This window comes from Somniosus microcephalus, chromosome 1 (genome assembly GCF_052327205.1).
Source record: "Somniosus microcephalus isolate GS21.2 chromosome 1, FLI_Smic_1.0, whole genome shotgun sequence".
In the NCBI taxonomy this organism is placed as follows: domain Eukaryota; kingdom Metazoa; phylum Chordata; class Chondrichthyes; order Squaliformes; family Somniosidae; genus Somniosus; species Somniosus microcephalus.
This window is the reverse complement of record NC_140987.1, coordinates 374610696-374754874: the sequence shown is the minus strand read 5'-3', so window position 1 is coordinate 374754874 and position 144179 is coordinate 374610696. Positions and strand designations below refer to the sequence as shown.

Below are 144179 nucleotides of genomic sequence, written 5' to 3'. Positions count from 1 at the left end.
GATGGCGATGTGGTGAGCTACAAGGATCTGTGGTTTCATTCATGTGAATCAGAGGCTGCTGAGCCGGTCATGGACAGCCCATCTAGCTGCCTCTGGAGGGATAATTACAAGTCCTAGCCCCTTTAGGGCTACCCCGGATTAGACGTATTTCTCAAGACGTTCACTTTCAACTAAAGTTTGAGGTAGCCGAATCCTAAAGATGCTTATTTGAGTCTAAAGGTCTAGACTATCTCTCCCTAAAGGAAAGGAACAACCCGAGAATGTTACCATCCTCCAGATAGCACTTTTAATAAGCTTAGCTAGACTGTAACATTCTGGATATTATGAGGGTCCGGAAAACTCCCTCAGAATTCTGAACTCCTCACCAAAGAGTGTAAAGAGATTAATTTCATGAGTTTTTGATACAAAAGTCTTATGTGAGACAATTCTAAAAATATATAGATTTATTAAAGAACCAACATGTAATTTACAGCTGGTGAGTCAATCGCAACATTAACAGTTCCAAAAAGAGAAAACTTGCAATCTTATTATCAGAGAATCTTGGTGTTCTACAGGATATCCACCAATATCAAATACCTTTGATCCCCGAGGTACAAAAAGTTGGAGACATACAGAGCCACCTCTGAAGCCAAGAATTGCTTTGCACAATTAAAGTGAGTCTACTATCCCATTTGAGAGTTCAATATTTATACCTTTTCCAGTGGTATTTCCTTTAAGGTTTTCTGCTGGCGTAAGCTAATTATCTCTAGTCATTTTTCTGCTGGCCTCTGCCAGACTCATGTCTCATCTCCAGGTGTTCTAAGTTTACCATATAAAAACCAGCGTGATAGCAGGTGTTCCTTACTTTATGTCATCTTTACGAGGGCAGATGTTCCTTACTTTATGTGCTTCTTTACGAAGTGTAAATTAGAACACCTTATCCAGGGTGAACTATTGTTTCGTTCCAAAAAGTTCAGCCTGTCGGAGCCCTTAACCTTCTGTTTCAATAAGGTTAATTATTCAAGGTCAACAACTATCTTATCTCAATAGCCAGAATGATTTTATAGCTTTTTCATCGTTAGGTTTCTAAATTTCCAAACCCAGTTTGTCATGTTTTAATAAGGCCAGAATACTTTCATAAAATGGTGTATTTTTCTGAATAGGTTATATGGCTTATTCCTTCACACCTGAGCCCTCCCACCTGTTCCTCTTCCTCCTCATCCTTTTTCTCCTCATCCTCCTCCTCATCCTCCTCCTCCTCATCCTCTTCCTCTGCGTCCTCCTCTGCCTTATAATTTTCCTGAGTTAATCCCGCAATCCGGCAGTCCCCATGACTGTGAGGAATTGTTGTGAGCAGAAGCCTTTAACAAATATTGAAAGACTTCTGCTCTTGAATAAACAATCACTGTCACCAAAAAAAACTTGAAATAACTAAAGAGGGCTGTTCCAGTTGCAGGAAGTAGCAAACATGTACTGAAACTGCAAAACCTAGTCAGGTACAGCTGATTGGGGATGGTGCCTTTAAATATTGCTGCTGTAGTCTGCTTTCTGCCTGTGGATGCCAGCTCTCACTGTCGTTGTTCTGTGCTGCTGTTAAGGTAAGTGGCTAAATCCAATGTTGGAGATTGGGTATCCAGTGAGCGTTGCACACTCATTGACGTCACAATCTCCATCATGGTGAGGTCCTTGGCGATCGAGGTTACCAGCAGTGCTACCAGCACCACCAACCAGTATGACGTGCGGTGTTGGAACTGGCATCAGCTGCCATTAAAGCTATCACCGACATCTCCTGGTGCTAATGTATGGCACAAGCCACACAAATTTCTCCCTGTTAGTCTTTCAAGTTGTATGGTTTATGCTGTCCTCTCTATGTGCTTATAGTTTCTCTGGCAGTGCTGTGATGGCCCTGCAGAAAATTGTGTGCATTTTGGGCAACAAGAATCTCTGAATGTAATATTGAATGTGTCAGCCATGGTTTAGTTTGTAACACTTGTGGATGAGTCAGGAGGTTATGAGTTCAATGCCCCACTCCAGTGACTTGAGCACAGAAATCCAGGCTGACACTCCAGTGCTGCATTGACATAGTGCTGCACTGTTGGAGGTGCCATCTTTCGATGAAATGTTAAACCGATCCCTTGTCTGCTCTCTCAGGTGGGCGTAAACGATCCCATGGCACTATTTTGAAGAAGAGCAGGGGAGTTATCCCCAGTATCCTGGCCAATGTTTACCCCTCAATCAACATCACTAGAACAGATTATCTGGTCATTATCATATTGCTGTTTGTGGGACCTTGTTGTGCACAAATTGGCTGCCACTTTTCCTACTTTACAACAGTGACTCCACTTCAAAAGTACTTAATTGCAGGTAAAGCACTTTGGGGCATCCTGAGGTCGTGAAATGCGCTATGTAAATGTAAGTCTTTCTTTCTGATACAGTTCATTAAGTTCTCCAATGCAAAACACCCTTGTGTATTTTGCACCTTGGCAAGTGCTTAGCTAGCCCATTTTCTTTACATTAGAAAACATAAAACTTGAGTTACTCTTCAGAAATCCTCAAAGAACTGCAGCTGAGAGTTTGTTTTTGGTTTTATTTGAAGAATGTCAGGCAGGTAAACTATTGATAATGTCACTTGCTGTGTAAGTTTGATAAAAGAAAGTTAAAGCACCCTGTAGGCTGAATGGCCTACTCCTGTTCCTGGCTAAATGGACTACTGCTGTTCCTATGTTCCTGTAGGACATTAAGGGTTATGAAACCAAGGTGGGTAGATGGAGTTAAGATATAGATCAGCCATAATCTAATTGAGGGTGGAACAGGCTCGAGCACTGAATGGCCTACTCCTGTTCCTACCCCACCAGTGTTGCCTAAAGCTTTAAAGCTACAGGACTGTATGGCCTAGAAATTCGGTGGGGTTAGCGCCCAATTAGAGGCGTTAGAGGGCCTTGCGCCGGAATTATAGCCGCGATCGAAATTGCGTTGGGCCCTACCATCGGCGTTAGCCGGTAGCGCTGCGCCGGCACCGATGACGTCATCGGTGTGCGCAGCGTCTCGGTTGCCGTGGTAACGCGGCCGGACGCCCAAATTCAGTTGCGGCCGCCTCGCCCGTGGCAGCCACAACCAACGATTGTTCAACGGGATGTTGCAGCACGTAGCGCCGGCGCATTAAGGTGGAGCGGCGGCCGGCCGCTTTCCCGGCGGCCGCCTGCCCGCACCTCCCTCCCCGGACTCCTCCACCACCCCCCCGCGGCACTGATGTGTGTGGCCCGCGAGCCCGGCACTTCTCCGAGGTGCCGGGCTCATTTGTCGGGCGAATCGACTGGTCAGCGGTCGGCTGCAGGCAGCTCCTCCTTAACAGAAGGAGGAGGCCTGCAGTACCCCAGCCTGCCGCACCGCATCGGGTGCCGCAGCGGGGGATTAGCGCTGCAAACCTGCATTCAGCGCCCATAGCGAGGCGCTGAAACCCTCCATTAGCGCCCGCAGCCGTCTGGGCGCGGGGCAGCTGAATTTTTGGCGGGCGCAGCGGCAATTATTGCGGGCGCAAAATTTCGGGCGCAAAAGCCCTGGCGGAGGCAAACCTAATTTCTAGGCCTATATCTTTTTTCTGCTGAGTCACTGGTGGGGGTTCTGCCCCTGCTGTAAAAAGGGAACAGTTCTGATATCCTGATATCTCGTTTGTTTTCATGTTGCCAATTAAGTTTCTGTGAATTCCAGAAAAGAAAGCCATGGCTTTATTTATTGGCAATAACAATTTGACTGTGTTAAATGCACATACTCAATGCAACTTGTTGTCATAGTCCAAGGTGTGTGGCTATATAACATTTTCAAATGACACTCAAATTAAAAAAGAATCCTGTGTATACCTCTCATAGGCTATAGTATCAAAATTAATATTTGGGAATATCAATTCCAAAAACTTGAATTTATTTGAAGATTAAAATTTCCTGATGTCTGGTGCGTTTTAATTTTTTAAAATATTGATAGAATTGTAGCCATTTTCTTTTAATGCACTGATATCATGTACAGAATTCACAATATCTAAGAATGCTTTTCACATTGTTAGTTGATTAATATTTAAGGGATAAATATTTGTAGCCCAAGGAAGCACCATCAGTTGGTCCTGGATGCTCGATCTGCAGAATTTCTACAAACATGTTCTGAAATATCCTTTTATCATTTAAACATAATTGTTCTCATTAGGTGCTATCCTGGTAGAGGTCTAAAATAGGGCATAGAAATTCCTTCCGCAGGAGATTTCCATGTTAAAAACTGTAATATTCCACATTGAAAAATCATTGTAAAGCCTGTCGTACATACATTAATTCTCTATTTCGGTAAAATATCAGTGTAGCACACTGGATCCATCTGTGTCAGTAAACACAATATTAAGATCTTCAAGCCATTAAGATTGCTGCAGATGTTAAGATCCATGTAAATCCTATTGAACCTTTTTTCAATTAGTGGTGAGATTAGGCTTTTTAGGCTTCAGTAGATGAAATAAATTGCAAACTTTATAACTGTATCTTATTTTAAAATTAAGAAGCCAACCAAGAAACTATGTGTAAATGCTTTTTCTAATATTTAGCTTGGTGTTTGCTTCTTTATTTCTGCCATTGTATATAAGGTGTTACAAGACAACAGCTGACTCACAGAAGAATGTTCCAGCTCAATTTGTTCGATTGTGTTGCAATAATCTGTTGATTTGTCTAAAAAACAAATATCCAAGAGAAGGGCAAAAATTTGTATTTGAATTGAGCAGTTATTTCAATTCACAAAGCTTCAGTTACCATTTTGAGATGGCACTCTTCAAATCAGCACACGTGGCCTGAAGTCATAAGAACATAAGAAATAGGAGCAGGAGTAGGCCTTTCGGACCCTCGAGCCAATCCACAAAGAGTAGGATTAAAACGGAGTGTACTTAAACAGAGTGTTTTATTTGGGAATTTGGAAAGAGTGGGAATTTGGAGAAGAGGGGGAAGGAGTTGCTGCTTTTTGCCGACACTACTTGTAGTGCTTTGTCTTACAGGTAGATATTTAATTTCAGTACCCTTAACTTACTCTAGATCAAGTGAGTAGTTAAGAAACTACACTGTAAACTAAGTTACCTAATTACAAATGTAATTACATTTAATTAAATAAATCAAGATCATATAGGGAAGGCAGTGCAGGTGGTGAGCCACAACTACAGCATGTGGGAGTTTGTGGAGAGCATTGTGATCCCGGACAACCATATTTGCAGTAAGTGCCTGCATCTTGAGGAACTTCAGCTCAGAGATTTTGAGCTGGAGCCTGAGGTGCAGACATTGCGGGGCATCAGGGAGGGGGATAGTTACCTGGACACTTTGATCCAGGAGGCAGTCACACCCCTTACTGACATCCCTCATAACGGGGACACCCACGAACCTTTGGTTCCTCTCCGTGATAGATGCCCATCTATGCTCCATAGCTGACTATCTATTTAGAAGTGTTATTATGTTGTTCTGAGTCTGGCAATTTATGTCCTCCATGGAGGTTGCCATCCTTTCCATGGCGGCACCTACGTTTGCCATAGCATGCGCCATGGTATTGCTCATATTTGAGATGGACTCCTCGATTCTCTGCACACTCGCAGTCACCGTGGTTGCAAACTCAGTCACAGCCTCCTGCACGTGTTCCTGAAGCTCCAGCACCGCTCTCTTGCTGGATGGCCCCTGAGGATCAATATCAACATGCAGCTGAGCAGAGCAGAGCTAGGAGTGTCCTGTGGCCTCCGACGAGGACTCTCCACTGCTGTCCCTGTCTCCACTACCTGTTCTTGCTCACTCATGAGTTGTGATCCACCAGGTGACAACACTACTCTGTCTCGCATTATACCCAATGAGGTGTGCGTCTCTGTGCTGTAGGAGGTTCTGTTCCCATCCCCGTCCCCCCCACCCCCCTTACAGACAGTTCTTGGACTTCAGGATTTATAAGAACAAAATACGCACAACACAGGGTTTGGCTCAACCTTTGATTTGTTCGTTTATTGAACTCACAAAATTCCCCTCAGTACAAACCCCTCTGTGATTTGACCGGGATAACACAAAACCCACAATACAAAACCCTTACACAACTCGAGGAACAGCACCTCATCTTCCGATTAGGCACTCTGCAGCCTTCCGGTCTCAATATCGAGTTCAACAATTTCAGATCATAACCTCGGCCCCTATTTCATTTTCACTTATATTTTTCCACTCCTTTCCTTTCCCCCCCCCCTTTCCTTTTGTTTCTCTCTCACACCTGGCAGCTATCTTTTGCCCTGCCAGTACACTTTACACCTAATCACAGCCTATTACCATCTCGTCTAGCTTCTAATCTCTTTTACTTCTTTTGGTTCTTTTATTCTTTTGTCCGATCGCAGCCCTGCCTTCGATCTAGTTCCTTTTCTCTCCAGTTTTGAAGAAGGGTCAAACCCGAAACGTCAACTCAAATTTCTCTCCACGGATGTTGCCTGACTTGCTGAGTTTTTCCAGCATTTTCTGTTGTTATTCCACCTTACACAAGGTTACCTGAAACTGACACAAAATGCCAATTAAAACCTTTCTGCAGTTTAACTGAAACTAACACGAAATCCCACAGCACAAACCCTTCTGCGATTTGACTGCTACTTACAAAATTACCCAACCAAATCCCTCTACGATTTGACTGAAACTTACAATCACTCACACAGCTGGTTGTCCTGGTCTTGATTGTAGGCCCGGACTGGGTGACCAAACCTTCTGTCCTCCTTCCGACTGCAGTACCCCCTCTGTGAAGTTGTCCTCTTTTATGAAGATACCTATCACGATATCTCAAACATGTTTCCTGTTGTAACGTCCGATGGTTAACACCTTTTAATTATGAGATTATTCCATGCCCTGGTCTCCACAGGACCGGGCGGGCCTGATCAGTTCTCATGCTGTTTGAACAATGCAACCTTTCTATGGTACAAGATTCCTGGCTCCAAAGTTAATGAATGTATGAATGTCCCTTTTTCTTCTTGGCAGGAACCATTCAGATGGTAATGGCTGTCGTCCGGTGCTATTGTCTATGCTGATGGCATTCTCAATACCTTACTTGTATTGAATCGATGGCAGTTGTCCTGTATCATTGACTATGATAATATCTTTTCCAGTCTCTTTTAATGAGCCATAGTTTTGTTGCAGTGTTTGAATTAACCCCTTACTGCAAAGCTCATTTCTGTGTGCTGAGGTATGGCTTTTATATTTCACAGTTCAATGTCCGTGGGTTTGTTTGTTTTTATATTCCATAAATTTTACAGTTGGGGGTGAGGAATGGATCCTACAGCACTGGTGCTGGGTGCGCTCATTTCTGCTGACGCTGCTCCCTCAGAGGCTGCGGTATCCTCTGAGGAGTCCTCCTGCTCTTCAGCCTGGACAGTAGGGAGGGGGCTCTTGATGGTCCAGTGGGAGAGTAAAGACATGAGTTAGACACGTGACATATAGACTGCAGACACATCCCATTGCACACATGATGAGCATTCAATTTCTATTGACCTCAGATCCCATATGAGTCACTCATGAATGCCAAATAACATGGATGGAGAATTATTCTGTCACCAGGTTGTTCTACTAAGCCCTTCTCTCCGTCCCCCACTTTGAGCTGTTTGACTGTTCCCACAATGTCGAGAGTGGCTTCCTCAGCGTGGGTGGGCTGTGAGAATGATGGTGGTCCTCCTCCTGTTCTCTCCCTTGCTCTCATTTGTGGGCTCTCTTTTCCTGCGATGAGGGAAAGAAGTGGAGTTTCGGTGAGAGTGATGGAATGAGTGTAAAGAATGGATATGATAGATGTTTAGAGGGAGACTATGATGGATTGGGTTCCCATTACCAAGTTTTCTCCATTGGAGTTGTTAGTTGTTGTCATTGCATAACATTGAGGGTGGGTGTGAAGGGTGCATAGTAAGATGGGGATGTGATTCTGTACATAGGGAGAGAGGGATGGGTGGTGTTACAAGTGATGTTGGGGTGAGTTAGGATGTGCAGGAGTAGGGTTGGCAATGCAGAGTGATGGCGATGTGATGACAGGCACAACAGAATGAAGGTACATTTGCTTATATACTCACTTTTCCAGAACGCAGAAGATCATTGAACCTCTTCCTGCATTGGACCCAGGTGAGACTGAAAAGACACCTTGCAGTACCGCCTCAGCTATTTGCAGCCAGGCTGCCATTGTCTGCTGAGGAGGTTTCCTTCTTCCATTCCCTGGGAATAGTACCTCCCGACGTCCTCTGACTCCCTCCACAAGAACATGGAAGGAGTCATCGTTGAAGCGGGGAGCAGCCTTCTGTCTCTCTGCAGACATCGTTGACAGCACCAGCACTCAGGAGCATCAGAAACGACGTGAGATCTAATTGTGAAATGGCTCCCTTAAATACACCGGCTACAAACTTGTCATCAGAGCAGCTCAGCAGACCCTCACCTTGTGATGAGGCCGGGTAACGCGCATGGCGAGCTTAACGAGCCCAATTAACAGAAAATTGTGTCAGCAGACCGGCTGGAGCCGGGAGCAGGACCGGAACCCGCCAACTAACATTCCTGATGCCAGCCCGCCACCAATCGGAAAATCCAGCCTTTGTAACTGTATTCACAGAAGAAAACTCCAAAAACATCCCGGAAATAGTGGAGAACCAAGGGTCTAGTGAGAATGAGGAACTAAAAGAAATTAGTATTAGTAAAATAAAGCACTGGAGAAATTAATGGGACTGAAAGCCAATAAATCCCCTGGACCCGATGGCCTACATCCTAAGGTTTTGAAAGAGGTGGCTATAGAGATAGTGGATGTATTGGTTGTCATTTTCCAAAATTCCATAGATTCTGCTGATTGGAAGGTAGCAAATGTAACCCCACTATTAAAGAAAGGAGGGAGAGAGAAAACGGGGAACTACAGATCAGTTCGCCTGACATCAGTAGTAGGGAAAATGCTAGAATCTATTATTAAGGACGTGGTAACAGGGCACTTGGAAAATAATAATAGGATTGGGCAAAGTCAACACGGATTTATGAAAGGGAAATTGTGTTTGACGAATCTGAGTTTTTTGAGGTTGTAACAAGCAGAATTGATAAGGGGGAAACCAGTGGATCTGGTGTATTTGGATTTTCAGAAGGCATTCGATAAGATGCCACACAGGAAAACAAAATTAGGGCTCATGGGATTGGGGATAATATACTAGCATGGATTGAGGATTGAGTAATGGACAGAAAACAGAGAGTAGGGATAAACAGGTCATTTTCGGGTTGGCAGGCTGTAACTAGACGGGTACCACAAGGATCAGTGCTTTGGCCTCAGCTATTCATAATCTACATCAATGATTTGGATGAGGGGACCAAATGTAATATATCCAAGTTTGCTGGTGATACAAAGCTGGGTGGGAATGTAAGTTGTGAGGAGGATGCAAAGAGACTTCAAAGGGATATAGAGGATAATTTGTCAAATCATAATTTTCCTTCTGTCACTGTGAGGAAATAATCACTTAAAAAAACTTAAATGAATAATGTCCAATATCTTTAAATTTCATTCAGCAATACATAAGTTGTTGTGTGGTGAACTGAAAAATAAAACAGCTGATAGCAAAAAGGGTTAACTTCTTTGCAGGTTTTTAAGTCAAACACACGCAGTTACGTTACTTCACGTAAAAAAATTTTTAAACTTTCCCGATTGAAACTTTTTCTTCCAAGTCTTTGTAAATTCAAAACTTCCTTAGGAATTAAAAAATCCGTAAAAACCAGCAGAAATCATTAGTAAAGCTGTCATTATTAACTTTAATAACTTTAACATTGTCAGCTGTGGCTCAGTTGGTAGCACACTCGCCTCCACCTCAGATGGTTGTGGGTTCAAGTCCCATTCCAGGGACTGGAGCACATAAAGCTAGGACAGACACTCCAGTGGAGTGCTGCACTGTCAGAGGTGCCGTCTTTCGGATGAGATGTTAAACCGAGATCCTGTCTGCTCTCTCAGGTGGACGTAAAAGATCCCATGGCAATATTTCGAAGAAAAGCAGGGGAGTTATTACCCGGTGTCCTGGCCAATAGTTATCTCTCAATCAACATGACAAAAAAAACCTAGATTATCTGGTCATTATCACATTGCTGTTTGTGGGAGTTTGCTGTGTGTAAATGGGCTGCTGCGCTTCCCACATTACAACAGTGACTACATTCCAAAAAAGTACTTAATTGGCTGTAAATTGCTTTAAGCTGTCCGGTGGTCATGAAAGGTGCTATATAAATGTAATTCTTTCCTTTCTTAAATAAAACATTCTCATCAGGGATGACGGCATTTTAGATTAAACTCCAAGGCCTAGAAATTCAGTTGGGCGCGCCAGCCGTTAGCGCCTTAGGAGGAGTAGATCTCGAGCGCTAGGCGCTTAGCGCCTGGGCGCAGCGCGATCTGCACCTCGCCCCAACTTCAGTACACATTTAGCGCTGGCGCAAAGTCTTAGCGCGCGCCCTGCTGCGCGCGCAGATCATGACGTCATTTCGTCATGCAACGCCCTTTGTGCGCCCCGAACCGGAACTTCACTCGCGCCGGCCCATTGTGCGCCGGGCGGCCCTAACGACTGTGAAGTGGAATGGTACACAGCCGAGGCGGGCCGCGGGGAGCGCTAATTAAAGGGCACTTACCCTGCACTATAAAGGCCAGCCATTTTGCAGCATTCACTCTTGTGCAACGGTTTTTTGGAGAGAGACCAAGGAGGAGAGCTTACTGGTTTGGACCAACACTAGGACAGGTATTTTTGGCTCAGGCCAGAGCTTAGCAATTATCTTTGCCTTCATTAAGAGCTCAGTGTTTGCCAGCATATAATGGGGGCTGCATTGGGTGCCAACGCTGACTTTCAGCCTTATGCCAGAAGGGCTTACAGACGCCGTGAGAGAGTGGCAGCCCTGGCTAGGCGCAGAGGGGGCAACAGGCGTCGCCAACTGAGGCCTTACCCTCCCAGGGTATACCGCCAGCAGTCCTCCTATCTGACCATGTCTGCCGCGATGTGTGTTAGGAGGCTGCGATTCAGAAGGGAGGTGGTTGCAGACATCTGCCAGCTGCTTCACAGAGATCTGCAGCCACAGCTGATGCGCAGGACGTCTCTGTCGGTGGCAGTGAAGGTGACGGTGGCTCTCAACTTCTATGCCACCGGCTCCTTCCAATCCGCTGCTGGGGACATCGCTAACATCTCCCAGTTCGCCGTGCATTGCTGCATCCGCCAGGTGACCGAAGCCCTTTTCAGAAGGAGACATCAATTCATCTCCTTCCCCATGACCCTGGACAAGCAGCAGCAGCGTGCAGTGGGATTTGCAAGAATAGCGGGCTTCCCTATGGTGCAGGGCGCCATTGACTGCACGCACGTGGCTTTGCGGGCACCTCTGGAGCATGCCGAGGATTACCGCAACCGGAAGGGCTATCATTCCCTCAACGTACAGCTGGTGTGTGACCACAGGCAGCGCATCCTAGCTGTCAATGCCCGCTTTCCAGGCAGCAGCCACGATGCCTTTATCCTGCGACAGACAACTGTGGCTGACATGTTCCAGGCACAGCCTCACCCAAGAGGATGGCTTATTGGAGACAAAGGCTATCCTTTGTGTACCTGGCTCATGACTCTGCTCTGCGCGCCCACGACCCCTGCTGAAGAGGCATACAATGAGAGCCATCAAGCGACTAGGAACATCATAGAACAAACAATCGGCGTCCTCAAGCAACGGTTCCGCTGTCTGGATCGCTCCGGGGGAGCCCTCCAGTATTCGCAGGAGCGAGTCTCCCAATTCGTCGTCGTTTGCTGCATGCTGTACAACCTGGCTATCCGCAGGACTCAGGCACTGCCACCTCACGTTGGACCACCACCTCAGCAGGAGGAGCATGAGGAGGAGGAGGACGAGGAGTACCAGCCCAGGAGGGAGGCACAAGGTCCAAGGGCCGCCCGTCGGCGGCTTATTGAACGTCACTTCTAGGCCCCCTGTCAGGGAATGGCTTGTGCCAATGAAAGAACATGATTGCAGCCGCTCCGCAAGCCCTCAGCCGGTTAAGGCAACAAACACTTCAAAGATCAAACATGGACAATGTTAATAAATAAAATGCTTTATTGTACAAACTCAGGGCCCTTCCCACATGAAAACCAAAAACAGATGAAACCCCCAAAAAACACTCAAACACATTACTCACTCCCACAACCTGGAGAGGATTAACAAAACAGTGCAACTAAAATGGCCGTCATCCTCGGCCTTCGTAAAAAACAAACATCACATCCTCGGCCTTCAAAAAACAAACATCCAATTCTCGGCCTTCAAAAAACAAACATCCAATTTTCGGCCTCAAAAAACAAACACCCAATTTTCGGCCTCAAAAAACAAACACAACTGGCCACACATTCGACTTTTTGGCCCGCTTGGGCGATGCCTTGGCCATCTTTGTGTGGCCCCTGCCCGCCCTGCTGCTCCTCCTCAAAGTAAGGCCATTGGCTGCTGCAAGGCTGGGGGCAGGCTCCAGAGGGGCACATGTCGTGACGGCAGATGCCCTTGGGGGTCAGCCTAGTCGAGGTCTGGCCGTCGAGCGGGCGGCTGTTGAATGCTGCAGCTGTGGCTGGCCAGCATCAGTCGCTGCAGCAGCTCCTGGCAGCTCCACTGGGGGAGTGGCAGTGGCAGCTGGAGGAATAGGGGCAAGCTGGCGGATGGCAGGCGCTCACTGGTCGCCTGAGACACTGGCACTCGCCCGGGCCAGCACTGCAGCATGCGCACCAATCTGCCGAGGGACAGACCGCTGTGCTGCTGCAGCGCGCCGGGTGCCCTGGCGATGCCTGACTGACACAGCGAGTGTGGCAGCAGTGAGTGCCCGTGTTGACCTGTTCAGTGACCTCATCAGAGCACCCAGTGACTGCACAGCACCACTGATCAGCTGCCCACTCGCTGCCTGAGCTGCCCCGAATGCCGCCCGACTCGCTGCCTGCTCTGCCCCGAATTCCGCCAAACTGATGGCCTGTGAGGCCCCGACGTCGGTCACACTCCAAGAGAGGGATTCGATGGCCTCAGGCAACCATGCCACTACCCCCATGAGCTCCGTGTGCCGGCGCTCCGAGTCCGCGGACAAGTCCTCGAGGCGTTCCATCTCCTCGGCGAAGACCATCTCCGGACTGGAGGCCGGACTCTCCCTCTGGGGAGAAGGCCGCCGAGCTGGCCGACCCTTCCTGCATTGCTGGACGCCGCTGGGCCCAGCAATTGGACTCCCCTCCGACCCTTCCCCCCTCTGGGGAGAAGGCCGCTGAGCTTCCACCCCCCTCCCACGTTTCTGCAGGCCGCAGGTCCCATGAGCTCTCCTCCCCTCCGACACTTTCGCCACGCTCCCCTCCAGGGAAGACGTGTCCCCTACATTCGCATGGGTTGCCGCGGCTGAGGGTTCCCCTGATGGGCCGCCTTCCTCTTGCTCCTCCTCCTCCTCCTCTTCTGAGGGGCTGTCACTGGCAAGTTCAGGGACCTCCTCCTCACCATCTGAAAGCAGGAAGGCATAAGAGTAGCTTTAGAGTGAGGAGAGGGCATCAGCGAGGGATGCATGAGTGGTGGCATTCAGCGCATTGGTCGGACAGTGGCAAAGGATGTAGATCTGATGCGCAAGTGGGACGAGAGAGGTCCAAAAGGTGATGTCCTTACCATTGGTGCCCAGAACAGGGTCGGCATCTCCACATGCAACGGGGCCAATCACCCGGCCACCCATGATGCGCTCCACGCGATGTTGCAGCTCGGTGAGCGGCTGGATCTGGAGTCGGCCTCCCCCGGTCGCAGTCCGGCTCTTCTTATTATTGGCCAGCTTGGCCTGCAAGAGAAAGGATGGCCTCTAAGTACAGTGTGTAGCCCTGATCTTGTGTGCACTGCCTCCCATGGTGGAATAGCCTGGCCAGTGTGTCGCCCTGATCTTGTGTGCACTGCCTCCCATGGTGGAATAGCCTGGCCAGTGTGTCGCCCTGATCTTGTGTGCACTGCCTCCCATGGTGGAATAGCTTGGCCAGTGTGTTAAGTGCAGAATGTGCAATTGATGTTCATGCCTGTCCCATAGCTGCTGGATGAGGGCTGGCCATTTGGGCTTTCAGGTCCCTTTGCCCATAATGTGAGGTGCACATGCAAGGATGAGGAGGACACTGGAAAGGGTACTCACCCTGACAATCCGAGTGAGGTCATTAAACTTTTTGCGGCATTGGACACCGGTCCTGGGGACCTCGCTGTTGGCTGACACCTTGCTGGCGACATGCCTCCAGGCTCTCCGGTAGACGCGGACCGGCGCCTTCCTGCCATTGTCCGGGTACAAAATATGGCGCCTCTTCTCCACACCACCAACCAGCACACTCAGATCAAGCTCTGAGAATCGCTGCGCTCGTTCACGGGCCTTCTGCATGGCTTCAGGCGCTATTTGGGTCCAGCAGCAGTGTTCAGGCCTAGCTGGAGGGCTCCACTATCCAGGGCGTGGCAGCAGACCAAGTCGACCCTTCCCCCTTAAGAGCTGGCCGGTGCCAGGGTGTCTGCTGTCAATCACGAGATGGCCGCACCTGCGTTGCGCCCGGCCTCGGCGCTCTCGCTCAGCACCTCCGGCTTAGCGCCTAAAGAGAGGCGTGCAGCGCCAGTTTTAGCGCTCGAGCAAACTCTTAGGGCGAAGCTAATGAATATCGGAGAAGTGGCCTCGATTTTGCGCCGGGCGCAAACTTTAGCGGCCGCCCGACTTTACCGCCCCAAAAGTGGCTACAATGAATTTCTAGGCCCAAATGTTTTAAAACTTTTTTTGCATTTTTTTTATTTAAAGAGGTTTCCAACCCCAAGATTTTCCAGTACAACCAAAATGTCCAACAGACAGAATCGCCTCAAATGTCCCAAAATTGCAATTCAAATCATGAAACATTTAAGAAATTCAAAACTGCCAGTCTTTTTTTAAATGTGAGAATCTCTTGTCCGGAACTAGAAACTCTCACATAATTTAAAATAATAACCAGAATTTCGCTGTGGCTACAAAGTAAGTCGCGATTTCACAATTTAATAGGTTAGTTTACTTCAATAATTCCAATTTAATTCAGGCTAATATTTTATTAACTACACATGATACAGAACAGATAAAATACAACAAAATAGCACATGCTTACAAAAACACAGTAAGTTACATCATATTTCTTATTTTTCTTTCTTCAGAGGCCTTTCCAAATGACTGTAAAAATACTAAATATAACTGGAGAAAAAGTAGTTTCGCATTTAAACAAAAATCATGAACATTCTACACAAAAGAAGAAAAAGAGGGCAGAGCTTCCCTCAGCTTTTAGCTTCGAACCATTCATACTGGCTTTTTTTTTAAACGGACACTACACTGAAAGTATAAATGGGACAGAATATTTCCCTTTCTCCTTTCTTTATTTCATCATAGAATAATTTATCCTTTTTCTTTCAACCCAATATATATTTGAAGAAGCTCAACACCATCCAGGACAAAGCAGCCCACTTGATTGGCACCCCATCCACCACCTTAAACATTCACTCCCTCCACCACCAGCGTACCATGGCTGCAGTGTGTACCATCTACAAGGTGCACTGCAGCAACTCACCAAGGCTTCTTCGGCAGCACCTCCCAAACCCGCAAACTCTTCCACCTAGAAGGACAACAGCAGCAGGCGCATGGGAACACCACCACCTCCAAGTTCCCCTCCAAGTCACACACCATCCTGACTTAGAAGTATATTGCCGATCTTTCATCGTCACTGGGTCGAAATCCTGGAACTCCCTACCTAACAGCACTGTGGGAGTACCATCACCACACGGACTACAGTGATTCAAGAAGATGGCTCACCACCACCTTCTCAAGGGCAATTAGGGATGGGCAATAAATGCTGACCTTGCCAGTGATGCACACACCCCATAAACGAATAAAAAAAAAATTACTAATTACGTCTTGCTTGATAAAAACTTAGAAAGTGGGCATCTCGGACTTGCAGTAATCAAATTAAGAAGACAGTTCTTTGTAAACATTCAAATTGATTTAAAATGAGACCATGCATTTTTAATTTAAAGGCAATAGCAGTTTTATTTTTTGTATGACACAATGGCAAACGTAACTTTAAGGCTGAAGCTTATATATTGTAAAACAAATTGCCTCTGATTTACAGTTTGCTGTACAAACCGTCCCAGTCAAAATATATCCACAGCAAAATCTTTAACTAAAATGTAGATCACAAAGTTTTCTCCACTTCTAGGTGCACAACCTTAAATTGAAATGAACATACTCAACATATTCGGACTTCTTAAAACTTTCAACATCCAAAAGACTGTTCCAGTACAGCTACAACACCAGCATCTATCCGACAATGTGGAAAAATGCCCAGGTATGTCCTGTCCACAAAAAGCAGGACAAATCCAACCAGACCAATTACCACCCCATCAGTCTACTCTCAATCATCAGCAAAGTGATGGAAGGTGTCATCAACAGTGCTATCAAGCGGCACTTATGCACCAATAACCTGCTCACTGATGCCCAGTTTGGGTTCCGACAAGACCACTCAGCTCCCAACCTCATTACAGCCTTAGTCCAAACATGGACAAAGGAGCTGAATTCCAGAGGTGAGGTGAGAGTGATTGCCCTTGACATCAAGGCAGTATTTGACTGAGTGTGGCATCAAGGAGCCCTCGTAAAACTGAAGTCAATGGGAATTGGGGGGGAAAAACGCTCAACCGATTGACACCCCATCCACCACCCTAAACATTCACTCCCTCCACCACCAGCGTACCGTGGCTGCAGTATGTACCATCTACAAGATACATTGCAGTAATTCACCAAGGCTTCTTCGGCAGCACCTCCCGAACCTGCGACTTCTTCCATCTAGAAGGACAAGGGCAGCAGGTGCATGGGAACACTACCACCTCCAAGTTCCCCTCCAAGTCACACACCATCCTTACTTAGAAGTATATCACCGATCCTTCATCGTCGCTGGGTCAAAATCATGGAACTCCTTACCTAACAGCACTGTGGGAGTACTTTCACATGGACTGCAGCAGTTCAAGAAGGTGGCTCACAGACACCTTCTCAAGGGCAATTAGGGATGGGCAATAAATGCTGGCCTTGCCAGTGACACCCACATACCATAAATGAATTTAAAATAAACAATGGGTTAAAAGCCTTTTAGCTCTATGCACAGAAAAGTGGGTAGAGCGAAAACACACATAATAGACACTTCCTTTTAAAGACAGACTTTCAGAGAAAAGGAATACTGTGACTTCTTAATCATTCATAGTCAGGGAAACTTCCACACTTTAACACACACTTTCACACAAACTGAAATTCCAGCATTTTTTAAAGTTCCTTTTAATCAGCAAATCTAGTGTTTTATTTTTCTCAGCATAGAAGCTGGTAGCCTCAGTGTCAGTTTCAACTTTCTTTTTCTTTTTTTTTCCTTTCAAACTGTAGTCTCAGCAACTTTTTGCGGCTCCCAAATTCCCTGTTTTTTTCCTTCCTTTGCTGAGTTTTCAGATGGGTTAGCATGCAGCTTAGATCTTTTACCCTCTCTATCACCCACTGTCTATCCTGCTCTTTATCCTTCTCCTCTTTCACCTGTTCATCTCGCAAGTCTCCACGTGTGGCATAGAGGTGAGTTGCTTATGTAGTGTATGTGCCTTTAAGAGCCCCATGTGTACTGTAATGCCGGTAATGGCCACTCGGCTATATAAACCTGAGTATTGTGTTGTATCCGTTAGTTCCCCTCCAGACTTTGTTTAGTAAACACCTATCAAACCAACTCCTGTCTTCAGTGTCTCTATCAACACACAGACACAACAGTGGCGACGAAGTGGAAATGGACTTACCTACAATTAGGCAGGACCTCAAGGACATCGATTCCTCTGGCGTCCAGAAGAATCAAGAAGTGAAAGAAGCTGTTGTTTCACCAGCTGGCCAAGCTGGTGGCAGGTACTGCAGTAATCCTTCCTGGGCGTCAGGCTGGGGCTCCAGCGGCTGGCTCTACAGCTGGGCCAAGCAGCGAAAGCGAAGGCAAGCAGTAACAGGTGGGGAGGGAGCACTCGGGAGACGGCCGGCGCTGCAAGCAGGTCGGCGTTCAGACCTAGAGAGAGAGTCCGGCGGGAACGAGTCTCCAACTGTAAATAAATAAATAAATAAAAAAGAACGGAAACCGCGGGAAACAGCGTTGTCATCGGCAGCAGCGGCGGGAAAGCGCCATATCTTTTCTGCAGAAAAGAAAGAAAAGCACGGGAAGCACCATATCTTTTCTAAGATGCCTAATTCTGGCAATATTGATGCTTTTGATAACGAGATAGAGGATTGGACCACATATGTGGAAAGAGTGGAGGTATATTGCACCGCAAATGGAATAGAAGATGAAAAAAAAGCTTCAGTACTTCTAAATCTAATGGGCGCAAAGACATACAAGCTGTTACGAAACTTAATCACTCCAGCCGAACCGATGGACAAAAATTTTAAGGAGATTGTTGATACCCTACACTGCCAATTCGAGGCAGGACTGGCAGATTCTCTATGAGACAAATTTGTCTGCGGTCTCCTAAGTGTAGGGACACAAAAAAGGCTACTTTCTGAGAAAGATTTAACACTGGACAAGGCTTTCAGTGCAAGAGGAGCTGCCGAGATACAGCAAAAGCCACAAGACTTCAGCACCCATGAAATGACACGGGGTTTTGAGAGATGTTATCGCTGCGGCAGATCCACCCATGACCAGAGGGACTGCTGGTTCAAGGACAAAGCATGCAGGCAATGCGGAAAGATGGGACACATTACACGTGTATGCCGATCTGGAAACAAAAAATCCACTAACAGGAAAAAAATCAATAAGGAAAAGCACAGAAAGGTACAAATGATGACGGACAGTAGCTCCGAAGACCAGAAGAGCGATAGCGACTCCGGGAACAAGAGACTAAGCTCTCTCAAATTACATAATGTAATTGCCAAAGAAGATTACCAGACCATTTGGGTTACCCTCACAATAGCAGGGTCCCCAGTTAAAATGGAGCTAGATACAGGATCAGCTCTGACCGTCATAAATCGATGGGATTACGAGCGGCTATTTCCGCATATACCATTAAAAGACACATCCATTATCTTGAAAACATATACGGGGCAGAAATATACCCCAAAGGAAAAATAAGGGTGCCTGTTGTATACAACGGCAAGGAAATACAGAAGTTGTATTTATACATTCTACAAGATGGTGGTCCACCGCTGTTGGGACGTGAATGGATCAGGAAAATACGTTTAGACTGGCACTCCATTCAGGCACTGACGGTGACCAGTAAGGAAAAAAATGATGATGACGTCATACCTGAACGATTAAAAGACATCTTGGCCAACGCCAAGGAAGTGTTTCAAGAGAAACTAGGAACCTTGAAAGGCATCACCGCCTCAATAAAAGTGGAAGATGCAGCAATTCCCAAGTTTTTTAAGGCAAGACCGGTGCCATATGCAATTCGTCCAGCAGTCGAGGCAGAGCTGGAGAATTTGGAAAAGGCAGGCGTATTATCTAAAATAGATTGGAGCGAGTGGGCAACACCCATCATCCCAGTCATGAAGAAAGCATTGAAGAATGATAAATCTGAAGAACAGAGAAAAATTCACATCTGTGGAGACTTCAAGGTGACTGTAAACCCGGTCCTTCACACGGTACAGTATCCTCTTCCGAGGATAGAAGATATTTTCGCCTCACTATCCGGAGGGAAACGTTTCACCAAAAATGACTTGGCACAGGCATATCTACAGATGGAGGTTGAAGAGGCCTCTAAAAAATATCTCACGATAAATACACACAAAGGTCTGTACCAGTACAATCGACTGGTTTTCGGAGTAGCATCCGCTCCAGCTATCTGGCAAAGAGCTATGGAGCAAGTCCTCCAAGGGATTCCGGGGCTCAATGCTACCTAGACGACATCCTTGTAACAGGAGAAAACGACAACAAGCACCTTGCCAATTTGGAGCAGGTGCTCACTAGGCTGAGAGAACGGGGCCTACGAGCAAATCGCCCCAAGTGCGAATTTTTCCAAAATCAAATATCATATTGTGGCCACATAATTAATAAGGAAGGGTTGCATAAGTCACCTGAAAAAATTGAAGCGGTCATAAAAGCCCCAGCACCTGAAAATGTTTCACAATTAATGTCGTTCCTGGGATTAATAAATTACTATCATAAATTTTTACCGAACTTATCAACTCTTCTACACCCTCTTAATGAACTGCTACAAACAGGAGTAATTTGGAAATGGAGCGAAGACTGTAAACGTGCCTTCCATAAATGCAAAGACTTAATCACATCCAAAGAAGTTTTGGCTCATTACAACCCATCACTGCCAATCAGACTGGCGTGCGATGCATCCCCTTACGGCATAGGAGCAGTATTATCGCATAAATTCCCTGATGGCTCGGAACGGCCGATAGCTTTTGCGTCACGCTCATTGAACTCAGCTGAGCATAACTATGCCCAAATCGACAGGGGAGCACTCAGCCTGGTATGGGGAGTGAAGAAATTCAACCATTACCTACACGGACAAAAATTGACCTTGTTGACTGACCATCAACCCCTCATCTCCATAATCAACCCTAAAAAGGGTGTCCCCATTATGACAGCGCAAAGGCTACAGAGGTGGTCCCTTTTTCTAGGGGCACACCAATACAACATAGAATACAAAGAATCAAAACAGCATGGGAATGCTGACGGTTTATCGCGCCTACCATTGCCAACGGTAGAAGAGGCACCTACAGTAGACCCAGTGGAGATGTTCTACTCAACCATAGTGGAATGTCTACCAGTAACAAATTCTGCCATTGAAAAGAAAACGAGAAATGACCCGACTCTCTCATGAGTCTACGAATTAACGGTGAAGGGATGGCCAGCACATGGCGAACCACTGTTGCCAGCATTCTCGCAAAGAAGAGAACAGCTGTCAGTGTGCCGAGGAACCTTGATGTGTGGATCCAGAGTGGTGATTCCACCCAAACTCCAGGATAAAGTGCTAAAGGAGCTTCACGAGGGGCATCTGGGTGGAGTGAAAATGAAGAACCTAGCCAGAGCGTTTTTATGGTGGCCAGGTATCGATGGAGACATCGAAGAAATGACCAAGATCTGCCTAGGATGCCAGAAGGTCCAAAATGCTCCACCCCAAGCCCCTCTACATCCATGGGAGTGGCCCTCATCTCCCTGGCAAAGGGTACACATCGACTTTGCTGGTCCATTTATGGACTCAATGTTCTTAATCGCGGTTGATGCACACTCCAAGTGGCCGGAGGTAATAAAGATGTCCTCCACCACCACGGAAAAAACCATCACAGTATTAAGGACCATATTTGCCAGGAATGGGCTGCCGGAACAGATCTGTTCTGATAATGGACCGCAATTTGAGTCCGAAGAATTCAGGAAGTTCTTAAAAAACAATGGGGTTAAGCACTACACGTCCGCCCCATACCATCCCGCTACCAATGGATTGGCTGAAAGGTTTGTCCAGACCTTCAAGAAGGCCATAAAGGCCATGGGTAATGAAGACATAAAACTTCAGCACAAGGTGGATAACTTCTTGTTCGCATACAGGAATGCAACACATATGGTTACAAACCAAACTCCCGCCATGATGTTCTTCAATAGAAGCCTAAGATGCCGGCTGGATTTGATCAAGCCCAACATCAGAAGGGACGTGGAGAACCGTCAATTTCAAGGCATGAATGAAAGGCCAACTAGAACCTTCCAGATAGGTCAACAAGTTTTGGCCCGGGACTACCGTACCGAGAAATGGCAGCCTGGAACTATCTGCACACGACTAGGACCGCTGATGTATACCGTGGACATCGGAGAAAGCATAATAAGGCGCCATGCTGACCAAATCATAGAGTTATCCGAAAAGTGACAACCTACACCACAACTCTATACGCCTAACGATGAAGTAGAGATACCCATATCTACCTCCGATCCAGTGATACTGGAACCCGATGAACCCGACACTGGCATTCAAGCCGAATCAGCCTTGCCAAAAGAACCTACTACACCACCAGAAACTACTACACCAATGAGGCGTTATCCGGACCGAGTCAGGAAGCCTCCAGAGAGACTGACTTATAATTAATTAACTGCAGCAATGTATAGATTATTTTTCTTGTAACATGTAATTAATAATTACTTAAAATATTATGTACTGGTTAGTTAAAAGGGGAGGAATTGTAGTGTATGTGCCTTTAAGAGCCCCATGTGTACTGTAATGCCGGCAAAGGCCACTCGGCTATATAAGCCTGAGTATTGTGTTGTATCCGTTAGTTCCCCTCCAGACTTTGTTTAGTAAACACCTATCAAACCAACTCCTGTCTTCAGTGTCTCTATCAATACACAGACACAACAGCTTAAGCCAGTTTATATCCAGCTTCCTTAAGTTTAATTTTCTTTGCAAGAACCTGGGATGTTATATCACCCCAAATCTCAGAGTAACTTTTCTTGTTACTCTGTACTATTCCAAGCACTGCTTGGGCCCCCGGATGTCTAACTTATCCGAGAGATTGTCACGACTTTGTCTCTATAATATGCATCTGCCATTTTGTTTTTGGTTTCAGTGACGAAACACAACCCCTTTATGACATTTCCAACTTGATCACACCACCTGGTGCCTTTTAACGACATTTATAAACCGAGTCTATCATTAACTCATTTCGACAACAATAACCATTTTGCAGTCCTGCCACGGTCGCCAATTTGTTGAGATTAACTTATCTCTGGTCTTTTAAATAATCAGGATTGACTGCAACCAATATGCAGAATATAACACACTAGTTATACAGCAAAAACATACAACCATGACAAGTAGAGAATACTGGCCCCGATCAGATCAATGGCTGGCATGCACCAACAGCTCTCCTTCTCGTCTCACATGTCTCTCTCTCTTTCTTCTTGAAATGCCCAAGAGTGTCAGACCAAAGTCAGCATGGATCCACCCTCGAGAGCTCTCCATGCCACCATCTGTGCTGGGGTCTTTTCAGGTCTTTCTTTTATACTCTTTTTAGGGGTAGACCTGGGGCAGAATATGCTGAGGACTGTTTTTCCATTATCTCACCTGGCCCTGTCCTCCCAAGTTTGGAGTCAACAAGTCAGAGACAAACCAGGCTCGGCCTTCAAATTGTTCATAGCTGCTTGTTATCAGTTATTTATGTTCAAAGCTTGTTCACACAACCAGCTGTGTAAACTATTTCATTCCATTATCAAACTATTGTACCATGGAATGAATCATTCAATTCCCAAAGATATCCTCTATTCTATTCTCACACACTGGTTAACTTACGCATCTTTGCAAGCTGTTTTGTTAAACAGAGTCAGAGTCCGAACTTAGCATTATAATATGGTTATTAGCAGTAATGGAAGAAACATAGGTGTTGGGCCTTGGTTGGCCAAATTAAAGATACAGTCAACAGCCTTCCTAGCACACAAACAGCAGACAGATAGCCTGGGAATCAAGGTCATATATGACTGCCACTGTGTGGAATGTTATAACATCTGCAGGGAATTGAAAATGTTAAGCATCTATCCAGCTATTCTAATACTAGTGTGAGACATTTTATCTCAAGCTCTAATGCAATAATCTAAACACAGTATTATCCACGTCACAATTTCATTCGCGCAACCATGTACATGTTATGTACCCCTAATTTCTAACAATGCTTTGATATTTTACCTAGGTATCAAAGCAAGTGAAAACACTTTGAAGGAAGTAGACAGCTAGTCTTAAACACAGAAGCCAAAAAGATCGAGAATAACAGAACCTAAAGCATGACATTGTGTTAACAGTATGGCTACTTCTTCCGATAGGCCTTCCCATTCACTCTTTAGAACTGCAGAGTGTAAATTATTGTGGCATTTAGATTCTATTTACTGCCAAATTGCTGCCCACATAATTTCACTTACGTCCCTTTCTCTGACCTTGACAATACAGAGGTGTAACTTTCTAGTGCACCACAAGAAACAGTTGTGCAAACAAGTCTTTGAGCTGCAGCTTAATAAGCTATCCGCCTGGTCCAGGTCTACATCCCCCTTTCACATCAACACTTTACTTTGTGTAGGTGATATAGGTTGACCAATGGTAAAAATCACTAACTGTTCATTTCATAGCATTGAACGTATCTGGCAGTAAGCGTATTAGAATATCAGCATTTCACAATGCTTTAAATTTGAACCATAATTGAAAAAGTGCAAAATATATTTTTAACTTGAACCCAGTGTTGTGAAAGTCTGCCTTTCATAACATTATGCAGATCTGACTCTCCTCATGTACACAACAGTAAACTGGGTTTGTCCCCACTAACTATATAGGTTTACTTTTTAAAGATTACACATTTTTAGCAGAAACAGGAAATACGTCTTCCCACACTTCCTTTATTAACATATTACACTTTTATGGGCAGTAATGCTTTGCAATGTGAGCACCTGGATGATGAATATTGACGTATATAACAATATGAATTACGTTCAGATACCAGCAGAGCATTAATTGAATGCAATTCCTTTCGCTTTATGAAGGCAATTGGGTTGATATGAAGAGTCCTGATGTTTATTTAAGTTCCATGTGTGACTCTTTGCATTCGATGGAACTCTGTCACCCTGTGAAAACCATGGCCTAGAAATTCAGTGGGCTGCGCCACCAGTTAGCGCCTAAAGAGGGCACTCAGTGGCTTTAGTGCCACTGGTCACGCCTCCGGCGAAATTTAGCGGGGCGCTAATGGCGGCGTTAGCCTGTAGCGCTGCGCCACCACCGATGACATCATCAGTGTGCGCAGCGCCCCGCTACCGCCCCAAATGTGATATTGGGTCACGCCCCCCCCCCTCCCCGTAGCGCGGTTCAGGGGGCCTACCTGTGGCGGTAGTGGCACAAATTAAAGGGGAGGTGTGGGGCGGACATTTTTTTGGTGGCTGCCTGCCAGCACCTCCTAGCGCCGCCCTCCCCGGCCTCCTGTTCCCACCGGGCAGTGCTGGCTGTGTCCCGAGAGCCCGGCACCTCTCCTCGGTGCCGGGCTCTTTTGCCGGCACTCGCGATCGGAGATCGCGCTGGTGCAGGCCCCTCCCCTTTAAGAAGGGGAGGAAGGCCTGCAGTACCGCAGCACGCCGTGCCGCAGCGTGTGGTGCTGCGGCATGTTGTGCTGCGATATTCAGTTTCAGCGCCCCAAGATGGACGCGGGGCGCCTTGAGCAGCGCCCCACTTCTCTTTGGGGCGCTCAAACTGAATATCCCGCTGGCGCTCCCGGCTCCTTCTGGGGCGGGACTTCCGATTTTTAGGCCCATGTGCCTTGCCAGATGCCTCCTTTTGCAGGAAAAGTGGTGAACGTGTTGGCTAAGTGAAGACAAAAGTGTCAAAGAAAAATACCTTGTCCCTTTAAGAGTCCATCTGGAGCCAACGGACTCAAAGTGTCCCCGGGTAGTGCATCACGTTTTAAGGGCAAGACCTGCACTGTTGCAGAGCATAGCCCAGGGCTGCAAAATTGGGTGTGAGGTCGTTATCGCCTCATTTGCATGAAATTAGAAGGCTCGTGCAAACTGGTTATGTGAACCTCCAAAAATCTTTGATCAGAAAATTGAGCACTTCAGATGCTGAAAGTCTTATGCTTGATTATCTGATGGTTGATTGTGGTGTGCAAGGCCCTAAGTGCCAGCTTATCTCAGTGCTAGTGTTCTTGCCTCTGAGTCAGACGTTTGTGGTTACAAGATCCATGAGGGCCTTGAGCGCATAATCTAGGCTGCTAATCCAGTGCAATGCAGAGGGAGAAACTATCTTTCAGATGAGACGTTAAAGAGAAGCCCCATCTGCTCACGCAGTCCAAGATCCTGTGGTATTTTTCGAAGTTGAGCAGGGAACTCTCCTGGTCTCCAAACCAACATTCTCCCTCAACCAACACCACTAAGAAAAATAGATTATATGGTGATTCATTTGCTGTTTGTGGGAGCTTGCCTTGCACAAATTGGCCGTCACATTTGCCTACATAGCACTGTGTCTCACTTCCAAGGTAATCCATCCGTTGCTAAGGTCTTTGGCACATTCTGACGGGTGCTGTATGAATGTACTCTCTTTGCATCTATCATGATGCTGTATTAATAGCTCTTAGTTCTGTTGAGATAAACTTATAGACGGGGTGAATTTTCACAGTGCTTCTCTAACTTTAGAAGAGGAGCCCGTTTACACATGTAAATGGGATTTCCGCCAGTCTCCCGCCGAATTTATGGCAGCAGAGCGGGAGAAGCTCAGAGGAAATTCATCCCCAGATTCAGCAGGGTAAGGGTTAACATAATTTCCTGAAATTATTTGTTGGTAACATAAGCATTACTGCCCAATTTCAGCGCTCCTGACCAGATTGGTTCATCTCTTCCATATATGATATTCCTTGGGACGTGTTCTTGTGTTCAAGGTGCAATACAAATGCAGTTTATTGTCACTACAGTATGAATCGTTTTTTTAAAAAAAAGCTTTGTCCTCGACCTTTGGTTTATTATTTTGAAAGGTTTCTGACTCAAAGAGGAAGTATTGTGACTGCCACATGTTGAATCAGAACATTGCGCCATCCAAATTGTTTCAGAACTAGCGAACTCATCATTGCTGCTTTTAAATCACGGCTGAAACAGCCTGTATCAGCCTTCCCAGACTCAGATCTCCGGCTAATGTCTCATCACCCGGATGAGGTTTCAGCTCCTATCGCATGAAAAAAACGTATGCAACAGATGAGATCATCTCGTAATACTGACAGTGAGCTTTGAAGGCTCTCCAATACATCGGGGAGCTCAGACTTTACCGGGGATCTTTAAAGTGCACACGCTCGTTTATGGTCCGTCTCACATAAAAAAAATGCATAAGCGCTACAAAAGAACTAAGGTGTTGTTATCGGATCTTGAAATAGCTGTCAAATGCTTCAGTTCTTTGTACAGCTTGAGTTCGAAGTGTACCAGCTGAATAAATAAAATTAGTGGAGCCGCATAATCTACGTGGCATGTGACTTGCCAATGTTTAATATGCAGATCAAATGCAATATATACCTTATGATGAATGAGTTTTCGATTTCAATCCAGACTGGGCTAGAAATATCCTATTACTTGAGTGAGCTACGGCCTCCTTGGTTCACCAGGGAACTTGCATGTGTCGATCTACAAAACTACTGCGGAGTTCAGGTACATTAGATTCTCTACCTCAGAGATCTCTAAATTAGAACCTGTTCGTATCAGTAACTTGAGAAATATGCAAATAAAAGGATGTACACTTTATGGGGCTGACTTTCTACGCTGCCTTCCGCATATTAGCGGTGTAGAAACAGGGGTAAGTAAATTGGGTAGAAGCCTTTTCCGCCTGAGTTGTGCTCTTCAATCACTTCTCCTCAAGTTCCATTGAGCTATTTGACCCTTCTCATTTCAAGTGAGGTCCACTGGCACTGCAGTTCCCAGTTTCCTGCTTTTACACTCAAAATGCACTGGGGATGGGGGGCGGATTAGCGTTCGTGTAAATTGGCCACCTGTTATACACCCTGCCCGATCTTCCTTTCAAGTGACGCCAATGAAAATGAAAATGAGGTGAGGTGTACAACGGGTGGCTGATCGACTATCGCCCCGGTTTACACCAGCTAGCAGTTCAAACACCCCGCGGGTAATTTAGACTGAGAATTATGTGGTGTGGCTGCTGCCAGGATCAGTTGCTGCAGGTGGAAGTGACCAGGCTGAACATTCTGGAGAGTTTGACGAGTAAATTCTGCCGCTGAGAAACACTTTTTGCAGTGATTTCTTTTGCCATTATGGACTTGCTTCGCACTACTCCTGACAGGGTCAGACCACTGCCAGATTTTTTATTCTTCTCCATTCCCCCCTCACCCCACTACCCGTAGTGAGGGGTTCTGAAGAGCTGGCATGGCATTCCCTATTGGCATAATTGCATGTCATTATCATGGAGGAGGAAGAAACGCAGCGCAGGATGGAGCAAAGGAGCGTCAGGCGGCATTTAAGGAGGCTGCATCATTCCCCCACACAACACACAGTTGAGGGCCTTACTGAGGAGTTGTGTATAAGAGTGTGCTTCACCAAAGAGGCCTTAGGGCAGCTCTGTCACCTACTGCATGAAGCCCTGCAGCCACATTCATCTACCTGCAACGCTCTCTCTGCGGCTTTGAAGTTGACCACTGCACTCAACTTTTACATCACTGCCACAGGTGATCTCTGCAATATCAGCAATGCTGCAGTATTGACACACATTTGTCAGGTCACTGACGCACTTTATAGGAGAGCTGAAAAATTTATCACCTTTGGCATCACAGCAAGGCAGCAGCGAAATAGGTTCATCCAGGTTAATGAGGATGCCAGCTTCACTAATTTCGATGACACCCACCTTGCTTTGTTTGCTTTCCACAGAAACCCTCCTCAACTACCTCAACATTACTCCACTCCTTTAATGTACAGGTTCTGTGTGAGAACATGCCTTCATTCTTTGAAATTCTGACCTCTTCAGTGAAGAAAATCAGATGGCTTCTGGGTGACAATGCTTGCCATTTGCTCCCATGGATAATGAACCCAGTAAGAGTGCCCCAAACAGCAGCAGAGGAGCTCTACAATGAGGCACATGCCTCTATTAGATTGATCATGGAGAGGACAACAGGGTCTTGAAGGCAGCTTTGACAGGTCACCAGCATCTTTACAGTACTGTGTGTCATGAACAATCATAGCCTGCTGTGCCCTTCACAACCTTGCCATTCAAAAAGAACTGAATTTTGACTTTGCTAATACAGAGGCCCTTGCTCTTTTGGAGAAAAAACTACATGGAGGAGATGATCACAATGATCTGTACTAAGTGGACTCCTCAGTGACTACTGTATGGGCATTAGAGCACATCTCACCACTGAAGATTCCTCTTTGGTGTAACACAGCCTACCTTTGACATCACTGCCTTACCTCCTTCTCCCAATAAAGGGGCATTCCCTCAATCTATTCTTCTTCTTAGACAGCCCCTCGGAACCGAGGATGACTTGCTTCCACATTAAAAATGAGTTCTCAGGTGATTGATGAGTCCAATGCGGGACCTACCGTCTCTGTCACAGGTGGGGCAGATGATGGTTGAAGGGGTGGGTGGGTGGGGCGCTTGGGTTGATGTGCGTTCCTTGCACAGCTTGCACTTGGCTTCCACTTGCTCCCAGCGAAGAGACTCGAGCTGTTCGGTGCCTTCCTGGATGCTTCTCCTCCACTTTGTGTGGTCTTGGGCCAGGGATGATGTGACCTGTCCATCGGAGCTGATCGAACGTGGTCAAAGCTTCGATGCTGGGGAAGTTGGCCTGAGCGAGAACACTGATGTTGGTGCGCCTATCCCGCCAATGTATTACCCACCCCACAACATGACAACACATCAGCCCTCTTTGTCACTACATGAGCCTGCAAATAATCACCTGAGTGAATATGTCATGACCAAATAAGTGCACTCTTTCCTCTATGATTCCAACCTCCATGAAAAACAATGTCAGTGCACATTCTCTTCGAATACAATTAAGCCCAAAGTGTACATCAGCTAACCTACTCTTTCCTAACACTAGGTTCCTATGGGGGCCTACAAGTTTCATTCTTTCAATTATTCTATGGCATCCCCTAGGTGCAACCTGAGAGCCAATTTTGTGGCTGCTCATGCTGTACAAAAAGACCAAGGTATTGAAGTGGCATTCCCGCGAGTTCGATGGCCTTCTCCTCATAGGATGTGAGGTGTTTAAAGATGGAGATACCCCAACTGATAGCACGCCATATAGATTACGTAGATTATATAGAATGTACAGCACAGAAACAGGCGATTCGGCCCACCTGGTCCATGCCGGTGTTTATGCTCCACACAAGCCTCCTCCCACCCTACTTCATCTAACACTATAAACATATCCTTCTCTTCCTTTCTCCTCATGTGTTTATCTAGCTTCGTCATAAATGCATCTATGCTATTCACATTAACTACTCCATTTGGTAGCAAGATCCACATTCCAACCACTCTCTGGGTAAATAAGTTTCTCCTGAATTCCCTATTGGATTTATTAGTAACTATCTTATATTTATGGCCCTAGTTTTGGTTTGCTCCACAAGTGGAAACATCTTCTCTATGTCTAACCTATCAAAGCCTTTCATAATTTTAATGATCTCTATCAGGTCATCTTTCAGCCTTCTCTTTTCTAGAGAAAAAAATCCCCAGCATGGTCTGTCCTTCCTGGTAGTGGGCATTGTCTACTAATTTCTCCTGCAAGAAGATAGAGTAAATGAGCAAAAGGCTAGTTAGGAGTATGTGGCAAGTGGCATGGGAGAGCTGATGTAAGAGATGTGGGGTTAACAACCTGTTAAATTAGAGGAAGGGTTTTAGGGTTGCGCTTGTAAGTAATTGTTGTTAGGGGAACTGGGTAGCCATAGTGCAAGATCTCAAGTTAGAGCTTCTCAGAACTGGAGTACATTGCAAAGAATTAATTATACAAGTGTTGCTTTAAGAGAGTGAAGATTGTCTGGTGGATACTCTTCAGGATGGATAAGGAAGAAAAGGAGGAGTGCCTGGTGTGTTACTTTGCCTGTCCTGGTGATGTTGTTGAATTTTCTGCAGCACTGGTTAGCAGGCCAGGGGATGAGAGAGTTGGCACTCTGTGCCAGTGCCATCTTCCTACAGGTGGCATGAGTGACATTCCTGGCAGGCTTGCTGGTATGGAAAAACAGCCACCTATGCCTTCATTCAATTTCCTCGAGGAGGGCTTGGAGGTCTGGGTCTGTGAAATTCTGTCTTCTGTGCCTGGGTGTCATGCCCTGCTGCCTTGTTTGGTTGCTTGTTCCAGAGAATCATGCTGTAGGTATTCTTGAAAAATATCATAAAATGATTGATGAGACGTTCCTCCCCGCATCATCATCAATGGGCCAGAAATTAGGATCGGGAGCTTGCCGCGCGTGCAAGCCCCCGATGTGCACTTACCCGGCGCGTCGACATCTGAAGCCTGGGCCTGCTTGGAATTCCTGTCACTGGCCCGGTTCAGATGTCGGCGCGATGTGCTTGCCTGATCCAGCGGCGTAGTTAGTGCGATGTGCCGGCTGGGATCAGGTGAGCACTCTGCAGCCAGTCAGGGGAGGGGAAACTTCATTCATGAGTTTGATAGTAAAGACTGTCAAACTCATGAAAAGTACGGGCGCCCAAAAGACTAGTTTAACTTTAAATAATTTTTTTTAAAACATCCCAATAATTAAATAAACTATAAATAACTTTTAAAAACTATTTTAAACAATTAATAAAATTTTTGAAAAAAATAATTTTTTACGAAATCGGGTCTAAAAATAAACTTACCTTACTGTAAAGTCCTTAAAAACAATGAAGCTGTGGAAAAAATGTAATAATTTTAAATAATAGACCACTTACCTTCAAGAATCCACTCCTTACGCCTCCTTTTTATATGTGTAAAAAGTTCAGGCCCTTGCACACGCGCAAACCTGTCAAAAAGAAGGAAGTTCAACGCGTGCGCGCAGAGTCCTGCGCGCACGCGTTGGACCTCTGAACCCCTTGGAGGAAATGCCGGTTTCCCGCGCATGCGCTGTGCATGCTGAAATCCGGCACTTCCAACGGGCCCACGCGTGAGTACCCCGTCCGTACTCACGCGTTGGGACTGGAATTACTGGCCCATTATCTTCCTCCTCCTGTTTTACACACCCGCCCAATTTTACACTCTATTGACTTCAAGGGAGCATAAAATCGGGCAGAGTGCAAAACAGGCGTTTAACCTGAACCCACCCAGTTCCCACTAGGGGGGCTAGAATTACCTTCTCTGACATTCACTCTATGGGCTCACACATAAATGCCCATTTGCACAGGTACTGGAGGCTTGCTGGTTCCCCAGAACCATCTCTAATGATATTTCCTTTAGGGGATCAGCAAAGAAAAAAGCTGAAATTCTAACATCACCAAAAATCCCTGTGTCTCAGCAACCCATTGCAGCCATAATTTAAGATGAAGTCTTGTGATGCCAGGGACAAAAGGCATGTATGCATGGATCTTTGTTGGCATTCCTTACATATGTACTCATGGAGGCAGTCGGTAACTAGTCCAACCTCACAAGATGCATCTGTATGGAATAAAGGTCTAAAGCCAGCATTGTGCCATTGTCTTGAGTAAAATGACAATATTAAAAAATGTCATGGGACAAAGCAAAGAACGTTTGGTGTAAATATACCAGGTTTACCTTGAGGGTAGAAAAGTCAAATGTTGCAATTCAATATTTTTACAATGTCGAAATTGTCAATAAATTTGTGGCCTTGTTTACCTGAAATCATGTCTGCTCTGCGGTTTATTTATTGGAGAACAAGGAGTAATAAAAGTGTAATTGAGGAAAAGCTTTAAGAGCTGGTAATGATTTTCTTGCAGAAATTTATATGTAAGAGATCCAGATTCTTTTAAGTTGCAGCTCATGTTTCTTCAGTTAAGGAGTGAAAGGGATAGACACACATATACTATGAAAATAACAAAAAGGCTTGTAAATTAGTGCTTGTTAATACAGATTCCAGGAGCCAGCATATGTGAGCTGGTTTCTTCCATTTGCAGCACTAAATCCAGCTCCCTTATCGCAACAGCAGATTTGTAAATGCAGTTTTCATGGATCTACGATTCTACCCCTCTGGTAAAAGAGCCAGATTTAGCAGTCTAAACGCTGAAAGACAGCTCACAGTATCCGAACTAAACAAGTGCCAGTGTAAAAGTGCCTAAAGCAAGACATGTCAAGAACATTAGGATGAAAGCCCTTTTTAAACAGATAATGGGAGCATGCCCACTTTACTCTGTAATTAATAACCCAGATAAAAAATTATATTATCAGAACTTTCATGTCAATGTCACGTTCTCTTGATTTTGTTAGCAGGTCATTAAATAAAGATAAAATTGAGCACTCTCCCATTTTTTTGTTAAAAGAAAATCTCAGTCTTACAAATTCCAGGTGTGAAATACTATTGGCGTGAATAGTGGTGGCGGGGGCGGGGGATGTGGGAGTTTGTAGTTTGCTGTTTGTGTGAAATTCCCTCTGCTATTTTAACAGGGCATTAACCCATTTAAATGAGTTACCGTCTTACGTAAAATTTGTAGACTGATGAATTTTACATGAATGCTAATATTATTCAGCATGATTTCACCCGTACATTTCTTTTGACTTTGTTCATGGTGAGTCAGACAATATAGGGCCAGAATTAGCTGTCAAAATAACGGAAAGGCTAATGGTACAACAACTTCAGTTGAGGAGCAGATGTGTCGTTAAATGTGAATATCTAAAAGTTGCTGTCCAAGAAGCGCCACTGTGCAAATAGATGTAAACGGATATGATATAATTGGGATTACAGAGACATGGCTCCAGGATGACCAAGTCTGGGAATTCAATATTCAGGAAGGACAGGAAAAAAGGAAAAGGAGGTGGGGTAGCATTGCTGATTAAAGAGGAGATTAACACAATAGTAAGGAAGGATATTAGCTCTGATGATGTGGAATCTGTATGGCCAGAGCTGAGAAATACCAAGGGGCAGAAAACATTAGTGGGAGTTGTATACAGACGCCCAAACAGTAATGCTGAGGTTGAGGAAGGCATTAAACAGGAAATTAGAGACACGTGCAATAAGGGCACAGCAGTTATCATGACTTTAATCTACATATAGATTGGGCTAAACAAATTAGTAACAATACTGAGGAGGAATTCCTAGAGTGTATACGGGGAGGACAAAAGGATTAATTAAGAGGGGGAAAATAGATTATGAGAGTAAGCTTGCAGAGAACATAACAACTGACTGTAAAAGCTTCTATAGATATGTGAAGAGAAAAAGATTGGTGTAGTCAAGCATAGGTCCCTTGCAGTCAGAATCAGGGGAATTTATAATGGGGAACAAAGAAATGGCGGGCCAATTTAATACATACTTTGGTACTGTCTTCTCAACGGAGGACACAAATAACCTCCCAGAGATGTTGGGGAACATAGGGGCTAATGAGAGGGAGGAATTGAATGAAGTCAGTATTTGTAGGGAAATGGTGTTAGGGAAATTGATGGGATTGAAGGCCGATAAATCCCCAGGGCCTGATAATCTACATCCTAGGGTACTTAAGGAAGTGGCCCTAGAAATAGTAGATGCATTGCTGGTCATCGGTAGTGGGGGAAATGCTTGAGTCCATTATAAAAGATGTAATAGCAGAGCACTTGGAAAACAGTGACAGGATTGGACAAAGTCAACATGGATTTACAAAAGGTAAATCATACTTGACTAATCTACTGGAATTTTTTGAGGATGTAACTGGTAGAATAGATAAGGGAGAACCAGTGGATGTGGTGTATTTGGACTTTCAGAAGCTTTCGATAAGGTCCCGCCTAAGAGATTAGCATGCAAAGTTAAAGCACACGGGATTGGGGGTAAGGTATTGTCTTGGATGGAGAACTGGTTGGCAGACAGGAAGCAAAGATTTGGAATAAACGGGTCTTTTTCCGAGTGGCAGGCAGTGACTAGTGGGGTACCGCAGGGATTGGTGCTAGGACCCCAGCTATTCACAATATATATAAATGATCTAGATGAGGGAACTAGTTGTAATATCTCCAAGTTTGCAGAAGACACAAAGCTGGGTGGGCGTGTGTGTTGTGAGGAGGATGCAGAGAAACTCCAGTATGATTTGGACAGGTTGGGTGATTGAGCAGATGCATGGCAAATGCAGGATAATATGGATAAATGCGAGATTGTCCACTTCGGAGGCAAAAACAGGAAGACAGATAATTACCACCTACCGCTCTCCCTCAGCTGATGAATCAGCACTCCTTCATGTTGAACACCAATTGGAAGAAGCACTGAGAGTAGCAAGGGCACAAAATGTCCTCTGGGTGGGGGCTTCATTGTCCATCACCAAGAGTGGCTCGGTAGCATCACAACTGACTGAGCTGGCCGAGTCCTAAAGGACAAAACTGCCAGACTGGGTCTGCGACAGGTGGTGAGGGAATCAACAAGAGGGAAAAACCTACTTGATCTCATCCCCACCAATCTATCTGTTGCAGATGCATCTGTCCATGACAGCATTGGTGGAAGTGATGACCGCACAGTCCTTGTGGAGACGAAGTCCCGTCTTCATGTTGAGGATACCCTCCACCGTTGTGTGTGGCACTACCACCGTGCTAAATGAGACAGATTTCGAACAGATCTGGCAACTCAAAACTGGGCAGCCATGAGGCGCTGTGGGCCATCAGCAGCAGCAGAATTGTATTCAACCACAATCTGTAACCTCATGGCCCGGCATATCCCTCACTCTACCATTACCATCAAGCTGGGAGATCAACCCTGGTTTAACGAAGAGTGCAGGAGAGCATGCCGGGAACAGCACCAGGCATACCGAAAAATGAGGTGTCAACCTGGTGAGGCTACAACATAGGACTACTTGCATGCCAAACAACGGAAGCAACATGTGATAGACAGAGCTAAGCGATCTCACAACCATCGGATCAAATCAAAGCTCTGCAGCCCTGCCACATCCAGTCATGAGTGGTGGTGGACAATTAAACAGTTAACAGGAGGAGGAGGCTCTAAAAATATCCCCATCCTCAATGATGGTGGAGCCCAGCATGTGAGTGCAAAAGACAAGGCTGAAGCATTTGCAACTATCTTCAGCCAGAAGTGCCGAGTGGATGATCCATCTCGGCCTCCTCCTGAGGTCCCCAGCCTCACAGATGCCAGTCTTCAGCCCATTCAATACACTCCACGTGATGTCAAGAAATGGCTGAAGACACTGGATACTGCAAAGGCTATGGGCCCTGACAACATTCCGGCAATAGTACTGAAGACTTGTGCTCCAGAACTAGCTGCACCCCTAGCCAAGCTGTTCCAGTACAGCTACAACACTGGCATCTACCCGGCAATGTGGAAAATTGCCCAAGTATGTCCTGTCTACAAAAAGCAGGACAAATCCGACCCGGCCAATTACCGTCCCATCAGTCTACTCTCAATCATCAGCAAAGTGATGGAAGGTGTCGTCGACAGTGCTATCAAGCGGCACTTACTCAGCAATAACCTGCTAACTGATGCCCAGTTTGGGTTCCACCAGGGCCACTCAGCTCCTGACCTCATTACAGCCTTGGTCCAAACATGGACTAAAGAGCTGAACTCAAGAGGTGAGGTGAGAGTGACTGCCCTTGACATCAAGGCAGCATTTGATCGAGTGTGGCATCAAGGAGCCCTAGCAAAACTGAAGTCAATGGGAATCAAGGGGAAAACTCTCCATTGGTTGGAATCATACCTAGCACAAAGGAAGTTGGCTGTGGTTGTTGGAGGACATTCATCTCAATCACATGACATCACTGCAGGAGTTCCTCAGGGCAGTGTCCTAGGCCCAACCATCTTCAGCTGTTTCATCAATGACCTTCCCTCCATCATAATGTCAGAAGTGGGGATGTTCGCTGATGATTGCACACTGTTCAGCACCATTCGAGACTTGTCAGATACTGACGCAGTCCGTGTCCATATGCAGCAGTACCTGGACAACATTCAGACTTGGGCTGACAAGTGGCAAGTAACATTCGCACCACCCAAGTGCCAGGCAATGACCATCTCCAACAAGCGAGACTCTAACCATCTCCCCTTGACATTCAATGGCATTACCATCGCTGAATCCCCCAACATCCTGGGGGTTACCATTGATCAGAAACTGAACTGGACCAGCCATATAAATACTGTGGCTACAAGAGCAGGCCAGAGGCTGGGAATTCTGCGGCGAGTGTCTCACCTCCTGACTCCTCAAAGCCTTTCCACCATCTACAAGGCACAAGTCAGGAGTGTGATGGAATACTCTCCACTTGCCTGGATGAGTGCAGCTCCAACAACACTCAAGAACCTCGACACCATTCAGGATAAAGCAGCCCGCTTGATTGGCACTCCATCCACCACCTTCAACATTCACTCCCTCCACCACCGGCACACTGTGGCTGCAGTGTGTACCATCTACAAGATGCACTACAGCAACTCGCCAAAGCTCCTTCAACAGCACCTTCCAAACCCGCGACCTCTACCACTTAGAAGGACAAGGGCAGCAGATGCATGGGAACATCACCACCTACAAGTTCCCCTCCAAGCCACGCACCATTCTGACTTGGACCTGTATCACAGTTCCTTCACTGTCGCTGGGCCAAAATCCTGGAACTCCCTTCCTAACAGCATTGTGGGTGTACCTACAGCATATGGACTGCAGCGGTTCAAGAAGGCGGCTCACCACCATCTTCTCAAGGGCAATTAGGGATGGGCACTAAATGCAGGCCTAGCCAGCGACACCCACAGCCCATCAATGAATTTAAAAAAAAAATTATCTGAACGGCAATAGATTGGGAAAAGGGGAAGTGCAACGAGACCTGGGTGTCCTTGTGCACCAGTCACTGAAGGTAAGCATGTATGTGCAGCAGGCGGTTAAGAAGGCAAATGGTATGTTGGCCTTCATAGCGAGAGGATTTGAGTACAGGAGTAAGGATGTCTTGCTGCAGTTGTACAGGGCCTTGTTGAGACCACACCTTGAGTATTGTGTGCAGTTTTGGTCGCCTTATCTGAGGAAGGATGTTCTTGCCATGGAGAGAATGCAGCGAAGATTCACCAGGCTGATACCTGGGATGGCAGGAATGACGTATGAAGAGAGATTGGGTTGATTAGGCTTATATTCGCTAGAGTTTAGAAGAATGAGAGGGGATCTCATTGAAACTTATAAAATTCTAACAAGACTAGACAGACTAGATGCAGGAAGAATGTTCCTGATGGCGGGGGAGTCCAGAACCAGGGGTCACAGTATAAGGATAAGGGGTAAGCCATTTAGGACTGAGATGAGGATGCATTTCTTCACCCAGAGAGTGGTGAACCTATGGAATTCTCTACCACAGAAGGCAGTTGAGGCCAATTCATTAAATATATTTAAGAAGGAGTTAGATATATTTCTTAAGGCTAAAGGGGTCAAGGGATATGGGGAGAAAGCAGGGACAGGGTACTGAAATTGGATGATCAGCCATGATCTCATTAAATAGCGGAACAGGCTCGAGGGGCCAAATGGCCTACTCCTGCTCCTATCTTCTATGTTTCTATGCTCTGCTGCTAGGTTCACCATTGAAATGCATTGAATGTCATGAAGTTGCTGTATTTGCATGGTAGATACAAACTAAACCCGCCGCTGATATTTAGGGCTATTAATTACCCTGTTAACACTGTGATAATTGTTAATCACTGCCAATCATCCTCTTTTGCACTACAAATTAACTTTTACTAGTGTCGACTCTCATTCTTTCAGGTTTGGAATTTGTTGGTGTGATTTTAAAAATGTCAAAAACCGATTTGACTAAATTCACCCCCTTTAATTCACCCCACTTCTCAGTCTTTTCTTTGTTTATTTCCTAAGCCTTAAGTCTCATTGGTAAGGAGTTATCCCGTTGGTTGCGTTTCTCACTCAGGTCCCCGATGGCGTGTTTCCCTCGCTGCGGCGTTATCAGCTCACAATTTCAGCAACTTTGTGGGCAAAATACGTCTGAGCTGAAAGGTGCACTGGGGCAAGTCTAACGAATGGCAGACATCGCCAGAGGCCCTGCTACAGCAGATTCGGACCCATCCTGTTTTTTAACAACACGAGCAATTTACCATGTTATATAAAGTACATTATTCTGCTGCTCGGGTTGAACAGTGTGTTATCAGCCTGTCCCTGTAAGACCACATGGTCAGATTGATGTAAATAGGCACATGCTGCAGTCAGTTAGAGTCCAATTCATCTTCGGCACACCCTAATGTCAGATAGAGAGTAATTATCTTTCTGTAGTTTAGCAGAAGAAGCAGGAATGCACTTGCTTTCTTAATCCCTTTTAAAAAATTATTTTGCTTCTGTGGTCCGTGTGGGCACGATTGGAGGCAGTCGGGTGGGAAATTCGCAACATCTTGGAGCCGGATGGAAACCCGCCGTCATCCCGCCCCCATGCACCTTTCCCTCGGGCACGTTTGCCGGTGTGGCAGCAACCCGAACGGCAGAGGCATGCAAGCTAATTTAATCATTATCAGGTAGTTGTCAGACCCTTAAGAGTCTTTTTAAACCTACCTTTCAAATTTCCCTGGCTGACCACGGGAATCAGGCAGCTCAGGAACCATGTTTGTCAAGCTGAGGCAAAACTTGAGTGGCCATTGATCCAACTGATTAGTGCTCAGCATGGAAAAATCAAAACTCCCATCTCACAGCTGATCACTTTCCTCAGGCAGAAGCTGTTTCTATCAATTCATTAAATATATTCAAGAAGGAGTTACATATATTTCTTAAGGCTAAAGGGATCAAGGGATATGGAGAGAAAGCAGGGACAGGGTACTGAATTTGGATGATCAGCCATGATCTCATTGAATGGTGGAGCAGGCTCGAGGGGCCGAATGGCCTACTCCTGCTCCTATCTTCTATGTTTCTATGATGGTGACTGCATTGCCAGCACAGATTTAGCTTTCTACAGGCGGCAAGTGTTTCCAGCAAAGTCGGCATCCTGTTTCACCTCATTGTTACAACCTGTCGCATCATTGACAGATTGCTTCTGTCATCTCTACTTGACCTGCCATCTATTCCATCAACATGGGTACCATTTATATTGGGGCAGAAATTCGGATCGGGGGCTTGCCGCGCGTGCAAACCCCCGATCTGCACTTACCTGACACGCCTGCCGTTCACCTCCAGGGACGCCTGGAATTCCTTTTTGAAAGATAAGAATCCCGGGCAGCGCCTGACGTCACGCCACCCAGGAGTGCAGCCAGCGCGAACTGAGACACGCCCCTTGAGGTCTCAGTTTAATAGGACACGCCCCCAATGTTTCTCACAAGCTGCAAAGCATTTTTACATGCAGAGCAGCATTTTAAATAGGTTTTTGGTATTTTTATGAAGCTTTTGGTAACTTTTATAAACTTTTACATTATTTTGAAGAATCTGAAGTAGTTTTAAACAGAATTAAAGCAATTTAAAGACTTTTAAAAGCCCTGAAAGAATTTTTTTCATTCCATTTATTTATTTAGCAATGTCGTCGTCATACGTGTCTTCACACTGTTCCCTTTGGGGAACTGTATGAAGTGGTGGAAGGATTTATGGCCGTGATTAACGCTCCTTCCGTGACCGTAACCATCTTTGTACCAGCCATTAGGGTGGTTAGTCCTATGGCGGGAGGGTTTTACGGGCTCCCACAAGCTATACGAGGAGGGGGGGCCACCCACACCCACGGACGCAAATATCCCACTGGATGTCAACCCAGAATTTAGAGCCGGAGCTCCGACTCCACTTGCCGGGACTGTTTGGAGCGGGGTTCGAAACCCTACCCCGTCTGGCCCAGGGGCGGGGATCCTACCGCTACGCCAAAGGCCCACTCTGATTAGCAACGTGAAATGGCTGGAATGAGCACAATTCATGGCATTTAAAGAACTCACAATTGAACTGATGATGACCTCAGCAATCTCCTCAATGAGGTGGAGGCGCAGCGCCTGCTCATCATTGGTAATGAGAAGTCCAAGGCGCCGCAAAAAGGACAGATGATAGCTTGGTCTTTCAAGTGGCAGCATAGGGCTCCAGTCACGGGGAGGGAAAAGGCGCAGGAAACGTATGGGTGTCACCTTTTGCGCGGAGTGGGCCTTTAGCGTAGCGGTAAGCATCCCCGCCGCTGGGCCAGAAGGAGTAGGGTTTCGAACCCTGCTCCAGACAGTCCCGGCAAGTGGAGTCGGAGCTCCAACTATAAATTCTGGGTGGACATCCAGCGGGATACTTGCGTCTGCGGGTGTGGGTGGCCCCCCCCCCCCTCAGATGGGTTGTGGGAGCCCGTAAAACCCTCATGCCATAGGACTAAGCACCCTAATGGCTGGTATGAAGATGGTTATGGTCACGGAAGGAGCGTTAACGTGGCCAGAAACCCTTCCACCACTTCATACAGTTCCCGAAAGGGAACAGTGTGAGGATACGTACGACGATGACCTCTTGCGCAATGCACCTCCTTGGACCCTCAGTCGCAGATGCGAGGGGGCAAATCGTGCAATTGTAACATTTTTCATTTTATTGACATGTAAAATGTTGGCCCAGTAATTCCGTTCCAAACGCGTGAGTACGGTCGGGGTACTCACGCGTCTGGCTGGAGGAAATGCCGGTTTTCAGCATGCACAGCGCATGCGGGGAAAACCGGCATTTCCTGTCCTCTGAACGAAGGGGTTCAGAGGCAGAACGCATGCGACTGCACAGGCAGCGCGTGCGCAGTAAAATTCGCCGGTTTCATTCATGCTTTCAGTGAGGTTAAGTCCTTACAACTTACACATGACAAAAGCATGAGTACAGTTGCTCCAGAGGCTGCGGAGGAAGATATATTTTATCGTGGAGCTTCTGAAAGGCAATATTTTTGTTTGGGAAAGGGAGGAAAGTTATTTTAAGAAATGCTGAGGTAAGTTTTAAAGTTTATTTTTGTTTTTTAAAACGGGTTTTCCGTACTGTAGGTAGAAGGAGCAATTGTGGCTATGTGAATTGAATTTGCTGTGTTTATTAAATGTGAAAATGACTCCAACATTTTTAAGAAAGAAACTTTTCATCAGTAATATATTCTTTTAAGTAATTATGTATGTATGTCTGTATATATTCCTTTGCGTATATGTATGTATATATTCCTTTACTTATGTGTATGAATGTATGTATTTAATTATGACTTTCAGAGAAAGTAACTTATTGGAAAATCATAATTAAATACATACATTCATACACATAAGTAAAGGAATATATACATACATACATATACGTAAAGGAATATATACGGACATACATACATAATTACTTAAAAGAATATATTACTGATGAAAAGTTTCTTTCTTAAAAATGTTGGAAATGTTACATTATTCATTTTAAAACAGTCATTTTCACATTTAATAAACACAGCAAATTCAATTCACACAGCCACAATTGCTCCTTTTACCTACAGTACTGAAAACCCGTTTAAAAAAAAAAAATTAAACTTTAAAACTTACCTCAGCATTTCTTAAAATAACTTTCCTCCCTTTCCCAAACAAAAATATTGCCTTTCAGAAGCTCCACGATAAAATATATCTTCCTCCGCAGCCTCTGGAGCAACTTTACACATGCTTTTTTCATGTGTAAGTTGTAAGGACTTAACCTCACTGAATCCATGAATGAAATCGACGAAGTTCACTGCGCACGTGCTGCCTGTGCAGTCGCTTGTGCTGTGCCTCTGAACCCCTTCGTTCAGAGGACAGGAAATGCCGGTTTTCCCCGCATGCGCTGTGCATGCTGAAAATCGGCATTTCCTCCGGCCAGACGCGTGAGTACCCCGACCGTACTCACGCGTTTGGAACGGAATTACTGGGCCATTGTCTCACCTTGGCCCTCAGAATTGGACCACGATGAGTCCCAACACCAGCAGCACCAGGCCCACCAGCAATAACACCACCAACCTTCCCTCAGCCACCTGATGCTGCACAGGACAGAGGGTATCAGCGCAGAGCTGCACTGCGCCAAATGCGATACCCTGAACACAGGGTATACAGGCAGAGGATGAGCTTCCTCAACATGACTGAGCAGCAGTGCCAAAGTAGGCTCAGGCTATCGCAGAAGGTCGTCGCAGATATTTGCACATTGCTGGAGCAAGACCTGCAGCCCAGAGGAGTGGGTGGACACAATGGCTGTCAAAGTCACCAGCGCCCTCAACTTCTTCGCCTCAGGCTCTTTCCAAGGATCTGCAGCAGACATTTGTGGCAACTTGCAGTTGGCCACCCACAGATGCATCACACAGCTCACCAATGCCCTGTTTGACAAGTCAGCCAATTATGTCAACTTTGACACTGATGAAGCCAATGTTACTGAGCGGGCGCTCAGATTTGCCACTCTGGCTGACTTCCCATGGGGACAGGGCATCATTGACTGCACACATGTAGCCATCAGGACACCCCATAATCACCCACGAGTCTTTGTCAACCGCAAGGGCTTCCACTCCCTAAATGTGCAGCTCGTCTGCAACCAAACGAAGATCATCATGCATGTGTGCACCAAATTCCCTGGCAGCTGCCATGACTCTTTTGCCAGGTTGGCACCACCCCCACAGCAACACCATAAAGCATCCCTACAATGACCAAGCCATTCCTTTCACACTGACCACCATTGCTGGAGGTAACGTTATGTATCACCATTCACTCCAACTCACTAAGCTATTTCCAAATGTGCACACAAATTTGTCCAAGACAGGAAAGTGGTGAAAATAAAGATTTTTATGTGTGACATCACACTCACGGAAACTTTACAGAAGCATTGAATAAAACACCCAAGTAGCTACCCTTATGAATCTGCTTGTGTGTCATCTTTCTCTTTTCTCTTATGCATGCTTCTACGAGGTGCTACCCCTGTGGCTTCAGCAAAGGTAGAGATAGCCTGTTCACTTCCCTGCTGCGACTGCTTAGACACTGTTGGTGGACGTCCTCTGGGTTTTGGAGCCTCTAATGGTCCGACCAAAGCCTGCTCTTCCTGCGACTGTGCAGGGTCAGACTCGGCCATCGCTGTCTGAGGAGGCATCTGGGGCTCTGACTGAGGGGGTGGCAATGGGGGAGAAGTGTGAGCACTTTGAGAAGTGCCCCCACTTCCATGTGCCCTCTCACCATCATCCCTCTCATGAGCCACCCGCATTTCCCTGTAGCAAGGAGCTGGAGATCACCTTGCTGCATATCAGTGGGGCCATGAGGACCAACGTCCACATTTACATCCTCCTAGAGATGAGGTCTATAAGCCCCTGCCATCTACTCTTCATAGATAGCCATCTATCTTCCATAGATAGCCACCTATTCTCCATAGAGACCATGTGCCCATGTGAGTGGCACATTAGCTGCTCTATGCAGGTGGCCATCCTATCCATAGAAGAGCCTACAGTCACCATTGCATGTGACACGGTGGTGCTTATGTTGGAGATGGACTCCTCTATTCTCTGGACATTTGCAGACATCATGCTCACAAAACCTGTCAAAGCCTCCTGCACTTCTTGCTACACATCCAAGAATTCCCTCTTTCTGGATTGCCCCCGAGTCTTAGCGTCGACATGCAGCTCAGCAGAGCTGGGAGTGTCCTGCACCCTCCAGCGAGGAGTCTCCTCTGCTGTCCCTGTCTCCACCATCTGCTCTTGCTCACTTGTGAGTTGTGAGACACCAGGTGACAACACTACTCTAACCCACATGGGACCCACCGAGATGTGCATAACTGCGCTGGTGCCAGGTGCATTTATGTCCGTTGACGGTGCACCCTCAGAGGCTGGAGGCTCCTCTGAGGACTCATCTTCCTCTTCCTCCTGGACAGTGAGGGTGGGGGGTGGCTTTTGATGGACCTGTGGGAGAGTAAAGAGATGAGTTAGATATATCATATGAAGAATGGGTACAGATACCATTATGCACATGATGACCATTCACTGGCTGCTGACATCAGTCCCCATATGAGTGATTGATGTATGCCATGTAGCTGTCTGATATGTAATTCTGTCACCACATTGCTGAGATGTCTCCCTCTCTCCATCTCACACCTCCAGCTGCTCGGCAACTCCTGAAACTTCTAAGGCAGCCTCCTCTGCTGTTGTTAAGGTTGCTAATGATGGCGTTCCACCTCCGGTTCTCTCCCTCTCCCTAAAATTGTGGGCGCCCTTTTCCTGCAAGGAGGAAAAGACAAGAAGGTTGAGGGAGAGTGATGGAATGAATGTAAGGAATGGATGGGTTACATCTTTAGAGGGAGACTATGATTGGGTGCTGAAGACAAGTGGCCTTCTTGTGTGTTGTTAGTTGGTATGATTGCATTAGGATGAGGGTGAGTATGAGGGGTGGCTAGTGAGATGGGAATGTGAGTATGTAGATAGAGAGAGAGGGATGGGTGGGCATGCAAGGTATGTTGGTGTGAGTAAGGATGTGCAGCAGCAGGGTAGGGAAGGCAGAGTGATGGGGATGTGATGAGACATGCAGCAGAATGAAGTTGAGTGTAGCTTTGTACTCACCTTTCCTGATCTAATGAGATCATTGAAACATTTCGAGCACTGCACCCAGGTCCGCCTCACAACGTCCCTGCTGTTTTCCTCCTCAGCTATTTGAAGCCCGGCGCTTTTGGTCTCCTGGGGAGGTCTCACCTGCCCATTAGAAGGAAAGAGGACCTCCCTGCATGCTCTGACTCCCTCCACAAGCATATGGAGGGAGTCATTGGAGAACCTGGGAGCAGCCCTCTGTCTCTGTGCAGTCATCTCTGGAAATGTTTGGAACACTCCAGTGGTGCAGTGTGCTGCCTGCACACTCCTAGATGAACCTTCAAATGCAACATGGCCATGGCTCCTTTAACTATCCCAGCTGAAAACGTGTCATCGATGATGTCATCAGACCTGCACCATTTAAAAGGGCTGGGTAAGGCGCAGGGTGGGCTTAATAGGCCCCATTAACGCAAAGTCAATTTCAGGAGCTGGATGGAATCAGCACTGGGGTCGTGACCCGCCACATTGACCACCAGCATCCGACCCACCCAGGTAAACAAAATTCTGGCCAATATGTGAGCAGTTCATGGATCTCTTTGTCAGTAAGATTGAGACCATCCATTCAGTTGCCTCTACGTTTTTCCAATTCCCCACAAAGCCCAACCTCCCACCAGGCTCCCACCTCATAGCCCTGAACCCAAATCATTCTATAGTTTATCTCTTATCTCTCATCTCTCATCATTGCCCCTCTAAGCTCATCTTGCCCATGCGACCCATCTCATACTCCCTTGACCCCATTCCCACTAAACTGCTAACCACCCAAGTTCCCTTCTTGGCCTCCATGCTAGCTGATATTATAAGTGGTTCCCTCTCCTCCCTTTCAAAACCATTGTCATCACCCCCTCCTCAATACATCCACCCTTGATCACTCTGTCCTTGCTAACAATTACCCTAGTTCGAATTCTCCCTTTCCTCGCCAAATGTCCTTGAATGTGTTGTGGCCCCCAAAATCTGCGCCCATTTTTCCTGCAACTCCATGTTTGAATCTCTTCAATCAGGTATCTGACCATGCCTGAAACTGCCCTAATCAAAGTCACAAATGGCATGCTCTGTGACTGTGACCATGGTGTACTAATCCCTCTTTGTCCAGCTCGACATCTGCAACCTTTAACTGAAGGGATAATTGCTAGTCCTAGCCCTTTTGGGGCTACCCCAGATCAGGCATATTCCCCAGACGTTCACCTTCAACTAATGTTAGAGATAGCCGAATCCTATAAGATGCTTAATTGGGTCTAAAGGTCCAGACTATCTCTCCCGAAAGGAAAGGAATGACTGTAGGGGGTTTTGCACAGGTGTGTTCAGGTCAGTCAGCTTTGCCTCTGACTACCTTCTTTGAGTGGTTCGAATCACTCGCCCCCTGGGTTCTGGACACCGGACTTAGATACAGGCAGTGATACAGAGAAGACTCGAGTAGACAGGTGGTTGGATGCAAACAAAACCAAGATTTTATTGAAGAGGAAAACTTGATACAATCTTATGGAAAATTACTAGTGTACACTTCTACAGGCAAAAATTACAAGAGAGTCATAATAATACTATACATATACAGGGAATGGGGAACACACGGCACATCGAGGGAAAACAACTATCTTAACAATCCCCTGATCCTTATCCCACCCCCTATACCTAACTAGGTTAATCTATTAGGGGTCAGAATTCATGCTCACCAATCAAAAGGGTTGTTAGACTCAAAACAACGGTTGGGTTCAGGGTTCGCTCTTGGTGCTCTCTGGAGCCTGCCATCATCACGTGGGCTCTGGGTGTTGCAAGGGCGTTGTCCAGGTTCGAGTACCCCAAAGTTAAAGCCTCTGCTTGGGTACTTTACCTTGCAGGGATGGTCCTTCGTCGGCAGCTTGAGTTTGCATGAAGATAGTCGCAGGTCAGCTGAGGCTGAAGGCCCGATGATTCGAAGCCTACCCTCAGTTGGCCTTCCCTCCGGTGGTCTTCCCTCCTCCTCCCCTCGTCGCGTCCCGCTTCACCTGGCCTGAATTGCCCATGTTCGCCCGACCCGGTGCCAGGGCGAGTCCAGATAGAGTGGGAGAGGGCAGGGCAAAGGCCAGGGGGTAAGTGCGGGACGGGGGAAGAGCGGCAGCCACAAGGCCGAGGGGCCGAAGAGTCGGGGAGTGGCAGTACTGACACCAGCACAGCAGCAGAGCAGCAGGAGAGCAAAGCAGGAGTTCCCCGATTGCTACCTAGGGACCTTCAATTATACCTTCGTCGAAAAACCCTTATCTGCACGTCAAATCAGGTTAGTTCTTTGTTTTAATTTTGGCGGGCTAGTTAAAATAATGGTAGCAATCTATACTGACGATTTTTAGATGGCCGGTAATTGCATCTACCGGCCCGATAATTGACTCGTATTGTCCTGAAAGCCCTTGATGTGCGCGTCCAGCCTCGATGGATGTGCTTAATCTGTTTCCGATTATGTATGCAGACTGTTTGATGGCTTTTAACTGTAGGCCTCATTGAATTTAGATCTGTCTCCAATTCGGTCTAATACCTAATTCACAGTTCTGTCTGGGTCTCAAAACACAAAGTTCTTTTCACAGGAAACCTGCAGCCTTAGTTTCGATTTCCCCCACACTGTCTGCACTGCAGAATCCATTTTGGAGACCCGTAGGCTTTCTGCCACGAGGCACGGACGCCATCTTTGGTACACTTTTTTAATTCAAAAATGTCCACGCAGGGTCCCTTTTATCGATAATAACCTTCGGGGAGATGCACAAATATTGCAAATCTTTCACTCCCCCCTGTGATACTAAAACTTGCTTGAAGCATCATACCTTTTAAGGTTTAGCAAAAAATTTTCTGACCTTCCATAGTCAGCCTTCCCCTGCAATTATCTATCTAACATACCCACGACACGTGCACTTCCCATTCCACGAAAATGTAGTGTACATCAGCATACAAAGAGTAAAATTACAGGCTTTACACACACATCCAAGCCTGGAGGGGTCCTATACCCCTGCACCACTTGGTACACATACCTTTATTAAACCGTGTCGCAAAAGAAAACAACAAAAGAAAAAATACTTTAATTGAAAATAACAAACACAAAGAAACAACAATTCTTCAATCGAAAACAGGGAGAAACTTAAACTGGCGTATCTTCCTCCACCTTTACATAATGTTCTTTCCAAAAGCTCTGGTTTTGGAATTCTGACCACCGACCTTTTCCCTTACACTGAATGCAAACTAAATACAGCACTGTTCCTAACTGGCAAACCAGGAGAATGTGAAAAGCCAGCTTGATCCACAAAGGGACCTTTATATTATTGAAAAGGTTCCACCAGGGTGGAGTCACAATATCCAATATCTTAGTCCCTATCTCTACTGTTTTCTGCTCGAGAGTGCAGAAATGTTTCTGTGAAACTATAACGGCTTTTAGAATTTTGGTCAAATGTTCAGGGAGAGGGGGAATTTCGTAGCCAAAGTGCGTTACGTACTTCTGCAAGTTCATAAAATTCTCTTTCACAGTGAGGTGAACAGTGGAGGGTTCAGGGATGGGGACAATTCGCTCCTGGGCCACTCGAACTTCTGCCTTGGGTTTAAAACAGAAGCTGCTCTCACTAACCGGGCACCAGCTGTGCTGTCCGTGCTGGCAGTGGGATGCGCCGGTGGTGACACAATATGTCCCACCCCCTATATATGCTACCTGCGGGGGAACATGGCCTTGTGCCATTGCCTCCATGGTGCAATTTATAGGCTTCGCGTCAGCAGCTCTGAACCCACACTGCGGTCTTGAGAAGGCATTCAAGTGCTGGGGGCACAGGATTATGTGTGCTCCCCTGCTCCGGCGCCCTGAGAGGTCAGTACCTGTCATAGCGTGCTCCCACTTAATGACGTAAGGCGGGACCACTGTGAACCGAATGTGTGCTCCCCCCTGAATGACTCCAATGTTCTCAACCCTGTATACCGGGGCGGGTCTGGCTGTCCTACCCATGACCGGCATCCTAACTACTACTCCCATGATTGTGTGGTTCGACCGCCCACAATCCACGGGGACTGGATAGGCTTCGGAGGCTAGCCGGAGTTGGCATGGGCTCAATGTGTTCTCAAAAGGGTGGAGGGCTGCGAGGTGCTTGATGCTAATCCAGGAGGGGACCAAACCTTGTTTTAAATCTTCCAGGTTACTGCGGCCCTCGCCCAGTAACCACGCCCCGTATAACATGCACACCTCATTCTGCGCAGCTTGGTCAGAAGCATTTCTGTCCTCCCTTATGAGAGCATTTACCGTCTTTGCGTGCTTTTCCAACTCAGCTATGATCTCTTTTAAATGGACCGCCATGGCCTGGTCCTCATGCAACTCCGAGCCCACGACCTTGTTCTCATCCAGTAATATCCCTTTTAACTGTGTTTTTAAACCGTTCATCTGGGCCTGCAGCTCTATGTCATCCAAGCTGTTGATGACAGAGGACCCAGTGTTAAACATAGTAAAAACATCATTCCATACACTCCTTCTTTGTCTCCCTGGGTTACCCAAAAATTCCCGGCGTGTGGTGTAGAGTTCGGTCTTGTCCACGTGGGCAAAATCGAACTCGTAAAATTTCTTGAACATGTCTTTTAATAGGGCCTGGTATAACTGCTCTGTTTCTTTAGGGCACCACTCCGGTAGATGTACCTCTGAGATTTAAAATCACAGAGGCTACCGTGTAGTGTACCCCTTGGTACAGCATCTGATCGGTGGGGACCAGTACCAATCCATTCCCTGGTCCCTTGGTGGTGGTGGGGCAATCTTCCCTGGATAACCTCACCGCCTGCGCTGTGGGCAGGGGCTTACGGGGGCGGGTTACCAGCTCAGTGGCATTGACTGGGATCTGGGAATACGGGACCGCACACACCTTCCAGCTGGCATCCCACCTTACCCCCTTCCCGGTGTCGTGCCACTGCCGGTGGAACATAATGGATATGCATGCAGGGCAGACCTTCTCTGACCCCCACATACAGATGTAAATCTCTTTTTCCGGTTCCCACCACTTGTCCCAGCGTACACTCAGTCCTCTATGAGTCCCGGTAATTGTCCGATGGGTGTTGTTACCCAAACACTCCCATTCGACTTCGGGGTTCCTCATGTCCTTACTCAACTTTCTGAGCCACCACCATCTGTCCAGTGGAAAGTGTCCTTTGCATGTTAAGCATATTCGCATTCCAACGGTGACGCTGACCCTCATGGTAACGACTCGCACCCGGGGGCACAGGAGGGAGGCGTCCCCGTACGTGAATCCGGTTTGGCTGGAGTACTGAGACGACTCGGACCCCAACCATCCTGGCCACCTTCCCTCGTGGAAGTAGACAGCAGTATCCTCCGCATCCCGTTCACCGCTCCCATCCATCGCCAGGGGCGCCTTGTCTCCCGAACACCCATAGATGTGGGAGTCTTGGACGTCGCCCCTCCTCTCCTTACTCATCCCGATTAGGGTGAATAGGACCACGATCCATTCCATCCTGAACCTCTTTCTGCAAAAAGATGTAAAAAAACATGCAGCTAGGTCCCCAAGAGATTCTCTGGCTTGGTGAGGCATGGTCGGGTCCCGCGACCTCGACCCAAATATACACTCTTAACAGACTGCTTAACTTAAAACTACCCATCACCCTATTTAACTTAAATTACAAACACCCAAATTTAAGCTAAATAATTACACCTTACTTAAACTTAAACCAACTATATACATCCGCCGCCCATCTCCGGGCGGCCAGGCTAATCCCTGGTTGGACTGCGGCTCACCGCTACCCCCGGCGTGACCGCATCGTCCTTCACTGTTGCTCCCTCGCAGCCCGAGGCTGCTGGCTGAGGACCTCTGTCCTTGGACCGCTCCCTGGCTCGAGGGGCGGCCCTTGGGAACTGGAGGGCTGGTGACCATGGCTTTCTCGGCTGGGGCGTCCACGTGGACCTTCTGGGGACTTTGGCGGGTGGGGCTTTCTTGGCCGCTGGGCCTTTTACCCGAACAGCTGCTCCCCCAGGCTTGACACCTCCCGAACCTGGGCTGGGGGCAGGTAACTTTTCGCAGCCTACTGCTGCGAGCTGAGAGTCTCCGCCCCCAGGTCCCATGGCTGGGTCCGGGGCGGGGTTTTCGACCTCAGGTCCCTCCCTCTCTACACCTGGGTTAGGGGTGGAGTTTTCGCCCTCGGGTCCCTCCCCCTCGCCTGGATCCCAGAAGAGTGGGGGCATGTCCCAATCGATGGGCTGGATGGCCCCTCCCTTCAAGCAAGCCACAGTGCCTGCCTGTGCAGTCTGTGAACTCGCTCGTGCTGCGGGCTGAAGATCTTTCTCCTCAGACCTTACCCCAACTTGCCGTTTTCCCCTTTCAGGCTGAAACAGTTTGCACTGGTTGATGTAACCAGCGGCCTGTTTTAAAACCTGTGTTGAGGGCTCGCCCGCTGCCCCGAGCGGACCTTCTAGGGGCTGTCTTTTCTCTTTTCTCACCGGGACGGTCTTACAGAGGGGATCTTGGATTTGGACCCGCTTTGGTTCCGAGGCCAAAACTACCCCCCGTGTGCCTCCCTTGTCCCAGACTGCAGCTTCCGGGCCTGCCCAATAGGGGTCCTGGGATTCTCCTTCCCTAGCCCTATCTATGGCCCTTTCTCCAGCGCGCACGGCCAGACCAAGGAATTTCACCTCCTGCTGGCCAATCTGCGCCTTCTTGGGATTCACTTTGAAACCCTTCTGTTCGAACAGCTCCAGCAGTTCGGCCAATAGTGGGCCATGCTCCTCTTTCGAATCAGTTAACAGGAGCAGGTCGTCGTCGTACGTGTCTTCACACTGTTCCCTCATCCACATATTGTACCAACTGTCCGGGCTGACTAAAGTCCTTCAAACTGTCTGCCATGCACTAATGGAAGATGCTGGGGCTATTATGGAAGCCCTGAGGCAAGCAGTTCCACGTGTACTGTTGCCCTTTAAACGTAAAGGCAAACTTGTACTGAACCTCCCTCCTTACAGGGATGGACCAAAACCCATTGGAAATATCCAGCACCGTGAAAGTGGTCGCAGATGCTGGGATGCTCCCTATCAGGTCGGCAATTGCTGCCACTGTAGGTGCACAGGCTGGGATGTTATTATTGAGCACCCGATGGTCCACCGTGGCCCTCCAGGAATTGTCCGGTTTTCTAACCGGCCACAAAGGAGAGTTCACATGGGTGGCTATCGGCCTCAGAACTCTCTGCTGTACTAACGAGGACATGGCTGCTTCCATGTCCAGCTCTGCTTCCCTGGGGAAGTTATACTGTTTCTGTGGTCGGGCCATGGGGTCCCCATCTACTCTGACCTCAAACCCTGTGACCCTCCCGCAGTCGTGTTTGTGAGTGGCAAATGCGGCCAGGTGGGCCTGCACAAATGCCTGGAACTCTGGTGGGGTGTTGCTGACCATGAGCCCGAGGTTTGAATCCTCTTTCGGCTTCATGGTGCAGAGGGTCCCCTTCCCTTCCTTACCCGGGATAACTACGATCTCACCGTTCTTTACCTTTCCTGCCCCCCAGAGGCAGTGATTCCTTAAATCCACCAGGATCCCGTGACCTATGATAAAATCGGCCCCCAGGACCCCTCTTCCACCCTCCACTTCCCAATTCATCAGGACACACGTCCACTTGGAGCGGAGCGGTCCTATCCGAATGGCGAGTGGGATGGAGACCGAGCCAGCCTGTTCCTTACTCGTGAACCCCGATAGACTGTATGGGACATCGCTAGAGAGAGGTGAGGTGGTGGGGTTAGCTGAGTAGATCACGGTGCGTGATGCCCCCGTGTCCAACAGACAGGTCCCCGCTACCTTTTCCACCTCCATCTCCATCATGGGTCTCCTCCACTCATCATATCGGAGCGAACACAGATACACAGGCTGCGCCGGCTCTAGTCACGGTTGTGGGTTGGATGGGGCTGACGGGGTGAGAGCACCGGTGGCAGCTGCTACTCTCCCCTGGCCAGCCAGTAAGGACCTCATGGCGTCCAAAAGCAACTCAACATCTGCAGAAGGGGTCCCTACCCCCGCCTTTTGGGCTGGGGCTGTGGGATGCTTTCCCTTGTTATCCTTCCAAGGGTTCTTACACTCCTTCTGCCAGTGACCATCCTTCCCACACCCGTAACAATTGGTCTTTGTGCTGGGGGAGTTACTCCCTTCCTGGTGCCCCTCTTTCCTACCCGGTCCGGGTTTTACCTCATGCAGCTTACCCTTGGGTGGGTGTTCATCGGCTCCCCTACCATTTTTATAGGCCAGAGTGAGCTGTCCAATTACCGTGATCTCTGTGGTCTGGGGATCTTTGGGGTCAAACCAGGCTTCTGCCTTCGCCCGGATCTGTGGCAAGCTGTTCGCCACTAGACAATGAAGCCAATGCGTCAGGGAATCCCCGTTCAGGAATCCCCAGTCCCGCGTCCCCGGGCAGGCTTTCCGGTATACCGGCCACAACCAGTCCGCAAAAGCCTGCGGGGTCTCCTCTAAGAGCTGTACCATCTACTCCACGCGGGAGAAAGGACTTCCCTCATCCATCCCCATGGCCTCCAGAACCGCATCTCTAAGCTCCTCGTACCCGCTCTGTCCCCTCTTACACTCTTCAGAGAGGGATTGGAGGAGATTATTCTCCAGGGAGAATAGCAGCATCTTGGCCTTTTCAGCATCATCGCAGTCGTTGACGCTGGCGGCCTGCTCTATTTCCCTGAAGTGGATCGAGGGGTCTCCCTTGGCGGAAAGCTTCGGGTCATGGTTGACCATAACCCTAAGCTGTTGGGTGTTAAAGGGTAATACAAACTGGTTTGGGGGGGTCCCTCATCTTCGCCATTGGCGGGTGGGCCAAACCTCCGATGCCATGCTGGGCACATTGGCTCCAGTTCCGACTTTTTGGGCGGGGGTTGCTCTAACTCCGCCTCCACCTCTGGCTCCACTCTGGGCTCCACCCCCCCCTTGCTGCCAAACCTCGCTGAAACTTGGCGCTATGGGTGGTAGTCGTGAGGTCTCCTCTCTTTCAACCGGGTCGTCCCTAGACACTACCGATGGCACTGGAACTGTTCTCCCCTCGTTCCCCATAAAATCTGCCTGACCTGCCTTTGGACTTATGAGGCATACCATGCCTTTTGCCTTCTGGAGGGTCCGGCTCAGATTTTCTATCCTCTCTTGGCAGGGGCCGTGGTCTGCCTCCTCAAACCCCTGTTCATTAGCTAGCTTGTAAGCTGCTTTTACCTCCTGCACTTTCTCTTCCTGTTCCCTAACCTGCTTTGCCATGCGGGCCTTTTTCTCCCACAACCTTGACTCATTTCCCTTGGCCTCGGTGACTTGACACCGTAGGTATTCCAACTGGGCCTTGTGTTCTCTTACTAGATGTACTCTTTCTTGGTTCAAAGCCTGCAGAGCTACTAACAACTTTTCCCCCGCGAGAGCCTTATCCTGGATCTCCAGGGCTGACTCCCTTAACTCGATTGCCTGTGCGGCAACGAGCCCGTCGAGAAGCTGGATCTGCTTTTTAAAGCACATCAGCCAAACTGCTTTCTCTAAGGACTTCTTGTGTTCCTTTCCCTCTGTCCACTTGGCTGCTGCATCTACCGGATGTCCAGCCTTTAACAGAGTGGTGATCCACTTCTTAGTGATATTCACCTTGCTAAAAACATATCGGCCCAGTAATTCCGGGCACAACGCATGAGTACAGATGGGGTACTCACGCGTGTGCCCGGAGGAATTGCCGGTTTTCAGCATGCACAGCGCATGCGCTGTAAACCGGCATTTCCTGTCCTCTGACCCAAGGGGTTAAGAGGCAGAACGCGCGCGACTGCACAGGCAGCGCGTGCGCAGTGAAATTCCTTTTTTTTTTCAGAGTTGCACGTGTGTAAAGGCCTCCGGTCTTTACGCATTGAAAAACCACACGTAAGTACTTAGTTTTTCAGGTAAGTGGGCTTTTAAGTACAATTGAGAATTTTTTTTCCCACAGGTTTGTTATTTTTAAAGAATTTACAGTAAGGTAAGTTTAGTTTTAGCCCCGATTTTTTATATACATTTTTTTTTCAAATTTTAAAATTATTGTTTAAAATAGTTTTTCAGAGTTCTTTATTGTTCATTTAAGTAGTGCAATGTTTTTTAAATTTTCTTTCAGGTTTAAGTAGTGTTTTGGGGCCAGGAGTTTTCATGAGTTTGACAGCTCTTACTGTCAAATTCATGAATGAGTTTCCCCTCCCCTGATTGGCTGCTCAGTGCTCACCTGATCCCAGCCGGCACATCGCACTAACTACGCCGCTGACAGGAAATGCAAGCAGGCCCGGGTCTTGCACGCGCGGCAAGCCCCCGATCCTAATTTCAGGGCCAATCAGAAATCCTTTCCTCCATCACGGTTTGCTCATCCGAACCACTGTCTACCGTATTGCAACCTTGTTGCCGGTGTCTTGCCACGGTCGCCATTTCTGTCAGGGGTTTTGCACAGGCGTGTTCGGGTCAGTCAGCTTTGCCTCTGACTACCTTCTTTGAGTGGTTCGAATCGCTCGCCCCCTGGGTTCTGGACACCGGACTTAGATACAGGCAGCGATACAGAGAAGACTCGAGTAGACAGGTGGTTGGATGCAAACAAAACCAAGATTTTATTGAAGAGGAAAACTTGATACAATCTTACGGAAAATTACTAGTGTACACTTCTACAGGCAAAAATTACAAGAGAGTCATAATAATACTATACATATACAGGGAATGGGGAACACATGGCACATCGAGGGAAAACAACTGTCTTAACAATACCCTTTTCCTTATCCCACCCCCTATACCTAACTAGGTTAAGCTATGAGGGGTCAGAATTCATGCTCACCAATCAAAAGGGTTTGTTAGACTCAATACAGCGGTGGGGTTCGGAGTTCGCTCTTGGTGCTCTCTGGAGCCTGCCGTCGTCACGTGGGCTCCGGGTGCTGCAAGGGCATTGTCCAGGTTCGAGTACCCCGAAGTTAAAATCTCTGCTTGATGGTCCTTCGTCGGCAGGTTGAGTTTGCTTGAAGATAGTCGCAGGTCAGCTGAGGCTGAAGGCCCGATGATTCAAAGCCTACCCTCAGTTGGCCTTCCCTCCGGTGGTCTTCCCTCCTCCTCCCCTCATCGCGTCCCGCTTCGCCTGGCCTGAATTGCCCGTGCTCGCCCGACCCGGTGCTGGGGCGAGTCCAGATAGAGTAAGAGAGGGCACGGGCAAAGGCCAGGGGGTAAGCGCGGGATGGGGGAAGAGCGGCAGCCACGAGGGCGAGGGGCCGAAGAGCCGGGGAGTGGCAGTACTGACATTAGCACAGCAGCAGAGCAGCAGGAGAGCAGAGCAGGAGTTCCCCGATTGCTACCTTAGGGGGCTTCAATTATACCTTCGTCGAAAAACCCTTATCTGCACGCCAAATCAGGTTAGTTCTTTGTTTTAATTTTGGCGGGCTAGTTAAAATAATGGTAGCAATCTATACTGACAGTTTTTAGATGGCCGGTAATTGCATCTACCGGCCCGATAATTGACTCGTATTATCCTGAAAGTCCTTGCTGTGCTTAATCTGTTTCCGATTATGTATGCAGACTGTTTGATGGCTTTTAACTGTAGGCCTCATTGAATTTAGATCTGTCTCCAGTTCGGTCTAATACCTAATTCACAGTTCTGTCTGGGCCCCAAAACACGAAGTTCTTTTCACAGGAAACCTGCAGCCTTAGTTTCGATTTCCCCCATGCTGTCTGTGCTGCAGAATCCATTTTGGAGACCCATAGGCTTTCTGCCACGAGGCACGGACGCAATCTTGGGTACCCTTTTTTAATTCAAAAATGTCCACGTAGGGTCCCTTTTATCGATAATAACCTTTGGGGAGATGCACAAATTATGCAAATCTTACATGACCTGAAGATGTTACCGTCATCCAGATTGCACTTTTAAGATGTTTAACTAGACTGTAACCTTCCGGACATTATGAAGGTCTGGAAAACTCCCCCAGAATTCTGCAACTCCTCACCAAAGAGTGAACAGTGATTGATTTCACGAGTTTGATACAGAAGTACTATGTGAGACAATTCTAAAAATATATAGATTTATTAAAGAACTGACATGTAATTACAGCTGCTGATTCAAGGGGAGGTGGTGGCGTAGTGGTTATGTCACTAGACTAGTAAGCCAGAGACTCAATCAAATGCTCTGAGAATAAGGGTTCAAATCCCACCACGGCAGCTGGTGGAATTTAAATTCAATTCAATTTAATTCTGGAATTAAATGTTAGTCTTCGTAATGGCGACCATGATACCATTGTTGATTGTTGCAAAAACCCATCTGGTTCACTAATGTCCTTTAGGGAAGGAAATCTGCTGTCTTTACCTGGTCTGGCCTACATGTGACTCCAGACCCACAGCAATGTGGTTGACTCTTAATGGCTTAGCAAGCCACTCAGTTGTAAACAACTGCTACGAAAAACAATAAGAATAAAACCGGACGGAACACCCGGCATTGACCTTGGCACTGGAACCGACAATGACAACGGCAAACTCAGCCCTGTCAACCCTGCAAAGTCCTCCTTACCAACATCTGGGGGCTTGTGCCAAAATTGGGAGAGCTGTCAAGCAACAGCCTGACATAGTCATAATTACCGAATCATACCTTACAACCAGTGTCCCAGACACCACCATCACCATCCCTGGGTATGTCCTGTCCCACCGGCAGGACAGACCCATCAGAGGTGGTGGCACCGTGGTATACAGTCAGGCGGGAGTAGCCCTGGGAGTCCTCAACATTGACTCAGGACCCCATGAGGTCTCATGGCATCAAGTAAAACATGGGAAAGGAAACCTCCTGCTAATTACCACCTACCGCCCTCCCTCAGCTGATGAATCAGTACTCCTTCATGTTGAACACCAATTGGAAGAAGCACTGAGAGTAGCAAGGGCACAAAATATCCTCTGGGTGGGGGACTTCAATGTCCATCACCAAGAGTGGCTCGGTAGCACCACAACTGACCGAGCTGGCCGAGTCCTAAAGGACATAACTGCCAGACTGGGTTTGCGACAGGTGGTGAAGGAACCAACAAGAGGGAAAAACCTACTTGATCTCGTCCTCACCAAGCTACCTGTTGCAGATGCATCTGTCCATGACAGCATTGCTGGAAGTGACCACCGCACAGTCCTTGTGGAGATGAAGTCCCGTCTTCATGTTGAGGATACCCTCCACCGTGTTGTGTGGCACTACCACCGTGCTAAATGGGACAGATTTTGAACAGATCTGGCAACTCAAAACTGGGCATCCATGAGGCGCTGTGGGCCATCAGCAGCAGCAGAATTGTATTCAACCACAATCTGTAACCTCATGGCCCGGCATATCCCTCACTCTACCATTACCATCAAGCCGGGAGATCAACCCTGGTTTAACGAAGAGTGCAGGAGAGCATGCCGGGAACAGCACCAGGCATACCGAAAAATGAGGTGTCAACCTGGTGAGGCTACAACACAGGATTACTTGCATGCCAAACAACGGAAGCAACATGCGATAGACAGAGCTAAGCGATCTCACAACCAACTGATCAAATCAAAACTCTGCAGTCCTGCCACATCCAGTCGTGAGTGGTGGTGGACAATTAAACAGTTAACAGGAGGAGGAGGCTCCAAAAATATCCCCATCCTCAATGATGGTGGAGCCCAGCACGAGTGCAAAAGACAAGGCTGAAGCATTTACAACCATCTCGGCCTCCTCCTGAGATCCCCAGCATCACAGATGCCAGTCTCAGCCCATTGAATTCACTCCACGTGATTTCAAGAAATGGCTGAAGACACTGGATACTGCAAAGGCTATGGGCCCTGACAACATTCTGGCAATAGTACTGAAGACTTGTGCTCCAGAACTAGCTGCGCCCCTAGCCAAGCTGTTCCAGTACAGCTACAACACTGGCATCTACCCGGCAATGTGGAAAATTGCCCAAGTATGTCCTGTCTACAAAAAGCAGGACAAATTCGACCCGGCCAATTACCGTCCCATCAGTCTACTCTCAATCATCAGCAAAGTGATGGAAGGTGTCGTCGACAGTGCTATCAAGCGGCACTTACTCAGCAATAACCTGCTAACTGACGCCCAGTTTGGGTTCCACCAGGGCCACTCAGCTCCTGACCTCATTACAGCCTTGGTCCAAACATGGACAAAAGAACTGAACTCAAGAGGTGAGGTGAGAGTGACTGCCCTTGACATCAAGGCAGCATTTGATCGAGTGTGGCATCAAGGAGCCCTAGCAAAACTGAAGTCAATGGGAATCAAGGGGGAAACTCTCCATTGGCTGGAATCATACCTAGCACAAAGGAAGTTGGCTGTGGTTGTTGGAGGTCATTCATCTCAATCACATGACATCACTGCAGGAGTTCCTCAGGGCAGTGTCCTAGGCCCAACCATCTTCAGCTGTTTCATCAATGACCTTCCCTCCATCATAAGGTCAGAAGTGGGGATGTTCGCTGATGATTGCACACTGTTCAGCACCATACGAGACTCGTCAGATACTGACGCAACCCGTGTCCATATGCAGCAGTACCTGGACAACATTCAGACTTGGGCTGACAAGTGGCAAGTAACATTCGCACCACCCAAGTGCCAGGCAATGACCATCTCCAACAAGCGAGACTCTAACCATCTCCCCTTGACATTCAATGGCATTACCATCGCTGAATCCCCCACTATCAACATCCTGGGGGGTTACCATTGATCAGAAACTGAACTGGACCAGCCATATAAATACTGTGGCTACAAGAGCAGGCCAGAGGCTGGGAATTCTGCGGCGAGTGTCTCACCTCCTGACTCCCCAAAGCCTTTCCACCATCTACAAGGCACAAGTCAGGAGTGTGATGGAATACTCTCCACTTGCATGGATGAGTGCAGCTCCAACAACACTCAAGAAGCTCGACACCATTCAGGATAAAGCAGCCCACTTGATTGGCACTCCATCCACCACCTTCAACATTCACTCCCTCCACCACCGGCGCACTGTGGCTGCAGTGTGTACCATCTACAAGATGCACTGCAGCAACTCGCCAAACCTCCTTCAACAGCACCTTCCAAACCCGCGACCTCTACCACTTAGAAGGACAAGGGCAGCAGACGCATGGGAACATCACCACCTACAAGTTCCCCTCCAAGCCACACACCATCCTGACTTGGACCTGTATCGCCGTTCCTTCACTGTCGCTGGGCCAAAATCCTGGAAATCCCTTCCTAACAGCATTGTGGGTGTACCTACACCATATGGACTGCAGCGGTTCAAGAAGGCGGCTCACCACCATCTTATCAAGGGCAATTAGGGATGGGCACTAAATGTAGGCCTAGCCAGCCAGCGACGCCCACATCCCATCAATGAATAAAAAAAAAACTTTAACAGTTCAAAATACAAATAGCTTACAATTCTTATTCTCAGAGATCCTTATTCTCAAATCTTAATGTCGTTACATTTTTACACTTCTTAGGCTATATTCCAGGATATCCACCAAAATCAAATACCTTTGATTACCCGAGCCTCAATGAGTTGTAGGCTTTCAGAGCCTGTCTCTGAAGCTGAGACTCACTTTGCCCCTTCCAGCGAATTCTGTCTTCCTATTTGAAAGTTCTATATTTTATACCCTTTTTTCAGTGGTACATCTTTTAAAGTTTTCTGCTGATGTAAAATAATTATCTCTAGTCATCTTTCTGTTGACCCCTGCCTTCTTACAGTCAGTTCAGCTGATAGCTTGAAGAATTCTGTCTGCTGTGTAGGTGTTCAAAACTTATAATAAAAACAATGTGATTGCTTGGTGCATCTATTGATGTCATATTTACAAAGTCTTCTGTTTGTTTCTTTTACAACATGTAAATTAAAAACACTTCAACTGAGTACATGATTGTCTTCCTAGCCACCTGAGTTTGTTATATTAAGAATTATGTCTCCTTGTTTCATTTGATGTCATATTTATGAAGGCATATGTTTCTTTAATGCTCTGTGTTTCTGTTTCCCGAAGTGTTGGTTTATGACATCTTAACATTATACCATTGTGCTCTTTCATGTGCCTGTTTACAAAGTGTTGGTTTAAAACAATTTAACTGGGTATGATATTGTGTTCTTCCCAAAGCTCAGACTTTCTGGAAGCTCCAACCCTTTGCTTCAATAGGGCTATTGTTTCAGTGTCAACAACTGATTCTTATCTCAAAAGCCTGTATGCTGTTTACAGCTTTGTGTTAACAACTCATCTTATCTCAAAAGTCTGTATTCTATTTACAGCTTTGTGTCATTGAGGCTTTTTAGATTTTTAAACCCAGTTTGTCATGTTTTAATAAAGTCAGAATTCTGTTCATAGGATGGTGTATTTTTCTGAATAGGTATGGCTCATTCCTTTACATAACATGCTTGACCATACCCTGCTCCTCCAATGCCTCTCCTCCATTGCCCAGATCAGTGGAACTGCCTTACTTGTTTCCACTCTTACCTATCTGATCATAGCCGGAGCAATGCCAGCACTGGCTTCTCTAACTGTTCCTCACCTCTACCTCTGAAATCCACTAAATAGATATCCTTGCTTCCTCCTCTTCCTCATCTACATGTTGCTAAAGGCAAAGGTCAGCTTCCAAGTGTATACTGATAATACCCAGCTCTACCACTCTACCACCTCCCTCAGCCCCTTCACTTCCTCTGTGTTTGTCAGACTGCTTGTCTGACATCCAGTCTTGGATGACCCGTAATTTCCTCCAGGTAAACAATGGAAAGACCGAAACCATTGTATTTTGCCCCAGCCAAAAACTCTATACCATTGTCACTGAATCTATCCCCCTCCCTGGTCATTGTCTTAGGCAGACCCAGGCAGTTTGCAACCTCAGTGTCCTATTTGACACCATCATAAGGACATTCATAGTCCTGACTTCAGAGGCAGTACTCTAAGGTATATGAGGCACCATAATACTGTTGCATCCAGAAATGGTACTACCTAAGTGGAGAGATGATTTTTGTTGGTTTCTCTGGAGGAATCAGTGGCAGGGCATTGCAAACTCTGAATCCAGGTCCATTTTTTCGTGCCAGTGATGCAGTTTTCCAATTGCTGGTTGTGTGGCTATGGAGCAAACAGAAGAGGGGATCTTACAGATGTGTGGCAAGGAGGACAGGGAACCTTAGAGATGGGTAATGAGGAAGGGGACTCTCAGAGAAACAAAATGATAGGGAGGCTTCTCAGAGACATGTTACAAGAAGAAGGAAAGAATTGCAAAGACAGGAGAAGAAATCTCAGAGATATGAAGCGAGGAGTGTTACGTCCGTGTATAAGAAGACACAGACTGCGGAGAACGGTACAATAGGTGTTTACTCAACGTGGCTCAGACTGCAACTGATCTGTACAGATTACCACTCAGCATTATATACAGGTGTGGTCACTGCCGGTACGACAGTATACATGAGCTGTAAAAATTGGTCCCCCCCTTAAAGGTACATACATTACAATTCCTCCCCTTTTAGATTAACAGTACCATAACACTCATTTAACAATTAAATATCAAACTAATTACAATTAACACTTTTAACATGCAACATTAGCTGAAAATAGTCTATTTATAAATTCAGTCTTTGGGGAGGCTTCCTGATCCTTTCTGGATAGCGTCTTTCCCGAGTGTCATGCTCTTGGTGCTGAGGCGATTCTGGCCCCCTGTCGTCGGTTGGTTCATCAGCTTCCGATGCTACTGTTTCTGGGGTAGATGCTACCTGTACGTCGGGTCCATCACCAGGTACATATGGGCGAGGCATGGGGTTGACTTGTTCTGTGACTCTAGGATCTGGTCAGCATGGCGTCTCACGATGCTCTCCCCAACGTCCACTGTGTACATTAGTGGGCCCTGCCGTGTGCATATTGTTCCTGGCAGCCATTTTTCTGTTCGGTAGTCGCGGGCCAAGACTGGTTGCCCTACATTGAAGCTCCTTGTTGGCTTCTCATGGATGTGCTGGAATTGCTTACTCTCAACATCGTTTCGTACGTTTGGTCTGAACAAATCCAGGCGAGATCTTAACCTTCGGTTAAAGAACATCATGGCTGGGGCCTGGTTGGTGACTGCATGTGTCGCATTCCGGTAGGCGAACAGGAAATTGTCCACCTTGTGCTGCAGCGGAATGTTGTCATTGTACGTAGCCTTTATTGCCTTCTTAAAGGTTTGTACGAACCTCTCAGCCAATCCATTAGTGGCTGGATGATACGGGGCGGATGTGTAATGCCTTACCCCATTCTTTTTCAAGAACCTCCAGAACTCTTCGGACACAAACTGTGGTCCGTTGTCGGAGCAAATCTGTTCTGGCAAGCCATTCCTGGCAAAAATGGTCCGTAGGACTGCAATAGTTTTCTCCGTGGTGGTGGAGGACATTTTGATGACCTCAGGCCATTTCGAGTGCGCATTCACGGCTATTAAAAACATTGAGTCCATGTATGGACCAGCAAAATCAATATGCACCCGTTGCCATGGAGATGAGGGCCACTCCTATGGGTGTAGAGGGGCCTGTGGTGGTGCATTTTGGACTTTCTGGCATCCTGAGCAGCTCTTGGTCAGGTCCTCGATTTGTTTATCGATTCCCGGCCACCACACATAAGCCCTGGCTAGGCTTTTCATTTTTACCCCTCCCAGATGACCCTCATGAAGCTCATTGAGCACTCTATCACTTAACTTGGGTGGAATTACCACTCGGGATCCACACATCAAGGTCCCCCGGCACACTGACAGCTGTTCTCTCCTTGTCGAGAATGCTGGCAACAGTGAGTCGCCATGTTCTGGCCATCCCTTCACCGTCAAATCATATACCCGAGTCAGTGTCGGGTCATTTCGGGTTTCCTTTTCGATACAAGCGTTAGTTACCGGTAGGTATTCAACTATAGTCGAATGGAATATTTCGACAGGAACCACTGCTGGTGCTTCCTCCGCAGTAGGCAGTGGCAGGCGTGATAGCCCATCAGCATTTCAATGCTGTTTCGTGCCCTTATATTCAATCTCATAGTGGTGCGCCCCTAGAAAAAGTGACCATCTTTGTAGTCGTTGCACAGTCATCACCAGAACGCCCTTCTTCGGATTAAAAATGGAGACAAGAGGCTGGTGATCAGTCAGCAAGGTGAATTTCTGCCCGTGCAGATAGTGATTGAACTTTTTCACTCCCCACACTAGGCTGAGGGCCTCCCTGTCAATCTGGGCGTAGTTACGCTCGGCTGAGGTTAGTGATCGTGATTCAAAGGCTATTGGCCTCTCTGAGCCGTCCGAGAATTTGTGAGACAGCACCGCTCCAATGCCGTAGGGTGACGCATCACATGCCAACCGAATTGGTAATGCTGGGTTGTAATGGGCCAATACCTCTTTCGATGTGATTAGTGTTTTGCTCTTCAGGAAAGCTCATCTACATTCGTCACTCCACTTCCATGGCACCCCAGTTTGCAGTAGGGTGTTCAGTGGGTGTAGTATTGTAGACAAATTTGGCAAGAACTTATGGTAGTAGTTTACCAGCCTGAGGAACGACCTCAGTTGTGACACATTTTCCAGTGCTGGAGCCTTGACTACTGCCTCAATCTTCTTGGGGGACTTATGTAACCCCTCTTTGTCGATAACGTGGCCACAATACAAGATTTGTTTTAAAAAAACTCGCATTTGGGGCGGTTAGCTCAGAGCCCATATTCCTGCTATCTAGTGAGCGGCTGCTCCAGGTTGGCAAGTTGATCACTGTCATTTTCGCCCGTGACCAGGATGTCATCCAAATAACACTGGGTCCCTGGGATCCCTTGCAGGACTTGTTCCATTGCCCTCTGCCAAATAGCCGGAGCTGATGCTACCCCGAATACCAGCCGGTTGTATTGGTAGAGACCTTTATGGGTGTTGATTGTGAGGTATTTTTTTGATGCTTCTTCTACCTCCATTTGCAGATGTGCCTGGGACAGATCAATCTTAGTGAAGCGTTTCCCTCCAGATAGCGAGGCAAAAATATCTTCAATCCGCGGAAGTGGATATTGTACAGTGTGAAGGACCGGGTTCACTGTTACCTTAAAGTCCCCACAGATGCGAACCTTCTTTGGTTCCCCAGGCGTGCTGCTCAACGACTTTTTCATCACAGGGATGATGGGTGTAGCCCACTCGCTCCAGTCTACCTTGGACAGTACACCTGAACGTTCCAGACTCGCCAGCTCTGCTCCGATGGCTGGGCGGATCGCATAAGGTACCGGTCTGGCCTTAAAAAATTTTGGGCTTGCGTTTTCTTCAATTTTAATCATCGCTGTCATGCCTTTTAGTGTTCCGAGTCCTTGCTGGAACACTTCTTTCGCGTCAGTTAGGATCTTTGACAGTCGCCCAGGTGTGACGTTATCATCCTTTTTGTCAGCCACAGTCAGTGCCTGTATGGAATGCCAATCCAGTTGTATTTTCTGGATCCATTCACGTCCCAGTAATGGTGGTCCTCCATCTTGCAATACATACAGGTCTAGTTTTGGTGTTTCCTTACCGTTATATATAATGGTCACCCTTATTTTTCCTTTGGGGTAGACTTTTTGCCCCGTATATGTCTTCAAAATAATTTTTCTGTCTCTCAAGAGTATGTGTGAGAATAGCCGCTCGTAGTCCCGTCGGTTTATGACTGTTAGGGCTGATCCTGTGTCCAATTCCATCTTTACCTGGACTCCTGCTATCTTGAGAGTGACCCAAATGGTTCGGTGATCCTTCGTTGTGATCACATTATGTAGTTTCAGACAACTGAGTTCCCTGCTTTCGGAGTCGTTAGCACTCTTTTGTTCGTCTGAACTATTCTCCGTCATCTTATGTACCTACTGGTACTTTCCTTTGGTAGGTTTCTTATTGCTGGTTTTCTTTCCCGACCTGCAGACTCGTGCTATGTGTCCTACTATTCCACACTGTCTGCATACTTTGTCTTTGAACCAGCAATCATTCTGGTCGTGTGTTGTTCTGCCGCAGCGATAGCACTTCTCTGTTCCATATGACATTTCGTTTGTGCCATATTCTTGCGGTCTCTGTTGTATCTCTGCAGCGCCCCGTGCTGCTGCTTCATATGATACCGCAATGCTGAAAGCCTTTTCTAGCATAAGGTCCTTTTCAGATTAAAACCTTTTCTGGGTTCCTTCACTTTGAAGCCCACACACAAACTTGCCCCTGAAGGCATCTGTCAGTCCCGCTCCAAACTGGCAGTGTTTCGATAGTTTTCGCAGTTCTGTTAAATAATCAGCATTGCTTTCATCCTTATGCTGGTTCCGTTTGTGAAACTTGAATCTTTCTGCTATCAGCAGCGGTGTGGGGTTTAAATGTACCGTTTCTATGTCTTCAAAACTCTTTTCCATTGGCTTCGTTGCGGTTACTAGATTTCGTAATAAACCATACGTCTTTGCACCCATTGAATTTAACAATACCGACGCTTTCTTGTCATCTGACACCCCATTTGCCTTGCAGTACACCTCTATTCGTTCGACATATGTAGTCCAATCTTCGACTTCATTGTCAAATGCGGTGATAGTGCCACTCTTCGGCATTTTGGGTGTGGTTTAAAATGGCATCTCCCAATGGCTTAAAATGGCATCTCCCGCGCTTTCCTTCCTCCCCCGCTGCTGCCAACGCCGCTCCCGGCGGTTCTCGTGGCAATGGCGGCGCCCTGTAGGTTTCGCGCACTTCTCCTGCGCTGCTGCCAACGCTGCTCTCGGCGGTCCTCGTGGCAATGGCGGCGCCTCGCGGGTTTCTGTGCATCTCTCTCTCCCTCTCTCCAACGCTGCTCAGCCCCTGAACACCGGCTGCGCCCTGTGTGCTCTGCCCTCTCTCTCTCTCCCCCGTCGACGCTGCTCGGCCCTTTGCTGTGCTGCTCGGTCGGGCTCTAGCCCGCCACTGTCTGTGCACTACCTGTTGCCAGCCCGTTTCGCTGGACCACCTTGACTGGAAAGCCAAGCCTGGCTCTCGACAGCCTCCCCCGCAATTCTCGAGTCTCTGCTGGATGACTGGGCGGTTGCCCATGGTTGACGCCCGAGTCTGTGGCCTTGACATCCAATCCACTGATCTCCAGGAATGAATCCCCGGGAGGTGATGCAGAGTTGCAGGTAGGTTCGAACCTACCTCGTCTCCAATGTTACGTCCGTGTATAAGAAGACACAGACTGCGGAGAATGGTACAATAGGTGTTTACTCAACGTGGCTCAGACTGCAACTGATCTGTACAGATTACTACTCAGCATTATATACAGGTTTGGTCACTGCCATTACTACAGTATACATGAGCTGTAAAAATTGCCCCCCCCCTTATAGGTACATACATTACAAGGAGGAGGTAAGATCTCAGAGACACAGAGTGAGAAGGAAGAGGGGGAGCTTCAGAAATACAGAATGAGGAAGAAGGAGATGATTCTCAGAGGCATGGTACAAAAAGGAGGAAGCTTAGAGACAAGGAGCATTTAGGAGGGGGGGTCTCATAGGAGTTTCATAGCTATAGAGTGAGGAGTCAATAGATCTCAGAGACATGAAATGAGGAGGAAGAAGGGAAGCCTCAGATACAAGAAGAATGAGAAGGAATCTGAGAGATGCATTGCTGGTCATCTTCCAGAACTCGATAGACTCTGGAACAGTACCCATGGATTGGAGGGTAGCTAATGTTACCCCACTATTCAAAAAAGGTGGTAGAAAAAAAGCGGGGAATTATAGACCGGTAAGCCTGACATTGGTAGTGGGGAAAATGCTAGAGTCCATTATAAAAGATGTAATAGCAGAGCACTTGGAAAGCAGTGACAGGATCAGGCAAAGTCAACATGAATTTACAAAAGGTAAATCGTGCTTGACTAATCTACTGGAATTTTTTGAGGATGTAACTGGTAAAATAGATAAGGGAGAACCAGTGGATGTGATGTATTTGGACTTTCAGAAGGCTTTCGATAAGGTCCCGCATAAGAGATTAGTGTGCAAAATTAAGGCACATGTGATTGGGGGCAAGGTATTGACTTGGATAGAGAACTGGTTGGCGGATAGAAAGCAAAGAGTTGGAATAAAGGAGTCTTTTTCCGAGTGGCAGGCAGTGACTAGTGGGGTACCGCAAGGATCAGTCCTAGGACCCCAGCTGTTCACAATATATATTAATGATCTGGACGAGGGAATTGGATGTAATATCTCCAAATTTGCAGACAACACAAAGCTGGGTGGGAGGGTATGCTGTGAGGAGGATGTCGTGAAACTCCAGTACGATTTGGACAGGTTGGGTGATTGGGCAGAAACATGGCAATTGCACTATAATGTGGATAAATGTGAGGTTATCCACTTTGGTGGCAAAAACAGGAAGGCAGATTATTATTTGAATGGCAATACATTGGGAGAAGAGGAAGTGCAAAGAGACCTGGGTGTGCTTGTGCACCAGTCGCTGAAGGTAAGCATGCAGGTGCAGCAGGCGGTTAAGAAGGCAAATGATATGTTGGCCTTCGTAGCAAGAGTGTTTGAGTACAGGAACAAGGATGTCTTGCTGCAGTTGTACAGGGCCTTGGTGAGACCACACCTTGATAATTGTGTGCAGTTTTGGTCACCTTATCTGAGGAAGGACGTTCTTGCCATGGAAGGAGTGCAGCGAAGATTCACCATGCTGATACATGGGATGGCAGGAATGACGTATGAGGAGAGATTGTGTCGATTGGGCTTATACTCACTGGAGTTTAGAAGATTGAGAGGGGACCTCATCGAAACCTATAAAATTCTGTCAGGCCTGGACAGACTAGATGCAGGAAGGATGTTTCCGATGGCCAGGGAGTCCAGAACCAGGGGTCATAGTCTAAGGATAAGGGGTAAGCCATTTAGGACTGAGATGAGGAGGAATTTCTTCACCCAGATAGTGGTGAACCTGTGGAATTCTCTGCCACAGAGGGTGGTGGAGGCCAGTTCGTTAATTATATTCAAGAAGGAGTTGCATATATTTCTTAAGGCTAAAGGGATCAAGGGATATGGGGAGAAGGCAGGGACAGGGTACTGAATTTGGATGATCAGCCATGATCTCATTGAATGGCGGAGCAGGCTCGACAGTCCGAATGGCCTACTCCTGCTCCTATCTTCTATGTTTGTATGTTTCTATGAGAGACACAGAGTGAGGAGGAGAAGGTAAATCATCCTTTGCTGTTATTGCAAAACCATGAAAAAGCATTAGCCATTACTTATTAGTGGCCGATTTTTTTGAACTTTCCATATAAGTAAACCCTTACTCGAGAAATGATAATTTGCTTAAGATTATTTAATAGCTGTAATATCAGGATGGGTTTTCATACTTTATTTCTTTTGTGCAATATTGAGAATTATATGGTGAGGGCGAACATATGCAGACAGTAACTTGAGAAGGAGGCAGAGAGAAATAGTAGTCTGAACTGATTTGGGTCAGCAGTTCTTCTGTTACTTTTTACACTACTTTGAAAAGTTATACACCCTATACATGTGTGTTTTCACCCTATACCAATTACACTGTTCACATGTTACTGCAGACCCCTGCAGTGGAGACAGCCCCACTGACAGTCTGCAGAGAAGGTGGGGTCTCCCTGTTAAATCTGTGAGTTGTTCAAGTAATTAATACTCAGACTTAATCAGTAACAATAAAACAGGTCTTTACTGGTTGGAGGTAGGGACTATACGTAGGTCTTTACTTCATGCCCACAGGCGGGAACTGAGGGGAGATCAGTACCCACAGTACTATTTATACCCCTATGGCCAGGAGTGGTACTGCGTATCACTACGCCCAACAAGTAGTGCAGTCCTGTCCATAGGTTCAAAGTAGCACACATATTACATACACAACATTCCTCCCTTCCTAGCTTTACAGTCATCTCCCCATTTAACATAACATAATAACATATATACATATATAACTTCAGGTTTACATAACAGAATAACATAGATACATAGATAACTTCATGTCAAAACAGATCACAGATTCAGTCTCTGCGGAAAACAGTTCACAGATTCAATCTCTGTGGTGGAGTCGGTTCACGTTGCTGGAGTGACTCATTCAATAGTCCTTCCATGGATTTAACAGTTTGAACTTCCGAACTGAATTGGCTCCGTTCGGAGGGACCACGTGTGTGATCTGGTAGAGGTGATAATGGTTCAGATGGGTCATCTTCTGTTTTTACTTTTCCTTTTCTGCTTCTTGGAGACTCTCTGGGCTCCATTGTCAGCTGCCACAGCTGCCAGCTGCATGCGCAGTTCCTCCTTCTCTTCCTCCTGTTTCCGTCGTAGAGCCAGCTTCTCCCGATGTTCCGTAGACTTTTGGTGCTCCTCCATGATTTCTGCACTTTGGGAGTCGAAGTTACAAGCTGGGCAGGACAGGACATCGTAATATTCGGTGTCGTCCACCAGGTCATAGTAATATTCGGTGTCGTCCTGAGCTAGACCAGTGAGAGGGTCGTCTATTTCCTCCATACCCAGCTGGACGTTAGCCAGCTCTTGTTCCAAATCCAGACATCTTTCCTGAAGAGACTTCTTCATGTGTACCTCTGCATCCAGCTTTTTCTGGGCTTTCAGCAAGTCGTTTACTAGTGACCTCATTTGTGATTTTAATACTTCAACTTCCTTTGGAGATTGATTGATCGGACTATGCAATCCCTCTACCGGAGCAGCTGTTTCAGCGGTCTGTTGTTCTACGTTGACGTGAGTCAGCGTACTTTTGGCATCCAAGGGCTGCTCTGTTGCAGTCATCTCAGTCTGTGTTGCCACCTCAGCTCTTCCAATAACCTTTGAGAGCTCCGAACCCCTTTTGTTTGAATATTGAAGTTCGTGTTCAAGTTTTTCCCATTTCAGAGTCCTGTCCTTCAGCATATGCAGGAGTTGGCTGACCGTTAACTCCTCTGACATCAGACGTTTTGTGTGCTCCTGTTCCATTTTCTCCATCAGCTGCTTCTGTTGTCTTTCCAGATTCTCCAACTCTATATCAAAGAACTCTTTCGTTGCATTCAACTCTTGCTCACAACGGCGAAACATTTGTTCTAATTGCTGTTGTAGTTTGAAATGGAGTTGAGTTCGAGCCCGGTGTCCCTCAGAAATGGGCACATCAGTAGACTTGCCAGACTCAGAATCCACAGTTAAACTATGTTGTTGTTGCTCAGTGGAATTCTGTGCTGAAACTTTGTCTTTTGCACCTGAGTTGGGCTTACCATCATCCGTTCCAGAGTCTGGGCCGACTATCTTCACCGAGTTCTCACTCGTTATTGTTTGTAGGAAATGCCAGTCCATATTCATTTTCCTAATCCACTCCCGTCCTAGTAGTGGAGGACCTCCTTCAGATATCACATATAAGTCCATTATTTGACTGTCTTCGCACTTGTGGACCACTGCAACCTCTATTTTCCCGATGGGGTACACTCTTTGCCCCGTGTATGTTTCCAATATAATCCCCGTATCCTGTAGGGGAATATGTTGGAATAACTTTCCGTAATCTTTCTTATTTATGACCGTCAATGCCGATCCAGTGTCCAATTCCAGTTTTACTTGGACTCCTTCTATCTGAAGAGTGACCCAAATTGTCTGGAGGTCTGCACCCTTACCAGCGTTGAGTACTCTTAAGCTAGCCAGTTCATTACTGCTAGCGTCTGAATCGGACTCCTGTTCGGTCACCTTGTGTACCTTTGTGTATTTTCCTTGCGGTGACTTCTTGTTGCTGGTCTTCTCCGCTGACCTGCATACTCTAGCTGTATGTCCAAGCCTACCACAAGTTCTACATTCTTGGTTTTTAAACCAACACTGGTTCTGATCATGCGTTGTCTTTCCACAACGATAACATTTGCCAGAACTCACACCCAATTTGTGTGCACTGAGCTCCGGTGACCGTAGCTGCATTACTGCCATGCCTCTCGCTGCGGCTTTGTGTGCTGCTGCCATAGTGACCGCCTTCTCAAGCGTCAGCTCATTCTCCTCGAGCAGTCGCTTTTGTGTATCCTGTTTAAATAAACCACACACAAATTTGTCTCGAAGTGCCTCTGTCAGTCCCGTTCCAAACTGGCAATATTTCGCTAATTTACGCAATTCCAGCAAATAATCAGCATTGCTTTCATGCTGTAGCTGCCTTCTGTCGTAAAATTTAAATCGTTCCGCTAGCATCAGCGGCGTGGGGTTTAGATGATCTTTCAGGACAGTAACAATCTCATCGAACGTCTTATCCGCCGGTTCATCTGGTGATAACAGGTGTTTCAATTGCCCGTATGTCTTCGCACCCATTAAATTTAATAATGTTAGAGCTTTATCTTGGTCACGAATTTTATTGGCCTTACAATAATTTTTTACTCTTTCAACATATATGGCCCAATCTTCGAGGTCACTATCAAAGGTGCTAATATTCCCGTGTTTAGGCATTGTAGATTTGCAATTTCTCAGATTTTTTTTTTTTTTACTGCTATCCAAGATGGCGGCTTCCCGCTCTTGCCATCGTCCTCCGCCCACAAAATGGCGGTTTTCCCGCGCTTGGCGGTCTTCACCCGTCCCCCAACGCTGTCTCCCTTCAGCCCCCGAGTGCGGCCCATATCTTCGCCGCGATCGCCCGAGTGCGGCCCTTATCAGCGGATGCGATCGCTGGATCGCGAAGCGGCTCTCGGCTCTTATCAGGAGATGCGATCGCTCCGTTGAAACGCCTCCCGCTCGAAGCGGCTCTCGCGCCCTATTCCTCCAGCTCCCCCAGCCCCGTTCGTGCGGCCAACACGGTCGACTGCCTGTCGCGTCGCTGCCCGGCTCAGACAACGGCTTACCCACCACCAAGCTGGAGAAGAAGCTGACGGTCGCCGATGGAGGCTCCGAGGTCAGGATGTCTTCCAGTGGGGTGGAGAGGGTGGAAACCTCTCTGCAACGTCCTGGCTGTGGACGAAGCTGCCGTGGAGTGACTGCCGCAGGGTCCGAATCAGACTCGTCGCCAGTGTTAAATCTGTGAGTTGTTCAAGTAATTAATACTCAGACTTAATCAGTAACAATAAAACAGGTCTTTACTGGTTGGAGGTAGGGACTATACGTAGGTCTTTACTTCATGCCCACAGGCGGGAACTGAGGGGAGATCAGTACCCACAGTACTATTTATACCCCTATGGCCAGGAGTGGTACTGCGTATCACTACGCCCAACAAGTAGTGCAGTCCTGTCCATAGGTTCAAAGTAGCACACATATTACATACACAACACTCCCCACTCAAATCACAAATGGAAGAGCAAATTCTGAGACCAGCCTGGTCTCCCTATAAAGAAGCCATTCGATTGGTTCAAGAGTTCAATTCTAACCCAAAGGCCTAAATTTAAGATTCACTTGTGTTTTTTTTTCCAATTTGATACACCCCAGTAATAAACAGACAATGAGACAAGAAGGGACAATTCAATGAGAACACAATGCACTTTAAATTTCCCTAGACAGCTTATGTGTCCTCATCATGCACATGATCACACAATTGTACACCTTCCCCAGCCTTTTGTGCTCAGATATACTGCCGATGGCATTTAATAAACTATTGGTGCAGTTGAACCTCTCTTTTATATATAAAGAAGCAGCCCACAATCTTGGAATGCTGAACATGTACAGTGTGGAATCTACTGGCTGTCAGCACAGTCCCTGGTGCTGGATGAATTATATCCTGCTGCCGGGTGGTACAAAGGTAATTCTGCTGCCATATGTTGTGCCATTGAAGTCATGCTGTGACAGCATGCGCTGCAGATAAAAAAAAATTTTACATGGCATTAATATTTTTTACAGAATAACCTCATTACTACAATTTCTTTTTTCTATTAACCCAAGCGAGTGCCACAATTTTGCATTTTGAAATGGAACCTTGGCACCATAAATGTGTTGAACTGCTATCGCTTGTGTGCCTGCCCTTAGAGTATTTAAGCCCAACATCTCTCACATTGTAATAACCAACAGTAATATTTTCTTATATGGTTTGTTTTCCTTTTAATCCTCCGGGTACCATTTGAGAATGTCTGCTTTTTGAGATGAAACATGAAAAAGTAAGTAAATCTGATTTTATTGACCAAATACACTTGGAACTCTGTAATTGCGCTGTTCTCAGATCCATATTTATAAAGTAATATTTTTTGTGGTATTCGTTGCACATCTCCAGTCATTCCACGAGACACCTTTCAAAAAGGGTATGTATATTTTCAAGGAATGCATGAATTGCTATGTGAAAGCACGCACCTGAAAAATCATTGTCGTTTTCAGAACTGCACACATGCAAAGTCATAAATTCATTGAAAAAAATTACATCTTTATCATGTGTGTATAAATAGAATGTCACAGCCAGTGGTGAGATGCGATAAATATCTCCACTTGAGAAACTGATCATAACTCATTCATGAGCGTGTGGTTAAGGAGTTATTGGGTCACCCTCACTTGTAGAGATATTCATCATATCACATGCCGGGTCATGACATAACCTGTTTGTCAGTAACACTATACTACCTCATTGGCTGCTTTCAGCCCGATTTATCACCGATCTGTTCAACATTTCTTTGAGGATTTTCTCTCATTGTTTATGTTTCGGCACACAAGTTAACAAAGACTTTTTTTCAGCAGAAGCAAGCTGTAAGGCATGCATTTGTCACCTGTTTCACAACATCAGTGGTTGAAGCCAGTTGCTGAAACAATTATTTACACGTTAGAATCCCCTGATAAATACACACTTTTTTAGTTCATTACTGTCACCAAGCTCCCGTGACACTGAGCTGTACCTGAAATGAAATCAATTACTGTCTTAAAATTAGAGCTTTAAAGGCGGTCCAACCATTAACATCTCATTTATATGGTGTGAATGAAATTTAAATTTACAATAAGAATCAGAATCTTTCTTTGGACCAAGGATAGAATTAACTATCTAACCTCTGCCTACTTCCTGCTCCCTCCGCTACAGGGATTCCTGTGTTTCAAGGGATTCTGAGTAGAAACACACATCAGCGCAAATAAATTCTGATCTATAATTTACACCCAGTCCCTTTAGAAATTACAGAAATCCCATTGCCTTTAGTAGGAAATGATGATAGAGACTGGGCCAAACATCAAGGCCTCACACAGCCTGGCTTAAAGCAAAGATGAACAAGGAAAGTGAATCCAAGTGTAAAGCTAATGGGGAAAGGCTGGGCTGGAGAAGACTTTGAGATATGGCTCTCAAATCCAGGCAATCTCATTAGCCATTTTGTTGTAGTATGCACTCCACTTATCTTTAGGTGTTAACAGAAATGCATTAAAAAAAGTAAAGAATTAAGGTGAGGGGCCTAAGAGAAACAGAAGTGAATTAAGGGAGCCAGATAAGCTTAGAGACAGAAGAAAGCAAAGGAGAAATGCCATAAAGGAAAACACCAAAGTAAAGCAAACAGACTAAGAAAGGAGCAACCTGAGGGTAAACAGTAAATACTAATATAACCTTACATTTAAAAATGTTTAATGGCAATTCCTGGATGTACACAAGGGAACTCACATAAATTACAGAAACAGTTTCAATCTTTTTATATTATTCTTTAAAGCTTCTTTCACATCATGCATATGCAAGAAAAAAGAGTATAGAAAAGCGGATCAAAATGCAAACAATGGGGAACAGGTTCTGCAGGGTATTATACAAGGTTCTGGCAGCCAATTCTAGTGCTGTCATTGATCCCACAATGATCTAGTGGAATGCAAGTATCAGTGGATACTGGAAACACAACCTGCCCGATGGAAAAGTTAAATGCTACTGGGATGATTCTTACAGTATTCGATCAGAAATTGTAAGGGAACCTAACTTCCTCTGTTCTTGGGGAAATCAGTTTAAACACCCGATTTTCTTTGGCCTGTAATTTCCAATAGGAGGCTTCCTGCGTGCGGAGGCCTCCTATCGGAAAAAAATCTACGAACTTACCTGAGGGCTCCCGAATTCCGGACACTTCTGCTCCTGGGCCTTTCCACAGTCGAAATGTATTTCCCCTGGCCCACGTATCCCAGGGGTGCAGGTGGTTCGCAAGCATCTTGGGATCATGTGGGCCAGGCCAGCCAATAGGAGAAGGGAATCTCCCTTCAAACTTTTGACAGATAGACCCGTCAAATGTATGAATGGAGATCACTCCAAAAAGACACTATAAAACATGAAATAATTTTTTTTTTAAACCATCACGTTTTTAAAATGATTTAAAATCACATTAAATTAAATATTTTAAACAAAAATTAAATTTTTGAATAAAACAATGAAAGTTTTTTATGGGGCTAAAAATACACTTACATTTTTTAAAGTATTTTATAAATGATAAATGAGTGAAAAAATACATTTCTTACTTTTTGCAACTCTTATGCTGATAAAAGCAGGTCTTGCGCCTGCTTTTACCAGGCGTAAGATTTCTAAGGGTATTCAGCGGGCAGAGGTTCTGCAGAAAGCGGAACTCCCTGCCCGCAGAGGCCCGTCTCCAGGGCAGGCGTCCGATATGTCAAGAGCATTCTTGACAGATTGGAAATACCGGTTTTCAGCGCATTCGCTTTGCATGCCTGAAACCGGCATTTCCAATGTCCCTACGGGTGTGCACACAACGCATACACACCCGTAGGCATCGGAATATACAGGCTTTTGTAATTTAAGAGCTGTTAATAAAACTGTAAGACAGCAAGGTTTTAAAATGTGGAATTCCTGTGAATGTGATTTTTGGGATCAGGGTGTCGCTGGCAATGCCAGCATTTATTGCCCATCCCTAGTTGCCCTTGCGAAGGTGGTGGTGAGTTGCCTTCTTGAACAGCTGCAGCCCGTGTGGTGATGGCACTCCCACAGTGCTGTTAGGGAGGGAGTTCCAGGATTTTGACCCAGTGATGATGAAGGACCGGCGATATACTTCTAAGTCAGGATGGTGTGTGACTTGGAGGAGAACTTGGAGGTGATGGTGTTCCCATGCGCCTGCTGCCCTTGTCCTTCTAGGTGGAAGAGGTCGTGGGTTTGGGAGGTGCTGCCGAAGAAGCCTTGGCGAGTTGCTGCAGTGCATCTTGTAGATGGTACACACTGCAGCCACGGTATGCCGGTGGTGGAGGGAGTGAATGTTTAAGGTGGTGGATGGGGTGCCAATCAAGCGGGCTGCTTTGTCCTGGATGGTGTCGAGTTTCTTGAGTGTTGTTGGAGTTGCACTCATCCAGGCAAGTGGAGAGTATTCCATCACACTCCTTACTTGTGCCTTGTAGATGGTGGAAAGGCTTTGTCAAGTCCGGAGGTGAGACACTCACCGCAGAATACCTAGCCTCTGACCTGCTCTTGTTGCCACAGTATTTATGTGGCTGGTCCAGTTTAGTTTCTGGTCAATGGTGACCCTCCAGGATGTTGATAGTGGGGGGATTTGGCGATGGTAATGCCATTGAATATCAAGGTGAGGTGGTTAGACTCTCGCTTGTTGGATATAGTCATTGCCTGGCACTTCTGTAGCATGAATGTTACCTGCCACTTATCAGCCCAAGCCTGAACGTCGTCCAGGTCTTGTTGCATGCAGGCATGGATTGCTTCATTATCTGTGGTGTTGCGAATGGCGCGGAACACTGTGCAGTCATCAGCGAACATCCCTATTTCTGACTTTATGTTGGAGGGAAGGTCATTGATGAAGCAGCTGAAGATGGTTGGGCCTAAGACACTGCCCTGAGGAATTCCTGCAGTGATGTCCTGGGGCTGTGATGATTGACTTTCAACCACCACAACCATCTTCCTTTGTGCTAGATATGACTCCAGCCAGTGGAGCATTTTCCCCTGATTCCCATTGACTTCAGTTTTACTAGGGCTCCTTGATGCCAGACTTGGTCAAATGCTGCCTTGATGTCAAGGGCAGCCACTCTCACCTCACCTCTGGAATTCAGCTCTTTTGTCCATATTTGGACCAAGGCTGTAATGAGGTCGGGAGCTGAGTCATCTTGGCGGAACCCAAACTGGGCATCATTGAGCAAGTTATTGGTAGTGGTAATGATAATAAGAACATAAAACATAAGAAATAGGAGCAAGAGGAAGCCATTTGGCCCCTTGAGCCTGTTCTGCCATTTAATGAGATCATGGCTGATCCGATTTTGGATTCAACTCCACTTTCCTGCCCATTCCCCATAACCCTTGACTCCCCTGTTGCTCAAAAATCTGTCGATCTCCGCCTTGAATATATTCAATGACTCTGCTTCCACAGCTCTCTGGGGTAAAGAATTCCAAAGATTCACGACCCTCTGAGAGAAGAAACTCCACCTCTTCTCCAACTTAAATGGGCAACCCCTTATTCTGAGACTATGCCCCCTCGTTCTAGATTCCCCCACGAGGGGAAACATCCTCTCAGCATCTATCCTGTTCAACTCCCTCAGAATCTTATATGTTTCAATAAAATCACATCTCATTCTTCTAAACCCCAATGAGTATAGGCTCAACCTGCTCAACCTTTCCTCATAAGACAACCCTTCCATTCCAGGAATCAACCTAGTGAACCTTCTCTGAACTGCCTCCAATGCAAGTATATCCCTCCTTAAATAAAGAGACCAAAACTATGGGCAGTACTTTAGGTGTGGTCTCACTTGCGCCCTGTACAGATGTAACAAGTCTTCCCCACTTTTATACTCTATCCCCCTTGAAATAAAGGCCAACATTCCATTTGCCTTTCTAATTATTTGCTGCACCTGCATGTTAACTTTTTGTGTTTCTTGTACGAGGACACCCAAATGCCTCTGTACTGGCACATTCTGCAGTCTTTCTGCATTTAAAGAATATTTTTCTTTTCTAATCTTCCTACCAAAGTGGATAACTTCACATTTTCTCACATTATACTTCATCTGCCAAATTCTTGCCCACTCACTTAACCTATCTATAGTCCTTTGCAGAATCTTTGGGCTGGATTTTGTCAATGGAGAGCTTTTGGAGGCAGGACTCCCACTTGTTGGGTTTTAGTCCTGCCTCCATCAACTTGTGGCTAACCCACACTATTTTCCCTTGATTGACCTTGTTAAGCCCGCCCAGCGGGCTTAGCAGGCCAATTACGGTAAAGCCAGTTACAGGTGACATCAGTGAGTGCCGTTTCATCTGTCAAGAGCTTTTGAATCTGTTAAACACTGACAATCTGTCTTCTAAGTTATGTCTTTACTCAAGGCTTAATTAGAAAGTCTTCCTGACCAGAAAGCAGAAGGCTGCAGCTTTTGACAGTTCAGCAGCCATTCTGCTTTCTGTGCCGGTGAGCTGAGGGACTCCCGCGACCTGAAGTGAGGAAACCTGCAGGAAGAAGTAAAGGTAAGTAAAACTTATTAAAACACTTTACACACACCTCACACACTTACCTCTGCACACATGCACCCATTACTCAACTGCACACCGGACATCTCGACCCCTCCGACCGACGGCCCGCCTCGCTGACCCTGGCGAGGTTCAGAGCCGTCGGGAAGCCCACACTTCAGGGCTCAAAATAGGTATTAGCCAAAAAACTGCCTGTTAACTACCTGTTAATGGGCAATTAATTGGCATTAATCCCCTTCCCGCCTCGAGGAGGTGGGACCCGGCGTGGGTCGGCTACCCGCCTCCTGGCAAGATGGCATGGAGGTGGGTTGGGGGCAGGTTGGGCACCCACCCTCAAATTCTGCCATTTTCCCGGCAGTCCTACCTCCAAATACACCTCCCCAGGGCTGGCAAAATCCAGCCCTTTATATCCTCCTCACAAGTTGCTTTCCCACCTATCTCTGTATCATCAGCAAATTTGGCAGCAGTACATTCAGTCCCTTCATCCAAGTCATTAATATAGATTGAAAATAGTTGGGGCCCCAGCACTGATCCCTGTGGCACCCCACTAGTTACAGATTGCCATCCTGAAAATAACTCATTTATCCTGACTCGTTGGGGGTAATTTTGCAAATGGGGTGCGTTGGAGGTGGGACTGCTTCTTGTCGGGTTTCAGTCCTGCCTCCATCGACTTGTGGCCAACACACGCTAGTTTCTCTTGATTGACCTTGTTAAGCCCACCCAGCAGGCTTAGCAGGCCAATTAAGGGGAAGCCGGTTACAGAGAACGTCAGTGTATGACGTTTCATCTTTTGACAGATGAATTGTCATTGTTTGACAGCTCTGTGAAGCTGTCAAACACTGACATTCTATGTTGTTTGATGAGTCCTTGTATTCAAGACTCACCAAATCTCTTTTGTGAGCAGAAATCAGATGGCTGTCGCATTGGAGAATGCAGCAGCCATCTGTCATCTCTGCTGATGAGAGTCTCCGCATCCCCAATGATTGAAGCCTGCAGGAAGAAACAAAGGTAAGTAAACATTTTCTATCACTTTTCACTCACCTCACGTACTTACCTCTCCACACTTGCACTCACCACTTACCTCCACAGTGCAAATTTTACCCCTCCAACCCTCGCAGACCCACTGCTTGCCTTGGTGACCCTGGCGGGGGTTCCCTGTGAAGGAATAAGCCATATAACCTATTCAGAACAATACACCATTCTATTAAAGAATTCTGGCCTTATTAAAACATGACAAACTGGGTCTGGAAAGCTTGAAACCTAATGATGAAAAAGCTGTGATAGCATTCTGACTGTTGAGATAAGATAAGTTGTTGACACTGAATCAATAACCTTATTGAAACAGAAGATTAAAAGCTCCTGAAGCCTGAACCTTTGGGAACAAGACAATAGTTACCCAGTACAAGGTGTTCTAATTTATACCTCATAAAGGAGCTCAAAAAAGTAACAAACATCTGCCTTCATAAAAATGACACCAAGTAAAGTATACCTGCTGTTACACCGTTTTTTATGATAAAGTTAGAACACCTAGAGAAGAGACATAATTCTGTAGTGCTACCAGCTGAGGTGACTTAAGAACTGCAGGGGTCAGCAGAAAAATGACTAGAGATAAATATTGAACTCTCAAATGGAATAATAGACTTGCTTAAAGGGGCAAAGCAATTCTCAGCTTCGGCGCTAGCTCTGAAAGTCTCCAACTCTTTGTATCTCAGGGAACAAAGGTACTGTATTTGATTTTGGTGGATATCCTGAATAAACTTTAAGAACTGTAAAACTGTAGCAAAGTTAAGATTTGAGAGTAAGGATCTCTGATAAAATTGAAAAGCTTTCTCTTTTTGGAACGGTTAATGTTGCAATTGACTCACCAACTGTAAATTATATGTCGGTTGTTTAATAAATCTATATATTTTTAGAATTGTCTCACACAATATTTCTGTATCAAACTCGCAAACTCAATCTCTGTACACTCTTTGGTGAGGAGTTGCAGAATTCTGGGGGAGTTTTCCAAACCCGCATAATATCCGGAATGTTACAGTCTAGCTAAACTTATTATAAGTGCTATCTGGAGGACGATAACATTTGCAGGTTGTTCCTTTCCTTTAGGGAGAGATAGTCCGGACTTTAGACCCAATTAAGCATCTTTAGGATTCAGCTGCCTCAAACCTTAGTTGAAAGTGAACATCTGAGGAATACGCCTGATCCGGGGTAGCCCTAAAAGGGCTAGGACTAGTAATTATCCTATATCCCAACGTCGGGTAGCCCATGCCTCTGGTGAAAAAAATGGGGATAATCCTCTTAACTAAGTGGCTGTAATCCACTTCCTGCCTCCAGGAGATGGGACCTGGCGCGGGTCAGCTACCCGCCTCCTGGGAAGATGGAACAGAGGCGGGTTGGGGGCGGGATGGGTACCCGCCCCCTGATTCTGCCAATTTCCCGGCAGTCCTGCCTCCAAACCCGCATCCTCAGGGCTGGCAAAATCCAGCCCCCTGTTTTCTGTTATTTGGCCAATCCTCTATCCATGCTAATATATTACCTCCAAGCTAATATATTACCTGCACAAGCTCTTATCTTATCTTATCTTATGCAGTAACCTTTTATGTGACACCTTGTCGACTGCGTTTTGGAAATCCAAGTACACTACATCAACTGGTTCCCCTTTATCCAGCCTGCTCGTTACCTCCTCAAAGAACTCTAAAAAATTTGACTAACACAATTTCCCTTTCATAAAACCATGCTGATTCTGTTTGATTGTATTTTGATTTGCTAAATGCCCTGCTATTACTCCCTTAATAATGGATATGAGCATTTTGCCCATGACAGATGTTAGACTAACTGGCCTATAGGCTTCTGTTTTCTGTCTCCCTCCTTTTTTGAATAAGAGCATTACATTTGTGGTTTTCCAATCTGCTGGGACTTTTTCAGAGTCAAGGGAATTTTGGACGATTACAACCAATGCATCCACTATATCTGTAGCCACTTCTTTTAAGACCCTAGGATGTAGGCCATCAGGTCCAGGGCACTTGTCAGCCTTTAGACCCATAAGTTTGCCTAGCACTTTTTCTCTAGTGATAGTGATTGTTTTAAATTTGTCCCTCCCTTTTGCCCCTTGATTTTCTACTGTTACTGGGATGTTTTTAGTGTCTTTTACTGTGAAGACAGATACAAAATATTTGTTCAATACCTCCGCCATTTCTTTGTTTCCCATTATTATTTCCCCAGTCTCGTCCTCTAAGGGACCAATGTTCACTTTAGCTGCTCTCTTCCTTTTTATATACTTGTAGAAACTCTTACTGTCAGTTTTTATATTTCTTGATAGTTTACTCTCATAAGGTATTTTCTCCCTCTTTATTTTTTTTAGTCATCCTTTGCTGTTTTTTTTTTAATTTTCCCTATCTTCTGGCCTACCACTAATCTTTGCAAAATTGTATGCCTTTTCTTTCATTTTGATACCATCCTTAACTTCCTTGGTTAGCTATGGTTGGTTCATCTTTCTCCTCGAGTCTTTCGTTCTCACTGAAATATATCTTTGTTGAGAGTCATGAAATATCTCTTTAAATGTCTGTCACTGTTTTTTCTACTGTCTTACCTTCTAATCATTTTCCCAGTCCACTTTAGCCAACTCTTCCCTCATACCTTTGTAATTGCCTTTATTTAAGTTTAATACCCTAGTTTCAGACCCAAGTTCCTCACCTTCAAACTGAATGTGGAATTTTATCATGTTATGATCACTCTTCCCTAGAGGATCCTTTACTATGAGATCATTAATTAATCCTGTTTCATTACACATTACCAGATCTAAAATAGCCTGTTCCCTGGTCGGTTCCACAACGTATTGTTCCAAGAAACAGTGCCCGAGTACACACTATGAACTCATCTTCAAGGCTGCTTTTGCCTATTTGATTTGTCTAATCTATGTGAAGATTAAGATCGCCCATGATTATTGCAGTACCTTTCTTACAAGCCCCCATTATTTCTTGATTTATACCCTGTCCTATAGTGTAGCTACTGTTAGGGGGCCTATAGACTACCCACACCAGTGCCTTCTTTCCCTTACTATTTCTTACCTCCACCCAAACTGATTCTACATCTGGAACTTCCATGCCAAGATCATGTCTCACTATTGTACTGATCTCATCCTTTATTAACAGAGCTACCCCACCTCCTTTTCTGCCTATCCTTCTGAAATGTCAAATACCCCTGAATATTCAGTTCCCAGCCTTGGTCACATTGCAACCACAACTCTGTGATGGCTATTAGATCATGTCTATTTATTTCTATTTGTGCCGTCAATTCATCTATCTTGTTACGAATGCTGCATGCATTCAGATAAAGAGCCTTTAATTTAGTCTTTTTATCATTTTTCCCTACTCTGACTTTATTTGCTGGTACACTCTTATGTTTGTACTCTCTGTCCCTCCCTGTCACACACTAGTTTTCATTGCCCATATCGCTACCCTGCACTATTGCCCTGTCCTTTCTCTTTAACTTTCTAAATTTCCCCTCGCTTGACGACTGCCCCCCACTATTTATTTTAAAGCCCTATCTACAGCCCTAGTTATTCGATTCATCAGGTCACTGGTCCCAACATGGCTCATGTGAAGGCCGTCCCAGTGGAACAGCTCCCTCTTTCCCCAGTACTGGTGCCAGTGCCCCATGAATCAAAACCCATTTCCCCCACACCAATCCTTGAGCCATGCATTCAACCCTCTGATCTTATTGACCCTATGCCAATTTGCTCGTGGCTCAGGTAGTAATCCAATCATGAAGCACCCATAATAAATATGCATAATAGTGTAATAAATATGTATAATGGTGGCCAAGTGTGTAGTTAACCCTTCAAAATGTTGGTTCGGTGTATGTAAATTTAGGAGGAAAAAGATTCAAGGTAAAGTGAGAAAAGTTCATTTTACCAACTAGGCCCCAGCAAACTCAGTTGTGGACAACTGCCTGTGTGCTTTTTGTGGGGGAAGATGGCTCCCAGATATGAAGAGGATGAACAAACATGGAAGTTTGTCACTGAAAGTGTGTCAACATCTCAGAAGACCTTAAACTTTCTGAGCAGCAGTCCCAGAGGTTAAGTTGGCACTGTACCTGCCAGTGCCCTCCAGCACTGACCCCAGCAAAGTTTGTGCGGACAGCAGGACACCATCTGCACTCATTTGGAGGCTGGCATGTGACGTAATAAAACTCACTACGCACTTGGTTTGAGCATAAAGCAAGGCTTTAATCAACTTGTTTCAGAACATGGAGGTCTAGTTGTGCTTCACTAGTTCCTTGTCTTACAAAATGTCCCTGAGAAAGCTGGGCCCACGCCCAAGTATTTATACTCCTTGGACGGCGCCACCAGCTGGCCGTCCAGCATTATTTTATTAGTAGTTTCTTGATGAATGATGAGATTTATAACATTCTTCCTGCCTAAAAGATTTGGAAGTCCGACGACGTCCTCTTAATGGATTAGGCGGACCACGAATAGCCACAGTCTTTTAGATTTTTGTTTATGGCTAGAAGGCACGTCTCCCCGGACCGTGTCTTCACGGAAATCACAGAAATCACAGAAACCCCACAGTGCAGGTAGAGGCCATTTCGGCCCATCGAGCCTGCACCGACACATATACCACCGGATTCCCGTAACCCCTACACCAACACATATCCCACCCTATCCCTGTAACCCCACGTATTTAATCCCCCTAACATTAAGGGTCAATTTATCATAGCCAATCAACCTAACCCGCACGTCCGTGTCTTGGTCCCTGGGTCGCTTGATCCATACCGGTGGATCGACAGGGCCCGTGTTGCTCTGATCGACCCAAGGGAGGCTGGGGAGATCATGACTCTGGGTTCATCCTGTTGGATAGCCAGGGATTGACTGGCGTCCTGGCCTCGGGTGGCCATCCCACGGGGAGCGCTCAGCTCTCTGAGTGGATCTGATGGGGCAGCTGGCAGATCTTTCCATGTCCCAGGTAGGGCGTCATCTTCGGGGGAGCGCAGAGTGTCGGCATCATCCCTGTGGGTCCCTCTATCAGTTGGGTCTGTGGAACCGGCCGGACAGGGAGCCAGGTCCCGGAGTGAAACGGTGGACTCCCGGCCATCAGGGTACCGCACGTGCGCGTACATGGTGTTAACGTCCGTGAGTTCTACCTCGTCGACAAGGGGATCGTTTTTAGAAGACTGGACGAATCTTCGGAGCAGCACGGGGCCGGGAGTTGCCAACCATGACGGTAGGGACGTCCCATCGGTGGAGCGACGCTGGAAGCTGAAGAATTGCTCATGAGGTGTGACATTGGTAGATGTAGAAAGGAAAGTCCTGATGGAATGCAACACGTCAGGGAGCATAGATTCCCACTGCTGGTCTGGTAGGTTGCGTGACCTCAGCGCAAGACGAACAGTGTTCCAAATGATAGCATGGTATCTCTCAACCTGTCCGTTACCGATGGGATGGTACGGTTTCGTTTTACTTGTGGCGATTCCCCGTTGGGAGAGATACCTTTTGGATTTGCTTGACATGAAGGAGGGACCCCGATCAAAGTGGATGAAATTGGCCGTACCGCAAAGGGAAAAGACTTGATCAAGGCATTTGATCACTGTGGAAGTAAGTATATTGGGACAGGGGAAAGCAAAGGGAAAGCGTGAATATTCACCATAGTCAGTAAGTAGGTGTTTTGCGTTGAGGAAGGCAATGGCCCTTTAAAGTCAATGCTGAGTCGCTGCATAGGCTGCATAGCGTGTATGAGCGAGCCATCCGATGGATGGAAGAATTGCGGTTTTAATTCTGCACAAATTCTACAGGAGGAGTACGTTCTTTTCACATCTTCTGTAGAAAATGGGAGATTTTTAGATCACACAAAGTGCAACATACGGGTAACGCCAAGATGGCATAAGTCAGGATGAAGATCCGCCAGTGTCGAAGTTGATATAGAAGAGCAGAATGCCCGCGTGAGGGTATCCGGGGCCACATTCTCTTTGCCGGGTCGATAATGTATGATGTATCCAAAGGCAGCCAATTCCATCCTCCAGAGTTGTATTTTGTTATTCTTGATCTTAGTGCATTTCCGGTTTTCCAGCATAAAGGCCACGGAGCACTGATCGGTTATAAGTGTGAAATGGTGACGAGCGAGAAAATGACTCCATTTACGTACGGCTTTGATGATGGCCGTAGCCTCCTTCTCGACAGGAGGATAATGGAGCTCGCTACCCTGCAAAGTTCTGGACAGAAATGCAACGGGTTGACCACCTTGATTCAAGGTAGCAGAGATCGCCACATCCGATGCATCGCACTCGACCACGAAAGGAAGATTTTCATCAATGGAACGAAGCGTGGCTTTTTCTAGTTGTCGCTTGAGGAGCTTGAAAGTGAAATAGCCGTTGCCTCCAATGGAAATGACTTTGCGTGAAGCAGGGGCTGGATCTTGTCGGAGAAGTGGGGTATCCATTTTGCATAATAGGTGAACATGCCAAGTGCCCGACGAAGAGAGCCGAGATTCGTAGGGGGAGGGAGCTCCTGAAGCGGACGAAGTCGCTCCAGATCCGGTTTGATGACACCGTTGCCCACCCAGTAGCCAAGGATGTTGACTGATGGTACTGATTTCACAGATTTGGACTCATTTAAGGTTAAGTTGCGAAGATGGAGAATGTCAAAAAATTTCTGGAGGTTGGCATCATGCTCCTTCTGGTCATGACCAGCAATGGTGATATTATCCAGATATGGAAAAGTGTCCGTTAAGTTCTCCTGTTTGACTAGGCTATCCATTGCCCGTTGAAAGATGGCCACCCCATTGGTGACCCCAAATGGAAGGCGACAAAACTGGTAAAGCCGACAATTAGCCTCATGGTTTAAATCAAACATGGCCACAGTAAATAATAATTCTAATAGGTCTAAGAGCGTTAAAAAAACAAGCCTGAAGGCTTTGTGTCTTAATGCAAGGAGCATTTTTAATAAGGTGGATGAATTGGCTGCGCAAATAGAAGTAAACAAATATGATTTGGTTGGGATTACGGAAACGTGGCTCAAGGAAGGCCAGGACTGGGAACTCAACATCCAGGGGTATTCGATATTCAGGAAAGATAGGCAAAAAGGAAAGGGAGGTGGGGTAGCATTACTGGTTAAAGAAGGGATTAACACAATTGTAATGAAGGATATTAGCTCTGATGAGGTGGAATCTGTATGGGTAGAATTGAGAAATACTAAGGGGAAAAAAACGTTAGTGGGAGTGGTTTATAGACCTCCAAACAGTAAGGCGGAGGTTGGGGATGGCATTCAAAGAGAAATTAAAGAAGCGTGCAATAAGGGCACAGCAGTCATCATGGGTGACTTTAATCTACATATAGATTGGGCCAACCAAATGAGTAACAATACTGTGGAGGAGGAATTCCTGGAGTGTTTACGGGATGGTTTCCTGGACCAATATGTCGAGGAACCAACCAGAGATCAGGCCATCTTAGACTGGGTATTATGTAACGAGAAAGGATTAATTAGCAATCTTGTTGTAAGAGGCCCCTTGGGTCGGAGCGATCATAATATGATCGAATTCTTCATTAAGATGGAGAATGAAGTAGTTGACTCGGAGACTAGGGTCCTCAATTTAAATAAAGGAAACTATGATGGTCGGAGGAGCGAGTTGGGTAGGATTGATTGGGGAATGGCACTCAAAGGGTTGACGGTGGATAGGCAATGGCAAACATTCAAAGACCGAATGGATGAACTACAGAATTTGTTCATCCCAGGTTGGCATAAAAATAAAACAAAAAAGGTGACCCAACCGTGGCTAACAAGGGAAATTAGGGATAGCAAAAGGTCCAAGGAGAGGACGTATAAATTGGCCAGAAAAAGCAATAATCCTGAGGATTGGGAGCAGTTTAGGATTCAACAAAGGAGGACAAAGGGATTAATTAAGAAAGGGAAAATAGAATATGAGAATAAGCATGCAGAGAACATAAAAACTGACTGTAAAAGCTTTTATAGATATGTGAAGAGAAAAAGATTGTTGAAGTCAAGCGTAGGTCCCTTGCAGTCAGAATCGGGGGAATTTATAATGGGGAACAAAGAAATGGCAGACCAACTAAATACATATTTTGGTTCTGTCTTCACAAAGGAGGACACAAATAACCTCCCAGAGATGCTGGGGAACATAGGGTTTGATGAAAGGGTGGAACTGAAAGAAATCAGTATTTGTAGGGAAATGGTGTTTGGAAAATTGATGGGACTGAAGGCCGATAAATCCCCAGGGCCTGATAATCTACATCCCAGGGTACTTAAGGAAGTGGCCCTAGAAATAGTAGATGCATTGCTGGTCATCTTCCAGAACTCGATAGACTCTGGAACGGTACCCATGGATTGGCGGGTAGCTAATGTTACCCCACTATTCAAAAAAGGTGGTAGAGAAAAGGCGGGGAATTATAGACTGGTAAGCTTGACATCGATAGTGGGGAAAATGCTAGAGTCCATTATAAAAGATGTAATAGCAGAGCACTTGGAAAGCAATGACCGGATCGGACAAAGTCAACATGGATTTACAAAAGGTAAATCATGCTTGACTAATCTACTGGAATTTTTTGAGGATGTAACTGGTAAAATAGATAAGGGAGAGCCAGTGGATGTGGTGTATTTGGACTTTCAGAAGGCTTTCGATAAGGTCCCACATAAGAGATTAGCGTGCAAAATTAAGGCACATGGGATTGGGGGCAAGGTATTGACTTGGATAGAGAACTGGTTGGCGGACAGAAAGCAAAGAGTTGGAATTAACGGGTCGTTTTCCGAGTGGCAGGCAGTGACTAGTGGGGTACCGCAAGGATCGGTCCTAGGACCCCAGCTGTTCACAATATATATTAATGATCTGGACGAGGGAATTGGATGTAATATCTCCAAATTTGCAGATGACACAAAGCTGGGGGGGAGGGTATGCTGTGAGGAGGATGTCGTGAAACTCCAGCACGATTTGGACAGGTTGGGTGATTGGGCAGAAACATGGCAAATGCACTATAATGTGGATAAATGTGAGGTTATCCACTTTGGTGGCAAAAACAGGAAGGCAGATTATTATTTGAATGGTAATAGTTTGGGAGAAGGGGAAGTGCAAAGAGACCTGGATGTTCTTGTACACCAGTCGCTGAAGGTAAGCATGCAGGTGCAGCAGGCGGTTAAGAAGGCAAATGGTATGTTGGCCTTCGTAGCAAGAGGGTTCGAGTACAAGAACAAGGATGTCTTGCTACAGTTGTACAGGGCCTTGGTGAGACCACACCTTGAGTATTGTGTGCAGTTTTGGTCGCCTTACCTGAGGAAGGATGTTCTTGCCATGGATGGAGTGCAGCGAAGATTCACCAGGCTGATACCTGGGATGGCAGGAATGACGTATGAGGAGAGATTGGGTCGATTGGGCTTATACTCACTGGAGTTTAGAAGATTGAGAGGGGATCTCATCGAAACCTATAAAATTCTGTCAGGCCTGGACAGACTCGATGCAGGAAGGATGTTTCTGATGGCCGGGGAGTCCAGAACCAGGGGTCATAGTCTAAGGATAAGGGGTAAGCCATTTAGGACCGAAATGAGGAGGAATTTCTTCACCCAGAGAGTGGTGGACCTGTGGAATTTTCTGCCACAGGGGGCGGTGGAGGCCAGTTCATTAAGTATATTCAAGAAAGAGTTGGATATATTTCTTAAGGCTAAAGGGATCAAGGGATATGGGGAGAAGGCAGGGACCGGGTACTGAATTTGGATGATCAGCCATGATCTCATTGAATGGCGGAGCAGGCTCGAAGGGCCGAATGGCCTACTCCTGCTCCTATCTTCTATGTATCTATGTATCTATGTATCTATGTAAAGGCCATATACATTTTGTCAGAGTCCTTTAACGGTACTTGATGATATGCCCTCTTTAAATCAAAAGTTGAAAATACCTTGTAGTTGGCAAGGTTATTGACTATGTCATCAATGCATGGTAGTGGGTAGGCATCCAGGTCGGTATTCTGGTTAATAGTTTGCGAGTAATCAATGCAAAGATGTTTCTTGTGATGTTTCAGAAGATTTTTAACAACGACGACTTGAGCCCGCCAGGAAGATGAACATGGCTCAATGATACCGTCAGCTAGAAAGCGAGAGATTTCTGCCTCGATAAAGGATTGATCATCTTGGCTGAAACGTCATGATTTAGTGACTATGGGCTTACATCGGGGGGAAAGATTGGCAAACAAGGAGGGCTCATTGAGCGAAGCCGCCGAAAGCGCACAAACCGGTACTTTGGAAATAGTAAGCTCCGGCTTTGACCCTCCAAACTCGAAAGTGAGTCTTTTGTGTTGTTTCTGGAAATCCTGTCCCAGGAGCACATCACTGCATAGGTTCTTGAGCACCCCGAGCCGGGTGGAGAAATAAGTGCGCCATTGAGAATAAGGTCGAAAAGACAAAAGCTGGAAGAATTGGTGGTCAAGTGTCGTCAGAGCCATTGCAATTTCCCTGTCCAAGGGGTAAATACGCAGTTTTAATTTACTGACAGCCCACTCACTAATGAGGCTGTCAGAGCTGCATGAGTCGATTAGTGCACTCAAAATGTGTCCATTTACCGAAACCTTCGTGGCTGCATGGGACAGACTTAGGGAAAAACAGCTGTGATGGGAGGAGGGGCAATTTTACCCTCGACAGCTGTAACTTTAGTCGTGGTTCTTGGGGGAGGAGCAGTTTTATAGATTGCAGCTGTAACCTTAGTAGTGTCTCTTGGGGGAGGAGCAGTTTTATAGATAGTAGCTGCAAAACTAACAGGACTTAGAAAAGTGGCCTTTCTTACTAACTGTGGCTCTTGACTGGCATTGTAATGGCTTCAGCGGCACTTCCCTCTGCTCGCCACCTGAGGGCGGTTTTTGAGGCTTCAGTGCGCTGCTGCTGTGCCTTCTGGGCCCCTCTCCTCACCTGTTTCTCGAGTAATTGATCTCATCAGAGTAATTAGGCTAGTTAATAAAGTTGTTCAGTTTTGTCCTTGTCTTGTTTCTCTGTGCCTCTGGCCTCACCTGTGTGTTGTTAATGTATTTGTCTCCTGTCTCATTTGATTAATTATGTCACGTGCCCACTCTGGCCTGTATTTAAGCTTCCTGTTTCCTGTCCTCTTTGCTCAGTCCTGGGTTCACCTGCCTGCAAGTAACAGCTCTTGCTGTGTCTCTGGCGTTTTCGAGTCTCAAGTGTATATCCTTTCGAGTGTTATCATGTCGCTGTGTTTTCGAGTCTCAAGTGAATCTCCTTTCGAGTGTTACCCTGTTTCTATGTTCTCGAGTCTCAAGGAAGCATCTTTCAAGTTCTACCGGGTCTCGAGTCCTTGGATAGGTTTCCTGCGCTTGGGTCCACTACCAAAAACCCGAGCATAACGGCCCTGTAAATGCACGGCCCCGTGACAGTAGGACTGAGCCATACATGGACCCAGCAGAAACCAACCAGCCAAGGTTTGAAACTCTAAAGTTAATTTTCGAGCTCTCTTGGGCAAATATTTGGTCTCCTAGGAAGAAGACTCCCCGCTGTGTCTGTGTTTCATTTTTGAGTCTCCTAGGAAGAAGACCCCCACAGTGTTAAATTTTCAAGTGAACTTTCAAGTCTCCTGTGTTAAATTCTCAAGTGAACTTTCAAGTTTCCTGGGCCTTCGTTGTTAAATTTTCGAGTGAACTCTTAAGTCTCCTGGGCCTTCGTTGTGTTATATTTTCAAGTCAACTTTCAAGATTCCTGGGCCTTCGCAGTGTTAGACTCCCAAGTGAACTCTCAAGTTTCCTGGGCCTTCATTGTTAAATTTTCAATTCAACTCTCAAGCTTCCTGGGCCTCTACTGTGTTAGACCCCCAAGTGAACTCTCAGGCCTCCTGTTGGCCTTCATAGTGTTAGATTTTCGAGTCAACTTTCAAGTTTCCTGGGCCTCCCGTTGTGTTAAACTTTCAAGTCAATTTTCAAGTTTCCTGGGCCTTCATAGTGTTAAATTTTCGAGTGAACTCTCAAGTCTCCTGGCCCTCATTGTGTTAAACTCTCGAGTGAACTTTCAAGTTTCCTGGACTTTCATTGTGCTAACTTTCTAGTTAACTTTCAAGCATCCTGGGCTTCTACTGTGTTAGACTCCCAAGTGAACTCTCAAGTTTCCTGGGCCTTCATTGTTAAATTCTCAAGTCAACTTTCAAGCTTCCTGGGCCTTCGTTGTGTTAAACTCTCGAGCTCTCTTGGGCAAATATTTGGTCTCCTAGGAAGAAGACTCCCCGCTGTGTCTTTGTGTATAATTTTAGAGTCTCCTAGGAAGAGGACCCCCGCTGTGTTTGCTACCCTCCTGGTTGGGACAAGATAAACTTTCGAGCACTCCTGGGCAAGATAAACTTTTGAGTTCTCCTGGACAAGTTTGATTTTCGAGCTCTCCTGGACAAGATAAGGAGTAAAGAAAAGAAAGAAGAGAAGGAGTTTTCCAGTTCTCCTGGGCAATTTAAGTAGACTTTCGAGCTCTCCGGGACAAAATAAACTCTCGAGCTCTCCTGGACAAAATAAACTCTCGAACTTTTCGGCTTTGGTATCGATAAACTTTCGAGCTCCCCTGGATAAGAAACTTTCGAGCTCTACTGGATAAGATATTCTCAAGTTCCCCTGGGCAAGTTAAGTTCTCGAGCTCCCCTGGATAAGAAACTTTCGAGCACTCCTAGATAAGAAACTTTCGCGTTCTCCTGGACAAGTTAAATTTTCGAGCTGTCCTGGACAAGATAAACTCTCAAGTTCTCCTGGACAAGTTAAATTTTCGAGCTGTCCTGGACAAGATAAACTCTCAAGTTCTCCTGGACAAGTTAAACTTTCGAGCTCTCCTGGACAAGATACACTCTCAAGCTCTCCTGGACAAGTTAAACTTTCAAGCTCTCCTGCACAAGATAAACTCTCAAGTTATCTTGGGCAAATATTTGGGCTTTTGCTGTGTTTTGTGCTGTTGAACTCTTGAGCGCTCCCGAGCTCCCACTGTGTTTTTTGTGTTTAATTCTTGAGTCTCGCTAAAAAATAAAGTATTAAAAAAAAATAATAATAATAAATAAATAAATAAAATTGGGATCATCTTAGGCTTATGGGACGTCAGGTGCCGTCCCTAAAAGGGGGGGGTACTGTAACGGCTTCAGCGGCACTTCCCTCTGCTCGCCGCCTGAGGGCGGTTTTTGAGGCTTCGGTGCGCTGCTGCTGTGCCTTCTGGGCCCCTCTCCTCACCTGTTTCTCGAGTAATTGATCTCATCAGAGTAATTAGGCTAGTTAATAAAGTTGTTCAGTTTTGTCCTTGTCTTGTTTCTCTGTGCCTCTGGCCTCACCTGTGTGTTGTTAATGTATTTGTCTCTTGTCTCATTTGATTAATTATGTCACGTGACCACTCTGGCCTGTATTTAAGCTTCTTGTTTCCTGTCCTCTTTGCTCAGTCCTGGGTTCGCCTGCCTGCAAGTAATAGCTCTTGCTGTGTCTCTGGCGTTTTCGAGTCTCAAGTGTATATCCTTTCGAGTGTTATCATGTCGCTGTGTTTTCAAGTCTCAAGTGAATCTCCTTTCGAGTGTTACCCTGTTTCTATGTTCTCGAGTCTCAAGGAAGCATCTTTCAAGTTCTACCCGGTCTCGAGTCCTTGGATAGGTTTCCTGCGCTTGGGTCCACTACCAAAAACCCTAGCATAACAGCCCCGTGAATGCACGGCCCCGTGACAGGCATACCTTAGAAAAGTGACCTTTCTTGCTGCAATGATTGCAGGTTGCGTTACGAGCAGGACAAAATTTCCTATAATGGAACACACCTCCACAGAAGAAACACTTCCTTCCAGATTACCAAGATGCCACTAGGGCGGGGTCGTCATCAGTGTAGGTTTCTAGGGTAGGGTTGTCATCAGTCAGGTTGGAGTCGTCATCCGTGAGGACTTCCACCCGAGGCCTATCGAAGGAGTCACTAAAAGTGATAGCAGCAGCCCGTGCACGTGGTGAAAGATAGGTATCTGCATTCTTCTTTGCTAATTCCAGAGAACATGCCTGGTCATAGGCAGCCTGTAACTTGAGGGTTTTATTCTCTAACAGATGCTGGCGTATGAAGGGAGATGCAATCCCATTAATAAAGGAATCACAAATTAACTCCTCCTGGCACTGCTCAGCTGTAACAGCTTTACGATTACAATCCTTGCTGAGCCTGCGAACTTTCTGAAGGAATTCATCAAGTGATTCCCCGGGTTGTTGTCGAGTTGTGGCCAGTAGATGATGAGCAAAAATTTCATTTGGGGACTTGACATATAGCTGCTGTAGTATTTGGATAGCGGCGTCATAGTCTACACAGTCTTCGATATAATCAAACACATGAGGGGTACATAATTAGCAAGCACTCGTAACTTGTTAGGAACATTCTCACCACACTCCTCAAGAAAGTTGCTAAAGGTACGATACCAGTGTTTCCATACCTTAGCAGCTGTAAGTGAATTTGGGTCCAGGTCGAGACGGGTGGGTCTGAGTAGTTTCTCCATGATGGATCGAATATTGTCTGAATTCCCTTCTACGGTTCGAGTCGTAGCTGGCTGTTCCCGAAATCACCCAAAGCGTGGAGTCGATATCAAGTTGATTAAATTGATGTTGTAGGAATTGGTAAATTCCTGATGAAAATACTGAAAGCGAGTCAATCAGCTAACCAAAACGATGTTTAATGCAAACTGGTGGAAGTAACAAACAAAAACGCAGGAGAACAAATCAACAGGTGCTTGCTTAATTCTGGCTCCACGAGGGCTGAGAAGGGGAGGCCCCTCAGTCCGACGTCATGACCTCATCACGTTTCCCGCCGTTGGGAACATCACGTGACCCACGTGATGGCGTCATCGCGTTCGGTCTTAACCCTTTAGAGACTGCGCTATTTACATACAGCGAAAGTATACAGATTTAAAGGCAATTATATACATTCGTATAAGAGTTCCGTGGTGGCTCTGCCACATGCGCCCCCCCAGAATTGTCTTTAATAACAAAAGTCAATCGAAGAGGAGGTCGGACAAGCCTGTTTGAATGACTCCTATATTCCCGGAGAGGAATTTGCTGGGCCGTTGATGAACGGGTGGGTGGAGCGATCCAGTCAGGCGTGGTAGCAGTGGGCGGTCGACCACGACGCGGTGGCTGTGCAGTTTCGACTGGTTGTTCGAGGTCCAGGTGCACGGGCTTGAGGCGGTCGATTGAAATGTCGTCGGGCTTGCCACCAATGTCGACCAAAAAGCTCTTGGCACCCACCTGCAATACTCGGAAAGTGCCCGTATAAGGAGGCCTGAGCGGACTGCAATGGGCATCGTGATGGACAAAAATGAACTTGGCCCGCATTAGCTCCATTAGGATGTGGGAGGCTGGAAAACCGTGATGTGACGTTGGAATTGGCTGGAACACTTGGGCTGCTTCCCGGTGAGCTTCCAGTTGGTTGGCTGTGGACCACGGCTTCGTTGGTGACGGCAGGAACTCGCCTGGCACCCGAAGTGGCTGACCGTAAACCAGTTCCGTGGCAGATGACTGCAGGTCTTCCTTTGGTGCCGTACACAAACCAAGCATAACCCAAGGCAGCCTGTCTACCCATGCAGTGCCCTGGAGGCTGGCTCTCAGCGACGCCTTCAACGACCGATGAAAGCGCTCACATAACCCGTTGGCCTGCGGGTGGTAGGCCGTGGTGCGATGGAGCTTGGTGTCCAAACCTAAGGCTACAGCGTTCCAAAGTTTGGACGAGAATTGTGGACCGCGGTCAGATGAAATATCTGATGGGACGCCGAACCGTGCCACCCATGAGGAAATAAAAGCCCTGGCGACATCCGTGGAGGTAGTGGACATCAGAGGAACTGCCTCTGGCCATCTTGTAGTGCGGTCGACCATGGTCAGTAGGTGAGTGAAACCTTGTGATGGCAGAAGTGTCCTAACGAGGTCGACGTTGACGTGGTCGAAACGGCGTTCCGGTACTTCGAAGGTGGCCAAGGGAGCTTTAACATGATGTTGCCTTTGGCTCTTTGGCAAACGATGCAGGTGTTCGCCCAGTCGCAGACATCCTTGCGCATCCCTCTCCAGACGAATTTGGATGCCAGTAACTTTTGAGAAGCCTTCATGCCGGGATGTGAAAGTCTGTATATGGCGTCAAAGACTTTCCGATGCCAGGAAGCCGGAACGATCGGGCGGGGATCCCCCAAGGAGATGTCGCAGAGCAAGGAGGTAACCGCTGCGTGGAAATGCACATCTGTTGGCTGGAGGCAGGAGGAGTCGGTACAAAATGCCTGAGTTTCTGGGTCGGCTGCTTGGTCGGCAGCCATGTGTGAATAATCTATTCCCAGCTGGATGGCCTGGACGGACGCCCGCGAGAGGCAATCAGCCACCACGTTGTCCTTGCCGGCCACGTGACGGATGTCGGTGGTAAACTCTGAAATAAAGGTGAGTTGTCGCTGCTGCCGAGCCAACCACGGTTCGGTAGTCTTGGCCATAGCAAAAGTCAGCGGTTTGTGGTCCACAAACACGGTGAAGTGGCGCCCTTCCAAAAGAAAATGAAAATGGCAGATAGCCAGAAACAGCGCCAACAACTCCCTGTCGAACGTGCTGCACTTGCGCTCATTACTGCGCAGTTGGCGACTAAAATTCGCCAGTGGCTACCACGCGCAGTTGACCCACTGCTCCTGCACGGCTCCGATGGCGTAATCAGAAGCGTCGGTCGTAAGAGCGATGGTGGCTCCAGGCAGTGGGTGTGCCAACATCGTTGCGTTTGCGAGAGCGGCCTTTGTGTCTCTGAAGGTGCAATCCATCTCAGGCGTCCAAACCATGGGTTCCTTTCCCGGTTTTCCTCTGAGGGCCTCATAGAGCGGTTGCATCAGTTGCGCGGCCCTGGGAACAAAACGACGGTAAAAATTTACCATACCCAGGAACTCCTGGAGGGCCTTGATGGACTGTGGCCGCGGAAATGCTGCGATCGTCTCCACCTTTGACTGGAGTGGCAGTGCCCCCTCCGAAGTGATGCAGTGGCCCAAAAAGTCCATCTGCTGCAGCCCAAACTGGCATTTGGCTGGGTTGATTATCAGGCCATGCTGATGGAGGCGGCGAAAGAGGGTGCGCAGATGACTGAGGTGTTCTTCTTTAGTGGTGCTGGTGATCAGGATATTATCGAGATACACAAATAAAAACTTAAGGTCCCACAGCACCGAATCCATAAGGCGCTGGAACGCCTGTGCCGCATTTTTGAGCCCAAATGGCATTCGGAGGAACTCAAATAGGCCGAAGGGGGTAATAACCGCTATCTTTGGAATGTCCTGGGGGTGTACAAGTACTTGATGGTACCCACGGACGAGGTCAACCTTGGAAAAGATCGAATTCCCTGCCAAATGCGCGGAGAAATCCTGGATGTGTGGTATGGGGTACCTATCCAGAGTTGTGACATCATTAAGCCATCGGTAGTCACCGCAGGGCCGCCAACCGCCGCCGGGTTTAGGGACGATATGGAGCGGCGAGGACCAGGGACTATTCGACCGGCGAATAATCCCCAACCGCTCCATTGCGGTGAACTCCGCCTTAGCGGCCGCGAGTTTGCTGGGTTCTAGTCGCCGAGCCCGTGCGTAGACTGTGGAGCCGGTCATTGGAATGTGGTGCTCCACCCTATGCTTAGCGGTCGTGGCAGAAAAGGTGGGCCTGGTTAACTCTGGAAATTCACCGAGAAGGCGGGTGAATTCGTTGGACGTTGGCGAAGCGCAGGAGACCGTGTGCGATGCGACTGAACCTCAAAGGCATGGGATGGAGTTGGACGTGGCGGCATTGATCAGCCGACAATTTTTTAAATCGACCGACAAGCTGTTGGCGCATAAAAAAATTGGCGCTGAGGATCACTTGTGAAATTTTGGCGGTGATAAACTCCCATTGGAAGAGCTGACCGCCGAAACACACCTGGGCCTGCCGTTTCCCGAATGTACGAATAGCACCGCCGTTGGCAGCTTGGAGGGGACAACCGCGCCTCCCAGCCCGGATGTCGAGGACCGAGGCGGGAAGGATACTACACTGCGCTCCCGTGTCGCATAAGAACCACCGGCCTGAGATGGAATTGGTGATATATAATAGCTTCCTGGAATCGCCAATCGCCATCGCGGCCGTGGGGCCTACTTTAGGTTCGGTCTTCCCGTCGCGCTGTTGGTGCTGGTGTTTCTTCGTTGCTTTAGGCTTGAACCCGCAGGGAGGGCGGCAGCATCTGGCCTTCGGGCCGAAACGGGCGTGGTAATAACACCAACCGGATGGTGGAGGCGTCAGGGCGGGGCCCTTCTGGGCGGGATGCCTCGTGGCGGTGCAGTTTTGTTGCATGACGGCGTAAATTGTGTCGGCCTCGGCGGCCAGCGCCACACAATCCGCAGTGTCCGACCTCGCGAGGGCCGCTTGCACCTGCTCGGGCAATTGGCTCAGGTACAATTCCTGAAAGAGGAAACATTGCGGTTCCGAACCAAGGAGTGTGAGCATCTGGCTCATTAACTCCGACGGCTTGGAGTCGCCTAACCCGGGCAGCGTGAGTAACCGCCGTGTGCGTTCTGACTTTGTGAGGCCGAATACCTGGATAAGCCGCGCCTTAAGGGTGTCGTACTTGCTGTCCGCCGGGGGGTTTTCCAGCAGGCTGATGATCCTCGAAGCCGTGGAGCTGTTGAGTGCAGAGACCACGTAGAGGTAACGGGTCTGATCCTGCACTATGTTCCGAAGTTCGAACTGAGCCTCTGCTTGCACGAACCAGGAGGCTGCCTGTTGTTCCCAAAACTGAGGGAGCTTCAAAGCCACTGCGTTTGCTTCCATCACGTCACTGCGTCTCGCTTCCTCCGCAAAGATTGTCCGCAAAGATTCGGGGTCACCACTGTAGGAATTGGTAAAATTCTGATGAAAATACTGAGAGCGAGTCAATCAGCTAACCAAAATGATGTTTAATGCAAACTGGTGGAAGTAACAAAAACGCAGGAGAACAAATCAACAGGTGCTTGCTTAATGCTGGCTCCACGAGGCCCCTCAGTCCGACGTCATGACGTCATCATGTTTCCCGCTGTTGGGAACGTCACGTGACCCACGTGATGACGTCATCGCATTCGGTCTTAAACCTTTAGAGACCGCGCTATTTACATACAGCGAAAGAATACAGATTTAAAGGCAATTATATACATTCGTATAAGAGTTCATTGGTGGCTCTGCCACAATGTAATAAAACTCACTACGCACTTGGTTTGAGCATAAAGCAAGGCTTTAATCAACTTGTTTCAGAACATGGAGGTCTAGTTGTACTTCACTAGTTCCTTGTCTTACAAAATGACCCTGAAAAGCTGGGCCCACGCCCAAGTATTTATACTCCTTGGACGGTGCCACCAGCTGGCCATCCAGCGTTATTTCATGAGTAGTTTCTTGATGAATGATGAGATTTATAACAGCATGCCTCGTCTCTTAGCTCACCCGTCTCCAGTAATACCTAGGTCTCTTCTCAGCTGGGGAATTGGGAAATCCTAGCATTTGTCCCTGGCCCTGGCTCCACCCCTGGGCATCATGGGTCAATGTAAGGAGAAAGCAGAGGTTCCAACCCTTACAAGACTGCCTTGGGAACTCCAGGAGCCGGCGCGCACTTGGCATAACTGGGTGCCTATCTTTCTCCAGTTACGCCAGACTTTCATCAGAGCGATGGGGAGGGTCTGGTGGAACCCTCCAACATTTGAGAGGCCTTTGGTCTCATCTGTTTTAGACAGCCTTCTCATCGCAAACACACTGAGAGAGATGTTCTGTGAAGCGGTGCTGCCTGGCTGTTGTGTTTCCTGCCTGATCAGTTGTGCCTAAATGTTGGAGGATGAACATATGTTACATGCTTTAGGTTTAACAAGTGTTCTCGTAAACACAGTGTCAATGGTTGCTTCACTGGCCTTGTCACAGGTCTGTTGCAAGGTATTTGTGCAGGTGGTTCAATGGATGCATGAAGTACAGAATATAAACCCCTAGAAAAAACACCACTTGTATTGTGTGAATTATAATAAAATCAAAGGTTAGGATTTTACTTCATTGCCTCCATTGCTTGCTATTATGCAAATACAATGCACTGCAGTAATAGGGGCAATTGGATAGGATGGGATTAATGCCAAAACATAGAACAGCACTTCTAATGATATTGCAGAATAAGCGTTACATACCCTACCCTTAGTAACAACAGGACAGATAATAAGTTGAACGCTTTAACCTTGAAAAGAGATGTCGCAAATAGGACATTTTAGATTTATATAAGATGCTTAACATAATACTTTACTGAGAGGGTGGTCAGTTTCGGAAGAGCTTACCAAGGGAAGCTGTAGGAGCAAGTAGCTTAGATAAAACTGAAGGTAAAATTGAAGAATTACATAGAAACATAGAAGATAGGAGCAGGAGTAGGCCATTTGGCCCATCAAGCCTGCTCCGCCATTCAATGAGATCATGGCTGATCATCCAAACTCAGTACCCTGTCCCTGCCTTCTCCCCATATCCCTTGATCCCTTTAGCCTTAAGAAATATATCTAACTCCTTCTTGAATATATTTAATGAATTGGCCTCAACTGCCTTCTGTGGTAGAGAATTCCACAGGTTCACCACTCTCTGGGTGAAGAAATTCCTCCTCATCTCTGTCCTAAATATAGATTGGACTAGCCTAATCAGTAAAAATAATGAGGAGGAGGAATTCCTTGAGTGTTTAAGGGATGGTTATCTGGATCAATATGTCGAGGAACCAACTCGGGAACAGGCTATATTGGACTGGGTACTGTGCAATGAGAAGGGACTAATCAGTAATCTTGTTGTACGGGGACCCTTGGGTCAGAGCGATCATAACATGATCGATTTCTCACTCGAAATGGAGAGCGAAGAAATTGACTCAGAGACTAAGGTCCTGAATTTAAACAAGGGGAATTATGATGCCATGAGACGGGAACTGAGTAGGTCTGATTGGACAACGTTCCTGGGAGGACTGGAGGTAGATAAACAATGGCAAACATTTAAAGATAGAATGACAAAATTGCAAAAATTGTTTATACCAATCTGGCATAAAAGGAAATCTAAAAAGGTGACTCAACCGTGGATAACAGGGGAAATTAGAGACAGCATAAAATCCAAAGATAGGACGTATAAAATAGCCAAAAAAAGCGCCAGAGCGGAAGATTGGGAACAGTTTAAGATAGAGCAAAGGAGGGCAAAGGGCATGATCAAGAGGGGCAAAATAGCTTACGAAAACAAGCTGGCGGAAAATATAAAAACTAACTCCAAAAGCTTTTATAAATATATCAAAAGGAAAAGACTGGTGAAAACCAAAGTTGGTCCATTGCAGTCAGATACGGGGGAATATATAATGGGAAATAAGGAAATGGCAGATCAACTAAATGCATACTTTGGGTCAGTCTTTACGAAGGAAGACACAAAAAACCTCCCTGGGATATCGGGAAAAATAGGGACATTGGCAAAGGAGGAACTGACGCAAATCAATATCTCTAAGGATATGGTGTTAAGGAAGCTAAAGGGATTGAAGGTGGACAAATCCCCAGGGCCTGATAACATGCATCCTAGGGTACTGAAGGAGGTGGCCCTAGAGATAGCGGATGCACTAAGGATGATTTTTCAGAATTCATTAGACTCGGGAACAGTGCCGATGGATTGGAGGGTAGCTAACGTTACCCCACTATTCAAAAAGGGGGGTAGGGAAAAAGCAGGTAATTACAGACCTGTAAGCCTTACATCAGTTGTGGGCAAAATGCTGGAGTCCATCATTAAGGATGAAATAGCGGAGCACTTAGCAAATGGGGACAGGATAGGACAGAGTCAACATGGATTTACAAAGGGTAAATCGTGCTTGACTAATCTATTGGAATTTTTTGAGGGAGTAACTGGTAGAATAGATGGGGGAGAGCCAGTAGATGTGGTGTACCTGGACTTCCAAAAGGCCTTCGATAAGGTCCCACATAAAAGATTAGCATGGAAAATTGAGGCTCATGGGATAAAGGGGAAAGTTTTGGCGTGGATAGGGAACTGGCTGTCAGATAGAAAACAGAGAGTTGGAATAAACGGCTCATTTTCTGAATGGCAGGCAGTAACAAGTGGGGTACCACAGGGATCTGTCCTGGGCCCCCAGCTGTTCACAATTTACATTAATGACCTGGATCAGGGAGTCGGATGCAGCATTTCCAAATTTGCAGACGACACTAAACTAGGAGGGGGGGTGGGCTCAGAGGAAGAGACCAGGAAGCTCCAGAGCGATTTGGACAGACTGGGCGATTGGGCGGATAAATGGCAGATGCACTATAATGTGGACAAGTGCGAAGTTATCCACCTTGGGTGCAGGAACGGGAGGGCAAATTATTATTTAAATGGCAATAGATTGGGAGAGGGGGAAGTACAGAGAGACCTGGGTGTTCTTGTACACCAGTCACTGAAGGCGAGCATGCAGGTGCAACAGGCGGTCAAGAAGGCAAACGGTATGCTGGCCTTCATAGCAAAAGGGTTAGAATACAGGAACAGGGATACCTTGCTGCAGCTGTACAGGGCACTGGTGAGACCACACCTCGAGTACTGTGTACAGTTTTGGTCGCCTCATCTGAGGAAGGATGTTCTTGCCATGGAGGGGGTGCAGCGGCGATTCACCAGGCTGATACCAGGAATGGCGGGAATGACCTATGAGGAGAGACTATGTAGTTTAGGGATGTACACACTGGAGTTTAGAAGATTGAGAGGGGACCTCATAGAAGTGTATAAAATTCTGACAGGTCTAGACAGACTGGATGCAGAAGGAATGTTTCCCTTGGCGGGTGAGAACAGAACTAGAGGACATAGTTTAAGGATAAGGGCTAAACCATTTAGGACAGAGATGAGGGGGAATTTCTTCACTCAGAGAGTGGTGAACCTGTGGAACTCATTGCCACAGAGGGCAGTGTACGCCAGCTCATTAAATATATTTAAGAGGGAATTAGATATATTTCTACGGGCAAAAGGGGTTAAGGGTTACGGAGAGAAGGCGGGGACGGGATACTGAATTAAAGGATCAGCCATGATCTCATCGAATGGCGGAGCAGGCACGAAGGGCCGAATGGCCTACTCCTGCTCCTATCTTCTATGTATCTATGTATCTATGTAAATGGCTTACCCCTTATCTTTAGACTGTGACCCCTGGTTCTGGACTCCCCCGCCATTGGGAACATCCTTCCTGCATCTAGTTTGTCCAGTCCTGTTAGAATTTTATAAGTTTCAATGAGATCCCCTCTCATTCTTCTAAACTCCAGCGAGTATAAGCCCAATCGACCCAATCTCTCCTCATACGTCATTCCTGCCATCCCAGGTATCAGTCTGGTGAATCTTCGCTGCACTCCCTCCATGGCAAGAACATCCTTCCTCAGATAAGGCAACCAAAACTGCACACAATACACAAGGTGTGGTCTCACCAAGGCCCTGTACAACTGCAGCAAGACATCCTTGTTCCTGTACTTGAATCCTCTCGCTACGAAGGCCAACATACCATTTGCCTTCTTAAAGGCCTGCTGCACCTGCATGCTTACCTTCAGCAACTGGTGCACAAGGACACCCAGGTCTCGTTGCACTTCCCCTTCTCCCAATCTATTGCCGTTCAGATAATAATCTGACTTCCTGTTTTTGCCACCAAAGTGGATAACCTCGCATTTATCCACATTATACTGCATCTGCCATACATCTGCCCAATCACCCAACCTGTCCAAATCATACTGGAATCATTACCTTGAAGAGAAACACATTATTGTGTATAACTGCTGGGACAACAGGAACATGAACCAGCTAGCCTTATTCTATGTTTGTAATGGAGAAAATAAACCTGAGAGAGTTCACAGTTGTGGCTTCTTACAAGTTTTCACTTGTGTTCAATCAACTCTGTCGGGAAATGCAAATAACTTATGTTGCGGACATGAAAATCCAAATTATGCATGGTCATTTGGAGCGAATAGGCTAAATGTGCTGAATGACTTTTACCTTTCCACAATTTCTTAAATTCTCATGTAACAACAAGAAAATAAGTCACAGGTTTGAGCTTGTAAAGGATAAGTTCAGGACAGACACTTGATACAGTAATGGGTAGGGTTGGAATTATAGAAGGATGAAATCAAATGGGCCAAAGAAGCTTCTTTATCCAAACCTATCATGTGATATTGTGACAGCTTTAGATTCAGTCCAGCCAACCGATGTGCAGGCCTGTCCTCATGATTGATTAATGTGACCATCATGATAACTTTGATTACTATAAACTCTACCTGTACTCATGTCAACTTACTAATTCTGTTTAAGTCTCAGCTGTCAACTGTGTATTTGCTTACCTTAGCCAAGCCATCAGGAATTATCAATGTGCACATGCTTGACAGTTGTGACATTCACATCCTAGGGTGAAAACTGAAATGCTCCATTAATAAGATACCCAGGGACTCCTTATGTATAGTCAAATTTCAATCATTGTTTTAACATCAGCACCTAACAAGGACCTTGTGTTTCACATTCATAATTAAAAAGAATATTATTTAGATTATTTATTTTTGATGTATGGCAGTTTAATCTTGGTGAAATGAGTATTACCTTCTCTAGAGCCGGCTCTAGGAAGTCTTGCTTTGTCCATTTTTATTCTTCTGATGTTAAAGTGTGAGTAAGCCATACATGATATTGGTGTGCTTACTTTTTTATCAGTTCTGACAGAGGATCCCACCTGAGTTGTTAACCTTTCTTTTCCACACCCTTACTAACTGACTCTGCAATTCTAGTAGTTTCAGTTTTAAATTCAGATTTCCAGCACTTGTGATTCTTCCGTTCATCTTCTTTGTTTCAGACGAGCGCAAACACTGATACTCTTAAACATTCGACACAATGGCAGTCAGGTGTGGTAAAAGATTCTGTTTGCAGCCATTCTACAGGCATTTGGAGTGACTACAAAATTCTCCTAGTGTTGCTGTGACAATGACGTTATTTTAATGGTTCACTAGCCACTCTACATTGCAGCACCACTGGTAATATAGTTATGCTTGTTTTTTTTTAATCGCATGACTACATGTAGATAGTTTCCTTTGCTTCTGACATCTACTGATTATTGTATTTGATATTGTCTTAAAGGCAGAGGCCAGAAGTAACAGCTTTAGAGCTACATTACTTTAAGAGAGCACATTTTGGTTATGGGAAGAGCTCTCAGGAGGATTAAAAGAAAAAGAAAGACTTGCATTTATATAGCGCCTTTCACGACCACCGGACGTCTCAAAGCGCTTTACAACCAATGAAGTACTTTTTGAAGTGGAGTCACTGTTGTAATGTGGGAAACGCGGCAGCCAATTTGCACACAGCAAGCTCTCACAAACAGTAATGTGATAATGACTAGATAATCTGTTTTTGTTATGTTGGTGGAGGGACTAACATTGGCCAGAGCACTAGGGATAACTCCCCTGCTCTTCTTCAAAATAGTTCCATGGGATCTTTTACATCCACCTGAGAGAGCAGATGGGGCCTTGGTTTAACATCTCATCCAAAAGACAGCATTTCTGACAGTGCAGCAGTCCCTCAGCACTGCACTGGAGTGTTAGCCTAGCTTTATGTGCACAAGTCCCTGGAGTAGGACTTGAACCCACAACCTTCTGGTCAAAGGCGAGCGTGCTTCCCACTGAGCCACGGCTGACACTAATGGGCAAGTGATTAAGTACAAAGCGGAGCTAGAAAATAAAATAATACAAGAAAAATGGATTTTTAGACCCATTTAAGGGATATGGAAAGAAAATATATGAGAAAAAAGAAAGCTCTGCAAGAGCTCGAACACGGTGCTTAAATAAGACAGTAAACACTAGCCTAAAGGCCAAACAGAATTTTAACAGATGTAAGGAAACAAAATGTAGTGAGGACTGTGAGTCATATGAAAGTCAGTTGAGGATTGCTAAAAAAAGAGATAAGAAAGGCAATCAGAACTGCAGGGATCCAAATAATGTTTTTAAATGAGGCTAGTGCTAGACAGTTTATAAAAGATGAGGGCTTTTCTGCTATTCATTAATTTTTAGCAGAAAAGTGAATGCAAGTATAAAAAAGGAAAAACCACTTTATACTCAGTTCTGCTTTTTCTGCAAAAATACTGACTGGTAGAAAATATTCCTCTGTGCAAGTCATTTAAGGGCTGAGCAGGGAAGCGATGTGTTAGAGGATAACGACACATATGGAGAAAAGATTCTCCGCTTTAGTCTTCGGAAATGAGAACTGTCCAGATTGAGATATTTTGTCTCAGGAATGTATAACACAAGGAGGGACCAGCAAAGTGTGTATCATGAAGAATCTCCGCTAACTAAGGGCTTAAATTTACTTGCAACTTCTGGTGAGTGCGGGTCTTAAAATGAGCGTACCAGCACTTTTGATGAGAAGCCAGGTGGTGGTCCTGGTCTGGAAATGGAAGCTGACAGACGGAGCCAAAATACAGTAACATCAGTTATTTTGAAATATAAAATTGCGTGACTTTATCATTCGAACAACAATCACAGCATCGTCTACAGGCACAACAGATATTGCAGGTAAACGTGGACACTCTTGAAATGGAAAACTCCATTAGGATCAGTCGTCTTAGAGGTTTCCACTGACTTTTGAAATGGAATGTGGTGACGCACCTACCATTTTAATGTATTAGAGATAAGAACATAAGAACATAAGAAATAGGAGCAGGAGTAGGCCAATCGGCCCCTCGAGCCTGCTCCGCCATTCAATAAGATCATGGCTGATCTGATCCTAACCGCCAAACCACTATCACAGAACCATCTCCTGAATCTAACAGAATTAGACACATGAAATAGGAGCAGGATCAGGCTACACGGCCCCTGGGCCCGCTCCGCTACCCACAGGGCCATGACCGCTCCGAACCTAGACTCATGTCCAAATTCCTGCCCGCTCCCCGTAACCCTTAATTCCCTTTACTTCTAGGAAACTGTCTATTTCTGTTTTAAATTTATGTAATGATGTAGCTTCGACAGCTTTTTGGGGCAGCATATTCCATGGACCTACCACCCTCTGAGTGAAGTAGTTCCTCCTCATCTCAGTTTTGAAAGAGCAGCCCCTTATTCTAAGACTATGCCCCCTAGTTCTAGTTTCACCCATCATCGGGAACATCCTCCCCGCATCCACCCGATCCAACCCCTTCACAATCTTATATGTTTCAATAAGATCGCCTCTCATTCTTCTGAACTCCAATGAGTAGAGTCCCAATCTACTCAACCTCTCCTCATATGTCCATCCCCTCATCCCCGGGATTAACCAAGTGAACCTTCTTTGTACTGACTCGAGAGCAAGTATGCCTTTCTTAAGTATGGACACCAAAACTGTACGCAGTATTCCAGGTGCGGTCTCACCAATACCTTGTACAACTGAAGCAATACCTCCCTATTTTTATATTCTATCCCCCTAGCAATGAAAGCCAACATTCCATTGGCCTTCTTAATCACTTGCTGCACCTGCATACTAACCTTTTGAGTTTCGTGCACCAGGACCCCCAGATCCCTTTGTACTTCAGTACTTTCCAGTTTCTTGCCATTAAGATAATAACTTGCTCTACAATTTTTCCTGCCAAAGTGCATAACCTCACACTTTCCAGTGTTGTATTCCATCTGCCAAATCTCTGCCCACTTACTTAGCCTGTATATGTCCCCTTGCAGGTTTTTTATGTCCTCCTCACTCACTACTTTCCCTCCCATCTTAGTATCATCTGCAAACTTTGATATGTTACACTCGGTCCCCTCCTCCAAATCGTTAATATAGATTGTAAAGAGTTGGGGACCTAGCACTGACCCCTGCGGAACACCACTAGTTACTGATTGCCAGTCTGAGAATGAACCATTTATCCCAACTCTCTGCCTTCTGTTAAATAGCCAATCCTCTATCCATGCCAGAATATTACCCCCAATCCCATGATTTTTTATCTTAAGCAATAATCTTTTGTGTGGCACCTTGTCAAATGCCTTTTGAAAGTCTAAATACACTACGTCCACTGGTTCCCCTTTATCCACCCTATATGTTACTTCCTCAAAGAACTCCAGCAAATTTGTCAAACATGACTTCCCCTTCATAAAACCATGCTGACTTTGTCCTATTAAATTATGATTATCCAAATGTCCTGTTACTGTCTCCTTAATAATGGACTCCAAAATTTTACCTACCACAGATATTAGGCTAACCGGTCTATAGTTTCCAGCCTTCTGTCTACTGCCCTTTTTAAATAAGGGTGTTACTTTAGCAGTTTTCCAGTCTGCCGGGACCTTTGCCGAGTCCAGGGAGTTTTGGAAAATTATTACCAATGCATCCACAATCCCTACCGCCACTTCCCTCAAGATCCTAGGATGTAAGCCATCAGGTCCAGGTGATTTATCCGCCTTGAGTCCCATTATTTTACCGAGTACCACTTCCTTAGTGATTTTGATCGTGTTTAGCTCCTCCCCCCCTTTAGCCCCCTGTTTGTCCAGTGTTGGGATATTCTTAGTGTCTTCTACAGTAAAGACTGATATAAAATATTCATTCAGTGTTTTTGCCATCTCCATATTTCCCACCATTAATTTCCCGGTCTCATCCTCTAAGGGACCAACATTTACTTTAGCCACCCTTTTTCTTTTTATATAACTATAAAAACTCTTACTATCTGTTTTTATATTTTTTGCTAATTTACTTTCATAATCTATCTTCCCTTTCTTAATCAATCTTTTTGTTATTTTTTGCTGTCTTTTAAAGTTTTCCCAATCCTCTATCCTCCCACTAGATTTGGCTACCTTATATGCCCTTGTTTTTAGGCACTATATCAATGCAAGTATTATTCTAACTCACTGTGGAGGAAAAGTGGATGATTTGTACACCCAGAAGTGCGAAGTAGGACCAGAGTCCACATCAAAGCTTCAAACCTGGAACTGAACGATGATGTACAGTGAGAGCTGGAAGGGATAAACCACCACGTGAAGTTCATTATAACCCTCCCCAAAATTTAAAAAATGCAATTGGGTACATTGTGAATGTAAATGGTCATAGAAATGGTGAACAGGAAATTCACTGAAGTACATAGAAATATATAAATATAGAAGATAGGAGCAGGAGTAGGCCATTCGACACCTCGAGCCTGCTCCGCCATTCAATGAGATCATGGCTGATCATCCAACTTCAGTACCCTGCCCCTGCTTTATCCCCATATCCCTTGATCCCTTTAGCCTTAAGAAATATATCCAACTCCTACTTGAATATATTTAATGAATTGGCCTCTACTGCCTTCTGTGGTAGAGAATTTCACAGGTTCACCACTCTCTGGGTGAAGAAATTCCTCCTCATCTCTGTCCTAAGTGGCTTACCCCTTATCCTTAGACTGTGACCCCTGGTTCTGGACTCCCCGGCCATCGGGAATATGCTTCTTGCATCTAGTCTGTCTAGTCCTGTTAGAATTTTATAAGTTTCGATGAGATCCCCTCTCATTCTTCTAAACTCCTGCGAGTATATGCCCAATCGACCCAATCTCTCCTCATACGTCATTCCTGCCATCCCAGGTATCAGCCTGGTGAATCTTCGCTGCACTCCCTCCATGGCAAGGACATCCTTCCTCTGAGAAGGCGACCAAAACTGCACACAATACTCAAGATGTGGTCTCACCAAGGCCCTGTACAACTGCAGCAACACATCCATGTTCCTGTACTCGAACCCTCTCGCTACGAAGGCCAACATACTATTTGCCTTCTTAAATGCCTGCTGCACCTGCATGCTTACCTTCAGCGACTGGTGCACAAGGACACCCAGGTCTCGTTGCACTTCCCCTTCTCCCAATCTATTGCCATTCAGATAATAATCTGCCTTCCTGTTTTTGACACCAAAGTGGATAACCTCGCATTTATCCACGTTAAATTGCATCTGCCATGCTTCTGCCCAATCACCCAACCTGTCCAAATCATACTGGAGTTTCTCGGCATCCTCCTCACAGCACACACGCCCACCCAGCTTTGTGTCGTCTGCAAACTTGGAGATATTACATCTAGTTCCCTTGTCTAGATCATTAATATATATTGTGAATAGCTGGGGTCCTAGGACCGATCCCTGCGGTACCCCACTAGTCACTGCCTGCCACTCGGAAAAAGACCCGTTTATTCCAGCTCTTTGCTTTCTGTCTGCCAACCAGTTCTCTATCCAAGTCAATACCTTGCCCCAATTCCATGTGCCTTAACTTTACACGCTAATCTCTTATGCGGGACCTTATCGAAAGCCTTCTGAAAGTCCAAATAAACCACATCCACTGGCTCTCCCTTATCTATTTTACCAGTTACGTCCTCAAAAAATTCCAGTAGATTAGTCAAGCACGATTTACCTTTTGTAAATCCAATTTGACTTTGTCCGATCCTGTCACTGTTTTCCAAGTGCTCTGCTATTACATCTTTTATAATGGACTCTAGCATTTTCCCCACTACCGTTGTCAGGCTTACTGGTCTATAATTCCCCGTTTTCTCTCTACCACCTTTTTTGAATAGTGGGGTAACATTAGCTACCCTCCAAACATTTAAATTCACCTTTTGCACATGTGCAGTGTTTCTTCTTCCTCCAGTTTCAATAACATTTCTGAAACAGTGCACATTCCATGTTATTTTTAGTGCCTACATTTTGCCAGGTTATTGACTGCAAGAAATATCAATACTCACAATACCAGTAAATACAGCAATATTACAGGATATATGCTTTATAAATATATACTAGAATCTGAAGCTTTAATTTCATCATAACAAGTGCAACTAATCCTTTCATTATAACTTTTGCAGTTTGCCAAAAAAATTATGTTGTAATTCTTCCTGGTGACTGCTGGTTGCCTGTACCAACATGCCTCAAACTACTGCCTCAGTCCTTTTATTATAATGCCATCTTGATAAGATAGCAGGGAGTGCCATTATGAAATGGGATTAGATTGTTTGTTAATTGGATATCAATGTTTAAAACAAGTGATTCCCTCATCAACTCTTCATGACTTCATGGCCTAGAAATTCAGTTGGTTGCGCCAGCCGGTAGCGCCTTAGGAGGAGTAGATGTCGGGCACTAGGCGGCTAGCGGCCGGGCGCAGCGCGATCTGCGCCTCTCCCCAACTTCACTCACGATTTAGCGGCGGCGCAAAGTCTTTGCGTGCGCTCAGCTGCGCGCGCAGATCCTGACGTCATTTCCTCGTGCAACGCCCTTTGTACGCCCCCAACCGGAAATTCAGTCACGACGCCCCATTTTGCGCCTGGCACCCCTAGCGACTGGTAGAGTGGAACGGTGCTCAGTCGATGCGGGGCGCGGGGGGCGCAAATTAAAGGGCACTCCTCCTGCACTATAAAAGGCTGCCATTTCGCAGCACTCCTTCTTGAGAGACGGATCTTTGCAGAGAGACCAAGGTAGAGAGCTTTCTGCTTTGGCTCAACACTCGGACAGGTACTTGTGGCTTCAGGCCACAGCTTTCCACTTGTCTTTGGCTCATTGACATATCATTGTTTGCTAACATATTATGGGGGCTGCAATGGGTGCAAACGCTGGCTTTCTCCATTGCATCCAAAGGGCTCACAGACGCCGTGAGAGAGTGGCAGCCCTGGCTAGATGGGGAGGGGGCAACAGGCGTCGGGAAAGGAGGCCTTACCCACCCAGGGTATACCGCCAGCAGTTCTCCTATCTCAACATGTCTGACGAGCAGTGTGTTCGGAGGCTGCGATTCCGAAGGGAGGTGGTCACAGAGATCTGCCACCTGCTTGGCGGTGATCTGCAGCCACAGCTAAGGAGCAGGACGTCTCTGTCGGTGGCAGTGAAGGTGACGGTGGCTCTCAACTTCTATGCCACCGGCTCCTTCCAATCCGCTACTGGGGACATTTCCAACATCTCCCAGATCGCCGTGCATTGCTGCATCCGCCAGGTGACCAATGCCCTTTTCAAAAGGAGACGTCAGTTCATCTCCTTCTCCATGGCCCTTGCCAAGCAGCAACAGCGTGCAATGGGCTTTGCAGCATTCGCGGGCTTCCCCATGGTGCAGGGCGCCATTGACTGCACGCATGTGGCTTTGCGGGCACCTCTGGAGAATGCCGAGGATTACCGCAACCGGTAGGGCTACCATTCGCTCAACGTCCAGCTGGTGTGTGACCACAGGCAGCTCATCCTAGCTGTCAATGCCCGCTTTCCAGGCAGCAGCCACGATGCCTTCATCCTGCGCCAGACTTCTGTGGCAGACATGTTCCAGGCCCAGCCTCACCCACGAGGATGGCTTGTCGGGGACAAAGGCTATCCTTTGTGTACCTGGCTGATGACCCCGCTCCGTGCGCCCAGCACCCCTGCTGAAGAGGGATACAACGATAGCCATCAAGCGACCAGGAACATCATCGAGCAAACAATCGGCGTCCTGAAGCAATGGTTCCGCTGTCTGGATCGTTCCGGTGGAGCCCTACAATATTCGCCGGAGCGAGTCTTCCATTTCGTGGTCGTTTGCTGCATGCTGCACAACCTGGCTATCCGCAGGACTCAGCCACTGCCACCAGAGACTGGAGGACCACCTGAGGAGGAGGAGGAGGAGGACCAGCACAGGAGGGAGGCAGAAAGTGCAAGGGCCGCCCGTCGCCGGCTTATTGAACGTCGGTTCTAGGCCCCCTCTCAGGGAATGGCTTGTGCCAATGTCAGCAGATGAATGTAGCCACTCCACAAGCCCTCAGCCGAGCAGGGCAACCAGGACTTGACAAAAAAACCATGCACAGTGCAATTTAAGAACATTAATTTATTGCAAACCTCTGCCCTTCCCACATTACAACCTCATGTGGAGAAGCCCCCTCCAAAAACACAAAACTAACAGTCTCGGCCTTACAAAAACAAAGAAAGACACCAGTCTCGGCCTTACAAAAACAAATAAAGACACCAGTCTCGGCCTTACAAAAACAAAGAAAGACACCAGTCTCGGCCTTACAAAAACACAACTACACCAGTCTCGGCATTACAAAAAGCACCAGCCATTTGTGCAGACCTTCTACTTTTTGCCCTGCGAGGGCGATGCCTTTCGCATCCTTGCCTGGCCCCTGCCCGCCCTGCAGCTCCTCCTCAATGGGAGCCCAGTGGCTGCAGCAAGGCTGGGGGAAGGCTGCTGAGGGTCAGATGGCGAGATGGCAGATGCCCTTGGGGGTCGGCCTGCACCAGCTCTGGCCCTGGAGGGGCTGGCTGCTGACTGCTCCAATTTTGCTTGGGCGGCAGCAGTCTGTCCAGCGGCTCGTGGCAGCTGCAATGGTGGAGTGGCAGTGTCGGCTGCACGAATGGTGCCAACCTGGCAGATCGCAGGTGCTCGCTAGTCGCCTGATACATTGGCACTCGCACGGGCCAGCACTGCAGCATGCGCAGCAAAGAGCTGAAGAACAGACTGCTGGGCTGCTGCTGCGCGGCGGGTGCCCTGGCGATGCCTGGCTGATCCAGCGAGGGTGGCAGCAGTTAGTGCCCGTGTGGCCCTGGTCTGTGTCCGTATGACAGCAGCCAGTGAATGGACGGCACGACTGAGCACTTGGCTCGAAGCCGCCTGTGCTGCCGCGAAGTCCTGTAGACTCCTGGCCTGTGCTGCTCCAAATTGCTGCACACTCCTTGACAAAAACTCAATGGAGTCAGGCATCCTTGCCACTACAGCCATGAGCTCATTGTGCCTGCGCTCAGCCTGGACGGCCATTTCCTCCAGGAGCCGCACCTCCTCTGCGCTGACCGTCGCAGGACTGGAGGCCGCACTCACCCTCTGGGGAGAAGTCTGCCGAGCTTCCCCACCCCTCCCGCGTTGCTGCAGCCCGCTGGGCCCCGGAGCTTCACTCTCCTCCGACCCTTCCCCCCGGCTTCCCTCCAGGGAAGACGTGTCCCCTTCATCGCCATGGGCTGGCGCAGCTGAGGGTGGCACTGATGGGCCGGCTTCCTCTTCCTCCTCCTCTAATTCGGAAGCGCTGACAGTGGCAGCTTGAGGGCCCGCCTCCTCACCTGGCGATTCACCATCTGAAAGCAGGAAGGCACAAGAGTAGCTTTAGAGTGAGGACAGGGCAGCAGCGAGGGAGGCATGAGTGGTGCCATTCACTGCATTGGTCGGGCAGTGGCAAAGGATGCTGATCTGAGGCGCAAGTGGAACGAGAGAGGTCAAAAATGTGATGACCTTACCATTGGTGCCCAGAACAGGGTCGACATCTCCACTGGCGACGGGGCCAATCAGCCAGCCTGCCATAATGCGCTCCACACGCTGGTCGAGGTCGGAGAGCTCTTTGACGTCAGGACGGCCTGCCCCGGTCTCAGTTCGTTTCCGCCGGTTGTGCTCCACCTTGGCCTGCAAGAGAAAGGACGGCCTCTAAGTACAGTGTGAAGCCCTGATCTTGTCTGCACTGCCTCCCATGGTTGAATAGCTTGTACAGTGTGAAGCCCTGATCTTGTCTGCAATGCCTCCCATGGTCGAATAGCTTGTACAGTGTGAAAAGTGCTGAATGTGCAAGTGATTTTCATGCCAGTCCCATAGCTGCTGGATGAGGGCTGGCCATTAGGGCTTTCAGGTCCCTTTGCCCATAAAGTTAGGTGCACATGCAGGGATGAGGAGGACACTGGAAAGGGTACTCACCCTGACAAGCCGAGTGAGGTCGTTGAACTTCTTCCGGCATTGCACAGGAGTCCTGGCAACCACGCTGTTGGAAGACACCCTGTTTGAGACCTCCCTCCAGGCTTTCCGGTAGGCGCTGGGCAGCGGCCTCTTGCCACCTTCTGGGAACAGAACATGGCGCCTGCGCTCCACTCCGCCAACCAGCAGCCTCAGGTCACCGTCGCTGAAGCGCTGCGCTCTCTCCCTGGCCTTCTCCATAGCCCTGGGCGTTGTGCAGATGAAGCTGAACTGGTCAGGCCTAGGTTGAGGGCTGCAGTGTGCAGGGCGTGGCAGGCAAACAAATCCACCCACCCCCTTTAAGAGCTGACCGGCGCCAGAGTGTCTGCCGTCAATCAACAACTCGCCGCACCGGCGCTGCGCCCGGCCTCGGGGGTATCGCTCTGTACCGCCGGCTTAGCGCCTAAAGATAGTCGTGCATCGCCTGTTTTAGCGCAGCAGCAACCTCTTGGGGCGATGTGACTGAATATCGGCGAAGGTGGCGCGACTTTGCGCCGGGCGCAAACTTTAGCGGCTGCCCGACTTTAGCGCCCCAAAAGTGGCTATACTGAATTTCTAGGCCCATGTGTTTAAAATCATTACTAAAATAGTGTGTAACTAATCACATAATGTGGTCCGTCTGTATTTACAAAAAGCTGAGTACTGTGATTGACAGTTTGACTGAATGGCAGCGGCATCAACATAAGTGAATTATTGTGCATTAAATTTGAATTTTAGAAACAAATCTTGTGGCTAAAGGATTGATTTGGAAAAGAGGGGTTCAATTTTATTGGGCATTGGCACCAGTACTGGGACAGGAAGGAGCTGTACTGCAGGGATGGGCTTCACCTGAAACAGGCTGGGACCAAGGTCCTAGCTGAAAGGATAAATAGGGATGTAGAAAGGACGGGACATGGGTGGGGGTGGGGGGGGGTGTTCTCAGGTAGAAATAGAAATAAAAATAGCCTTAAAGATTAAAGAAAGGGATGAGAGCGAAGTTCCGGTCATTAATAGTGTTAAAGATAATATAAATACTTCAGTTTCAGAAACAAATATAGGTAATAACAACAAAATAACAGATGAAATACAACAGAAGTGATAAAAAGCAAGGAGTGTGATAACTTAAAATGTGCATTTTGAAGCAACATCAGGGCATAAGGGTCTATTGCCCAATTAAAAGTTCCGTACACTAATGCACATAGCATCTATATATATAAAAGGATACGATAGCAAAATACTGCAGATGTTGGAAATCCGAAATAACAACAGAAAAAGCTGGAAAAACTCAGCAGGTCAGGCAACATCCGTGGAGAGAAATTTGAGTTGACGTTTCGGGTTGGACCCTTCTTCAAAACTGGAAAGAAAAGAAACTAAATCGGAGGCAGGGCTGCGATCGGACAAAAGAATAAAAGAAACAAAAGAAGTAAAAGAGATTAGAAGCTAGACGAGATGGTAATAGGCTGGGACAATTTCAGAACAACGTAAACTCGAGGAACAGCACCTCATCTTCCGATTAGGCAATCTGCAGCCTTCCGGACTCAATATCGAGTTCAACAATTTCAGATCATAAGCTCGACCCCCATTTCATTTTCTCTTGTAATTGTTTCACTCCTTTCCCCCCCGCTTTCCTTTTGTTTCTCTCTCACACCTGGCAGCTATCTTTTGCCCTGCCAGTACACTTTACACCTAATCCCAGCCTATTACCATCTCGTCTAGCTTCTAATCTCTTTTACTTCTTTCGTTTCTTTTATTCTTTTGTCCGATCGCAGCCCTGCCTCCGATCTAGTTTCTTTTCTTTCCAGTTTTGAAGAAGGGTCCAACCCGAAACGTCAACTCAAATTTCTCTCCACGGATGTTGCCTGACCTGCTGAGTTTTTCCAGCTTTTTCTGTTGTTATTTATATAAAAGGATACATCTGTCTGTCTGTCATTCCGTCTGTCTGTCTGTCTGTCTGTATTGAATAAACTCGAAAGTTATAGAGCGTACCTACACGTGTGTTACATCGAAAGAAAGCTGACGATTCCAGAACCGTCCTAAGCGCATTTATGTTTCGGCCAGACAAAAATTGCGCCCGCGGTATCCAAAAAACATTCAACATTCTGCTCATTATCCGCTCATTAGCATCGAGTGACGTCGAGGTCGACCAATCATACGGCGGGTTCCTGGCGCGTGCGGGCGGGCCCTCCTACAGTCGAGTGATGGGACGATTGACCAATCCTATGCTTCGGTGACCTGACGGTCCACCAATCGGTGTGTGTGTGGGGTGGGCCTTATCGTTCTGAACCGAGGTGAGTCGCCGCCATCTTGATTCCAAACTTTTCATTTCTTTTTCCCGCTTTCTGCGTGTTTCTTTTCAAATCTACATTTCCAGCAAAAAAAAAAGTTGCTTTTAAAAGACAAATTGTTTTTAAAAAAAGCTAATTCATTTGTAAAACTTTTGTCTAATCTCTATAATTTTCCTACCTTTCACCGTTTTTCCAGGCCTCAAAGCCTGGGCGTCTGTTGACCAGCCACGCCCGAGCTAGGCGCCTCCCATCGCGATCGACAAAAAGCCAGCGAACGCCGCCATCTTTGTGAAGGCTGGAGGGGGCGGGCCTGCGCCGAGCGTCGCCACCGCCGCCATCTTAGTAAAGGCGGGTGGGGCGGGAGTCAGCGTCCCCATCATCTTCCGCCCGGAGTGCGACTTGAGTCCGGCCGGGACTCACGCGGTAGGTTGCGCGGGCGGCGTCTCTCTGGTCTGGAAGCCGGCTCAGGCGGGGGGCGGGGCTTGGGAAGGCGGAGCTCGGGATGGCGGCGCAGCGGGGGTCGGGAGAGCGCAGCAGGAGGGTGGGGCTCCGGAGAGCGGTAGAGCGGGACGGCGGGGCTCCGGAGGCCCGTGCTCAGGAAGGCGGAGCTCAGGAGAGCGCGCGCACGGGGCTCGGGGCTCGGGAGAGCGCAGCGGGAGGGCGGGGGCTCCGGAGGTCTGGGGGGGGCGGGGTGCGAGCCTCGGGAGATCGGGGGGCCGGGGCTCGGGAGATCGGGCCTTGGGAGGGCGGGGTTCGGGACATCGGGGGCGGGGCTTGGGACATCAGGGGGTGGGGCTTGGGACATCGGGGGGCGGGGCTCGGGGACTCCCCCCCTCTCCCCCTCCTCCCCCCTCCCCTCCCCTCCCCCTTCCCTCCCCTCCCCTCCCCCCCTCCCCTTCTCCCCCTCCCCTTCCCTTCCCCTCCCCCCTCCCCTTCCCCTCCCCCCTCCCCCCTCCCTCCTCCTTCCCCCCTCCCTCCCCCCTTCCCCCCTCTTCCCCTCCCCCCTCCCCCCTCCCTCCCCTTCTCCCCCTCCCTCCACTCCCCTCCCCCCTCCCTCCCCTCCCCTCCTCCCCTTCCCCCCTCCCCTCCCCCCTCCCCTTCCCCCCTCCCCTCCCCCTCCCCTCCTCCCATCCCCTCCCCTTCCCCCACTCTCTTTCCCCCCTCCCCCCTTCCCCCCCTTCCCCCCACCCCTTCGCCTCCACTTCCCCGCCCCCTTCCCCCCAGTCGCTCTCTCTCTTCCCCCAGTCGCGCTCTCTCTTCCCCCCAGTCACACTCTCTCTTCCCCCCAGTCGCGCACTCTCTCTCTTCCAATAACAACATGCCCTCGAAAAAGCCTCGGCACCGCCGGGCACTCCAGCTAGTAAGAAATAAAACAATTGAATTAGAAGTGCAAATCCAGCTTAAAGGGTATGCCAGATAGCAGTGACAATGTAGAGGGATGCATAAACATAGAGATCAGAGAAGCTTGTTTCAAAAACAGGATAGTCATAATGGGAGACTATGGGGGAGAAATTCATTATAGTTGAGGAATGGGCGGTAACTATTGAAAAGTTTGAGAATGCAAAATTCAGTCGCATTGCACAAAGAAAGGATTGTAGCACTAAATCAAGCACTAATGTCCTAGCTCAGTGGCGTTAAACTCGAGGTGCTGACTAATATCAGGTGCAGTCTAATCACAAGTCATCATTGCCACAGGCTCTTTTCAGTTCTTAAAGGGGAGGTTCATTGATGGTGCAGAACCTCATTCTCATCATTGCTGGCTGTGCAGCCATCTCAGCCAGCAGCAGCAGGTCAAGGAGAAGGAACCGGGCGACTCAAGCAGCCGTAACAATGGCAGATCCACACCCCAAGGAGCGAGCCTGCAGATTCAGCGGACATGCATTGGAGGCATTGGTGATTGAAATGGATAGATGGAGGGCGGTGCTCTACCCGGCAAGTGGCAGGAGGCCCTCACTGCAAGTCTTCTGCACCATGTGGAGGGAGGTTGCCCAGCACATCTCGGGCAAAACTGTGGTCCCCAAGAACCACACACAGTGCAGTAAGAAATTTAAAAACCTCACTCACGTAGTCAGGGTGAGTCAATGCTTCAACAAATACCACTGTCTGAACCACAGTCTTCACACACTGCCCAAAGCACCACACCCCCAGCACTCACACACCAACATCTCTACCTACCAACACTCACACCCACATCTCACAACTTGCACATGGTCACAGCTATTCAACTATGGCAGGCACATCACCCAGATACAGTGCTCCACACTCACTCACACACTTTCCTTTCTCTTGCAGGCCAAGGTGGCTCACAATAGGAGGGAGCAGGAATGCATAGGTGGGGGACCAGCCGATAACCAACCACTTTCTGAGCTGGAGACTCGAGTGCTGCACGCTATTGGGTGCCAGGTGTTGGGCGCCATGGCCACTGGAAACATTGAGCCCCTTGGGGACAACAAAGGTGTTCATCCCTCCTCCTTCTTCTCACATCCCACTTCCCCCTCACCCCACAAGCGTTTCACACTTTCCAGTTAATCATGCTGTAGGCATGCATTTCTCTCTTCCTGCCCCCTTCCCTCATCTTAACCCAAATCTTGTGCCTTTGTGCTTTCAGGTAATGAGCAAGCACCTGAGCAGCCTGTCCCTGAGGGCATCATAGAGAGTGATGTGTGAGAAGAGGAGGAGGAAGTACACACCGCGTCACTGCATGTCTCACCAGCAGGCACCAGATCAGATACTGGCACTACGCATTGTTTAGAGGCGAGTATAGTAGCGGGATCTGCACAAGGTGATGCTCCGGGGATGAACAGGCTGCAGCAAGGCTAGGGGGAAAGGGTAGCTCAGATGACAGCTCCCCGGAGGGCGAGTTTGCACGCGAGTTCTGCTGCACAGGACTCAAATAAGGACCTCGATGGGGAGGCCTTTAGAAGAAGGGTGATGGGCATACACATGAAGATGATAGGTGCAATGGCAAGGTCTAAAAAAAACAGCCTGAACACTTTGTGTCTTAATGCGAGGAGCATTTGCAATAAGGTGGATGAATTAGCTGCGCAAATAGATGTAAACGGATATATGATTGGGATTACGGAAACATGGCTCCAGGGTGACCAGGGCTTGGAACTCAACATCCAGGGGTATTCAATAATCAGGAAAGGCAGGCAAAAAGGAAAAGGAGGTGGGGTAACATTGCTGGTTAAAGAGGAGATTAACACAATTGTAAGGAAGGATATTAGCTCTGATGATGTAGCATCTGTATGGGTAGAGCTGAAAAATACCAAGGGACAGAAAACGTTAGTGGGTGTTGTATGCAGACCCCCAAACAGTAATGCGGAGGTTGGGGATGGCATTAAACGGGAAATTAGAGACGCGTGCAATAAGGGCACAGCAGTCATCATGGTGACTTTAATCTACATAAAGATTGGGCTAACCAAATTAGTAACAATACTGTGGAGGAGGAATTCCTGGGGTGTATATGGGATGGTTTCCTGGAACAATATGTCGAGGAACCAACTAGAGATCAGGCCATCTTAGACTGGGTATTATGTAATGAGAAAGGAATAATTAACAATATTGTTGTGCGAGGCCCCTTGGGGTGTAGTGATCATAATATGATAGAATTCTTCATTACGATGGAGAGTGAAGTATTTGACTCAGAGACTAGGGTCCTGAAATGAAATAAAGGAAACTATGATGGTATGAGGTGCAAGTTGGGTAGGATTAATTGGGGAATGTTACTCAAAGGGTTGACGGTGGATAGGCAATGGCAAACATTTAAAGATCGCATGGATGAACTACAGAATTTGTTCATCCTTGTTTGGCATTAAAATAAAACAAAAAAGGTGAATCAACCATGGCTAACAAGGGAAATTAGGGATAGCATAAGATCCAAGGAGAGGACATATAAATTGGCCAGAAAAAGCAGCAAATCTGAGGATTGGGAGCAGTTTAGGATTCAACAAAGGAGAACAAAGGGATTAATTAAGAGGGGGAAAATAGAGTATGAGAGAAAGCTTGCAGGGAACATAAAAACTGACTGTAAAAGCTTCTATAGATATGTGAAGAGAAAAAGGTTGGTGAAGTCAAGAGTAGGTCCCTTGCAGTCAGAATCAGGGGAATTTATAATGGGGAACTAAGACATGGCAGACCAATTAAATACATACTTTGGTTCTATCTTCACAAAGGAGGACACAAATAACCTCCCAGAGATGTCAGGGAACATAGGATCTAATGAGAGGGAGGAACTGAAAGAAATCAGTATTTGTAGGGAAATGATGTTAGGGAAATTGACGGGATTGAAGGCCGATAAATCCCCAGGGCCTGATAATCTACATCCTAGGGTACTCAAGGACATGGCCTTGGAAATAGTAGATGCATTGCTGGTCATCTTCCAAAATTCTATAGACTCTGGAACAGTTCCCATGGATTGGAGGGTAGCTAATGTTACCCCACTATTCAAAAAGGTGGTAAAGAGAAAACGGGGAATTATAGACCGGTAAGCCTGACATCGGTAGTGGGGAAAATGCTAGAGTACATTATAAAAGATGTAAACTTGGAAAACAGTGACAGGATCGGACAAAGTCAACATGGATTTACAGAAGTTAAATCGTGCTTGACTAATCTGCTGGATTTTTTTTGAGGATGTATCTGGTAGAATAGATAAGGGAGAACCAGTGGATGTGGTGTATTTGGACTTTCAGAAGGCTTTCGCTAAGGTCCCGCATAAGAGATTAGCGTGTAAAGTTAAGGCACATGGGATTGGGGGTAAGGTACTGACTTGGATGGAGAACTGGTTGGCAGACAGGAAGCAAAGAGTTGGAATAAATGGGTATTTTTCCGAGTGGCAGGCAGTGACTAGTGGGGTACTGCAGGGATCAGTCCTAGGGCCCCAGCTATACACAATATATATTAATGATCTAGACGAGGGAACTAGATGTAATATATCCAAGTTTGCAGATGAAACAAAGCTGAGTGGGTGTATGTGCTGTGAGGAGGATGCTGAGCAACTCCAGTATGATTTGGACAGGTTAGCTGAATGGGCAGATGCATGGCAGATGCACTATAATGTGAATAAATGCGAGGTTATCCACTTTGGTGGCAAAAACAGGAAGGCAGATTATTATCTGAACGGAGTAATAGATTGGGAGAAGGGGAAGTGCAACGAGACCTGGGTGTCCTTGTGCACCAGTCGCTGAAGGTAAGCATGCAGGTGCAGCAGGCATTTAAGAATGCAAATGGTATGTTGGCCTTCGTAGCGAGAGGGTTCGAGTACTGGAACAAGGATGTCTTGCTGCAATTGTACAGGGCCTTGGTGATACCACACCTTGAGTATTGTGTGCAGTTTTGGTTGCCTTATCTGAGGAAGGATGTTCTTGCCATGGAGGGAGTGCAGCGAAGATTCACCAGACTGATACCTGGGATGGCAGGAATGACGTATGAGGAGAGATTGGGTCGATTGGGCTTATACTCGCTGGAGTTTAGAAGAATGAGAGGGGATCTCATTGAAACTTATAAAATTCTAACAGGACTAGACAGACTAGATGCAGGAAGGATGCTCCTGATAGCCGGGGAGTCCAGAACCAGGGTCACAGTCTAAGGATAAGGGGTAAGCCATTTAGGACAGAGATGAGGAGGAATTTCTTCACCCAGAGAGTGGTGAACCTGTGGAATTCTCTACCAAAGAAGGCAGTTGAGGCCAATTCAGTAAATATATTCAAGAAGGAGTTAGATATATTTCTTAAGGCTAAAGGGATCAAGGGATATGGGGAGAAGGCATGGACAGGGTACTGAATTTGGATGATCAGCCATGATCTCATTGAATGGCGGAGCAGGCTCGAGGGGCCGAATGGCCTACCCCTGCTGCTATCTTCTATGTTTCTATGTTACTATGTGCCCGAGAGCCTATCAGCAATGGTAAGATGCATGGAGGAGTCCGCCTCCAACATTGCACAGAGCGCTGCGCACACCATTGTGCCCCTCATTTCCAGTCTGCAAAGGCTAGTAGACTCCCAGAGAGACCGTGGCGACCCAGACCTGATGCCACATGTGATGGGTGATCTGGCAGCTTCCCTTGCATTACAGGTGGAAGTGACGCAACATCTTAGTGCTGTAATGCAGTCTATGCTTGGTGGCATTCAATCTCAGACTGCTCTCATGCAGTCTCAGCTTGATGCAACACATTCTCTGACTGCTGCCATTGTGGCTGGGTCTACTACCATCGACCAGTGCTTTCATTATTTCGCAGCAGGCCAGCAATCTGTGCTGCAACAGATTGCTAGGGATGCTGAGGTGTTGCCCCGGGGGAGTGCCAGTGGGTCTGTAAGGGGTTTTCCTTGAGAGATTTCCCTGAGGTTTCTCTCTCTAGAGGCCTCTCTCTCTTGCACAGTAAAACCTTGAGTGGTTCGAGCCACTCGCCCCTTAGATTCTATACTCTGGAGTTAGGGGCAGGAACTACAATGCAGAGAAAACTCTTGTAGACCAAGTTTGATGAAACAAAATGAAATTTTATTGCATAAGGAAAAATGTCAAGTCAAATGCAAGCAGATAAGGGAGTACATGGGAGGGAAAAACACACAAACGAATCATAACGACACAGTACTAACTAAGGCAAATACAGGCATCTTATACTCTACAAAGTTCATCATGAAATAAGGAAACACACGGAACATCGAGGGACAACAACTCATGTTAATTGTACCCTTAAATCCACCCCCTTATTAAACCTATCTAGATCTGATTGTGAAGGGCCAGAACCATGCTCACCAATCCCACTAGGAAGTGCAAGGTTTTGAACCAGTCTGCTTTTGATCCTTTCAGGCTTTCCGTTTCCACGTGGATCATGGAGCCCCTGCGAGCTGCGCCACACCTCTCTCCTGAGGTGGGGGTCGGGGGCGGCTGGACACCGGCGGGCCTGGATGTCGGCGGGGTCGAGGATCGTCGGCTCGGCCCTGGTTAGAGGAGCCTTCGGCTGGCTCCCATCGCTTCTTCAGTTTGTTTTTATCTCTTCTCCTTCCAACCGGGGTGGCTGGAAGTTTTCTTCTCTTGGGGGTTTTTTTTTTTTTTTGTCTCTTCTCCCAAGTTTGGTCGATGGCCTCTTGTTCCGGCAACGGCCCGGGGATGGTTGAGGATCTCCCGATGTGCTTTCCCCGGGGCGGGACGCCGGCTTCAAGATGGCCTTCTCGATGTTGGCTTTCTTCTTCCTCCTGCGAGTGCCTGCTTCTTCTTCTGGCTGTGATTCAAACTCTTGTACCCAACTGCCGAAAAGTCTCTCTGATATACCTTTCTCCCAGAAACTTCCGTCTCCTGCCCAAAATCAGGTTAGTCTTTGTTTTAACTTTGGCAGGCTGGGAGCACAGCGGTGTAGTTATTATATTTTAAAAGGTTTTAAACGGCCGGAAAAGGCTTATCTCTGGTCTGGAATTACCTTCATTGTTTTTAATGTCCTGCTGATCTCGTTATCTAGTCCTGGGTGCTGTTCTCATGAATATGAAATTGTCCCCTTTTGTCTTGGTCAACATTTAGATAGCCTCTGTCTCCAGGCTGATCTTGACTGGATCTGCATCTAATCCATATGCATACGTGTGGGTCTGGTTTCGTTCTCTCAGAAACGGCTTCCAGAACTTGCTGTGGATTGAATCCACAAAGCTGTCTGAGGTTGCGCAGGAACCATTTTAAAGTGTCCCAATAAGCTGGTCACATGGTATGGTGGCCATTTTGTATGCCCATTTATCTGGGCTTCTTTTAAAACAGTCTTTAAAATCATGGCCTCTTCTGCCGTTTGACCCTTATTAATACAAAATCCAATTTTGCGAATCCTACACTCTCCCCTGATGATACTGTAACTTGCTTGAAGTATCATAATTCTGGGTGAGCAAAATTTTCTGACTTTCCACAATCTAACCATCCCCAGTATTTACCTATCTATGACCCCACGACACATGCATTTCCCATTTCAGAAAAATCTAGTGTACATTAAGCATCTATAGATGGCAATACCTTAGAGTTAAAATCTAACAACTTACTTCCAGGCGTGGCGGGGGGCCTTATACCCCTACATCACCTAGTGCATACACATTACCTTCTAATAACAACATCACATCTAATAAAACTTCAATAATAAAATACACACGAAAATCACAATGCACATGAATACATATCAAAAATAATACAGAGGAGGGAGGGAAAATTTTAACTTTATACAAAACAGCAAAAATCTAAAAGGGTGTCTATTCTTCTACCCGCACATAATGCTCCCTCCATTCCCCTCTATTCTCGTACCTTTACAAATGTTTGACCTTTTTATAGTGTAAAAACAGCAAATAAACTACAATGATAACTTGGCACACTACAGGAACGTGGGAGGCTATCCTAATCCAAGAAGGGACTTATTTATTAGTGAACAGGTCCCACCATGGTGGGGTCACTATATCCAATATGTCTGCCCCTATCTCTAAAGTCTTCTGCTCCAGTGTGTAGAAGTGTTTCTGTGAAACAACAATGGCTTTTAATATCTTGGTGAGGTGTTCAGGGAGAGGGGGAATGATTTATCCAAAATGTGCAACGAATCGCTACAGATCGGTGAAATTCTCTTTCACAGTGATGTGAACAGTGGAAGGTTCAGGAATGGGGTCAATTCGCTCTTGGGCCACTTGAACTTCTGCCCTGGACTTGAAACAGAAGCTGCTGTCACTAACCAGACACCAACCGTGCTGTCCATGTTGGTAGTGGGGCGCTGCAGTGGTGACACAGTATGTCCCACCTCCTATATATGCCACCTGCGGGGGCACATGGCATTGTGCCATTGGCTCCATGGTGCAATTTATAGGCTTCGCGCCAGCAGTTCTGAACCCGCACTGTGGTTTTGAATGGGCATTCAAGTGCTGGGGACACAGGATGATGTGTGCTCCCCGGCTCTGGCACCCCGAGAGGTCGGTACCTGTCATTGCATGCTCCCATCGAATGATGTAAGGTGGGACCCCTGTGTAGCGAATGTGCGCACCCCCCTGAATGACTCCAATGTTCTCCACCCTGTATACCGGGGCAGGTTTAGCTGTCTTTCCCATCACCGGCATTCTTACCACTGTACCCATAATGGTGTGATTAGACCCTCCACAGTCCACTGGGGCTGGGTAGGCCTCTGAAGCTAGTCTGAGCTGGCACGGACTCAATGTATTCTCAAAAGGGTGGAGGGCCTGCGAGGTGCTTGTTGCTGATCCAGGAGGGGACTAAACCTTGCTTTAAATCCTCCCGATTACTACGGCCCTCGCCCAGTAACCACGCCCCGTATAGCACACAAGCTTCGATCTGCGCAGCCTGATCGGACGCATTCCGATCCTCCCTGATGAGAGCATTTACCGTCTTGGCATGTTTCTCCAGCTCAGCTATTATCACTTTCAAGTGTAGTGTCATGGCCTGGTCCTCATGTAACTCAGAACCCATTACCTTATTCTCATCAGTCAGTATCTTTCTTAACTGTGTTTTCAAACCATTGATCTGGGTTTGCAGCTCCACATCATCCAGTGTGTTGATGATGGAAGTTCCTGTATTAAAAGCTGTGAAAATATCATTTACTGCACCCCTTCTTTGCCTCCCTACTCTGTCCAAGACCTCATGTGGTGTGGTGTACAATTCGGCTCTGTCGACGTCGGCAAAGTCGAATTCGTAAAACTGTTTAAACATGCTTGTTAACAGGACCTGGTATAATTGCTCCGTTTCCCTGGGGCACCACTCTGGCAATCATACCTCGGTGAGGTTTAAAATCACCGAAGCCACCGCGTAGTGGACCACTTGGTACAGTACCTGACCTGTGGGTACCAATACCAATCTGTTCCCGGGTCCCTTTGTTGTGGTGGGGCACCCTTCCTTGAGGGCTTTAGCTACTGGAATTGTAGGCAAGGGCTTGCGGGGTCGGGTGATGAGCTCGGTGGTGTTTACTGGGATCTGAGCGTATGGGACTCCGCACGCCCGTGTGCTGACATCCCACCTCATCCCTTGTCCAGCATCCTGCCACTGGCTTTGGAAAAAGGTGGAGACGCCTGTGGGGCAAGCGCGTTCTGAACCCCACATACAGATGTAGATCCCCTCATCTGGTTCCCACCATTTGTCCCAACAGACACTCAACCCCCCGTAATTTCCCGTAATAGTCCGATGGGTGTTGTTACCCAGTCTCTCCCACTCCACAGTGGAGTTCTTCATGGTGCTGCTCAACTTGCACAGCCACCACCAACGATCCAAAGGTACATGTCCTTGACAGTTCAAACAAATCTTCTTGCCCACGGTGACGCTGATCCTGGGTGCAATGATCCGCACCCTGGGGAAAATCAGAGACGTTTCTTTGTATGCAGACCCCGTCTGGCTGGAGTATTCAGTAGAGTTCGACCCCAGCCAGCCTGGCCATCTTCCTTCATGGAAATAGATGGCAGTTTCTTCAGCGTCCCATGGGCCGGTTCCATCAGTCGCGACGGGGCCTCTGTTGCCAGAGCACCCGTAAATCGTGGAGCCCTTGGTGCGGCCCCGATAGGCCCAACTCCACCCGATTATCATGAACGCGACGAGGATCCCTCTCATCTTTACTGGCTTCTGTAATAAATCAAACAATATAGCCAGGCTCCCGAGAGATTCTGGCTTATGTGATGGCATGATCGGATCTTTCGACCTCGATCCAAAAACACACACACACTGGGCAGATTTAAAACTACTTAAACTCTAATCATTTTAATATTTACACACCTTAAACTTAAACTTAAACTATGTAGAGCGCCGCCCGTCCCCGGGCGGCTTGCCTAATCCCTGATTGGACTGCAGCTCGCCGCTCCCTGTGGCGGGGCTGCAGTGATCTGTGGCTTGGGCTCCCCACAGCCTTTTGCTGTTAATCGGGGACTGTGTTTTTTCATGGATTTCTGAAGTCGGCGTTTACTGAGAACGGGGGACTCGGGCCAAGGTTTTACTGGCTGAGGCGTACGAGTCGACCTGCGAAAAGGTGCTTTGGGCGTGGCTCCCTTAGCGAGTGGACCTTCGAGTGGGGCCTTAGCTCTCACAGTCCGTGGCTCTTCCACGACTGTGGGCTTCGGCTCCCTCCCCTCAGGCTCCGCCCCTTTGGGATTTGGGCAGGCTCCCTTGGCGAGTGGACCTTCGGGTGGGACTTTAGCTCTCACAGCCCGTGGCTCTTCCACGACTGTGTGCTTCGGCTCCCTTCCCTCAGGCTCCGCCCCTTCGGGATTTGGGTCTGTGGCAGACGGCTCCTCCTCACCTGTCCCTACAGGTGGAGGATCTCTGCCCCCAATTTCTACCTCCCCCACGCTCGAGTCGAGGGCGGGATCTCCATCCTCCGACTCCACCTCCTCCAGAATTGTGTCAAGGGCGGGACCTTTTTGTTCGGGCCCCTCCTCGTCAAAGTCCCAGGCCATCGGGGAAGCCTCCCCCCAGGTGGGCGGGACAGCTTCTCCTTCCAAGCAGGCTACAACGCCAGCTTGTGTGGTCTGTGACTCATCGCGCGCCTCAGGCTGAGGATTTTTACCCTCAGACCTGGCTTCGGTTGCTGATGTTCTCGCACCCGGTTTAAACAGTTTGCACCGCTTCCTGTGAAACCATTTTGTGGTAAACCACTGTATTGTATATTGCCACCTCTGGGTGGCGCTGTGTATGGAGGCATGCCTCAGCTGACTCCACCCACCACTGTGTGGGTTTCGTTCAGACTTGTTCAGTCACTCACGAAGAAGCATGGTCTCTTCTTAGCTAATAAAAGCCTTATTCATCTCTTCTTTCGACTCATCATCTCTTCTTCGACTCATCACCTTTTATGAAGTAATTGATAAGCGTATCAATTTTATTAGCTAAAAGTTAAATGGCGACACCTGAGGAGCAACAACAGCAACGGATACAGCAGACATTGCTGAGAGCCCTCAGACCACCACGCCTGGACCTCGACCCTCAAGATGTGGGTGCATCAGCCAAGTTTGAACACTGGCTGAGCTGCTTTGAATCCTTCCTCGCAATCTCACAGGTCACAGAGGAGGATCACAAACTGAAAATTTTGACCGCCCAGGTGAGCCATCAAGTATATATGCTAATCCGGGACTCTAATACGTACGTGGCGGCCCTCGAGCTACTAAAAGGGCAATATACGCGCCCAGTGAACACAATTTACGCCCGACACCTCTTGGGATCCCGCAGGCAGCAACCGGGAGAATCGGTAGGGGCATTTGCACGGGCGCTACTGGCACTCTGCAGAGACTGCGATTGTAAAGCGGTAACGGCTGTGGAGCACGCGCAGGGACTCGCCTGTGATGCCTTCGTCAGGGGCCTCCAGTCAGACCACACCCGGCAGAGACTGCTAGAAAGCAAGGAACCCGACCTGAAGACGGCCATTGCCCTTGCGCTCTCGTTAGAGGAGGCCCACCGAAACCTCGAGGCATACCCCCGTAACGGCGCCGAGACATGGCAATCGAAACCGTGGGACACGGGACCGCCGCCCCCGGCACCAACCGCTGCAGCGACCCAACCGAGACAGCAGCCTCCGGTAAGAACTGCTTCGATGCCCAGTAACCAGGCCCAAAAATGCTATTTCTGTGGCCAGTTAAAACATCCCAGAGCGCACTGCCCAGCTAAGACAGCTACCTGCTCGGGCTGCGGGAAGAAAGGCCATTACGCTAACGCCTGCAAGGGGAAGCCAGCCAGCAGCGCAGCGTGCGGGCCGTGGGAGCAGCCATCTTATCCGCCATTTTGTGTACCCCCGGCCGCATGGCATCCGCCGCCATCGTATCCAACGCACTCAACCGCCATTTCGTCACCGGAACCGACCACCGTCTCGGCGGATGACTATAGTGACTCACTAAGCCACATACTGGCCTCCGTGACGCTTTATCAAGGCCACCCTCACCATCTATCCAGCTCCATGATGGATATCGCGGTAAACGGCCGCGCCACCAGTTGCCTGATCGACAGCGGGAGCACAGAGAGTTTCGTCCACCCCGACACGGTACGTAGCCACTCCCTCACGATTCTGCCAACGCACCATCGCATTTCTATGGCGTCCAAGTCCCAGTCAATGGACATCAGCGGCTACTGTGTGGTGACCCTGTCAGTAGGGGGCACTGAATATCAAAAATTTAAACTGCTAGTCCTGCCCCGTCTTTGCGCTGCCGTCCTGCTAGGGTTGGATTTTCAGTGCCACCTTAAGAGTGTCACACTAGCATACGGTGGACCCCTCCCCCCACTCACAGTCTGCAACCAACAACTTTTAAATCGCCCGCTGCAAACCACCTGCAGCCTTTCCACATTAAAAGTCCCCCCCCCTCCCCTGTTCGCTAACCTCACCCGCGACTGTAAACCCATCGCTACCAAAAGCAGGCGGTACAGTGCCGGGGACAGAGCTTTTATCAGCTCTGAGGTGGAGCGGCTCTTGAAGGAGGGCATTATTGAAGGTAGCACTAGCCCCTGGCGAGCCCAGGTTGTAGTCGTTAAAACCACTGCAAAACGCCGCATGGTAATCGACTACAGCCAAACCATAAACCGGTACACCCAGCTGGACGCGTACCCCCTCCCTCGCATATCTGATATGGTCAATCAGATTGCGCAATACAAAGTATTCTCCACCATCGACCTTAAGTCAGCGTACCACCAGCTGCCCATCCGCCATGAGGACCGCCAGTATACTGCCTTCGAGGCAAACGGCCGCCTCTACCACTTCCTTAGGGTCCCCTTCGGCGTCACCAACGGGGTTTCGGTCTTCCAAAGGGAGATGGACCGAATGGTTGACCAGAACGCGCTGCGGGCAACCTTCCCCTATTTGGATAACGTCACCATCTGCGGCCACGACCAGCAGGACCACGACGTTAATCTAGCAAATTTCCTCCGTACGGCCCAACGGCTGAACCTAACGTACAATAAGGAAAAATGTATGTTTCACACCAAGCGCCTGGCCATCCTCGGCTGCGTGGTGGAGAACGGAGTCATCGGGCCCGACCCCGACAGAATGCGCCCCCTAATGGAGCTACCCCTTCCCCACTGCCAAAAAGCACTGAAGAGATGCCTGGGGTTTTTCTCCTACTACGCCCAGTGGGTGCCCCTCTATGCAGACAAAGCCAGGCCCCTCATCAAAGCCACCTCCTTCCCCCTGACACCAGAGGCGTGTGCAGCCTTCGCTCTTATCAAGAACGATATCGCGAAGGCCGCAATGCACGCGGTGGATGAGTCCATCCCCTTCCAAGTGGAGAGCGATGCCTCCGACTTCGCCCTAGCCGCGACCCTTAACCAGGCGGGCAGACCCGTGGCCTTTTTCTCAAGGACCCTCCAGGGCCCCGAGACGAGACACTCCTCCGTCGAAAAGGAGGCCCAGGCTATTGTAGAAGCGGTGCGTCACTGGAGGCATTACCTGGCCGGGAAACGATTTACCCTGCTCACTGACCAGCGTTCAGTAGCTTTTATGTTTAATAATAAGCAGAGGGGTAAAATCAAGAACGACAAGATCTTGAGGTGGAGAATCGAACTCTCCACCTACAATTATGATATCTTGTATCGGCCAGGGAAACTCAATGAGCCCCCAGATGCCCTATCACGTGGTACATGCGCCAACGCGCAGAGTGATAGGCTGCAGTCCCTCCACAATGACCTCTGCCACCCGGGGGTCACCAGGTTTTTCCATTTTATCAAATCCCGTAACCTGCCCTACTCCATCGAGGAGGTCAGGACCATGACCAAGAGCTGCCAAATCTGCGCCGAGTGCAAACCGCACTTCTATAGGCCGGACAGAGCAAGCCTGATCAAGGCCACCCGCCCCTTCGAACGCCTGAGCGTCGATTTTAAAGGGCCCCTCCCCTCCGCTGACCGCAATGTGTACTTCCTCAACATAGTTGATGAGTACTCCCGTTTCCCCTTTGCCATCCCTTGCCCAGACATGACCAGTACCACGGTCATCAAGTGTCTGAATGACATCTTCGCTCTGTTCGGGTTCCCCAGCTATATACATAGCGACAGGGGCTCATCGTTCATGAGCGACGAACTTCGGCAGTACCTGCTAACAAGAGGTATCGCCACGAGCAGGACCACCAGTTACAACCCCCGGGGGAACGGCCAGGTGGAAAGGGAGAACGCGACGGTTTGGAAGGCAGTCCTCTTAGCACTAAAATCTAAGGGCCTTCCGACCTCCCGCTGGCAGGAGGTCCTCCCTGCAGCGCTTCACTCCATTCGGTCACTGCTTTGTACTGCCACTAATGCGACCCCTCATGAGAAAATGTTCGTTTTCCCCCGGAAGTCTACATCGGGAACCTCGCTACCGGCATGGTTGACTTCTCCTGGGCCCGTCCTACTGCGGAGGCACGTGAGGACGCATAAAACGGACCCCCTGGTCGAGCGGGTGCACCTCCTACACGCCAACCCCCAGTATGCCTGGGTGACATACCCAGACGGGCGGGAGGACACGGTCTCCATACGAGATCTCGCACCCTCGGGTACCCCTGAATTACCACCGTTATCCCCCTTACCACCGTTATCCCCCTTACCACTGTTATCCCCCACCACCCCTCCCAACCCAACCCCTGCAGACGGCATGCCAAAGCCCCAGGAATCTTCGCCAACCACCCAGACACCAGACCCGACGTCGGATGCTGCAACACCACCGCCGCCACCACGACGATCAGGACGTCAGACAAGGCCTCCTGATAGACTTAACTTGTAGTACCCTTCACCCCGCCGGACTTCACATTAAACAAGGGGTGAATGTGGTAAACCACTGTATTGTATATTGCCACCTCTGGGTGGCGCTGTGTATGGAGGCATGCCTCAGCTGACTCCACCCACCACTGTGTGGGTTTCGTTCAGACTTGTTCAGTCACTCACGAAGAAGCATGGTCTCTTCTTAGCTAATAAAAGCCTTATTCATCTCTTCTTTTGACTCATCATCTCTTCTTCGACTCATCACCTTTTATGAAGTAATTGATAAGCGTATCACATTTGTTCCATCGGGACACCTCCACTGCGGGAGTGGTGTAGACCGGCGGATTTTGCACCGATTTCGGCCCATCCTCCTGGTCTACGGTTCTCTCGCCAGCGCATAGGGTTAGACCCAAGAATTTTACTTCTCGCCGGCCAACCCGTGCCTTCGTAGGGTTTTCCTTAACACTCTCTATCTCCTTCACACTCGTACCTGCTCCCCACAGACAATGATTTCTCAGGTCCACGTGGATCCCGTGGGCCACCAAGAAATCAGACCCCAGGACTCTCGTTCCACCTCCCACCTCCCACTTCATTAGGGTACACGTCCACGTGGTGCGGAGTGGTCCTAAACGAATGGAGAGGGGAAGGGAATGTGCGCCAGCCTGTTCTTCGCCCATGAAGCCCGACAGAAGGTATGGGACCCCGGTGGACAGAGGCGAGGCGGTGGGGTTATCTGCGTGGATTACAGTGCACGATGCTCCCGTATCCAACAGATAGGTTCCCTTCACCTCCTCCACCTCCATCTCCACGAGGGGTCGTCTCCGTACATCATATCGCAGCGCACACAGGTAGACGGGCTGCGCTGACTCTAGTCACTTGGGTACAACGGTCGGAGTCTCGGGACGACAAGACCAGTGGTGATGGCTATTTTCCCTAGCGAAATCATCAGAGACCGCATTGTCTCTATGATTGATTCAATCGCAGCAGGATCCATAACTGCACCAGCTCCTTGTGCTGGGACAGGAGCTACGGCTTGGGTTTGGGCTGGTACTGGGGCGGCAGTCTGGGCTTGGGTTTGGGCTGCGGGAAATTTCCCTTTATTATCCTTCCACAGATTTCTACAGACCTTGCGCCAATGTCCATCCTTCCCGCACCGATAGCAATTGAGCTTGGCTTGGACAGGGCGATTCCCCTCCTGACGCCACTCCTTGTTGCTTGGGGCTGCGGGTTTTGCCTCATGCACCTTTCCCTTCTGGGGAGGTGTTTCCTGACCCCTACAATTCTTGTACGCCACGTTGAGCTGACGGAGCACCGTCTACTCCGTGACGCCGTGACCTTGGGGATCAAACCAAGATCTGGCTAGGGCCCATATCTCTGGCAAGCTGTTGGTAACCAAGCAACTGAGCCAATGAACCCGCTGTTCGTTGCTCATTACAGCCCGTTCAGGCATACCCGGGCAGCTGCGTCGATACACTGGCCACAGCCTTTCTGCGAAAACCCGTGAGGGTTCTCCAGATAGCTGCACGGTCCCTTCTACACGGTCGAACGGACTACCGTCGTCCACTCCCATCACTTCTAAAACTTCCTCCCTGAGATCCGTATACCCTTTCCGTCCCCTCTTACTATCCTCTGAGAGGCACTGAAGGATTGTGCAATCCAGCGAGAAAAGCAACAGTTTCACCTGTTCCTGATCATCACAGTCATTAATGGCTGCTGTTTCCTCTATCTCCCTGAAAAGCATCGAGGGATCTCCCTTTACTGTGAGTCGAGCGAGGTGGCTCACCATGGACCTTAATTGCGGGCCAGCGTAGGGCAGCACGAGCTGGTTCTGGTGGGGTCCGATACTGCCATCGGCAGCGTTGGGACCGAAACTCTGGTGTTGAGCGGGACACATTGGTGCCGGTCCCGGCTTTGCGACCAGTGGTTCTTCCTCACGCTCCATCTCAGCTACCTCCTCATTCACTACCCCCTCCTTTACCGGCCAAGTCTCACTATAGCTCGGCGGTGCTGAGGGCTCAGTGGCTGGTACCACAATTACCTCAGCTGGAATCGGTTGTTTTGATTCAATTAAAAAGTCCATGTGACTAGCTTTCGGGCTGACGAGACACACCATGCCTTTTGCCTTTACCAGGGCCGTTCTTAGGTCCTCTATGGTCTTTTGGCAGGGGCCATGGTCTGTGCTCTCAAACCTGTGCTCAAGGGCTAGCTTGTAAGCTGCCTTAACCTCCACTACTCTCTCCTCCTGCACTCTTAGCTGTTGTGCGAGGCGGGCGTTTTTCTCCCGTATCCTCATTTCATTAATCTTTGCTTCAGTAACCTGGCACTCCAGGTACTCTATCCTAGCTTGATGTTGACTAGCTACCACTTGGCGTTCCTGATTCAGCGCGTGAAGCGCTGTGATGAGTTTTTCCCCTCCCATGACCTTTTCCTCTATCTCTGCTGCCTGGGTTGTGATCTTGGCTGCCTGTGCTGCAACGACCCGTTCCAAAATCTGGACCTGCTTCTTGTAACACATCAGCCACACTGCCTTCTCCACTGACTTCTTATGCTCTTTGCTCTCTGTCCACCTGATGGCTGGTCCACCGGACGCCCATCCAGCAAGAGATCGGAAATCCACTGTTTACTGAGATTTATCTTGCCAAAGACTTAATCCGCTATCCTCTCATCCATTGCATTTTGACCATTCAAACTCGGATCTACTACATTGCAATCCTGCTGCCAGAGTCCTGCCGCGGTCGCCATTTTCCGTAAGGGGTTTTCCTTGAGCGATTTCCCGGAGGTTTCTCTCTCTAGAGGCCTCTCTCTCTTGCACAGTAACACCTTGAGTGGTTTGACCCACTCGCCCCTTAGATTCTATACTCTGGAGTTAGGGATAGGATCTACAATGCAGAGAAAACTCTTGTAGACCAAGTTTGATGAAACAAAATGAAATTTTATTGCATAAGGAAAAATATCAAGTCAAATGCAAGCAGATAAGGGAGTACATGGGAGGGAAAAACACACAAACGAATCATAACGACACAGTACTAACTAAGGCAAGTACAGGCATCTTATACTCTACAAAGATCATCATGAAATAAGGAAACACATGGAACATCGAGGGACAACAACTCATGTTAATTGTACCCTGAAATCCACCCCCTTATTAAACCTATCTAGATCTGATTGTGAAGGGCCAGAAACATGCTCACCAATCCCACTAGGAAGTGCAAGGTTTTGAACCAGTCTGCGTTTGATCCTTTCAGGCTTTCCATTTCCACGTGGATCGTGGAGCCCCTGCGAGCTGCACCACACCTCTCTCCTGAGGTGGGGGTCGGGGGCGGCTGGACACCGGCGGGCCTGGATGTTGGCGGGGTCGAGGATCGTCGGCTCGACCCTGGTTAGAGGAGCCTTGGGCTGGCTCCCATCACTTCTTCAGTTTGTTTTTGTCTCTTCTCCTGCCAACCGGGGTGGCTGGAAGGTTTCTTCTCTTGGGGTTTTTACTTTTTTTTTGTCTCTTCTCCCAAGTTGGGTCGATGGCCTCTTGTTCCGGCAACGGCCCGGGGATGGTTGATGATCTCCCGATGTGTTTTCCCCGGGGCGGGACGCCGGCTTCGAGATGGCCTTCTCGATGTTGGCTTTCTTCTTCCTCCTGCGAGTGCCTGCTTCTTCTTCTGGCTGTGATTCAAACTCTCGTACCCAACTGCCGAAAAGTCTTTCTGATATACCTTTCTCCCAGAAACTTCCGTCTCCCGCCCAAAATCAGGTTAGTCTTTGTTTTGCTTTTGGCGAGCTGGGAGCACAGCGGTGTAGTTATTATATTTAAAAGGTAAAGGCCCATCTCTGGTCTGGAATTACCTTCATTGTTTTTAATGTCCTGCTGATCTCATTATCTAGTCCTGGGTGCTGTTCTCATGAATATGAAATTGTCCCTTTTTGTCTGGGTCAACATTTAGATGGCCTCTGTCTCCAGGCCGATCTTGACTGGATCTGCATCTAATCCATATGCATACGTGTGGGTCTGGTTTCGTTCTCTCAGAAACGGCTTCCAGAACTTGCTGTGGGTTGAATCCACAAAGCTGTCTGAGGTTGCACAGGAACCATTTTAAAGTGTCCCAATAAGCTGGTCACATGGTATGGTGGCCATTTTGTATGCCCCTTTTTCTGGGCTTCTTTTAAAACAGTCTTTAAAATCATGGCCTCTTCTGCCGTTTGACCCTTATTAATACAAAGTCCAATTTTGCGAATCCTACAAGTCAATGGAGCAGGAACCTGCTGTCCTCTCTCAGGATGACAGCATTCCTACTCCCACCACTGCCACTCTGTCATTATCCTTGTTGTTGCCTGTCATCTAGCCAGCCCAGACTGCTGCCGCCCATGCTGAGGTGGTGCAGTCTACAGCCGGGCCTTCCAGGCCCAGAGCTGGTCGAGATCATCCTGCAAGGCCATCTGAAGTCTCCCGCATTGACACTCAGCAGCCTTACACCAGCCCTGCTGCAGCCACATGGGCCAACACTTCGTAGGAGCATTAGACTGCAAAGGCACAGTAACGAGAGACACTAAGAGATTGCACAAGGGTGAATAAGTTATAATGTTGCTGTAAATATGTGTTCACTGTTTATGGATAAATGTATTAATTCATTTTGGATGATTATGTGGTGTGTCTCATTTCAGCTTTGCGCTGTGATATGTCCTGCAACAGGAATGGAATGATTTGGATGTTGTGAGCAACGGGGATCTGGGGTTTAATTTATTGGAACCGCAGTCTGATGAGGCAGTCACAGACTACCCTTCCGGAAGGCCGAATGAGTGGCTGCCTCCTCCCTCGCTCCTGTTCCTCCTCCTCTTCCTCCTCCTCTTCCTCTTCCTCCTCTCCCTCTTCCTCCTCCTGAGGTTGTCCCGCAATCCCTGGTGGCAAGGACTGGGCCCTCATGATGGCCAGATTGTGGAGCATGCAGCAGACCACCACAAAATGGTCACCCGCTCAGCCGAGTACTGGAGGGCTCCTCCCGAGCGGTCAACGCAGTGCAATCATTGCTTGAGCACCCCGATGGTCTGCTCGATGATGATTAATACTGTCCCTCAGAATATTTTCCAATAATTTAACCAGCACTGTGGTAAGGCTGACTGGCCTGTAATTACTCGGTCAATGCCTTTCTCCCTTTTTAAACAATGGTACAACGTTAGCAGTCCTCCAGCACCACACCTGTAGCCAGAGAGGATTGGAAAATGATGGTCAGAGCCTATGCTATTTCCTCCCTTGCTTCTCTTAACAGCCTGGGATACATTTCATCCAGGCCTGGGGGCTTATCTGCTTTCAAAGATGCTAAACCCCTTCATACTTCCTCTCTCACTATGTTTATCTCATCTAATATTTCATACTCCTCCTCCTTAATTACAATGTCTGCATTGTCCCTCCCTTTTGTGAAGACAGACGCAAAGTATGCATTAAGAACCATACCCATGTCTTCCGCCTCCACACACAGGTTATTTTTTTGGTCTCTAATAGGCCCTCCTACTCTTTCTTTAGTTATCCTCTTGCTCTTTATGTATTTATAAAACATCTTTGGGTTTTTCTTGATGTTACTTGCCAGTATTTTTCATGCCCTCTCTTTGCTTTCCTAATTTCCTTTTTAATTTCACCCCTGCACTTTTGCAGGAAGCAAAGGGTAATAGTCGACTGGCGTTTTTGTGACTGGAAGGCTGTTTCCAGTGGGGTTCCGCAGGGCTCAGTACTAAGTCCCTTGCTTTTTGTGGTAAATATCAATGATTTTGACTTCAATGTAGGGGGTATGATTAAGAAGTTTACAGATGATACAAAAATTGGCCTTGTGGTTGATAGTGAGGAAGAAAGCTGTAGACTGCAGGAAGATATCAATGGATTGGTCAGGTGGGCAGAAAAGTGGCAAATGGAATTAAATCCGGAGAAGTGTGAGGTAACGCATTTGGGGAGGGCTAATAGATGGTAGGATACTGAGAAGTGTAGAGGAATAGAGGGACCTTGGAGTGCAAGTCCACAGATCCCTGAAGGTAACAGAACAGGTAGATAAGGTGGTTAAGAAGGCTTACGGGATACTTTCCTTTATTAGCTGAGGCATAGAATATAAGAGCAGGGAGGTTATGCTTGAACTGTATAAAACACTAGTTAGGCCACAGCTGGAGTACTGCATGCAGTTCTGGTCACCACATTACAGGAAAGATGTGATTGCATTGGAGAGGGTACAGAGGAGATTTACGAGGATGTTGGCAGGACTGGAGAATTTTTAGCTATGAGAAAAGATTTGATAGGCTGGGGCTGTTTTCTTTGGAACAAAGGAGGCAGAGGGGAGACTTAATTGAGGTGTATAAAATTAAGATGGGCCTAGATTGAGTGGATAGAAAGGACCTATTTTGCTTAGCAGAGAGGTCAATAACCAGGGGGCATAGATTTAAAGTAATTGGTAGAAGGATTAGAGGGGAGTTGAGGAAAAATGTTTACACCCAGAGGGTGGTGGCGTTCTGGAACTCACTGCCTCAAAGGGTGGTGGAGGCAGAAACCTTCATATCATTTAAAAAATACTTGGATATGCACTTGAAGTGCTATAACCTACAAGGGCATGGACCAAGAGCTGGAAAGTGGGATTAGGCTGGATAGCTCTTTTCTAGCCAGCACAGACACGATGGGCCGAATGGCCTCCTTCTGTGCCATAAATTTCTATGATTCTATGACGACACTAAGTTACGTGATACATTAAATAATGTAGATCGGAGCAGAAAGTGACAAAGGGACATTGCTAGATCAGGTGAGTAGGCAAAACTGTGGCAGATGGAGTTTAATGTGGGAAAGTGTAAGGTCATCGACTTTGGACCTAAGTAAGATAGATCAGTGAATTTTCTAAATGTCGAGAACCTAGGAGCTGTGGATAAGCAGAGAGATTTAGGGGTACAAGTACAGAAATCACCAAAAGCTAGTGGACAGGTACAAAAAAAATGTAAAATGCTGATAAAATGTTGGCCTTTATGTCAAGAGGGCTGGAATACAAAGGGTAGAAGTTACGTTACAACTCTACAGAGCTATGTGGAGACCCCATGAGGAGTACTGCATTCAGTTCTGGGTACTGCACCTCAGGTGGATATATTCGCCTTGGAAGGGGTGCAGCGCAGATTCATCAGAATGATACCAGGGTTAAAAGGATTAAATTATGAGGACAGGTTGCATAGACTAGACTTGTATTCCCTCAATAATTTTTAATTCATGCCAGTTTCTGTAAAACACTTAGGCGCAGTGGGCTGATTTGTACATCTATAAAAATGGAAATATTCCCTCAAGTATAGAAGATTAAGGGGTGATCTGATTGAGGTGTTTAAGATGATTAAAGGATTTGATAGTGTAGATAGAGAGAACCTATTTCCTCTGGTGGGAGAGCGGGGAATTTGACGATGGTAATTCCACTGAATGTCAAGGGGAGGTGGTTAGACTCTCTCTTGTTGGAGATGGGCATTGCCTGGCACTTGTGTGGTGCCAATGTTACTTGCCACTTATCAGCCCAAGCCTGGATGTTGTCTAGGTCTTGCTGCATGCAGGCACGGCATGCTTCATTATGTGAGGAGTTGCGAGGAATAGCCTGAGCAATATGCTACCCACATAATGTATAAATGCTGGTACACTCACAATATCTTGTGGGGTTTATATGCAACAACTAGTTAATTGCATTGAGAGGGGCTGCAGAGCTATTTTGTCTGTTGACATCCTCAGCTGAAATAAGAAAATATCCTATAAATATATATAGTCACTTCAGGATTTCTGTGGTAACATATTTATAAGAATAGCAGATAAAGTCATTGGTAGCTGAGAGAAAGGTTTCCTCTTGTACACAAAAGGGAAAATGAGATAGTTACGATCCATTATTCATAAAGTATCTGAACCTTTGAGGTATTGTCCTCGGGAGAAAAAAATAGCTAAAAGCGGCTATTCTGCTTTTGCTTTGTTCTTCAAACAATAAAAGAACTTAAAAAATCAGGATCAATAAAGTTGTATTCTGCAGGCACTGTATTCAAATAGTTTGTATATTCAGCAAGGATTGGTATTTTCATAGCTGGATCCTAACGACTAATAGATTTTAATTATAAGGCTTTGTACTAGTGATATGTTGACTTTGATTGTGCTTCAAGGTGAGGGAGGTTAGTTCTAAAGACTGAATACTTTTCTACTCTTTGCTTCCAGCACATCTAAACTAGACATATCAGGGTTGTACCTCACTTAAGGTGGCAAAAAGATCTAGCTTTGTTTCAGTATTATCTTTCAATAAACTGGCTGAAATCTGTACTCTAGAATCGCCACTGTATTCACAAGTATCAATCGCCAGCACAGCTCTCACCCGACTGCTAATTTAAAGGAACCCCAAGACTTGCTTACGTAAACTGGTAATAGATTATTCTCCCAGGTACCCATTCTCTTGTTCTTAGAGTCATTTTGATAGTCAAACTAGTGAAGTTGTTGTTATGATCTTGAGTACTCAACTAGCTGATGCTATTCTTTCTGAGTCTAACCACTGCGAAGGGCTTTTACCTTGATGTCTCCTCCCAAAGTTTGGCTAATATTGAGTATTTTTTTCTTCTACAAATTAGCTATTAACCTTTCTTTAATATATTGCTTCATTGTAATTGAAGACTTGTAACTAGAAGTCATGTTTTAATCACTTTTAGATCTAAGGTTTTTTTTCCCCTCAATGCTGGAAAACAGCTTTCCATTTCATATTTTTTGAAAAGTTTTAGTTGGACTAAAGTGGGATGTTATTGTGTAACATTTTCTTTTGCTGGAGTACTCTGATGAATGTGGCCTGCCCTTTATTCTCTGGGTTCTCCTTTCTTTCACAAAAGCGTGAAGAAGATGGCTTATTTTGCGACTGATAATAATACATTCGAACAATGGCTAAACTGCAAATTCTATTCCAGTAACATTTAATTAATATTTCAGAATTTTGATGGCTGTCACATTTGAAAAAAATGACCATTTTTCCACAAAGGATTTGGAAAAGTTGCATTTAAATCTTGGGTATTAAAGCAAAGTATGTTCACACAAGTTTGAAAAATAAAAGGTGCTTAAAATGCTAATGAGCTAGGTGTTGAAGTTATTTTCCCCATAGGGATTGATAACAATAAGCAATTAGCCTGTCTCATTAATCAATAAATATCTCCTATTCTTTGTATCAGGAAGTCTCTGGTTCCAGGTGCTCAGCAAGGGTCATCTGGCATAGACCTCAGGTTATGAACGCCAAGATAAAAATAGGGGCAGAAGCATGCACTGACTTTTGGGTTGTTAACCAAAACAGCTGCTAGGACAGGCTTTTGCTAGTCAGAAGGTTAGAATGAAGGAGGGTAATTAGGAGCAAGATGACTCACAGATATGGAGAAGTGTAGAGTGTTATTTAATTGCATGAAGACAAGTTGTACTAATTGAATTAAGTGAGTCCAATGACAACTGTTGCTCAATATTTTCACTTGTTTTCTGTGAAATAAACAATTTTTAGCTGGCTTCATCTCATTCTATCTTCAAAAAGATTGGAGAGGCCCATTCACATGCACCAGCTTTATAATATACAGGACCATTCACGTACACCAGATTCATAATATACAGGACCATTCACATACAGCAGCAGTGTGCAAGATATGACATCTGGTTCAGATCACAAAGGGTTCCTATTGTTCCATTCCAGATATTGAGCAGTACAGGCACACATCTAAACATGCAGAGCACTACCAAGAAACCTTGTTTATAAGTAAAACCATTTTGGACCTAAACATGGGATGGCAATGTACTGATCCATTGATGATGGGCGGTAACTGGCCATCAAATCATTTAAATCTGAGGCAAGAAGCAGTAATAACCATTTGCCCCAATTTCCTGTACTAAGTCACAGGATGCCTTTCTATTACTGCACTGCCACTGGAGGTAGACCCAGCTTCAGTGGTGCTTCTGTAACATGCGTGAGGTGATGCTTGTGCCTTTGACAGCTTGTAGCAACATCCCAGGTGATGGTTTCTCTCTGTGCCACCAGAGGGACTGTACTACTAGCAGTACATGTGATGAATCTGTTGTGCTGTATGCAGTTATTGCACTGCTCACATGCACGGACCCTTTCCCAAGCGCTAGGAAAATTCCATAGCCTGAAGCTGCACTCATGACTTTTGAACAGTTGTGCATGTTTCAGTGTTACCAACAGTTCTCTGAATCCTGCCCTACATCAATGGAGCAAATTCAAAGCACCAGGAGCTGAAACCTGTTCCACAGGAATTGGTTGCATAACTTAAACACAGTAACATAATATTGAGAGCAAATCATAATCAGTTTTAACACCAGTTAGAGTACTACTTAAAATTTGTTTTAAAAGGTAACTGGTTCAACCCCAGCAGCAGCAAACAAGAGCTATTCAATTGCCCCACAACAGGGGCAAGATTTAAGATTTGTTTTGAAGAAAAACATCTAGTCCATTCCTAAACCGTAGACTGAATGTGTACACTGATCTTTTATTGTTGATGTGAACCATGACCTGCAGGGTCACCAAGGGGGTAAATTTCTTCAGGGGTTAAACCGAGGCCCCGTCTGCTCCCTCAGGTGGTCGTACAAAATCTCACGCCACTATTTCGAAGAAGAGCAGGGGAGTTATCCTCAGTGTCCTGGCTAATATTTTTCCCTCAATCAACATAACAAAAACAGATTATCTGGTCATTATCACATTGCTTTTTGTGGGAGCTTGCTGTGCACAAATTGGCTGCTGCGTTTCCTACATTACAACAGTGACTACACTTCAAAAAGTACTTCATTAGCTGTAAAGCACTTTGGGATATCCTGAGGTCGTGAAAGGTGCAAAATAAATGTAATTCTTTTTTTCTCCCGAAGGTCCGCGGTAACTCTGGAATAGCCAAGGAAGCCCTATGGCATAATGGCATAAGTGACATTTATTCTCTTTTTTCTGGGGTTTCCACAGCTCTTCCATTGAAGTTACTGTGGATGAGTGAGAGAATCCCCACAGAAATTCACCCCCCCCCCCAATTCCTGCTTTTGTACAAATGTACCTCAGTCAGTAAGAAGCTGATAGAGAGGAAACCGGGACTAATTTCTGTTGACAGGAAAGCCTTGCACCCACTCACCTGGAAATAGGCCTTGTAGTTCTTAATAAAGATTTGGTGTCATTAGAAATTAATGTGGACCAAAAAATCAAAGTGAATATCTGATCTGACCTGCTCTTGGAGTATTTGCCTCAATATTTATATTTTTGAACAAAGTCCCCTTCCCTTTAATTACATCCTTTGCAACATTGTTCCATTTCAAATATCGTCCTACATCTGAGAGCATATAAAATATACAGTTTGCAGGCTGTTCTGCAGTTCCCTTCGCTCCATGATCAGCCATACTAATATTGAGGTACAATGGACAAAGGATCAGTTCTCTTGACTTCCTAAGAGAAGATGCCTTTTTTTGAAGCCATTGTTATAATGTAGCTACAAATTCACAATGATTAGGAATTTGCATGGATGCACAATGAAGCATGACGTACGCACATGGAGTTATTTACTCTTGCTGCACATCAAATCAAAAACTTCCATCTCCTGACCTTCACGCACACTTGATCTTCA

The 144179-nt window shown here is 47.1% G+C and overlaps 1 pseudogene; it reads right to left on the bottom strand.

Annotated features, from left to right (window-relative positions):
- Positions 1-43686: 43686 nt before the first annotated feature.
- Positions 43687-95612, bottom strand: LOC147125014 (uncharacterized; annotated as a pseudogene).
- Positions 95613-144179: the final 48567 nt, after the last annotated feature.